The 144,179-nt window shown below is 41.0% G+C and overlaps 1 protein-coding gene and 1 pseudogene across 5 annotated transcripts; one reads left to right on the top strand and one right to left on the bottom strand.

Moving 5' to 3' along the window:
- Positions 1–25,630: 25,630 nt before the first annotated feature.
- On the top strand, positions 25,631–124,404 carry CALD1 (caldesmon 1; the record flags this gene model as incomplete). 4 transcript variants are annotated; one of them, XM_080356814.1, is made up of 14 exons in its annotated part: positions 25,631–25,701; positions 92,583–92,726; positions 94,293–95,424; positions 96,063–96,146; positions 101,360–101,508; positions 106,020–106,203; positions 107,772–107,912; positions 117,614–117,657; positions 117,751–117,829; positions 119,163–119,300; positions 120,207–120,302; positions 122,509–122,589; positions 122,912–122,945; positions 124,061–124,404. In XM_080356814.1, 14 exons carry the CDS (start codon positions 25,631–25,633, stop codon positions 124,087–124,089), a joined length of 2,406 nt encoding a protein of 801 aa, XP_080212940.1. In that variant the 3' UTR covers positions 124,090–124,404. The 4 variants fall into 4 exon arrangements, with proteins under 4 accessions (XP_080212940.1, XP_080212941.1, XP_080212942.1 ...); XM_080356815.1 differs by having other exon boundaries at positions 124,058–124,404; XM_080356816.1 differs by lacking the exon at positions 96,063–96,146 and having other exon boundaries at positions 94,293–94,695.
- Positions 124,405–127,869: 3,465 nt separating this feature from the next.
- On the bottom strand, positions 127,870–136,623 carry LOC308046270 (aldo-keto reductase family 1 member B1-like; annotated as a pseudogene). Its single transcript has 10 exons — positions 136,555–136,623; positions 135,605–135,773; positions 134,432–134,547; positions 133,432–133,503; positions 132,460–132,582; positions 130,664–130,770; positions 130,381–130,462; positions 129,256–129,339; positions 128,250–128,332; positions 127,870–127,912 (listed from the first exon to the last, which is right to left on the bottom strand). The product of its transcript is annotated as an aldo-keto reductase family 1 member B1-like (transcript).
- Positions 136,624–144,179: the final 7,556 nt, after the last annotated feature.

The raw sequence follows: 144,179 nt of genomic DNA, 5'->3' as shown, positions 1-144,179 counted from the left end.
GCTGGATTCAGTCTCTCACTAGGCTTCAGTTCGCAGGGACGACTAGCAAGGTCCTCTCCTAATGTCGGCCATAGGGAAAAGGAAAAGGAAAAAAGGGCCGAGATCCTTGTGATCTCCCATTTTATATGAAGTATTCACGTGAATGGAATGTTATACGCAGTTGGTCAGTTGTTTCTCGTCGCCCCTCTCGCGAGATGTCCATCCATGCTTATCAATAAGTTTGCATTCCATTGCTAGGTTTTACCAAAACATGTGTCTGGTTCTCCAGGAAAACGCAGTTAATATGAAGGCTTTAGCTGACAGGCAAAATTCACTGAAAGAGAATCTTGTTTTTAACAAAACCAGGACAGTAGGAAATATTGATATTGCAAAATTGGGATTTCATTCTGATTCAGAACAAGCCTAAATGTTCTAGAATTTCCCATTAAACACTCCAGCGACATAACTGAATTTAAGTTCCTACTTGCTTCCTTGGGTGGTGCATTTATGAGATACCTAAATTCCTTAAAAATTTGACCCAAGGAGAAGGGAGGCCATACTGTCCAAAAGCAAATGGGATCTGAAATACAAGTGCTCTCCTCCTGTGGTTAAGATAGGACATTCAAAGAGAGCAGTGAATGCCCTCCAGAGTTTTTCTGGCAGTTGAGCGACTGGAGTTGTATTTATAGATATTTCTGAGCATGCAGACTCAGGTGTTAAAAGAAAGCACTTCAGTCCCTCAAAACTGAGACTGTGCTTCAGTGTATTTCTGTGCTGATGCCTTATTTTGATGCGTAAAATGCACGTGAAAATCTGTTCTTCAGAGATTTGTTCGTCTATTCCAAATGTAGGTTGCGGGGTGACTGTCACCTGTCTCATGCTGAAGTCCCCATGGTGCTTGCACAGCACTGGCCAAAGTAGTGTTGGAGAATTCTGTCATGAAGAAGGAAAGGCAAAATATGATAATACTTTCCACACTCATCTTCCTCTTTCATATTATGAAGCTGGCTGAATAGAAGGATGGTCTTTAGGGGACATGAATGAAAATACCATGAAAAAGGCTATTAGTTGTCTTCAGAAAATCATTAAAGGAAATGGTGTGGACCAATACACTCATTTGGAAAGGAAATAAAAACCCACATTATTTCCATAAAGTAGTGGAAAAAAGGTTCTTTAAGTATAAAAAGCAGTAGTGTAGTTTAGTTTTGTCATGACAGTCCCGTAACTCTTCCATTAGTTAATGCAGCCAAATCTAACTTTGGAAGACGATCTGAGGCATACTTATATAAATCACTTTCACAAATAAGTGATACCCTATAAAGTTAAGTTTCAAAGTCACTGGTTAGTGATGATCGTTTCTTATCTTCCTTGGAAATATACATTTTTGTTAAAAGGCAAGATGTTTGTGATGAGGAAACATGTAAGAAAGGTTTTGGTCAGCTTTTCTCTTCAGTATTCGACTGAAAGCTTTTCTGTAGAGTCTCTGAAGACTTTTTTTCTACGGCTTTATTGTGATGAGTTAAACTGAGATGAAAGTAGGGTCTTCCTTCTCACATTGGTCCTCTCTGTTGCTTGGAGGAGTAGGTATAGCACTCAATGTTGACTGAGTTTCCCTGTAACTTCTGGGACTTCAGGTGACTTCTGTGTGCAGCTGGAGCATTTTTTAGTAAAAACTCTTTTGTGAGAGATTAGAACCTGGTGGGTTTTGTGCTGCATTGCATTGCATTGCTGAAGAGGTGTTAAATATGACTGTTTGGAGTTTGGTTTAGTTTAATACCAGTGGATCCAGCTTGGGAAGCAGTAGTGTTGTTCTTCTGGATGCAATTAACAGTTGCATGAAAATGTCATGGCTGCCTTTGGCTGCTGAGCCCAATTTCTGGGTATCATTTGCTAGACAAATCTTATTGCTTGTAAAGAAATTTGGAGCTAACAGGCAGCTGAAACAAAGAAAACCAGAGCATCATTTAGATATAGAAAGGTACGCTTCATTTAAGGGTGAACCAAAATGAGTAAACATGCTGTGACTCACCCCAAATTTTGGACGAAGAAGATTTTTTATTTTCCAGGAATTACACCACCTAGGAATTGTAAAACTGGCACACTGAGCAGCTGAAGACAAATCTGCTTCTAATAAACCATGCCTTGCCAGACAGAGGTTTAAGAAGATTAAAAAAAAAATCTGAACAAGCACAAGGATCATATGTAGGGGCAGAGTCACTTCTGTGCTGAGAGTGAAGGGAATGGAGTTGATTATCTGCATCCTTCTAGTAGGTAGGGAGCAGATATAGCTCGCTGGAGAGGATGTGGCAGAAGCATGCTGTGCTTTGGCTCTGTTCGCTAGCAAGGAGCCCATTGGAGAGCAGTACGAAGCACAGCTTAGGCACAGCAGAAGCTGTATCTTACTGTCTTCTGTGCAATATTAACCTTCTGAGGCAGGAAATGCATGTGCTGAGGGAAACACAGGCTGGGAACTGGGATTCTTCAGTCTTCATTGACAACTGCTTTTCAGTGCAGCCACTTGAGGAATGGGGGAAAATGGCAGAATGTTCCCACCCGGTGTAGAAGGAGGAGGGTCCCTGTTGTGACCACACCACCCACACAGCATGGCCAACAAACAGGAGGAGCTGGAAGCCATTGTGAGGCAGAAAAACTACAATATAACTGTCATCACAAAAACATGGTGGGATGACTCTCATAACTGGAGTTTGGCATTGAGTGGCTATAAATTCTTCAGAAGCAATAGGCAAGGAAGGAAAGGAGGTGGGGTAGCCATGTATGTTAGGGAGTGTTTTGATTGTCTGAAACTTGATGAGGGTGATGATAGGGTTGAGTGTTTATGGGTGAGGATCAAGGGGAAGGGCAACAAGGCAGACATCCTGGTGGGGCTCTGTTACCGACCACCCAACCAGGATGAAGAGGCAGATGAAATATTTTGCAGGCAGCTGGGAGAAGTCTCCAAATCACCAGCCCTTGTTCTTATGGGGGACTTCAGCCTACCAGATGTCTGCTGGAAATGCAACACAGCAGAGAGGAAGCAGCCTAGGGGATTCCTGGAGTGCATGGAAGACAACTTCCTGACACAGCTGGTTAGTGAGCCTGCTGGGGAAGGAGCCCCACTGGATCTGTTGTTTGTAAATAGAGAAGAACTCATGAGCAACGTGTCAGTTGGAGGTTGCCTGGGGCATGGTGATAATGAAATGATTCCATTTTCTATCCTTGGGGAAGTCAGAAGGGTTGTCAGCAGAACTGCTACTTTGGACTTCCGAAGGGCAGACTTTGACCTGTTTAGAAGGCCGTTTGGCAGAGTCCCTTGGGAGGCAGTCCTGAAGGACGAAGGAGTCCAGGAAGGCTGGTCTCTCTTCAAGAAGGTAATCTTAGAGGTGCAGGAACAGGCTGTCCCTCTGTGCCAGAACGTGAGCTGGTGGGGAAGAAGGCCAGTGTGGCTGAATAGAGAGCTGAGGTTGGAACTTGGGAATAAAACCAGAATGTATAAGCTTTGGAAGGAAGGGCAGGCTACTCAAGAGGAATAAAAACATTCTGTGAGGTTATGCAGGGAAAAAATTAGAAAGGCCAAAGCTCAACTAGAGCTGAGCCTGTCTACCACTGCAAAAGGCAACAAGAAATGTTTCTGTAAATATATCAGAAACAAAAGGAGGGCTAAGGAGAATCTCCATCCCCTGATGGATGCAGAGGGAAACATAGTGACAGAAGATGAGAGGAAGTCTGAGGTACTAAATGCTGCCTTTGCCTTAGTCTTTAATAGTTAGAACAGGTGGGCTACAGGAACTCAGCCCCCTGAGCCAGAAAACATGGATGGGAAGCAGAATGAAGCCCAAATAATCCAAGGGGGAATGGTTAGTGACCTGCTACACCACTTGAACACCCACAGGTCTATGGGCCAGATGGGATACATCCAAAGGTGCAGAGGGAGCTGATGGAGGTGGTCACAAAACCGCTTTCCATTTATCTATCAGCAATCTCGGCTAACTGGGGAGGTCCCAGTTGACTGGAAGTTAGCTAATGTGATGCCCATCTACAAGAAGGGACAGAAGGAGAATCCAGGGAACTACAGACCTGTCAGTCTGACCTTGGTGCCAGGGATGGTCATGGAGCAGATTATCCTGAGTGATATCACATGGCACATACAAGAAAACCATACAATCAGGCCCAGTAAACATGAGTTTGTGAAAGGCAGGTCCTGTTTGACTCACCTGATCTCCTTCTACAAGGTGACTCACCTAGTAGATAAGGGAAATGCTGTGGATGTTGTGTACTTAGACTTCAATAAAGGCTTTGACACTGTATCCCACAGCATTCTCCTGGAGAATCTGGCAGCTCAGTCCCTGGATGGGTGTACTTTTCAAAGGATAAAGAACTTGCTGGAGGGCCAGGCCCAGAGATTGTGGTGAACAAAGTCAAACCCAGTTGGCAGCTAGTCACAAGTGGTGTTCCCAAGGGCTCAGTATTGGTGCCAGTTTTGTTTAATCTCTTTATCAATGATCTGGATGAGGGGATTGAGTGCACCTTTTGTAAGTTTGCAGATGACACCAAATTGGCTGGAAGTGTTATCTGCTGCAGGGTAGAAAAGCCATACAGAGGGATCTGGACCAGCTGGATGATTGGGTTGAGGCCAGTTGTATGAGGTTTAACAAGGCCAAGTGATGGGTCCTGCACTTGGGTCACAAGAAGCCCAGGCAGTGCTACAGGCTTGGGGAAGAGTGGCTGGAAGAAAGGGATCTGTGGGTGTTGATTGACAGCCGGCTGAACATGAGCCAGCAGTGTGCCCGGCTGAACATGAGTCAGCAATGTGCCCAGCTGATCAAAAAGGGCAACAACATCCTGGCGTGCATCAGGAATAGTGTGGCTAGCAGGACTAGAGAAGTGATTGTGCCCCGTACTTGGTGAGGCCACACCTTGAGTCCTGTATTTACTTTTGGGCCCCTCATCATAAGAAAGACTTTGAGGTACTGGAGAGAGTGCAGAGGTGACGAAGCTGGTGAGAGGTCTGGAGCACAAGTCTGATGAGGAGCAGCTGAGGGAACTGGGGCTGTTTAGCCTGGAGAAAAGGAGGCTGAGGGAAGACCTTATTGCTGTCTACAACTACCTGAAAGGAGGTTGTGGCATGGAGGGTGTTGGTCTCTTCTCCCAAGCAGCAAGTGACAGGACAAGAGGAAATGGCCTCAAATTGCACTGGGGGAAGTTTAGGTTAGATATTAGGAAAAATTTCTTCATGGAAAGGGGTTGTCAGGCATTGGAATAGGCTGCCCAGGGCAGTGGTGGAGTCACCATCCCTGGAGGTGTTTAAAAGGCCTATAAACGAGGTTCTTGGGGACAGGATTTAGTGCTGGAGTTAGGTTATGGTTGGACATGATGATCTTGAGGGTCTCTTCCAGCTGAAATTATTCTATGATTCTCAGCTTCGTCACAGTAAGCTCTCCTGTCACTTTAAAATGGCGTTACTGGTACTGTTGCTTTGAACTTCCCAGGGACATTTTTCACTTGGAGTATGTAAGTTTAGGGAGCAGACTGATCTCTTTATGATAAATGGGGCCAATTGTTTAGAACCCTGATAATCATTATTCTGTGCAACGTTAAAAAAAAAAATAAAAATTCCCTACTTCCCAGCATGTTGTGTGATTTTCCTTGCCTACATTTCAGTGATACTTTCTGACCATGGGATGAAAGAGCCTTGATCATATACTTCTGGATCATCTGGAAGCAGGAAGCAGCTGAAATCGCAAAAGAATATCTTGTCTTCAGCTAATGTTGTAGACCCAGGTGCTGTGGAGGTTGGCCTCAGAAGTGCACCAGCCCTGTTAGATGTTTATCTGAACTGAGCTTGAACTCCCAATCTCTGGAAGTTCCCACATGCCTGTTTTCTAAGAAGAACCTGATCTTTGCAGCTCTTTCTCACATGAGCGCTGCGGGTTTGGAGCTGTTAAGTCTTTGACATGACTCTCGTTTTCACTAAAGTCCCTTTACACAGTTCAGGCATTCAGGGATCTTAAAATGAGAGTAGATAACATTTAATAGCATAAATGAGAAACAGTTCCCTTTTTCCTTCCCTAAACTGTTGAGTGCTGACCTTGAAAAAGCCTTTAAAGTCTCTGCAGGGAGACAAATTTTTGTTGGAGAGCAGACACTCCAAACTGCAAGAGATTACCTGAGGAAAATAAGTGTGGGACTTTTTTTTTTCCTTTTTGTGAGAAAATTATTTTCTTTTACTTGGTACCAACATGTTCATCGTCAAGAAGTATTTCTGTCACAGAAATTCGGAACTGCTTGTTCTCACCTTTCTTTAGGATTTTCTTTTTAAAATTTACTCTTTTTACACATATTCATATGTTCTGGTTGTGTGAAAGATATTCAAGATTCCATTTGTATTTTGAATATTGTTTTCTTTTTTTAATGTGGAGGGCAATGTTTAAATATACTTTGAGAAGGGAGAGGCAAGTAAAGCTGTCATCCATCAACTGATATTAAGTCCAACTTTGAAAGTTTCATACAAACTGAGTCTGACTGTTAGTGCAGACATGATACAAATTAGCTGTGACTTCATGATACCAGCTGTTTCTCTGACAGGTTAAAAGGGCACATAACTAGAATAGCATCTCTTTGTTGAAAGTTATGTTTCCCTTTGTTAAATGTGGGAGCCTCAGGCAAAAAAAATGTAGTCCTTAGTTATATGACGTGTGTAGTCTGCTACATATTCTTGGAGATTGGGGGGCTTTTTACTGATGTTTTTCGAAGACAGGGTTATCTTTAGTATTCTCTTTTCACTAGTTTCATCACTGAAACTGTCATGTTTTTGCCTTGTGTTAAAATTGAGGATAATCTAAGCACTTTCTTCCTTACAAGTAAAAAAAAAATACTGAACAGCAAAACCTGAGAAAATTCTGCAAAAATGAAATTGCAAATCTCAAAGTAAAATTTAATTTCATGGATTATCTTTATTAGTTGATTCCCTCCAGTTATTTTTTTTTCTTACCAGAATTTTCATGTGTTTTTATTCCATACAAACTAGGTTTACATAGTCTTTAACAAACTAACAATCAGTGTTAACCGAGTATAGTTTATTCTGGCAGCAGATGAGTCCTGCCACAGATGCAGGAACACCAGAGCCAGCTCTCTGCAGTCACATCTTGGGTCTTGATGCATTTCTGGTGCCAGGTGGCTATGTAGAGCTTCCCTACTGCACCCAATGCCTGAGCGAGGAGGGTGCCAGAAATCTAGGGGATGTAAAGGCAGAGTTGATGCAGCTGAGGAACTTTGTGTGGAAGCAGCTGAAGGTGTACCCTTGTTACTAGAACTTATAAAGCCTAATCATAAACTGAAATGGCTCTGAGCAAATGGTAAAACAACACCAAGGTGGGAGATGCCCCATCCCTGGAGACGTTCAAAGCCAGGCTGGAAGGGGCCCTGAGCAACCTGATCTAGTTGAAGATGTCCCTGCTTATTGCAGAGGGATTGGACTAGATGAACTTTGAAGGTTCCTTCCAACCCAAACTATTCTATGATTCTGTGATTTGGGTGACTTAACATTACTGTATATCTGCATCCCCACCATATATCTGTATGACCTTAACATTTCTACTGACCAACTCAGGAAACATAAAGTTGGCCATAGTACATAACTATACTGAAACAATGTGATTTATTAATCAACCAAATTATTCTTATTTCTGACACTTGACTAAAAGCCAGTAATGTTTCAAAATTTATTACTATAGATAGCAGGCGTACTCCAATTGAACCAATCAGGAAATGGGCAATACTAAGAATGGAGTTATGTTACTATTGTCTCACCTCAAAAGAGGTACTTTTCACAACTGGATTTGTTGTTTTAAGGGGCCATGCAGTAACTTTAGGACTATGAGCAGTGTGAATGGCATTGCTCCTTCCAGATTTTAAGTGGTACTCCACAAAGGAAGGATGCCATTGCTAAGGTGAAAGTGGAAAACTTCTCTGCAGAGCATACTTTCTGTTTCAGACAGGTGCAAGTTAGAATGACTTGATGATATTTTTGCCATGGCAGAAATTACCACATGAGTCCTGCATGTCTTTCTACATGGAGTAGAGAAGCATCTATTTAAGCCATTATATGAGGTGATTGTGCAAACAAACCCAAATCCTACTGAAGATGCAGAAAAGAAAAAAATAGGCATGAATGTAAAACTGTAGCAGGCATAAGAGTGAAAGGGCAGAGTTAAGATTGTTGAAAATACTAACTTCTATTCATAAATTTATTGCAGTAAATAAAAAAAAAAAACATTTCAAAATGAAAGTTTAGTATGTTCTGGTATTTATGCATTGCTGATGATAATGTAAAACACTAAATAGAAATTTTCAAGCACTAATAAATAAGTCTTGGCCCTTTCTGTTGCAAACATACAACTTTACTATCTAGCATCTGTTTCTGAAATTATGTGAAGTATTTATTTATAATTTTTTACCATGATAGTTTAAGTGACTAGAGAACATCTTGTTTTCATTAATGTGTAGAGTGGTATGTCAAAACACAAAGATCCACACATGACATTTGAAGAACAAAACCCAACCACAAGAAGTTCTTCTACATTCTTAATTTTTTTTTTTTTTTTTTTTTTTTTTTGGGTGATGTAGAAATCCCATTCGCGAGTTTTCTGGTTATGGTTATATCCCTGCAAACCTGGAGTATCTCCAAAGAGATCTTAATGCTTCCCTTCCACTCGTGCTGTCAGGTGGAATATGAAAGCAAAGGGCTAGTTATTGACGCAATCTAAGTAAAAATTTCCAGGAGATGCTAGAGACTGTATTAATTGCTAATGTGCAATAACTGTCAAGAGGAAAAAGTTCATATGGAAAACTTAAACCAGTAGCACTGTAGCAAGCAAATGATGTGCTATCAAATGCATGATAGCTGTGGAATCTATCATCACAGTTGAATTTTACAGCCATAATGCCAGACCATCATTGCCTCTTGCAGTATCTTATTCAGAACATCTCATAATAACTTCAATAAGAGAAGGGATGCTAGCCCTCAAATCCTAGAATTTTAATTAATCTTTTTATTCTCTGAAAGTACATTACTTGTAATGAAAATGACTTTTTTTCTCATTTTGTATACTAAACTGTTGAGTTGTATTGTTAAGAACTTCAATCAAGCTGCCATATTCCTCTCCAAGATGGTTACATTCAGTGTTGAAATGATATTGGCTCCTTTGGGTATTTGAGAGAGGGCAGACAATATATATCGTCCTCTGCTGGGCCTGCTGCTTCACATCCTCTGTGGAGAGAGGAGTTTGCACAGTGACTGAGTGACAGTCAAATACTTGAGTACCATTTCAAGAACTTGAGTAGGCCTGGCACCGCTGGAGAACTCTCTTCATCCAGGCGGCACATAAGAGGGTATTCCTGATCTTGAGTTGCTCTGGGATTTATGGTTTAGGATAAGGGAAGTCCCTTTACCGTAAGTAACCATTGTTTTGTAGATGCTAATCATGCAAAGTGACTTACTATGTGTTTCATACCCTCTGGCTGGCTAACCTCTTATTCCTTTGCATTTCAACTTGATTAACTCACAAGGATCAGTAGTCATTTACTTTTTATGTTTATTTAGGATGACACTCTGAGACTTGTTTCTTTTGAAGACTCTGAATGCAAAAATTCTATTCTGTGCGAGTAAAAGGGGCAAAATCTGACCTTGAAAGTGACTAAAAATTAAGAACTTGCTTCTGCCAGTGGCACACTGAACATTAGGTTAATCCTTACATAGTTGTGTTGATGAAACAGTTTATTTTCTTTTTCCCTCTTTTCCTTTCTTTCCTCTGTTCCTTTCAGTTTCCTTTCTTCTTTCTTCCTTTCATCCAGCCCAAAGCAAAGGTCTATAAGCAATGGTCTTGTTCAAAGTACAGAAACCTTGCTTGAGTGAGCCAGAATCCCTTTACTTAAATGACTTAATTTTCAAGCAGTATGAATCATTCAGCACCTTCACAAGCTCTGGCTAGAATATATTGTACATATGTTTGTTCTTTAGGCAGTTAGAAGAGAATAGAGAACTGGAGGTCATTTGAGTTACAACTACTTTGGGGGATTTTTTTTTTAAACATTCCTTCTAACAAATGCAGTTTAAATCTGTTTGTTTATATGGCATGGAATTGGAAAGGCTCAAGCTAACCAGGCTTTACACAATGTGGCCTTCTTCCAAATTAATCTAAAATATTTTAATCCCTCTGGAGTTTCTTTATCCTGTGCATCTGTGCTATAGTAGAGACATATTTTCAACATTTCTTTGAGGAAAATTACCTTTCTTTCCCTCCAATTGTACTCAGTAAGGTCAGTGGAGCACTGTTATATGCTATTTAAACATCTGAGATTCATCATATATCTGCACACCAGAAAGAATCATCATAAAAGGTCTAATGAATCCTGACTGCTAGCCAAGCAAGGGAGTCCCCTTACAGATACTGAGTGTTAGAAACAAAGAATACATGAAAAATACAGTTTTTACACTTTAGCTTTATAAAATTAAGAATGAAACTGCCCCTCAAAAAGGCGCCAGGGAATGTTTGTGACCCTCAGAACAATTTTGGCAAATCAAAGTCTGTTTGAGTCAAATTCTAAAGTCATTGCATGAGCCAAGATAGTTGCTGTGTCTGCCTGGGAATTAGGGGCTCAGGCTCCCTATGGGATCAGACATGGCCTGAGTGGGACCCTGGAGTGGCTTCTTGCTCCTAGGAAGGAGACACTTCGAGTCACAGTCAAGCTTCAGAGCTGGCTATCTCAGCCTCTGGCTGTGTGCCTATACTTGGTTTTAAGGACTTTTTGTTTGCTAGTTCAGTAGCAAGTTTATGGAACTAAACTCATTTTACTACCAAGGAACTGAACTACTGAGGAAGGCTTAGGTGATAGATTTTTTCTATTTCATTTTTAATAAAATTATTTTCCAGGCATTTCAAAAACTAGTGCTCCTCCTTCAGTTGCCAGTAGTTCCGGTCAGTCTCAAAAAGCTACATGGAGAAGACACAACTCTGATCTTTTGGAGATTTTATCTGGAAACTTCTTATAGGGGGCATTCTTATCTGAAATACTGTTACATAACTGTTATACTGTTAGAGATGCCACCAGCTCTGCTTTAATAACTGAGTTTATTTTAAACTGATTCTTTCTTTGAATACTGCTAGGTCCTGAAGTTCAAATAGCTTTAACAAAATTCCAATAAGCATTTGAACCTCTGAAGGAAAAACTATATGCTGAAGACCTCTGTTCTGTGAAGGCACAGGGTTTTACCACAGTAGTGTGGTTTGGTTTGTTTTTTTTTTTTAATCACTGAAGTCCTGCAGGGACTGCAGAGAAATGAGCTTCTCTGCCAGCCTGTTCCAGGCTGGTGTTGTCCTTGTCCTTAATCCCAGTGTGCTCTGTTTTTCCCAACTATATTATGCAGGAAACAGTGCTGGTCTACTGCACAAGGGGATTCAGGGCATGGGTTGTGGAGTGGCATGCTGGGATAATGATGATCTGAATGAAAACATCCAATAAGATCAATCAACCCAGATTGTCCTTGCTTTTGAATGAAGAACCATATCTACCCAAAACATGCTTTCCTCATCTTTTCATATAGTCAGAGGTATTTTGGGACCATTGAAAGCCATACAGTAATGGAAAAAATTCCAAGTGCAGCAGGAGACCACATTGAAAGAAAAACACATTAAGTGCCAAGGGCATTTCTTTTACTTTTCTTACTGGGACTGGAAAATATTCCCTAAATAATATATCTGGATGTAGAGGAGTAGAGAGGGAAAAGATGAAAAACAATCCTTTAAATTCAGTAGGAGCCTATTTTAATGGCTTGTATAATCTGCCAGCTGGCACAGCATTGACTTCTTGCTACACATACTTTAGGGAGATCTATGTAGTTCTTGGAACCAAGTTCATATTAAGTTGTAGAATCTCTAAATATTAATAAATTGGCAGGACTGCTTTTTGGTACTTAATAGAAGTCAAGAAACTGCTTAGTCATCTCTAAAGATATTTCTGTCTCCTTTTAATGTAAATTCCCAAATAATATGGGCTTAAAGCAGTAGCAAAGATAGTAAAAATTCAGATCTGTTCCCGTTATGTACCCTCTTTGAAGTATGCGCACATCCTTCAGAATTTGCAATAATGTGTATTCCCTACATGACACTTTACATTGGGCAGGGGTATTTTAAGGTCATTTTTGACACCATTTTATTTGAAATAAGCACATTATGAGTTTGTGTCTTTGCCAATGCTCTGTGGCCAGGAGAAAAACTGGTGCCATCTTTATGTGGATTTTTGTTTGTGTCTTGCAAGTGGTGTGACTTAATAGGTACTCTAGAGTATATAGCACATGTATTTTATATGTCTGTAAGTGTTCATGCTTTTTTTTTTTTACTTGGCTTTTTATGAACGCATATGAGTACAAGCAAGTGCAAACTCAAACTGCAGTGTCAGTTATATAACATTTATACTTTCTGTTTCTAAAAAGTTAGGCTACATCAAGAAGCATGTCTTCTGTTTTCAATTACTTTCAGCATTGGAAAAGTAAAGGAGAATACATTTAACTACAGACCAACCTGTCTTTTATAGTTAGGGAATCTTTTAATAATATCTGAAGTGACACTTGCCAGTATTTACAAGGTTTTTGCAAACATTTTATTTGGTCCAGGTAACCACTGAAAAAACTGGATATTTTACTAATATTTATTTATGAATTTCAGATCTAGCTTTCATTTTCTTTGTTCACCTTAAGGGTGCAAGCTATTTTCAGGATTTTTATCTGTGGTGTGGATTGTAAAAAATCCTCCAAGTTTGCAAGCATTATGAACTGAGATTTTAGTTTGATCCTTCTCTGTACATCTTTTCCAGACTCTAGGTCTTTTTTCAGACCTCTTTCCCATTGTTGCTCCCCTCAATATGTTTTTCTACATATTTAATAGGGTACGCCTGCAGAGGTTGTTGCTCTAGTTGTTTTCTACTCCTGTAGAGCCATCAGATCTGGTAAGTTGTGAAGCATCCCCCATCAGGAGGCCTCAGTACATACATGTCAGTCATAAGTGCAGTTATTTCTGCCTTCATCAGTTCTTTTTTTTTTTTTCCAGCTAGCCTATAGCTAAAGATGAGGCGACAGTTATGAAAAACAATTTGCTTAGTAAAAATAGACTGCTTTCCTATTCACAGAATATTTGCAAACAGATTGGAAGTTATCCTCCCATTTCTCCCCTTCCATCTTTGTATTTCTGGTTTTGGCCAACACTTTGTTCACATACAAGCCTACTCCGCAGATTGACTGTGAAAAATGTGTTTCATTTGCTTTCGTTGCCCAAAACTTAGATTGTGACCAGCTGTGTGCGCTCTCTGTCAAATTCTGAGCTGAATGGACCTACCATGACATCAAAGGAGGCTGGAGGAGATGCCATAGGGCTTTTGGATCCTTAGGGAAGAGGACATAGAGAAAGGCAGCAGATAATAAGTGGTACAGAGATATTTCATTTATTTTTTGAAGGAAAATGGAATATTTTTTTTTTCTGGACCATACAGACATTGTCTGAGGCATTGTTGCTAAAAAAATGAACAACTGTAAAATTTATTGGCCTGATGCAGTGGTCGAATGTGACTTCCCTTTGTCACATTAATACCAGGTAAGTAGGTATGTCTCTGTGCTCTCCGCATTAAGTGCACAGGACTGACAGATGTGTCAGGCCTTGTCTGTCTTGTTTAACTGACTCTGAGCCAGGCTCTGTTGAAAGTTTTGGTGATGCTCTACCTGTGCAGGGTAAAGCTGTGCACTGTCACATACAACATTACTGATGGATCAATGCATTGCTGTCACGGTGTTTTCTGGGAATAAGTGTTTGTGCCTGAATGTCTAGATACCAGTCAGATTGCTGTCAGGACTATTTAACAGCTTCTCTATGAGAGTCTCATGAGGGGAGCTGGCAGTATCATAATCTTGCTGTGTTGGTTTTTATGCTGGATCATGCACACCATGCAAGTGTGTCATCTTGCCTATCTTTTTCTTTCTCTTGTTGTAACAAAGCCTCACCACTGGTGGGTCTTCTGTTTTGGCCATGTTGTGTTAGTGTTTCCTTGCTTTCAGATAAACTCAGCCTAAAGTGAGGTCTATGGTGTAAACTTCAAATATCGCAAATAGCTTGAGGGGCATCTATTTTGAAGTATCTTGTTGGAGTCGTCTTGTCAAAAAGCTTTGCATTTTGGTTGCCCTGCTTTACCTCTTTGAAGCTGGCACTGACCTCATGCTTCAGTTTTCAACTGAAATGATGCAGAATTGCTGACCATTAGAGGTGAATTGATATAACTACTTGGCAGGAAACAATCTGGATTTCATTTGTAAGGATGACTTTAAAAGTGTGAACTGGAAAAGCCTAGTAGAAAAATGTCTGCCACTGGTTCCATTACTGGTAGAATTCCACAGATTCCTTTGATGCTCTGCTGTTCAGTACCTAGACGTTCAGCTGCAATGTATCTATCATGGTGACATGCATTATATCTGTGCAAAGTAAGTGTACAGGTACTGGGAGGGAAGATGAATTAATTAAAAGTTCAAGAGCAACTGGCAAGACCTTGAAAATTTATCATGCATTTCTTCTGAGGAACTATTTGGATTCAAAATACTTAGTGTTTCTTACAGCACAACTAGTAAGATCAGCAAGCCAAAGAACTTTAGGGGCCTTTTTTTGTAGTATTTTTTCTTTAAAAATGAAGGGATAATGACTAAAACTTGATATTGTTGCTTTTTGCTGTCTCAATAGAGCAAGCAACAGAGACCTCTCAATGCTTATTAGAGATTATGATGGTCAGCACTAGACAGAGCTGGATCATAGGGCTGCATGTTTTAACAGGAAAAGAGAAAGGATTGAAAATACAAAAACAAAACCACAGTAAGCTGGCTACATTGTATCTTCTTATTATTTTCTGTTACTTTTTATGACTGCCTATGTAGCTCAATATATCATTGTTTTGTATTTTGAAATGCATTCCTGAAAACATGTGGAGTTTGAAATCTGGCTGAGTGAACATTGCTGTTGGAACCTTACCTTAGACTTGCTCAAACATTATTTTTAATGGTGTTACCTTAGCTTTTTAATTTGTGACCTGAGAGATGCAGAGAAAGAGTGTGAATATAGTGCTAAAATGTTCATAAAACCTACTTGGAAACAAAAAACTTCAGACAATGTATTGTTGAAATATTGTACGAAGGTCAGCAAGGGTGTTGCAAAGGTAGGACAAGAGGGAGCATCACATAAGAGGGATGGGAGCAGAGTAGCAGAATCAGGGAGGCAGATGCTTCCCATCCTTACTGGTTATTGACCCTGACGAACTCCTTGCCTGGACAGGGAAACCCTTCTCTCCAGTGGAGAGGCAATTGCGGAGAGATGCACTGCTACTGCTGGCTTCCTTGCCACTTCTTGTCTCCTTCTCTGGAGACCTTCAAAACCTGTCTGGATGCCTTCCTGTGTAACCTTATCTAGGTGTTCCTGCTCTGGCAGGGGGATTGGACTAGATGATCTTTCAAGGTCCCTTCCAATCCTTAACATTCTGTGATTCCGTGAAAATAGATGTTACTGCACTTGGACAGAGCAACATTTTCCCTGGCTGATGCCTGTCCTGCACCTAACCCAGACCCTCTGTAGTGCCAGAGCTGTGACTGCTTCTCTCAGTGTGAGTGTCTGCTTGTCATGATGGTCACCAGACTGCCCTGTCTTGTGTCACTCCTGCCTGCATCATTGGGTGACTAACTTCACTAGGCAAGAGCCCTCAGCAAGCTTTTTGCTCTCATGTGGTGGTACCTCATCACATGGACTGGTTGTGGCTTTGCACATCAAGAAAGAACTAACAGCATCATGGTGACTAGCACCCCATGCATGGTCATCAGCTCCTGCAGACATTTCTGTCCCCAGCTGCATTGTCACTGCACCTAGTCCCAGTTTGGGGTCAGGCTCTGCCACTCTCCCAGACAGTTGCTGTCCTGAATGGGAGTTGTGTCACTAATTGTCTGTCCTGGTGAACAGCAGGGGCAGTGTCACAATTTTCAACAGTCATGGCACAGATTTGCAACGAAGTATGCAGGAGGACTAAATGCATGATGTGGGCATTCTTGTGATTTGATTAACATGATGAAGATCTTTGCTGGTAGAAGCAGATAAAAGACAAGGATACCTAGTGAATGATATCCCATGAACTAATTATGATATGCCAGTGTTGGAATGCAGAGAAAAAGTGAATGCAAGTCAGAGCTCATTTTGGGACTAAGCACTTTTACAAATTGCTTCATGGACTCCAAAATCCCTTTGATTTCAGTGTGCTTTGTTCTTTGAGATAGGGGCCTGTCCTGGTTTTGGCTGAAATAGAATTGTTTTTCTTCCTAGTAAGTGGTAGAGTGCTTTGGTTTGGATTTAGTATGAGAATAATGTTGATAACACACCGTTTTGCTTGTTGCTAAGCATCCAGGGACTTTTCAGCTGCTCATAGTGCTCATAGTGGTCTGCCAATGAGAATGTGGGGAGTGCACACAATATTGGGAGGAGACACAGACAGGAAAGCTGACCCGAACTGGCCAAAAGGACATTGCATACCATGTGGCATCATGCTCAGTATGTAAACTGGGGCAAGAAGAAGGAAGGGAGGATGTTTGGAGTGATGGCATTTGTCTTCCCAAGTAATGGTTACGCATGATGGAGCCCTGCTGTCCTGGAGATGGCTGAACACCTGCCTGGCCACGGGAAGTAGTGAACAAATTCCTTGTTTCGCTTTGCTTCTGTGCACAGCTTTTGCTTTACTTATTAAACTGCATTTATTTCAGCCCATGAGTTTTCTCCCTTTTGCTCTCTCCCATCCCACCATGGTGGAGTGAGGGACTGTTCGGTGTTTTGTTGCCGGCTGGGGTTAAACCATGGCAGGGCCTCATTGTCATTACCTGTGATATCTTCACTTATGATTAAACAGTAGTAAAGGGCAATGCAATTTTCAGCTGCCCTTTGCATCTTCAGCAAAAGTGAAGTATTTCCTCAGTGATAATGATACAAGTAAAAATAATTTGTTTCCCACAAGTAGACATTGCAAGACTAAAATAAATTCTGCCTTTACATGTGTGTGTATAAAGGTATGAGAGGACAAAGTAGCCTATATTGGCATAATCTGAGATCACACCAGTTTCTGACATGCAGGGTAAGCTCACTGATCTTTTGTAGTGTATATTAGATGAATTTGGCCTGCAAGGGTGGAATCAAGTCCTGATTGAAGTTTCTGGGAAGTCTGCCAGGGATTCCAACAGGACTAGGGTTTTAACTCTAGTCTATATACGAGTAGTATTTCAGTATCTTCTGATCTTTAGGGACAGCATATTTGAAATACTTCAGAGGACACTCAAAGGGGAGAGTCAAGGGTCAATCTTTCTAACATGAGAACCAGTGGCTGTACCAGCAGCTTCCAGCTATGCCTTTCTTCTTCCTTTGTCTGCTAATGGGAAATGATAGACAAATGTCATCCAGATCAGGGGTGTGACCAATATCTGCAAATCCAACTGTCAAGAGAAAGCTCTGCCTGGCTCTTGTGTCAATGTGCAGTAGGAGAAAGATGAGGAAGGAAGTGGGAGGAGTGGAAATGGTATACCTGTGTTCAGCCTACCCAAGGAAATAAAGACAAATGGGGACTTTCCATTGCAACTGGCTGGCTCTGAGATGGTAGGTCCTACCACTGCCTGATTAGAAGTGTATTGCAATGTTAGTATCAACAGGCTACATGTTTGCTAACACCTCTGGAATGGTGCGACCCTCTAATATTCCTTCCCCAGTGCTGAATTAGATCGTAGATGTGAAAGATGGACCTGAACAGGTATTTAAAGGTGTGGATCTTTTAGTTGCAGACCCAATGAGTGAGCTCTGTGGTAGGGACATCCTGTGAAGACCCCCCTGTCAACACTTTCATGTTGTTCAACCTACAGCAGCAGGAGCTGACACAGGGCTTGGCACCTGCAAGGATCACTCACTGCAGTAACCTATGCTGTAGCCTATGTGAGTGAAACCTCTTCAGCCCTTATTTGAATCAAGAGCCTGGATCATGGTGCGCTTCTGTGGGCCATCAGTAGTCTGCAGAGCACCAGCTGGGAAGCCCTATTCTACGTAATCACAACATAGTTTTGCCCAGGATGCCACAGAGGTGTTAATTAATATGTTAATCGGGTTTAAAAATGCCCCACCAGTGTACATAAGCTTTTTTTACTCCTGTGGAAGAAATGGAAAATGTACTTTATGCCACAAGCAGACATTTTAACAGATAGGGTTTTTTTACTTGCTTGTTGAAATTCTAGTTAATTCTCTGCCTCCTTATAGTCAGTGATTTGGACATACACATGTACATGGAAGTGAAATGATCTGACAACAGAAATTAGGACTTTGAGAAACCTCTTCTGATGTTAAGTAGGAACTGCACTTGATTGGGTTGTCATCGATTAATTTTCGTTGCAGGTTCTAAGAAGCACGGTCAGATGAAACAAGGCACAGGCTAAACTGGAATAAAACTGTGTGTTGACATGACCCAATATGTTTATTTTGCATTGAGTCCCAAATGAGCTATTCTGTTCAGGAAGGAAAAAAGCTGCTTGATAGGAGTATGTGTGTGTGTACATATACATACAAGGGTTCATTATCTGCAGTGAACAGGAATGCTTGGCCAGGTTTACAGTAGCAATTACAGTTGTGATTTTACATGAAAGGAACATTAAAAATAATATACGTAGGAAAGAAGAGCTTCTTTAAAAGTAAGCTTTACTATTGTTAATTTATGATTGCCAGTGATATCCAGCATCTCAGATTAAAGAAAGAGCATTCATAAGGTGTGACAAAGGACAAATATATCCATTGAATTCGACCTTTTGACTTAAATGAACTTGCACCTGTTTCTGAAAGATCTGAATAGCAACAAATGCTTCCAATGAAGGATTAAGGGAGAGCAGGAAAAACTATTTCCAAACATTTTCTGACAGGATTTCATGGAAAACAGATTTATTTGTTTTGACTGAAGACCTCTAATTTTCCCAGATATTGCAGTAGAATGCTTGTCATACCTGTATTTCATGGATGCCAGATTAAACAAGCCACAGTTAGACAATGACTGCTGCTTGCTGAGTTCCTGTCATCTCCAAAAGGGGAAATGAAGAGGTTCTATTTTCACTTCTGAGGTAGAGGAGGCAGAAAAAACAGGCAATGGTAGTCCTAGGGATAGAGTGGTGTCATAGTATGTAGCCAGCTGAAGCAAAATATTCTTCATGCTTCTCACTAACCAGTCCTTTACTGACATTTGAAAGGTTCGCACCTCCAAATCAGGGCTTTGTGACAACTGAAGCGGAGACAGATAGGAATATAGGACATTGGGATTAATGTGGTACAACTCACAAAGCTGCTTGCAGTCTCAGTTTATGTCAAACAGACATGAGACATTTGATCCTTTTTGTGGGAGTATTGAAAATACAAGAAAAAAATTAGAGTGACAGTATAACTAGGTCTTGTGTTACTACCTGATCCTGCAATGAGGACAGATCAAAAGTCAGAGGTCCAGCTGCACGCATGTAGAAAACATTTGTAGTAGGACATGGAAACCTTCCCTTTACTGCTCCTCTGTAGGAAAGGTTCAGAAAGAATTTTCCTTTAGCACTTTTGTTCACATCTTCTCTGCAGCAGCCATTTCTATTTGTAGGATATGTTGTTGTTTTTGTTTTTGCTTTTTTTTAATATTAATGTTACAGTTGCAACCTAGGCCTGGTTGTGCTTTAGCCTTCTGCAAATTCCCATTGAGAACAATTTATAATTGGTGAAGTTAACATAAAGACTAAGAGGCACATAATTGACTAAGGCTCACAAAGTAAATTGGATAGAACGAAGCAGGAGCATGCCCAGTAACTGGGTTCATGCTGAATGCTAGACAATGGGCTGTGATTTCTCATTGACCACCTTGTTTTGCATTGATTTTGTTACTTGAATTCTCTTAGAAATCATAAAATCATAGAATGTTCTGAGTTGGAAGTGACCCACAAGGATCATCAAGTCCAACTCCTGTCCCTGCATATGACAGCCCCACAGTTCACATCACATGTGTGAGGGCATTGTCCGGTCTCTTCTTGCATGCTCTCGGGCTTGGGGTCATGACTGCCTCCCTGGGGAGCCTGTTCCAGTGCTGCAACACCTTCCGGGTGAAGAACCTTTTCCTAATGTCCAACCTAGTTCTCTCCTGGCACAACTTCCTGCCATTTCCTCAGGTTCTATCACTGGTAATCAGAAGAGATCAGTGCATGCCTGCCCTCCTCCTCTTGTGAGGAAGCTGTAGCCACCATGAGGTCTCCCCTCAGTCTCCTCCAGGCTGAACAAACCAAGTGACTTTAGTGGCTTCTCATATGGCTTTACCTCCAAACACTTCACCAGTTTTCTGGCCCTCTTCTGGACGCTCTCTAGTAGCTTTATATCCTTTTCATCCTGTGGCACCCAGAACTGCACACAGTGCTCCAGGTGAGGCCGCACCAGTGCAGAGCAGAGCAGGACAATCAGCCCCCTCACCAGTTTGGCAATGCTGTGCAAAATCCAACACTTATATTGTTAAACTTCATGTGGTTGATGATTGCCCAGTTCTCCAATTTGTTCAGATCCCTCTGCAGGGCCTCTCTGACCTCAAGAGTGTCAACGGCTCCTCCCAGTTTAGTGTCATCTGCAAAATTGCTTACCTCATATCCAATATTGAGGTCTTGCTGTCAGTTTTCCTCCTGTTAGCATAGATTTTAAACCTGACTGGTATGTGGTCACTGTGGGCAAGGCAGCCACCAATCATCCATGAGACCCTTTCTGTTAGGGAGTAGCAAGCCTAGGAAGGCACCTTTCCTGGTAAGTTCTCTTAGTACCTGTACAAAGAACTTATTGTCCAGATGGTTTAGGAATCTTCTGGACCTGTTTATACCAGCTATATGATACTCCTGGTTGACATCTTGCAAATTGAAGTCCCCCATAAGGACAGGGTCAGATGACAAGGATGGCTGAGCACCAGATGAGCTAGTTCCCGTGGCTGAGCGCTAGACTGAGCCGACAGTAGGCTTCCTGGAGCCAGAGCAGGAGGTTATTTTGCTCTCCGTACTGGAATTATAAAGATACAGGGTTGTGTGTCTGTTTCTACCTAGCCAATTTATTATTTGCTTTCAAAGAGCATATTCTTGTTAATGGGTATTAAAATATTTTGTCATATATTTACAATTACTGTACATTCTTCTGATATCCCACCTTGATGAAAGATGAAAGAAGACAAAATTTTAAACTCGCTCATGAGGTGAGACATAAAGGGGAGTGGGATTTGCATGTGTGGGTGTTGTACCAGGAGGGATTAAATGTGGCTGTCCTTGGAGGAAGCACTTTTTAGCAAGACAATGAAAAACCTATAAAATTTTAGCCATAAACCATAGTCAAATGAAGATCAAAGTCATTATGTGATGTGCAGAGATTAAAAGGAGAGGGGGAGACTGGTGTTACTTTTGAAATAAAGAGTGTTTTTGCAGGGAGGTGGTATTTGCAAGGCACATAACTTGCCATTGCAATGATAGTTAATGTTGTAGGAAAGTTACTTTGCTTATCCATCTTAGTCTTTCTCAGCATGTCATCAGGAAGACCACAGGGTTCATCAGACATCCCATGATCTAGAGGTTGAATTTCAACATTGAAAGTGATAGGAACCCTGAGAAGACCCTTGTATAAGTGTCTGTGGGAAATCTGAGGTCCCGAGCAAGAATTATCTTCAGTAGTTTCTGAGAGGTATTAAAAAAACCCCAACCAACCAGCCAAAAAAACACCCAAAGCCAACCAGCCAAAAGCAACTCACACAACCAAACCACAAACAAAACAAACAGAACCCTCAAACAAACAAAACCCTAAACAAAACCAAAAAGGTCAAAGATCATTGTAGCAGTATTTCATAGGTACATCTTCTGAGCCTGATGGTGGAAAACTCACAAGACTTCACTTCAGATTCTTTTAGCATTATTTCTGAGGGTTTTGCTTTCAGGTCGGAACAGTAAAATGATAACTTTTATTGTGTACCCTTTCACAGTGTAAGACTAGTCTGTATTCCAGTAATTTGCATATGTGTGTGGATGTCAGGGGAATACAACTAGCCAAATAGTTTCAGACATCTCCTTCTATTTGCTAGAAATAAATATATTTCTGCTTTAAAATTTATTGATGACTTCTGGTTGAAGTAGGTGAAAAATACACCTGGAAATAATTCTGAGGTAAAAATAGAGATACCAAAACATTTTCCAGCATACTTTGAAAACCAAAAAAAAAATAAAAAAATTTTCTTCTTTTGAGATTAAATGAAACATTATTTTTGATTTGAAACAGTTTTCCAGTTTTCTTCTTTGCAGAAAAATGAAACTTTTTTAGTCTGACACTAAGTTATTAGAAATCTGTAACAGGAAATTAAGGTTGTAGTCAAAGAGTAAAAAAAATAATTGCTTTGCACACCTGGGAAGGTCACACAGAGAGATGTTTTTGCATTTGGCTCTGAAGGCAGGCCCTGGAGTGGAGCTGGGTAGAGTGATAGTTCTGGCCCAGGATGTTTTCTCTCATTAATGATTTTCATTTTAAAAAAAGAAGCATAGAAATGTACATGCTCCCAAAAATGGTTTGTAGAAAGTACTTATAATAATTGGTACCTTCATCTATAAACAAAGCAATTTTTTATTCTACTGAGAGGTAAGGACACTCCAAGAAACTCTGATTTTATATTTTCTTTTTGTGGAAATAGGAAACATTTTTAGAGAGACCAATGAAGTTATTGTCTAGTAGTTTTTAGAGGCCAGAAGATAACAAAACAAGATGACAGTGAACAGCACTGAATAATTGACTTCTTCAAATGGAACTTCAAGCTGATGGCTCATTTTCTTGCAGTGATATGGCTTTGCTAACTAAGGTCGTACTATTGACCTGACCTCCATTTCCCAAGTGTCTACCTTATTTTTGAAAAAAGGATTTGTCTTGCAAGTCATCTGAATGCCATGAAGTGGCTGGACCTCAGTCCTTTGAGAGGAGACATTGTACTCTAATAAACCCTAGACAACCTCTCAAGACATCCATCCATCTGAACTTCATTAAACAACAGGAAAGTGGCCTTGTAGATGGAGAAACATTAGGAAACTCCTCCCAATTACTGTGCAATCTCTCCTAGGCTCTTGGGAAGGAAAGACGGGAGGAAGAACAAATAGTTCTGGGTTGTTGTTACTATTATCCTCCTCAGCTTTCCTCATGAGGAAGGGAGCTTGAGCTTTTGGAGATGAGAGAGGGTGTTGAGAACCATGTAGGAAGAGAAGGAATGGAGGTATTAGCTGGGACATTTGGAGAAGGGATGGGGGGAATGTGGGTGCACAGACCCTGGGGCTGCAGAGAGGGAAGGAGAGTACCTTAGTCAGGAGAGGTGATGAAAGGGATGTGCCTGGCTGGGTAAGAGGTAATGAAGGTGCAAATAAATCAGACATCAAAGCATGTCTGCTTTGGGGAAGTACAGTGGGGAAAAAAACTTTGTGATTCTCAGTTCTGTCACTAGAGGTGTCAGTCAGCTCTTTATATTTTATATCTCTGATGGTGACTATACTCCACAGACTAAATGCTGCTGCCTGGTGCAGTCTTAGTTCCTGCAGACACCATCATCTGTCCTCTGTGCACAGAAACCCAGCACGCTGCTTCAAACTTGCTATCCACAGTGTACCTGTTATTCCTTTCCTGCTCCTTGTCTCTCAGCCAGGGAGGGGGGAACCACATCAGTCCAGCAACTCACAGGCCCTCTAGCAAAGCAACTGAGGCAGGATCTAGCTGTACATGTAGACTGAGATGAAAACAGTTCTTGGGAGAAAATGCCAAATTTGCTGTTCTGTGTTCTTTGAGGGATACATGGTTGTAAGAGTAAACAAACACTAGATATGATAAAATGTCTTGTTACAACTTGCTTTTTATATATAACATCTAATTGTGGAAAAAAAAGAAAAAAAAAAAAAGCAGCAATTGTAATGTCACTATCAGATTTGCAAAAATAACATTCCCTTTGAACTTCCACAAAAAAACCCCAGCCAGCCAAACATGAAGAAAGTCGAAACAACAAAATTTTAATTCCCCCAATCTGGGAACAAATCAGAAAGAAAAACACCACCAGGAAAATTAAACTAATAAAATAAACTTCACGAAACCCCTGTCCTTAGCAGTGTTTTAAGCCAAAAAAAAGGGGACAGAAAAAGCCACAGCTTCTCTTAAGTCATGGGAAGCTTTGCTATTGCCAGTGATTTTATGGGGAGGGTGCTTGGATGCTGCACCGATGGGCAGGAATATAAAGCCACAAGACAGATCTACATTTGCAAACAGAGCACTTGAAAAATTTACAAATGCACTTTGGCTTTGTTTCCCTTTAAACTGCAAAGCAATTCATGAGCCATTTTTGAATTTTAGTCTGCCTCTGCATGCTGGCTTTCTCTGCAGTGTAAATGGCAGGTCTTGTACTAATGGGCTGGAAAATGTTTTTTGGGAGGGTGTGGGGGGGTGAGAATCCTCTGAGTGCAGTGCCTATGCTAGGATTGCAGAGGAAGCTGAGGCCTCCAGCCCTGCACAGGAAGCAATCTTAGAGCAGGCCTTAAATGCCAGATTCCAGGCAGAGTTTAACTAACCACTGACAGCTCTGTAAACAAAGCAGGGACAAAAAGAGAACAGCTTTCCCTTTTCTGGTAGTCATTTTTGGTTTGGGGGCTGCAGGGGAATTCTGTAATACTCGGCTTGATGGGATATAAACCAAGGCTGGAAAGGCTTTGTATATGAAGAACTGTAAAGGGGAAAATATTTCATGGACTAAATCATAAAGAAGAAGGTAGGGCACGGGGAAAACGCGTGGATTAAACTAAAAAAAAAAATATTGCTACTTCTGTTTCTTTGAGAAGGATTTATACATAGCTTGACTCCTCCTGGGTGGTATTTAAAAGCTCCGGCTTATTTTCCTTCTCCTATTTTCTGTTTTACTTTTCTCTTCTTACCTCTTTTTCTTTTCTTTAGTTTTCTCTTTTTTTTTTTCTTTTTCTCTTATTTTCTCCTCTTTTTTCTTCTCTTTCCTTGTTTGAAGGGGGAGGTGGGCATGAACAGACGGAGATTGATTTTTGCAAAGCTTTTAATTATCTGTGCAACTAAAGACAATAAGAAATCTCTTGTGCTGCATTTTTACTGCTTCCAGTAAAAATTGGAAGCTTTAAGTTCAAATCCTGCTAAATTGTTGCTTTTATTTGTAGAAAAGACCTGTAACGTTTCAAATAGCTAGTCTGTGGCTAGCAGATATATACAGTCCTTACTTAAAGCATGTTGATTTAATTTTAACTAGGAAACTAAATGCAGGCATGGGATATGTTTATCCTGCAAGGCATTTCATTAATCTTGTTTATCTCAACAATACTGAGGAAGTTAATTTTTTTGGTGGAAAAAGAAAATAGTTACAGTGAAGTTAAGAAAGCAAAACAAAACTAAATGGACTAAGTTGGTTAAACACATCCATTGTGTTTTCTCTCTCTTCTAAGTGTTCATCTCCTTTTTTAGATTTGGGTCTTTCCAGAGCTCTGAACACTTGAACACCCACCATGGATGACTTTGAACGCCGCAGAGAGCTCAGGAGGCAAAAGCGTGAGGAAATGCGACTTGAAGCAGAGAGGTGAGGTGTTACGTATGGAAAACGGTGCCGATGGCTTGCCTTTGATTAGCAATGGCTTTGAGGATTTCTTTCTTAAATTCCAAAGTATGTTATAGCTTACCAAAGAGTCCTTGCTAATGATATGTGCTGTAAAATATACTTAGTTAATAGGAATTAGATTTGCTTAATGTAGGAGAGGCCAGAAGTCAGGAGTGTCTAGTGCCTTATTCCTTCTAGGGTGTTGTAGATGTCCTGGTTTCTAGTTATTTTGTTATATGAATGAATATAAACAGTGAAGGTAGACTATGACCATGTGAAATTATTGATAGGAAGACCCATGCTCAGATGCCATATGACTGAGTGTTGTACAGAAGAGGTTGTCTTGTTTTTTCACAGAGTTAAAATTTTAAGATAACAATTGAAAGCTGAGATACTCTTGGTATACGTAGTATAGCATATCTGTGAATTGTCTGCCATTACTGTACCATTGCTGTTGAATTTGTAGTGCCTGTCATTTTTTATTTACTTGCAACCTCTTTATGTGGGCAGCAAGGGTAGCATTTACTATCATTTATTACAGATTACAGGTTTACTTTGGTGCAAATGAGAACAGAACTTGACCTGAATATGATGATGTCAATTTATGAAAGAAGCAGCATGGAAATACTGGGAACAACATTTAATTAACTAACCTCATTTTACACCTGTACAATTTCATTTGCTTTAATGGAATTTCTCATGATTTACACTGGAAGGAGGGAGAAAATCAGGCTTGTTTTATTTTCCTAACACCTTCTTTGATATAAAGATTTGATTCAGTTCATTAACACTGCAATGATTAAAAAAAGTAGAACTTAGTTTTAAGCACATTTTGTTCTCATTTTTGTATTTAATTTTGAATATGGACTTCAATTTTGTTTCTGGTCTTTCCCATGCATGCACTGACAAAACCATGATGTTTTAGGTTCTGAATGCTGTAGGAGGAAAAACATTTTCAGAGTAGTTTTAAATGGAAGTCAGCAGAATGCAATACCGAATGTATTTTGAATGCCCGGTTGCAGCTTTTTAATAAGGCCTTGCTTACGTAGCAGGGCTCTCTGGTGGACTTTGATAATATCTGGTGGGGAATCCCAGGTAGATGAGATGTAATGACTGCTTTTCTTTCTGAAAAAAGTGTTTCCATGTGGAGCTGGGTATGTGAGCTCTCATCAGGCTATAAGCTGAATCTGTGAGCTCTGGAAAGAAGAAGCAACATTGCCTGCAGATAAATAAACTTACATGAAGTATGGTGGCCAAAGGGAAGTGAGGTGGCAGAACTCCATTTGCAAATCACAGATGTCACCTGGTTGGTGACCTTCCCAAAAGGCAGAGGAGCAAATGTGCCATGGCACTAAGCAGCCTTCTCGTTGCAGGACTGGGGCAATATGTTCTTTTTGGGCAGCATGGGAGGGACTGCAGAGCCTGTGCCAGTGCACAGTATAGCACATGATATTTATATACTTCTGGTGTATTTCTGCTTCAAGAAAATCTTTTGAAGGAAAGGCTGAGACCTTAGGGTTTGGTGCTAACAGAGGTCCTGCGTGGCCTGTGAAGGGTGCTTGAGGATATAGTCCAGAAGGTGTTTTCTACTAAGGAAAAATGTCACGTGAACTTGCCTGTGAACGCATGCACAATCTTATGTGAGTGTGCAGAGGCTATGGGGAGATCTGGGCATCAGCAGTGTGGTGTGGCTGGCTTTCAGAGGCAATGACAGCCTCAAGAGGCTGGGGAGAAGGGTCTCTGCCCTCACTGCCATGGAAGATTGAAATCCATGACTTCAGGTATCTCCATAAATCGCTGTGTGGACTGCAATTTTACGCATGGCCCCAACTCTAGTCCCCGATCACACACAGGGAAACCCAAGTCCCAGGGAGGCAAAAGCTGCAGCCAGCAGCTCACTGGTGTCCCTCAAATGAGCCATCCCCAGGCAGCCCTTGCTTTGGCGTGATGGGGAAGCCAAATGTCTGGGCCGGAGAGTGATGGCTGCTGGCACAGAAAACAGTCCCCTCCCCATCCACCCACGTCTACTTTTGGGAAATGGTTTTTTTGCTCTGTGTGGGGCAGCTTTGCTGGGACTTTGTGTGGTAAGCTTTGTGGAAAAAACGAGCTTGATGGCAGCCCAGCCAGAGCAGAGGGGCTTGGGTCTGTGTCCCTGTTTACTGCCAAATTGCTGCAGAAGTGCTCTGTGCCCTTTCCCACACATTTGAAGGCTTTTAGCAATAAATTGCTGTACGCTAAATCTTGCTGTACTCACTCCACTACTGCCAGCTTCATGCATTCAAGTATCATGAGTCAGACTCCTTAAAAGTCACAAGACTGCTTTAAAAATCTTGAGAACTTAAAAATAATTTACTCTGGTGTTTTTTTTATTATTATTATTTTTGGTTTGTCTTGACAATAACAGAACTTGATTTTCAAGTTCAGATGTGACTCTGGGAGCTGGGACCTCCCAAAACCTGCACCAGCAGGGGCAACATCAGGGACGAGCTGAGCATCTGCCTCTGTTGCATTGCACTGCTTACTTCCAGCCCATGGCAGCAGCATTTGGGCAGCTATTAACGAACGAGTGTGTCACACTGGATTGTTTTTGGTCAATTCAGAATTTTAGGGATTTGACGACCATCTTCACCTCTAAAAATATAATACAACTGCCATGTGTTTGTGTACATATCTTAAGCCACATAGTATTCTGCTTGGCAGACCTCCCTATGTCTGAACACTTTCAGGTGCTTTATCAAGTGAATTGTGGGGTCTAAAGAGCAGCATAGGGGCTGAAAATGCTCCAACAGGTCTGAGCACTGGTACCTGCTGCTTGGGCATGGGGCATTTCACTGCATCCGTAGCCCTCCTTTTGTCCACTGATGTAGTTACTCTATCACAGAAGGTCACTAGGTTGGTCAGGCAGACTTGCTCTTGGTGAAGTTGAGCTGGCTGTGTCAAATCACGTCCCTATCCTCCATGTGCCTTAGCATAGATTGTAGGAGGATCTGTTTCATGATCTTCCCAGCCATGGAGGTGAGGCTGGCAGGTTGGTAGCTCCTGTGGTTCTCCTTTCTACTCCTTTTTAAAATGGGTGCAATGTTTCCCTTTTTCCAGTTGCCAGGGACTTCACCTGACTGCCAGGACTCCTCAAATATAATGGAGAGTGGTACACCAACACCAACAGTGCAGTTCCCCCCTGGTACGTGCTTTGGCTTGCATTGTGTACTGTAGCAATTCAGATATAGATGGTCACCAACTTATAAAGTGTGTTTTAGTGTTTTAGTGGGGTTTTTTGGCATTTTAGACTCTTATCATTTCAAGGTATCCCACGCATCCTGGATTCCCCATATAGGCTTGCAGTACCCGCCCAGAAATTTTGCCTAGCCAGAATTTTTTGACTATTCATATTTGTCTAGGATCTTTTGAGACCTGTCAGCACGTCTGGAGTAGCAGTGCAGACCTGTCTAGGGGGCATGTGGCCAACATAGAATCATAGAACGTCCTGAATTGGAGGGGACCCACAAAGGTCATTGAGACCAAATCCTGTCCCTGCATATGACAACTCCACAGTTCACATAATGTGTCTGAGGGTGTTGTCCAGTCTCTTCGTGAATACTTTCGGGCTTGGGACCATGACTACCTCCCTGGGGAGCCTGTCGCAGTGCTCCACCACCCTCTGGATGAAGAACCTTTTCCTAATGTCCAACCTAGTTCTCTTCCAGCACATCTTCCTGACATTTCCTCGGGTTTTATCATAGGTCACCAGAGAGATGAGCTTGGCACCTGCTGCTCCTCCTCCCCTTGAGAGGAAACTGTAGACCTTGATGAGGTCTCCCCTCAGTCTCCTCTTCTCCAGGCTGAACAAACCAAGTGACTTTAGCCGCTCCTCATATGGATTCCCCTCCAAACACTTCACCAACTTTGTAGTCCTCTTCTGGACACTCTCCAGTAGCTTTATACCCTTTTTATCCTATGTTGCCCAGAACTGCACACAGTGTTCCAGGTGAGGCCGCACCAGTGCAGAGCAGAGCAGGACAATCACCTCCCTTGCCCGTCTGGCAATGCTGTGCTTGATGTACCCCAGGACATGGTTGGCCCTCTTGGCTGCCAGGGCACACTGTTGGCTCATGGTCAACTTGCCATCGACCAGAATCCACACATCCTTCTCTGCAGAGCTGCTTTCCAGCATCTCGTTCCCCAGTATGTATGTATATCCAGGTTTGTAATGAAGAGCAGTCATATGGTGTTTTGTTCAGTTTTCCCCCAGGCTGTCAGATGTACTGCACATGCTCAGACTGTTGGGGGCCCAGCAGCTCTTCAACCATATAGGAGAACAAGCCTCTCCTGTCATAGAAAACCCAGGACAAAGTATGTCAGTGTTAACTGTGTCCATATACTAACATTTTGCATATGGTTTGTACTGATCAGATGCAAGGTCAGGGAAAATAAGACCCTACCAGCCATTTGGTGATGGGATGTGTTACATCTCTAATTGGTCTGTGGCAAAGCTGAGGCTTTATCCTGATCCTTGGAGACAGAGAGTCCTGCACCTGAGGTAGTGGTTGTATAAAGCCCCAAGGTCCTGGTCCACAGCTGGCTGAAATCAGTGGGAAGATTTCCAGTATTTTCAGCGGGCTTTGGTTTAAGCCCTACCTGAGTTATTACAGCCGGATTATTTATGAGACAGTCTCAGTGGCAGCCTTGAAGAAGCTGGATGAATGCTTTTCCTTCCCAGCCACAGGGTACATACTGTGCTGGAGTACTGAGGCTGTCACAGAAATGGGTTGCACTTAACTGACAGGCAAAATCCTATATGTGCTTGAAGCACAGGGAACTGACTTCTTTCAATATGAGAAGAAACAAATGCCACCTGCTGCTTTGTGTCTCTTCTTGGGCAGCAAAAGATATTCTCTTAACAAAACTGTCAGATTTTGCCATTTTGATGTTATAACTGACACTGGAAGAATTTAGCCTGGGGTTGCGTAAAGGGCATCTAGAGGGGTGGTGCTTTCTGAATATCTTGCTGATGCACTTTGGCCTGTCACAGCTGCATGTAGCTGCAGTGAAAAACTGAGGTGACAATAGACCTACTTTCTTTACTTCAGCATGATTAAGAGCAAAAATTGGCCCCTTGAACCCCCTCAAGAACAGCCCTCAGGTTAATCTATTTAGCACTTAAGCCACAATTTTATGACGGCATGACTTGCCATTGCCTCAGCAGTGTAGTTTCACCTCTGCCTGGGGTTTGGGCTCTTTTAAAAAGTATATTTAGGAAGCTGATCCAATTTACTTCATTGCCATACCATCACTACTGCAGACCTCAGGACTTAAGGTCACTATTAGACTGGTCTCCATTTAGCTGAAGCTTGACTTTGAATCTGAACCACAGCTTTGCCCTGCATAGTGCTTTTCTCTAAGGGATGCAGGTCATTTCACAGGGAAGGAGGGGTGTTGATCATCCTGTTGTAAAATTACAGCAAAGAGAAGTAGCTATCTAGCATCAAGTCACTAAAAAGACCTCTGAAACTACCATATTACTTTGTTGGCTGTGTAGGATCTCCTGACAGGGGCCGCAACTGTCCTGACTAAAGGGCTTATCTCCTTAGAGACCAACAAGGTATAAATAAACACACCCTAGAAAGGTATGTTGGTAGGATTTACAGAAAAACACTGTCATTGAGCATTATGGTTACTAATAGCAGTAATTACTAAAGGCAGTAGGTAAAGATTTTTTCTTTAGAGTGTCCAGCAGTTTGATCACAAATTCTCTCTAGCCTCTCATTTTAGTAGGTTTATAAGGCAGTGTGGTTCGTATTCACGGACATAGTTTGGGGAATGCTCATAGAAATAACCCAGCTTGCAGGTTGGGGATGACAACAGCCTGCAGCAGTCTGAAAGTCTCCTGGGGTTGTAACTTGATGCAACTTCAGTTAAAAGAGGACACATGGTTAATCCCAAAATTTATCTTGATACAAATGAAAAAGAAGTCAAGTAAATTTCAGTCCATACCTGTGAAGATAAGTACAGAACCAGCAAGGCATTTAACATACTGTTCTAGTGCTCCTGTTGAGGCTGATGTAGCTCGGGTAAACATACAAAGGGCTGATTCACCAAGTTCAGAAGGTAAAACCAGCAGGATCATACAGGATACATCTTTGCAGGACTTAATGAGAACCATGTTGCTTATCTTCTTGATGAGTAGAACAGGACACATTTGTTGCCACAGCATCTTAATGTTTCCACAGAACAAAGAAAGGTCACCCTTGTCAGCCACAGAAAGTGGACAATTTCCATTCTCCTGTCCAGGACAGTGTGAACAAGTGAGCGTTCATATGAGATCAACATTGATTGGCCACAAATAGCTTTTGAAACTGCTTTTCATTCCTGCAATGGAGTTATATCTGGTATAGAGTGTACATTAGTGACAAATGTTAAACAGGGTTGAGAGTTTAGAAATGAACATAAATGGTTCCTTTTTAATTATCATCTACTTCTTGAAACATTAGGACTTGCCCATGTCTTGTTCCCAAACACCTGGTTGCATTTTTATTAAGAGTTTTCAGAGACTATGCTTCAATTCAGGCTTGTGTGATGGAGTGAAGAATATGATCTTAATACAAGTTTTCAAGGAGTATGTGTTTAAACATAAGAGAAGCTGGCTGCATATGTCTAACATGTTGTTTCCCAATGTGCAAGATTTATTTCAGAACAGTACTTCAAAAAATGTTCAGCCTCTGTCTTATTGAGCACTGTGCCCTTGTCTGATCCAAGACTCTTGCTACTAAAAGAACAACTACAGTGATTTTATCTCTCCATGAACTTCATATATCCTGAAGTTCCAAATACTTTGAGGATTTCTGCTTGTCTTTCCATAAAATACTCACCTTCTGGTAGAGCTGAGACATGACATCTTCTGCCCAGGAGTTACATACTAAGACAATTAATAAATAAGATTAGAAGTGCCTGAGGGTTGAGAACAAATTGAGGCAAAGTGCTCCAGCTGTAAACCTATCTTCACAGATACCTTGAATTCCAGGACTGACAGGACATATTTGGATTTTTGAGGTGAGTTTGTCTTTCCACATTGCATCGATCGCTGTTCTGCAGTTATTGGAGCTCATTCTTAACCCAGGATGAAAAGCATGACACAGTGGTTCATAAAAGTGTGCTCTACTGTTGTCACTCTTAGGGTGGATACTACACAAATATTTGCTATTGTAGCATTTCAGATGCCCTGGAGGAAATAACCAAACACATGCAAAACTGAGTAGAATGCTACCACTTAATTTTACAGTCATTGTGTGTTTTGCAGATTATATTTCCTTTAAAGTTCTTATGGAGAGATGTTTTATAAAAGCAGCTTTGTTCTTCCAAATAACTAGACATGCACAATGCAAACTTTACTGAGCTAATCCCACTGCAGTTCCTAAGCAGACAACAAAATCAGCTCCTTAGTATTTCAGATATTAATCCCACATGTACATTAAGATCATTCTGTAATCTCTGTACTATATCTACTATGTCAGCCAAGCTTCTAGGAGGAGAGCCCAAATCCAGTACCCCATCAGCTGGCAAAATGCCCCATCTTTCACCTCTCTCAACAGAGTAGCAGGAAGGAATGCAGCCAGTATAGTGCAAGTAAGTGTCAATGGCCGTGCTGTAAATTTTATGTTGAAACATAACCTCTTTAATATCTTATGTGCAAATTGGCGGTATGCAGCTAATTATGCTAGGGTAGCCTGCAGCACTCTTGCAGCTCTTTGCGTCTGTAATTGTACCTTCAAAGGGTGTAAATAATTTGTGCCATCAGAATTTTCTCATACAAAAGAAATCTGAAATGAAAAAAGATGCATTAGTTGAACATCAGCCTAAGGTTTATAAAGGCACAGAACCTTCAAACTTCCTGTACCAGCCACAGTGGAGCAGTCTAGTGCCCGTGACTATAGATATGTGTGTCCCTTGAAGGCAGACATGGTACCTTGGTTTCCCCAGCAGCGTTTTCTGTCCCTTGGCGAGGAGTACATCAGCCCTTCATGTAGATTATCTTCAGTTAACTCAGTACGGCAGACACCAAAGACGCTGTCCTAAAACAACCCTGAATAAGGGAGGTTCAGTTTTTGGTCCCTGGGTCTACTTTTGTCAGGCTTTTTTTTAGGCAGGATGATACCCCATCTTTATAGATCCGGACAGCCAGTGTCAGTTGTCAGAAAGACCTGCATGAACCATTGCTAAGTCTTATTAGATTCTTACCCCAGTTTCTCATCATGAATAAAAACAGTTGATCCGTATTTCATTCTAGAGCATAAGTATATGATTGAGCTCTCAGCTTCTTAGTCAGTTTCCATGTAACTGATATCCACAACTAGCACAAAAGGCAGAGTTGATTTAGTTTATTGTATAAAGGCTTCTCAGGCCATAGGATTGTGCATACCTTATCACACAAATGTATGTGCTTACAAATGAGTTGGCTGAAAATTCTACATTAACACTTCTTCTCTTGATTGAAAAAAGCCTTATTATTAATAGGAATGCTCTGCAACAAATCTCATTTAGTTTAAAGAAAAGCAAAAGGAATACTACGTTGTTCCCATAACAAAAGAAGCTGATAGTTTGATACCCCTGTATCTTAAAAAAATGTTCCAAAAAATCAGGTAAATACATTGTACGTTAATATATTCACCTTGAATAATATATTCTATAGCCTATGTGTGCTTGTAGCAAGTGGCTGATGACATACATCATGGTGGTCTAGCTTGCCCACTGAGCTGGGCCATATGGGGTTTTAGTGCTCTTTTTCAGATAGAGGGTCATCAAGTGCTGCTCAGACAGCTGGTTACTTCTCACAGCCCCTGCCACGCAGTTTGGTTGCTAGTGCAGATCTCCTTGCTGTTGCCTAAGAGGGAAGGCAGGCGCAAAGTGAGCAGGGCTGCCCTGCATTTCCTCCTTACCATGGCACTTGTGCCCTGGCCACAGAGGCACACCTACTTATGGGTGGTACCTCTGGGGCTGGGCTTGGGCTGGGGGTCCTGAGCCCAGCTGCTGAAGAGTGAATTGCCCTGTGTGTGTGGTGATGCAACGTTGTATCTGGAGGAGGTGTTAAGTAGAGGCTGCTACAGATTGAGAGCCTTGGTGGTGTTTAATTTGCTCTTTCGCTCTAAAAAGAAGAGCGTAACTAAAAGAAGCCTCTGAAACTGCAGTTTTCTGGACTTGGAGGGGTACGATCTCTTAGCTGTTAAATTGCAACGCCTTCTTGTCAGTGAATAAGAACATTGCTGAAATTGTTGCTTAATTGTGCCACTATTCTTCAGGCATTCTGGGCTCAGAATTGTAAGTTATTAGGCATAATAGAAACTGCAGTTTTACCCAACTGTGAGACTCTTTAAAGAGTGTCAGGAAAATTAATTTAAATTAATTTAAATTAATTTAAATGTGATTTGCAAATGAAACTCCAAACTATTTTCAACTTGCAGAAGCATCTTATTTGGCCAGTTAGCTCCTGCATTTTGGCTTTGTGCCTTTAAACAAAGCTTTGATCACTGAAGATAAATATTTATAAGCAGCTTTATTTATCTCATCATAACCTACTTACTGGCTTGCACTAAACAAAGAAAATCCTCCTTGCCAGCAGATTGTACTTATGTGATCAAGATCTTTCACAGAATGAAGGGAAACATTAGGTGGCTGTGCTTCTTGGGCAACTTAATTCATCAGCTCGCAGCTCAAGAAATACTTCTGTCCAGAAATAAGGTCAGTGGCCAACAGAAGTGATACCACTACATGTTAGAAGGAGCAGCAGTTGTGTCAGCCTTGCAGCTGAGCCTTTCTCATCCTGGGGAGCAGCAAGGGTGATGAGAAGTGAAAAAGTAAGCAGGATGCTTTTCTTCTCGTTTATTGGAAAGCATAAACCAGTGGGTAGTATATTTGACATTCAAAAGTTAGCCACATCCTGGTTGACATTAAGAAAATGTAAATAGATGTTGTTTTCTTCCCCTTTATGCCAAAACCTGTTGGCTGGACTAAATAAACTTGCTTAATAAAAGTCTTTGCTGGATAGTACATTAGAAAAAGGTCAGCAAGTTTGTCATGCTGAAACAGAAAATCAAGGGAAGGCTATAACTCAGCTAGTTGTGAGTGGGTTTTTTGTGTGTGTATGTTTTCTTTTTTCTTTTTTTTTTCTTTTTTTTTTTTTGTTTGTTTGTTTTGTTTTGCTAAATATTTATTCAGGTTTGTTTGTTCATTATTTTTTACCTCACATTTGCTGAAAACATGTCTTGCTTACTTTTAGGGTAGCTTATGGACACTATTTAAGCCAGTAATAGGGGCTGCTCTAGCAAAGGGTTATCTATCTTCCAGGCAGGCTGTGGTGTTCTTCTCCTGAGGTCATAAGAGAGGTGCTGAAAATTGGTGCTCAGAAGCAGGGCTTCTTCAAAGGATTTGTTAAGTTACTTCACCATACTAGCACTTGCATCTTCCACCAGCATGAAACATCTTGTCTACTAGTGTTTAAACTGATTCATCTGAAAAAGCATTCCCTTCTTTGTAAGCCCTCTTTGTATGATTTAAACCTGATGTTCGTCATAGTAAATTTTTAAGTCAATTAAGTGCACACAGTTGGGAAGTAACCAAATTACCATGACTCGATTTACTCCTTGTATCTGAGCCTCTTGCAGGGGAGGTATCTTATGGTGAACCCATGTGCAAGCATAAGTCCATTTATGTTTGGACTGGGAGGTTTGCATAGATTTAACACACTTGGTTTCAAAACAGGCTTGAAACAAACTTCTACCACTCCTGTGTATAGGCAAAGCCTTTGTGAATGTGGTAAGGTGCACTGGTGCTGGATTCCTGGATGAGGAATTTCTGTTGATCTTCATTTTCCATACAATTCCTGCCTCTACTTATAGCTGCTGGTTTCTGTGCTTAATGTGGCACAAGTGATGGTAAACAGGGAAGCTCAGACACCGACCTACCTCCAGTCCTCTCATGTTGCCATGTTGTACGAGGTCAGGTACAGATCAAGGGAAGACTGGTATTAGATGCATGAATCGGACATTACACTCATCCACCAACTGCTACTGGCCACATGTCAAGAACTGGAGACCTCAGGGACTCGCTGCAAGTCACTGTGGAGTCAGCAAATGGCTACAGCTATTCCTGGTCCTGGCAGGTGGATTTCTGCAATAGCTTGGATTATTATAGCTAGCTGTTTCTAAGGGATATCCTGCAAAGACAAATATAGAGAGGCACTAGAAAGACAAATCTGAGCAACATCACTTTTTAAGTGAGAAAAGCACTGCAGGAGTAACTGGGAACATAAATACTGTTCACAAGACATAGAGTTTCTTACTACATGAAGGGCTTCTCTACGTAGTAGCTTAATTCTCAAAACTATGTAGTTTTGTGATGGCGGACTGTGTGTGTTTAAGCAAATTTCTGACTCCAGCAAGCAGACAGTGCTTGCAGGAACAAGCAAGCAAAATTAACAGACCTTTAGTGATAAGAAAAAAGTCAGATACTCTGTGTATCAATCCTGGGCATTTCTGAAATGCGTTATACTACAGAGGCGAGAAAGGTCCAGAGGTAAAGTTGGCCCCAGGGCAGAATGCCTCCTTAATATAAAGAATAAAACTTTTTCCATCTGTACTTTTGAACAGAGAAAAGGAAGGAGGTAGTATTAATGACTTTTAGTGAACTGGACTTTACTGTGGGGGAAAAGAAAAAAAAAAAGAAACCTCATAAATTTGTTTGTGGCCTTCATGTAAATTCAAAAAAATTCAACATAGGCTAGCTAGCAGATTTTGACAAAAAATGCTTACAGTTAGAAAGTCAGTGACCACAAAAGACTGTTTCTGCTCCTCCCACTTAGTGTATATTGTCTTGTGAGAGGACCAGAGCACAGTGGACACTGGAGAGGGGAAAGGACTTCTGCTTATCCATATAAAGAAATTTTTTCTCCTTATATCCCCTCACAAGATGATGGTACTATTGCATTCATAAGGCACACGCCATGCCATCCGTCGAGAGGAAGTTCTCAACATTGGGTCTGGTTTTCTACTTTTTTCTCATGCAGAAAACTTCTATGACTGAATGAAAAGAAAATAACAAGAAATCATGTATATTTCCACAGGAATGGCATGACTGTAGTTTCCTTAGAATAGGTTTCTTTTACTAGCCTGTAACTGCTAAGCTGAACAGCCCTCACAGCTTTTTTCAAGTTCATCTTCAGCCCATACAAAATTATGAGCTTTTTCTGGGTGCTGTTGCTCAGAACATTCCCGAGATTTTCCAGCAGCTATTACTTCAGTGTCTTAATAAGGAAACACCATAGCTGGGAAAGACAAGGAGGTGGCTTTTCTAAACACTGGCTACACATGGATTCCTTTTATGGTCCAGCTTGCACAGTGGGGTATTCCTCTGAAGGTCAGCGACATGGATAATAAAGAGCTTCCCACTGCAGGTTACTTTTTGAGGACAGGCATCATGTGTCTGTTGCCACATGTTCAGCCTGCTCTGAGAAGGAGGAGAAAGAAATAGCTGGGTAGGGAAATGTAGAAGGGGGGAAAAAAGCAGAGTGTGAAGCGCTGTATATTTTGTATTGGTGCTATTGCTGTGCTCCTTGTGGCTGCAGGATGTAATTGTGAATACCACATACAGAATATGGATGCACATACTCGGCTGATATTTGGAAAAAAAAAAAAGCCTCAGGAAACTTGTCAGTAGGGCTTTGGGGTTCAGGTCATCACACAGAGATACCAAAGGCAAATTTTTATGTCATACCCACGAATTTGGCTTTTCATTCTCTCAACAGAATGTAATAGAGTGCTAATGACCTTTTCAAAACAGTGAGTTATGCTGGCTGGAGGGATCGTCTATACTGGAATGCCACAAGATGAATTTGTTTAAGCAAAAGGTTAAATTTTTTCCCTCCCTTTCTCTCTTGTACAAGCTATTGAGTCTCTCATCAGCATATAATCATCTTCTTATACTGGAGGGTCGCATAAGTTCCTTCAGGGCTATTGTCTTATTTCTCACCATTGTTTTAATTGAATGCATGAGTCATTTCAATAATTTAAAAAGGAGGAAGATATTGATGATCAATTTAATATGAAAAAAAAATCTACTAAGTAATGCAAGTCTCATAATGTTTTGTCAGGGCTGAATATTTGTACAGAATATACATAAACTGAATGAAGAAAATACATCTTCAAGGCAAACCAGAAATGTTTAGGCATATTCAATGGCTCTGTAATCTAATTTTTCATTTACTGATTACTGTCAGATGGACTAACAGATTACCTAAAAAATGATAAAGACAATGAAAGATCCTAACTGTGTCACCAGCTCTGACACTGTTTGAGAAAAGAGAAGCCCTTGAAGGAGCTGTTTTGGTGACTCACATCTTAAAAGTTTAACTTTCTTAATCTGTTTCACTGTTGCTTCACTGGCTCCATCCTGATTTCACCTATCATGCTCACATCATACTTAAAATGAGATCCTGATGTACCAACTTTGATATTCTTTTAGGTCTTTCATGCTTGTGGTTATGCTGCATTTGGAGGGAATGTGATTTCTCAGTCTGTTGGCTGCATTGTTTTGTTGAGTATAATATTTTGCTTTGAGGAGATAAAGGCAAAAATGCACAAAAGTGAAAGAAAGATCACAAAACAGGCAGTTCAGTTTGTGAAAGCTTTTGAACACTTGTAAATGCTTGCTGATAACAGAATAATTCTGAAAAAGAAACAAATATTAAAGAGTATGTTTTAGAGCAGGATAAATCTAGGAGGAAAGGATTGTCTTCCAGTTAAACTCAGAGGACCCATTTAACTCTCTCTTTCATACATTCATAGCTGTTTCATGTTAAATTAACATTGAGTGTTTAAGCCTTGCTTTCACTCATTTCAGTCTGAATCCTGTTTTCAGCAGTTGTGCACATTCAGCAATTACTTTGGATTTAAGGAATTGGTATAACTGAGAGCAGAGATCATCTTCCTGTCCTCATTATACTTCTGGAAGAAAACAGTGGTAAGATGTCTTGGTGACTATGAATGACTTTTCCATCACTAACTTATCTTCCTTTATTTATTGGTTGTTCTTCCCTCAACTTGGCCTGTACCCTGTCATCAGTTTTTAAGCCAAATTCTTTATGGAAGTCAATAGGGAGTCCTGCGCAAAGGGAAATGACATAATGTTGCCCTTTAGTCCTACCTACAGAGAAGCAGACTTGGGAAATGATCACATTTTCCTAATTACCAAGCACTGAATTTATAGCATGTGTTCATTTTCTATCAACATCCGTCAGCTACCCAACATATTGTAAATTGGGCCATTTGCATTCAAGGCAATTGTTTTTAATAAAAATATTCTGAATGTTCTCTTTATTTGGATTACATATGGTAAATATTGAGGTCTAAAATGCTCTGAGGTGAAGAATGTGCCATTTTTATGGGCAACATTGACTGTTCTTAGCCAAAACATCTCCGTGTCCTGCTGGAGTGAATTATTTTGTATGCTGCCAGCTTGTAGTCAAACAGTAACTCCATTTTGCTAGAGACGTGTCTCTATAGTTTGTAAAGCATTTTTATATGAAAGATGCTACTATAAATGTAAGCTACTGTCATCTAACCTGTCAGCTCTTACAGGGAATGGGTTGCAGGTTCATGGCCCACTTCTATAGTGCCTTCAAGTTGTTCTTCTGCAGGGCAGAAGGGGTCTAAAATGAAGACTTTTTAAGTAGGGTGATCTCCTTACTAGTTACAATTTAGACTTTTTAATCCTTAAGTACTTAATCACATGAAGGAAATATGTAAGCATAAGCAAATAAACATAAAGAAATTTTCCAGAGGAGACTGCTTGAAAGGCAGCTGAAAGTTATTATTTCTTCTGAGAACAGTAATGCCATTTTAACTACTTTTACTCCTTCCTTTAGCACTGGAGTGCCTCTCTCATAATACAAGCTGCTTTTTACATCTATATAACTAGAGTGACGAAGAGCTTGTCAATGATTTGCTAAGTGTATATATCCCTTCATCATCCTTGTAACGTGCTTAGTGCTGTTTCTTAACTTTGCTAATAGGGATTGAAGAGGGACTCTGTGACACAGCCAAAAACAGATCAGAGGGGATGTATGAATCCTTTTTGCTTCCATATTTGATTATTAGATCTTTTCCAAGCTGCAACCACAGAATTTGGAGAATGATGTAGAAATCACCCAGGCCTACAATTTTTAGCATAATCATTTTGGTACGGGCCATTTTTAGAAGAAGCCATGGAGAGCAGCTTTGGCAATAGACTTCAAGAATCCTTTTCCATAAGACTTAAGGTATTTAGGCTGGCAGTTGGCCCACCTCTGTTGATTATGTTTAATAAGGCCTCCACGTATATTTTGTTGCATGGAATACTGGATACAGAGCCTTTGTTTATCTCTGCCACTTAATGTAGACTCTTGGCTGTTGATATGGGCATATTACAGTGTGTGTGCTGACAATTTCTCCTGGCAAGGGACCATGATTAGGGTGACAAGCTGATGATATTACACTTGTTAGCTGTCGGATGGCTGACACTGAGATGGCATGAGATGATATGCATAGGCTAAAGTGTTTCTGCAGAGCAGCTCTGTTCTTAATTCAATAAACTCTTCCAGAAGCTGGCGAGGAGTAATGGCACCTCCCTGTAGGCCTTTTCCACTGCATTTTATGAGATTTGACCTGGTATAGCTTTTGTTTAAAGGTAGACTGAAGAGTCTTTCAAACGCCTGTGCAAGCTTTGGAGTCACATCTAGAATGGTAAGTGGACAAGGCACTTTATATGTTGCTGAGTGTCTGTGCGAGAGAAAGACTTGGAAGATATCTGGAGACTTGCTCTGGCCAAAACTAAGAAACACGATGCTGATTTTTTGGGAAAGTGATCAGAAAATAGGGCAGGAGCAATACCAGACCCTTTGACTGAAGAAACTTCTCTGCCATTTGTGAACTAGATTAATTATCTGGGTTAGCAGCTGTGGTCATACAATTTTTTTTTTCCTCTGATTTTGTCTTTTTATTTCTTTTATTTCTCCTTTCCCACTCCCTCCCTTCCCCGCCCCCAACCAGAAACAAGTCCCTGTTTCTTGTAAATGTGCCTTTGTCATTATGATTTTAGGCTGTCATAACACAAGCTGCATCTTTAATCACTTAGTGGCAGACCTGGGAATAGAAGCCATGTCTCATCCGCAGCTGAGACAACAGCTGTGAGCTTTAGTTTAGAGCAGCCTGCTCTGCAGTTTGCTTGCAGACTGTATTTTGGGCATCGCATAACCTCAGGCAAGTGCAACTTCACTTCAAGAGCAGGATCATTCGCCTTCAGCCTTGTTACGCAGAGGAAGGGAATGGGGCAGTTGAGCCTGTACATTTAGTAAACATTTTGAAGAGATAATACATAAAGACTTTTGAGGAAAAAAAAAGAAAGGAAAAAAAGAAAGAAAAGAAAAGGAAGGGAAAAGAAAAGAGAAAAGGAAAGGAAAGGAAAGGAAAGAAAAGAAAAGAAAAGAAAAGAAAAGAAAAGAAAAGAAAAGAAAAGAAAAGAAAAGAAAAGAAAAGAAAAGAAAAGAAAAGAAAAGAAAAAAGAAAAGAAAAGTTGCTTATGCAACTGAATGCCATTTGCTGGACTTCCTCTTCCCTGGCTCTACTCCCCATTATTTATCCAATTAAATATGCTAGAAGTAGTGAGCTGCTGACCACAGAACAGGGGAGGGGTTGGATAGTAGTTATTATCCTCTTCCAAAAGCCATAACATTGGATACCAGGAAGAATGAGAGTCAGACGTAGATGATGCTGTTGAGTTGCCATTGGTAGAACAGAATGTACTGTACTATCGAGCTATGGTCATTACTGTGTCTAAAACCATATACTATGACTGAAATGTGGATGTCTGTCTGTAGCACTTGTGTGATTTATGGGTTCCTCCTTATGTTGCTGAACTGTGTGCAATAGATTAAACTACCATTAAAATTTCTTGTCTCTAAACAGTCTATTTTGCTGCGCTAACTTTCCTCTGCTTCCATGGAGAGCTGCATGCAAGTAAAGAGTCTTATTATTCAGGCAGTCGAAGTTTCCTGTTTGCTATTCAGTCTGTGGACAAAATTCTTACTGATTTCATCCCTACAAAAAATGGATAAAATTCGTGTATGCTTATTTTTCATGAAAACCTGTATTGATAGAAGACTTTCAGTGATGTGAGCTAGAAAAGAATGATGAAAACTGGAAAAGTTTGTCCCAAATCCTTTTTCACAAATGAAATAGGGGAGGAGGGGTAGGAGAGAAAGTTCTACATTTCCTGCAGGCAACAATGAGCAGCTCTGGTTTTCTCCAGATGGAGATAACTCTCTGAAGTGGTAAATTGTTCCATTAAGAAACAAGGGTAGAGGCGTTGCATCCTTGTACTGAGCTGCCAACAGCGTGTCCTGAGAGGGCTGGGGAGCAGGGAAAAATGCTCCCTGTTTCTGCTGGAGGGGACAGCAGTCAAAGTTATCACTGTGAAACACGTGCTGGTGCAATGTGAATTGCTTTGCTGCTTGGTTTCTCTTCTCTGAACTAGCTCAATTATCCCTAGCAACACCTCTTGTGCTGCTAGGTGTACTTAAAAATCAGTGGTGTTTCAGTACTATCTGGTGTGGCAAATTAGAAACCAGCACCAAACATTTAAACTGAATGTCTACTCAAAACTAGTTTAAGCTGTTATTCTTTTCTTGAACTGCAACTCAGTCCAAAACATTACTTTAAAAAGTCTCTTTTTAAAAATCAAATCTTAACTTGAATTGAAGGAGGCAAACTGAAGCCAAACCAAAGTTGAGTTGAAAAATATACATTAGTCGAACTTTGTGATCAGAACTGTACTGCAAAGTCCTTTACACACAGGCAGTGAAGGGAAAGGCCTCTACTCCAAAATTCTTAGTCTTAATTAACACAGGGTGTGCATGGCTGATTGACAGAGAAGTGGCAGAACATACAGTGGAGTGATTAGCAAATGTGACCCAGGCACAGTGATTACACTGAAAGACAAGCTTTATAGCTTCTCTCTCTGAAAAGAGAAAAGTACCTCTCTCAGCTACCCTTGTGCTCACCTGAGACCAGGAGGTAGAAAGAAAGGATATGGTTCCTGGGGGAGTTAAAGTGAGCTGTTTGTCACTCATCTAATGGGACACATCTACTTTATCATGTACAGGTGGAGGGGTACAGGCCCTGTCTCTCATTCATACAACAGGTGTACCCTGTCCTAAAAAAAACCCATACCAGCAGTACCTGCAATCTGATATCGTGAGGTATTTCTGAAAAGCCTCCCATGGATTTCAAAAGTATATTCACAAACAAATTGCCTTTTTTTTTTTTTTTTTCCTCCTCCTGGTTCAAAGCTGAAGGCAACCCAAACAGTAAGAATACATGCTGATAACTACTGGGAGTGATCAGCCCCCTCTTTCTTTCAACTTCTACATGTGATCCCTATCCTTCCCTTCCTCTCTGTTCCCATTCTGCTTTGAAGGTCTGTAACACTCGGGACTCCCAAGTCTGGAATCAAAACCCTACATGCAAGCCAGCAACTGCTTACTTTTACATGGCCATTTTCACCTTTCTGAAGATGTGCAGTGCTCTGGCTTCTGTTTTCTTCTAAATCAAACATGTTCCACATATTTCTCAATCCGTCACCCCAACAAGCAACAACAGAGAAAAGATATAGAAGTGGAAGAACAGACTAGGAAAAAACCCTATTTTTTAAAGCATCTCCTATGAGATGCATTGCTGGCCAACCGTGCCCCATGTCTATTCCTCGGGTGGCTTCCCAGCAGTGCAGGACTGAACCCACATTGCCTGGCTCACATGGGGGCCCCAGCACAGTCCCTCCTGGGTTGTCTTGGGCAATCCCAGCTCTGGGATTTTGCTGTGCAGGACCCCCTGGGCAAACACGGAGGTGCTGAGCAACTTGCACACTCTTTATTTTAGCTTAGGACCTTGCCTTGCAGGTGCTCGGGTGTTGGCCTTTATGACAATGGGTATTTGGCTTGTGATAAATGTACCAAGGTTTTTTTTTCCTTCCCTCCCTTTAGTATTTAATGCTCAATTGTCAGCATCCAGGAAAGTGGTGTTTAGACTGCATTGGAAACAGGTACCAATATGGCTAGCTGATGCAAGAGTGGCTTACTTTCCATTTTAATAGTTCTTTAAACAGGTCCTGCATTCGTATACAACTCCTTTGTTGGAATAAAAATCTTTGTCATAGGCTACCAGGCAGCTATAAATAGCCATCATGAGTATTTATGCTGAGGATAATCTCAGGAGAAGGTATTTTTAACTTTGCACATTATTTAGAATAGGAAATTCTTTTAACGTCCACATTTTCCATTGCTGGTGCCATTAGCTTTTCCCCACCCCCTCTTACGATATATGCCTTGCTCTTTTTTTCTCCCTATCATTTCCTTTAAGGTTCAAGGTTGCAGCCAATCTGCTCCACAGGCAGACTTGAGTTTATTATTTTTTTTAAGGAAAATGCTAATTTGGGCCTTTTGCGACTGTGTGGAAATTCAGTTCATTTCATGGGGCTATCAGAATGTAAACAAGATACTCCACTAGGCTGTCACCTCAATTTGGGTAACGAATAAGCACTTTATTTCTCTTGCACATGGAACTAATGCATTTGTTAGAATAACAGTGGCCAATGTATTTTATACTACCACAGAAAGTATTCCTCTTTTTTTGGCAAGTTTATAAGTGCTGCTACTTGTACCAATACTCAAGCTCATGTTGGCCAAAAAAAAAAAGTGTAATGCTGAGCCACACCTGTAACTTAAAAATATGGTCCCCAGCAAAGCCTGTTCTCACACAAGTCAATATGTCAATAAATAATTGCAATCTACAAACCTGTCAAACATTGTGTAACTTGAGAGAAAGTGCTGTGTGGACTCGGGACCAGATTCAAAACAGGTTATAAGCTCACACAACTTCAAGTACAGCCTTTAAGAGAAGTTCACAGTTGACCTGTGAACAGTTCTGTAATCTAGTCAGGCTTTTTGTTTTGGTTTTAAACTTACAAGAGACTGAAACATTCAAAGCCTCATAGTTAATAGGAAGTAGGTAGCTTCTAGACAGGGGAAACCTAGATCATCAGTATGAAGTTTTAGCTAATTATTTGACAGCTAATATTAGGCGAGATATGTTCTGTCCAGAGAGTGAGATTTTAAAAGGTATTTCAATGCCTTGTGAGATTGTCTTTGAAATCCCTGTTGATCTGTAATGTAGCTCCACAAAAGCCAATCTGTGCACGTTCTTGAAAATGTCACTCAAGCTCCCTGCTACTGCCAGCAGCCCCAGAGCATCATCTAGCCCAACCCCTGTGAAAGGGGCTGGTGCTTTTGGAGGTGAAAGATGGATGTTTCAAGCCTCACTTTCTCTGTGAAGTTGACAAGGATAGGATCTGAGGCCTGTAAACCACCCACCCTGTTTGTGAAACAGTGCTGTTAACTTAGTGAGAGTTGTTTGTGTGTTTCCCAGTTTATGTTACTGTTCATTTGCCTATTATATTTGCCTATTACAATGTTTGTTACATAAATATGTAGGTAGATGTGTACACATACCCTGCAGACTTGAAATGCTGGTCTGTCTAAGGCAAGGGCTGGTGACCACATGGCCAATGCTATGCTTATAATGAGAGAGAAGAAATTGGGAGGACAGGAAAACTCACACAAAACCTTTTCAGTGCAAACCGCACCTTGATTTGACCTGCCAAATGAGCAATGCAATGTTCAAAAAGATCAGGGCTCCATTTCCCATCTGTAATGTCGTTTGCCTGAAGATCACAGGTTATTAAACATTATTATTAAACAGTAAATTTGACTTTGAAGACTGTGTATATTTTAGGGAGACGTGATTGCTGGAGAAATCACAGTATATGGTGTAGATATGTAGATATGATGTGTAGATTTGTGGGTGATGAGGCCATCCCTCTGCTACCTTTTGCTGCAGCTGGCAGCATTGTTCTTCCTGCCATGAGTGCAAAGAGTCAAAGAAACCTAGTTGCTACTCTTAGGTCTCAATCTGAATCTGCAGAGTGGGTAGTGGATTCTAAACATGAGCTCTGGGACTGACTGGGACAAAAATCTGTGTGAAGATATCCTAACCTTTTAGTTTCATAAATGTATTCAGGTGGTAAATAGTCCAAACAAGTACTGTGTGCCAAGTTGTGAGATGTATCAGTTGTTTTCTTTTTACCTGCACTAGGTATGTTGTTCTTGAAGGAGACTATTGTCAGACACAGCAGTGCACACGTGTAAAAATAAGGGATGGCATCTGATAGGTTACTGTCACTTTGTGGAGCAGTCGGTCACAGATGCCGTTATCTAGCTACCTTTTAGGGAAGAACCATACCGCTTGGAAGGGGATAGCTGGTAATTTGTTTTGATTTAGTTAAGGAGTATCTCTTTTCCATCTTATGTTTCTGAGTAAGCTGTTCACAAATTAAAGAAGAATATAGAGAAATTAAATGTTCAATCTCATTTTAAATAATGGGCATTTTCTGAATTTATATGAAATGTCTGAACCTCTTATAAGAAAGCAGATGGAGTGATTCTTAACATAACGTAGCAAAGATTATGCTTATTGTTGACATCTTGGTCCTATCTTCTTTAATCCTCCTTCAGTGGCACAATTCCCACAATGAGGACAGCTAAATAATTAATGATTAAGCGACCTTCTCATCACAGGCAGTTCACTCAGAGTCCTGTGCTTAGCTGTGACCATACGCAGCCAAGATCTTGGGGTTTAGATGTGTTCAAAAGACAGGAACAAATGAATTTTTTTTTTCTGTGCAGAATTCCTAGTTTCCTTACAAGAAGTTTAACTACATTGTTAAAGACCTTGATGGCCTTTCCCCATTTACTTTGAAGACCTCTAGCTGCCACTGTTTACAGTGCATTATTTTCTGATCCCAGTGTTTTCTTACAGTCTACAGAAAAAAAAGCTGTTGCTTTGGGGTAACTTCTGTCAAAGAACTGCCCTAAATGACACTGCCATCGAAAGGCGATAGAGGAACTATGTTTGAAGCTGTGACTTTCACTTATCACTGATTCTTCCAATCCATCACGTAGCATACATCTGGGTTTATCAGGTAGTGAAGGACTGTCATGCATAGGCCCAAGACCGCAGAATTAAGGATACTCTGGGAATCTGATTTTGGAATGTTGAAGATATATTCTTACCATAACAAGTTTTTCTCTTTTTCTCTGTGCTTGATTTTTGTAGACAGGCATATGCAGTGACATATTCCAGACTGACACAAAATAATATGGATTGTATGTGCAGGGGCTACTATTATAAGCATGGACAGTGTATATGTACATGAAAAAAGGCAGCCACAGCATACAATTATTTATGATCTGTCTGACAGTTGAATGTGCAAATTGTACTAGAGCTTTGTGTCTTTTACTTCTGGATGAAAGACTACCTTTCTTTATTCAGTAATAGCAGGCTTGAAATTACTAGCCTGTGCTTGTTTTGATTTTGGTTGTTTTGTTGGGCAGGGACCAGATGTATTTTAAAACTTTCAGAATTTGTGCCTACAGAAATTCTTGGACATAAAATCTTTTTATAAGGTTCTAGCTCCTACTTTTGTAACAGTCTTGCACTTCTAGGTGAGTTAAGTGCTTTTGGAGAATTTCACATAAGTAATTATCCTATTATATATTAAAGATAATAGGAGCAAAAGCTGGAAGTAACTTGTGGGAAGTGGTGTAGGTAGTATATGCTACAGGTTGAAGTAAACCACAGTGGTCTCTCTAGGTCCTTCAACTGCTATATAATTTTTAATAATATTTATTCTTCCTTTCATTGTGATATTTGGGCACATCACACTAATGAGAACCACAATAATTATGACTTAATTTAGCAGGTTTAGGTTATAAACTGTAGTTTATAAGGTGATAGACTAGAAAAAGTAGCCCTTTGGCCCTCTCTTCACTGGGGCAGGTAACTCCCCAGAATAAAGGAAGAGACCACTGCTTGTTTCATGCCCAGCATATGGCTGGGGTGCTGCCTGGTCTTCACATAGACCGTGCAAGATCGGGCAAGGCTCTGAACGCCCACTCCTTTAACTGTGCTTTCAAGGAAGGATCGTGAAGCATCTGGCCCTCAGCTAGAAAGTCAGAATGCAGGAAATGCCTTCTCAAGTAGCTTTTGCCAATTGTGGTTTCTGGTATGTTGGTGGGTGTGTTCTGAACATGGCCATCTTGATAAGAAAATGCCTAAAGCCAAACCCTGTTCATCAAAGGATAATTTTCTTTATCTCTTGTTTCAATTAAATTTAGAGTTTCTAAAAACAAAAATGCAGTACTCCTTTCAGAACCACATTTAACCTCTTAAGCCTTGTCATGTGCAGCAGGAATATCCAGGTCGCAGTTAAGGATCAGGCTTGTCTTCCCAGTTGACTCAATTTCCTTTGACTTTCTCCAAAGAAGTTTCTATCCCCTGACATTGTGCATGTTATGGCTTATCATAGATAAGAGATTTTTTTCAGGGAAAATTTTAGAGAAAAAAATCACAAGAAAGGTTCTAGTGTTTCAAAAAGTGTCCGTATTTTGATTTTGTAAATCATAAAATGTAAATATAGAAATATTTTCCTATCTAGGTATTATTTGGATTCATATTTTTTCCTCCCTAGGAGGAATGGAGAAAGAAAACATCCCATAATTTGATTGGGTTATTTGAGAAGTATATTGTCTAGGTTTTTGGTTTTCTTGAGAAGTACACTTTAAAAAACGTATTTGGAATTGAAATACAAGGGTGTGGCCAAAACTGGGTTTTGGAAAGGGATTCTATTTAAGGGGAATACATGTTTGAATAATACAGTTAGGAATAAAATACCAGTGAAGAATCACACTATGCTTGTTTATTTTCTGTGCAGTTTCCTACGCTCCCAAAATATCTGCTATCTCCTATTCTTTGGGTTCAGAACTGGCCAAGGCTGGTTATTTTTGTATAAGATCGCAAGTGTTGCAGATGTTCATTTAAATTCCATCAAGTGATACAGCAGGAGTCTTTCTCCATAATGGTGTTTGGAGAGGTGGCAGGACCTGCTGTTGGTCCTTTCCCCATTGTTGAGTGGTGTCTCCACTGGGGCTTGCTCAAGGCTGGTGGGGTTGTAGTGCAGAGGGAGAAGCCTACGCAGGCAGCAATGTTTCTCCCAGATGCCTTGGTCGCATGAATGCCCTAGCTCCTATCATGTGGGGTCAGGGTGCTGTTTTGCTGCCCACACCCCACTGTCAGGTCCTCCTTGCATGTGAGGAAGGGTGGCTGGGACACATTGGCAAGAAGGAAGGGAATAGAGTGTCCTGTGGGCAGCGTAGCCCTGGGATCATCCCCTCAGTTAGACCATTGCCCTTGGACAGGCTACTCAACCTGGCTGTGAGGAAAGAGCCTGTTTGCCCTTTACAAATCCCAGATGCCAGAGACGAATGCATTAAGCACTCACCCAAAATAAGTTTGGTTTTGATTACACAGTGTACTTTCCACAAGTATTGGTGTCATTGATTATTTTATAGAGCATATCAGAATTATGTATCCTGGCTCCCTTTCCTATTCTAAACGTGCTGGGAAAACCCCAAAGATCCTTGATTGGTTTCAGAGCTCTTTGGAGGCTTTAGAAGCCCTCGCTGAGATAGCATCTGGCTTATGAGAGCCTGAAACACTCCTTTCCAGAGCTTCAACACTAAAAATAAGAGCTGAGTTTTACTGCCGAACATCTCATCAATAGTTGGTTAGCTTACTTGTTGGCAGACTGAGACAAATTCAGTTTAATGCTTGCATTCTGCTTTCAGAATCTACCTTGACATTTGAAGCTGATGGGATTTTTCTGCTTTCCACAGGGTCAAATCCTGGCGTCCTTGCTTAATTTTAAGCTCCAAATTTCACAGCAGTTTTCAGTATAAATCATGGAATCACAGAATGGTTAGGGTTGGAAGAGACCTCTGGAGATCATCTAGTCCAATCCACCTGCTAAAGGAGGTATGCCTAGGATTGTGAAGCATAGATTGCACAGGAATGTGACCAGGCAGGTATTGAATGTCTCCGGAGAAGGAGACTCCACAACCTCCCCGGGCAGCCTATTCTAGTGCTCTGTCACCCTCAAAGTAAATAAGTTTTTCCTCATATTCAGACAGAACCTCCTATGCTTCAGTCTGTGCCCATTGCCCCTCATCCTATTGTTGGACACAACTGAAAGGAGTCTGGTCCCATCCTCTTGACACCCACCCTTGAGATATTTATAAACATTGATAAGATCCCCTTTCATCCTTCTCTTCTCCAGGCTGAAGACAGACAGTGCTCTCAGTCTCTCCTCATAAAAAAGGTGCTCTAGGCCCCTAATCATCTTCGTAGCCCAACACTGGACTCCCTCCATCATTCCTTGTCCTTCTTAAACTGGGGAGCCCAAAACTGGAGGCAGTACTCTAGATGCAGCCTCACCAGGGCAGAGTAGAGGGGGAGGAAAACCTCTCTTGACCTGCTGGTCATGCTCTTCTTAATGCACCCCAGGATACCATTGGTCTTCTTGACCACAAAGGCACATTTTTGACTCATGGTCAACCTGTTGTTGACCAGAACTCCCAAGTCCTTCTCTGCAGTGCTGCTTTCCAGCAGGTGCTCTCCTAGCCTGTACTGGTGCCTGGGGTTATTTCTCTGCAGGTGCAGGACCCTACACTTTCCCTTGTGGAACTTCATTAAGTTCTTCTCTGCCCAGTCCTACAGCCTGTCCAGTTCTCGCCGAACGGCAGCACAGCCTTCTGGTGTGTCAGCCTTTTCTCCCACCTTGGTATCATCAGCAAATTTGGTGAGGGTTCACTCAGTCTCTTTATCCAGGTCATTGATGAAGAGGTTGAACAGGACTGGACCTAGTACTGACCCCTGGGGCACCCCACTAACTACAGGCCCCCAACCAGACTCTGCACCATTGGTCACAACCCTCTGAGCTCTGCCATCCAGCCACTTCTTGATCCATCTCACTGTGCATTCATCCAGCCCACACTTCCTGAGCTTGCCTATGAGGATGTTGTGAGAGACGGTGTCAAAAGCCTTGCTGAAGTCAAGGTAGACAAGGTCCACTGCTCTTCCCTTGTCAACCCAGCCAGTCATACCATCATAGAAGACTGTCAGGTTGGTCAAACATGATTTCCTGTTGGTGAACCCATGGTGACTATTCCTGATAACCTTCTTTTCCTCCACATGCTTGGAGATGACATCCAGAATGAGATGTTTCATCATCTTTTCAGGGATGGAGGTGAGGCCGACTGGCCTGTAGTTTCCTGGGTCATCCTTCTTGCCTTTTTTGAAGACTGAAGTGATGTTTGCTTTCTTCTAGTCCTCAGGCACATCTCCTATTCTCCAAGACCTTTCAAAGATGATGGAAAATGGCTTTGCAATAACATCTGCCAACCCTCTCAGCACTTGTGGGTGCATCCCCTTGGGACCCATGGATTTGTGGATGTCCAGTTTGTGTAAACAATCTCTAACCTTATCTTCTTCAACTAAGGGAAAGTCTTCCTTTTACCAGACTTTCTCTCATGTCTCTAGGGTCTGGGATACCTGAGGGTTGGTCTTAGCAGTAAAGATGGAAGTGAGGAAGGCATTCAGTAACTCTGCCTTCTCTGTATCATCCATCACCCTCCTCATTCAGCAGTGGACCTACATTTCCCAAACCTTCCTTTTGCTGCTGATGTACTTGAAGAAGCCCTTGTTTTTGTCTTTGACATCCCTGGCCAGACTTGCTTCCAAGTGTAGCTTGGCCTTCCTCACCACATCCCTGCATACTCTAACAGCCTCTTTATGTTCCTTCCAGGTGATCTGTCCCTTTTCTACATTACATAAACATCCTTCTTCCACCTGAGTTTTGACTGGAGTTCCTTACTCGTCCATGCTGGCCTCTTACTCCCTTTACTTGATTTCTTCCTCATAGGGATGCATCAGTCTTGAGCTTTGAGGAAGTGATGTTTGAATATTAGCCAGCTCTCTTGGACCCCTGTACCTTCTAGAGCCCTATCTCATGGGATTCTTCCAAGCAGGACCTTGAAGAGGCCAAAGTTCACGCTGCTGAAGTCCATGGTTTCAGTCCTGCTTATTGTCCTGCTTCCTCTATGCAGGATCCTGAACTCTTATCATCTCATGGTCAATGCAGCTGAGGCTGCCCCCAGCCGTGACATCTCCAACCAGTTCTTCTTGGTTTGTTAGGACAAGGTCCAGCAGTATGTTTCTCCTTGTTGGCTCATCCACCATCTTTGTCAAAAAGTTTTCATCAATGATCTGCAGGAACCTCCTGGACTGTGTGTCCTTACCTGTGTTGCCCACCCAGCAGACCTCAGGGTGACTGAAGTCTCCCATGAGAACCAGGGCATGTGATCGTGCAGCTGCCTGTATAAAGCCTCATCAACTTCCTCCTGGTGACCAGGTAACCTGTAGCAAACACCCACAACAGTGTTCCCCTAGTTAGCTTGTCCCTTAGTTTTTACCCATAAGGACTCAGCTCATTCGTCATCCTCTCCTAGGCAGAGTTCAAGACATTCAAGTTGCTCTCACATGAAGTGCAACTCCTCCACCTCGCCTTGCTGGCCTGTCTTTCCTAAAAAGTACATAGCCTTCCATGACAACATTCCAGTCATGTGAGCTGTCCCACGTCTCCATAATAGCAATGAGATCATGACGCTGTGAATGCACATAGATCTCTAATTCTTCCTGTTTATTCTCCATGCTATGCGCATTGGTGTACAGACACTTCAGGGAAGTACTCAAGCATGCAGGTTTCTTATGAGGAGTGCAGAAAGATCTACCGCAGCCATGCATACCCTTGAGGTGGCTGGCCTTCTGGTTCTCATCTTTGGAGGCACCTAAGGAATATTTGTCACTGCTCTGATTGGTCCAGCACATTCGTCAGTTGGATGTCATTGCATAAACATCACCACTTCGGACCCAGCCCCAAAACCTCATCAGTTTAGAGCCTGCTTTACCTCACCCCTCTATGCTTGCTGTCTCCTCCCACAGCATGTCACAGGGTCAGCCTGACTGCATCCCCCTTCCCCATCATATCTAGTTTAAAACCCTGTCAATAAACCCTGCTACCTTGTGTGCAAAGACCCTCTTCGCCTTATGTGTAAAGTGAACTCCATCTGACACCAGTGTTGTGTTGGCCGTCCTGTTACCAAAAATTCCATAATTGTGGCAGTGACACCAGCCGCAGAGCCATGTGTTAATAGAGTGCACCTGTCTGTTTCTTCTAATGTCATTGCTCATGACTGGAAGAAGAGAGGAGAAAATAACCTGTGTTCCTGATTCCCTCACCAACTGTCCCGAGGCCTTGAAGTCTCTTTTAATTGCTCTTGGATTATGGGTTGCAACCTCATCGCCACCCACATGAAAAACCAGTGATGGGTAGTAGTCCAAGGGCTGTACCAGGCTGGGAAGTTTCCTGGTGATGTCCTTAACCTGGGCGTCAGGAAGGTAGCAAACCTCCCTAAGAAGAGGGTCCTTCCGGCATATTTGACCCTCCATACTCCCCAGAAGAGAGTCACCTACAACTACAACCCTTCTTTTCTTTCTTGCGGAGGTGGTCTTAATATGGGGTGTAGGCCTTTCAGATCATGTGGGCAACTGTTGTGTAGATGGTGTAGATGGTCCTTTCACTTTCATCGGCCATAGACTGGCCTTCCACTTCCAGGGCCTTGTACCTGTTGAATGGAGGTACCTGGGAGGGTTGGGTGGGCAAGAGGATGTTTCACCTGCTACCTCGGGTGTGGACTTGTTTCCATTCATCCCTTTCCCTTGACCTACTGTCTTCAGTCAGGTGGGAGGAGGATAATGGACATTCTTGGTCTTGATGAAAAAGCTGCTAACCTTTTTTGCAAGAGAAAAATAACATGTTCCAAAGTATTAAAAATATTTGAAACTCTATCAAGTTTCTGAAAATCCTTCCTAATTTCTCTCTTTCATACATTTCTGAAATGTTTATTGGAAACACGAGTTTAATAGTTTTGGAGAGTTTTAGTGAATTAAAATGTCTAGTGCCCATTTTAGTGAGATGTGGTTAATTATTACTATGAAAACCTTTAAATGCTGCTGGTAAGAAGCTGTGTAAGTGCAAAGATGGTGCTCTAAGAACGGGTTTGTCTCCAGTTGCCTCCTCTTTGGAGTGATAGAAAATGCTTACTTTCAGAACACAAGTTGTTTAGAAAAACAAAACAGACATAGAAAAATAACAAAAATACCTATATATAGTAAAAGGACTGCCTCTCTTCTTCCTTCCCACAGATCTCCCTCCCAAGCAGCTCATGATTTTCTGCTGACAGGGGGGACCTAAGGCTACACACACATTCTGGGGGCTCAAGCCTGCTCAGCAGGAAGTCAGACCCAAGAGGCTTTCCTCACATGCTCCTACCTGGCTGCTAAACAGTTCAGATATTGAAGTATTTAGGCCTATTGTCCAGGGCTTCCCATCTGTGGTACCTGCTGCCAGCTGGCCCTGACATGCTAGGCTGTGCTCAGGAAGTGCTGAGCTGGGGCGACCATTTGCATCGTGCCTACACGTCCTCCTTGCGCTGTCTGGGTAGTGTGGATGAGGTCTGGACTCTGTCCTGCAACCCTGAGCACATGGGTGTGTCCTTTTGCAGACATGTTGATCCCCTTAACATGAGTGTGAGCGTGTACAGTGCATTTGGGAAGAAATCATGGTCTTTGGAATTTGCTCAAACCTGGACTATCCTGATAGTGTTAGGTGTGGCCTGAGAGCAACATGTTGCAGGAGAAACAGGGAAACACATACAGGGTGCCTTAAGGAGTTGTTCATGTGCAGTTGTTTCTAAATTACAATAGATTTCAGGTACTGCAGTGCAGAAATGTGTATTAGCGCTAAGTAATCAGAGAAATAACAAAGAAAAAATATATTTGGGTCTGTTACTACATTGGAATAATTTAAGTCCCCAGAATATTAGATGCACACACAGCAATGTGAATGCTAAATATTTATGGTGATTTCATTTTGACTCTTGATACCTTTTTATGTGTGTAACCCTGCAATAAATTACTTTTTTTAAAAGACTCTACAGTGCAGACAGCAATGCCTGTATGTGGCAGACTCCAAGCTGCCTGCCTGCAGGGGGCAAAGAGGAATTTTGCTCCACAGGAAGAGCTTTGCACAATAAGACCAGGTGCAGCGTGGTTTGCCTTTTTTCTTTTCCCATTGCTTTCCTCTAAAATATTACGCGTGAGCCATGACTGGAGGCAAGAATCCGGCCTTAACGAAGTGCCATCCTGATCTGATATGACAGGCCTTGTGGAAGTGTTCAGCCTTGACCCTTTGTTATTTTCAAGAGCAAGATCCCATTAAATAACAAGTGTACTGATGAGACTGAAAGATTTTGTGTTTAATTTTGCCTAAGACCTGAAGAAAGTGAAGAAAAAACTTTTTTTGTTTGGGCTTTCTTTTTTTTTTTTTTTGTTTCCTTCAAAAAAGGTGAATTAATGGAAAAATAGATATTGGATGTATCCTGTTTCTTGAATAGTCCACAAAGTGTTACACTTCTAACACTGTTTAATTTCCTCCCTGCAAGAAGTTGGAAAGGCTTGCTGCACAGGGAGAATAAGTTTCAGGGCTTGCTAGGTCATCATGGAAAGTGAAAATGGATTAGGACAGGAGTGCTAAGGAGATTTATCAGACAGCTGTAGCTGTGACTCTAAAAGTTAGGACAGAGATTAGCATGCTGAAGAAACCTCTGTTGTGAACTACAGAAGTGAAGGAATAACAGGAATGGGGCACACCCCTCCTTGCATGTTTGCTAAAGTGTATTTGAATGAAACTGGATGTATAACTAGCCCATAATTTCCAAAGTATTTTTGTGTGGATTTAGCAATCTGAGTGCTGTCAAACCCAATGACTGTCATATTGACGCAAATACCAGGCAATATTTAGAAAATTTGGGAAAGGTATTTTGCCAAGAAAACAAACCAAACCAAACCACCAAGCCTCTCTTTTAACGTGCATTCCTATAGGAATCAGAAATACAGAAGACAGGGAAAAACATACCAATATGTTGACCATTCTAACAAAAATCATACTCTACTCGTCTTTTTTTGGAATATTTTTTGAAGTTTTCCCCTGGCTAGAGGCTTTTGAAGGAAAGAAAAGACTCATCTTCTGTCTTCAATTAACTTTGTTAATGATTAACAGAGCATTGCAGTATGTGTGGTGCGTTTTAATTAAATCAGAGGAGACATAGTTTGGACAAGATTTTAGTTTCGCTTTGAAAGTTATTAAATAAACTGACACTGTTTGCTCTCTGAAAGTTCCTGGAAGCATCCGGTTAGTCGGTGATCCCTCTGCAGCTAGTGAAATAAAGCCCCTTCCAAAACACCTAAGGGCCATTAACAGATATGAAAAATGAGCGGTCAAGTCAGACATCCTGCCTTGTGCAGGGTCCTGTTCTGAGGCTCCAATTTCACGTTTTTAAGCTAAGTTCAGGGATAAGAACGGCCCAAACTGAGTGTTTCTAGTCAAGGTTTGCGTTTTGGATACCTCTGAGCTGTTCGAGTGTCATAAGCTGTTGAACAGTTACTGTCTTTGATGGAATCTGGATGGCTTTTGCTAGCTGAGTTTATTGGGTTGTTTGTAAAGTCAAGTTCCCAACCAGGGCTTGGATGTTTTTCACCAGTAAAATTCAGAGTATCATAAGATAGGAGCTTTTGGTACAGGAATGTCTCCATAAATTGGCCCAGCAGGAAATGCTCTTCCCTTTCCAGAGCTCTGTGTGTGTGCCTGTGCACACACTTAGATAAACCCTTCCAGCAGGGAAGGATCAAGCCTGAAGGCTGGACTTGGACCATGGCTTCAGACTGACATGAGACAGTGGATGCACTCGCTGGTATTTGATGGCACACAGGGGTGAATAGATCTCACACTTCACACTTCATGAGTTTACTGTTGTTTATGGGAGTGTCTGTTAAGGAGTTTTGGTTGAAGTTTCCACTCATGCCTGCTCAGTAGTAAAATCAAGGCATAACCTGTTGTGGCTAGAGATGCATCTATCCTCTATGTTCGTATCACACCTACTGCATTGTGGCTCTTTCAGGTTTTTTTTGGCTAAGTTGGAAGTGAATAATGACGTTTGGAGCATGCCTGTTAATATATTAAAAATGACATTAATAATTTGGTATAAAACCTGTTGTTGAAAGTGTTGCTGAAATTAACTATTGCCAGAAACAGTTGAGTGGAGACAACTTGCACTGACGTTATTGGCAGCTTATTCAGCCTTCTGTTTTGTGGACTCTGCAAGTATTATCTGTAAGCAGAAGCACTACAAACCATACCACAGGTTTCTTTCTCACTGCTAAGAGTGAAATTTATCTATAACAGTTATTGCTCCAAGCAAGCTACAGTTCAGGTATAAAAGAGAGAGAGCAAATTCTAAAATTTGTCAGCAAAAATAATAGATTGCTTTTTATTGCTGTGAGAATTGGCATCTGTCCCTGAAATGCATGCAGCACAAAAACATGGGTGCAGAAGGGAATGAAGAAATGCTGGCACTTCCCTCTGCGGCTGCTGGCGGCTGGAGAGAAATAGGTTCCTGCTCAGAGGGTGAGGGGATCCGAGTCTGCCACTCATTGATGACACTGCTGGGCCATAGGGAAGGGAGGTAAAGATGGCCTTTACGAGTGCTGCCCTCATTATGGTTTCCTCTATTTTAGTTGTTCAAGTGACCAGAAGGTAGCTATATCCTGGCTGTTATATGAAGGCTATTGTTTGGATCTTAGCGTTTATTTGAAAGCAGTGAAAACCTGACATAAAACAAAAGCTATGACTTGGTGGAAATAGTCTATCACAAGTTTGAAATATTATGCTTCTTTATTTCTGGATTGTGCATTGCCCCATAAATAACAGATAGAGAATGCAAACACCAGCAAATATGTTTTTCTAATCAAGTTTCAATTTACAGTTGAAGTTCTCCTTGGAATATCATTTTAACACTTGTCTTGGAGTTTGTTTTGTTTACTGCTACAGCTATACATGCAGTCAGTAACTTCTCCATGTGAGAAGCAGGGTGATATTAATACTGCAAGAACTGAGGACAGTCAAAGAAAATGAAATTTGCTTCCCTGCAGAGGACCAAACTGCCGCCTGTGCTTTCCAAGGCTGGTGTGTCCCAGAAAAGCAGGCATCAGATAAGATTGAGTGCTGCATGGGCTCTGTGTGGGTCTTCCCTATCTGGAAGTACATTGTTGCAAGTGTCTACAATTTCAGGCTTCAGACTCTTGTGTTTTGATGTACAGGGTTGTGTTCTCAGTCCTGCAGAACTTGTCTTATGCAGGTAGTTCTGTCATTTGCTAAGGCATTCACTACGTGATAATGTGTCCATGTGAGCAAGCAAACTGTTTGCATGTGCCTTCTTGATTTGCACAGGCATATGTGCAAACCCAAAACTACATATTCCAAACTGATAGAGTGTACTATCTGCAAGTTTGCTGATGACACCAAGGTGGGAGGAGTGGCTGACATGCCAGAAGGGTGTGCTGCCATCCAGTGTGACCTGGACAGGCTAGAGAGCTGTGCAGGGAAAAATTTAATGAAATTTAACAAGGGCAAGTGTAGAGTATTGCATCTGGGCAGGAACAACCCCAGGTTCCAGGATAAGTTGGGCGATGATCCATTAGAGAGCAGTGTAGGGAAGAGGGACCTGGGGATCCTGGTGGACAACAGGATGACCATGAGCCAGCACTGTGCCCTTGTGGCCAGGAAGGCCAATGGCATCCTGGAGTGTATTACAAGGGGGGTGGTTAGTAGATCGAGAGAGGTTCTCCTTCCTCTCTACTCTGCCCTGGTGAGACCACACCTGGAATATTGTGTCCAATTCTGGGCTCCTCAGTTCAAGAAGGACAGGGAACTGCTGGAGAGAGTCCAGCGTAGGGCAATCAAGATGATTAAGGGAGTGGAGCTGGGTCTCTTTAGGGTTTCCCCTTATGAGGAAAGGCTGAGGGAGCTGGGTCTCTTTAGTTTGGAGAGGAGGAGACTGAGGGGTGACCTCATTAATGTTTACAAATATACAAAGGCTGAGTGTCACAAGGATGGAGCCAGGCTCTTCTCGGTGGCAAACAATGATAGGACAAGGGGTAATGGGATCAAGCTGGAACACAAGAGGTTCCACTTAAACTTGAGAAGAAACTTCTTCTCAGTGAGGGTAACAGAGCACTGGAACAGGCTGCCCAGGGAGGTTGTGGAGTCTCCTTCTCTGGAGACATTCAAAACCTGCCTGGACACGTTCCTGTGCGACCTCATCTAGGTGTTCCTGCTCTGGCAGGGGATTGGACTAGATGATCTTTCGAGGTCCCTTCCAATCCCTAGCATTCTATGATTCTATGACCTGAGGATGTATTTTAATACATATATTCACTTAAATGGCTGGGTAAGTATTATTACTCACAGGTTTCACTGAATACATTAATTTTTTTGGCACTCCTGCTGTTTATAGGCAGACAGGTAGATATAAATACAGGTTACGGTTGAAAAATAAAGGAACAGATGTCATAGCTGCAGGATGGCTTCTTAGTACTGAACCCTGTAAGAGCATGGAAAACTTAACACTGGGAAATTGCAGTCTCCATTACTTGAGATATTTAAAAACATATTTGAAAAAAAATACATAGTAAGAGACAGTGCAGTATTATTTAATTATAAAGTACATAGCCTTGTTTTGATGAGTACTCAACAGATTTACTCCAAAACTTTACATATGGGTTGCCAGATTCTACCTACTGCATATGATTTAATACACCAAGTGTTGTTCATCTGTGAAATTAAGTCCCTGCTCATATGCCAGTGTCCTGGAGTGAAATCTCACAGGAGGGTGAATGCAGATCCTTTTTACTTTGAGAGATGCATACACAGAGTTCCCTGCAGCTAACTGTATTGGGGCATTTCAGAAAAGACCTTAAAAATACCAACAGTTGTTCTACTCCATGAGAACATGAAAGAGACTGTGCCATCTTTCATTTTCCCAGAGAAGGAACAGTTAAAAATATTCTTCAAACAAGGAGCAGATGTTAATGTCATTAGAATGGATTTTCATAAAAAACAGAGTTCTATTTCTCTTGCAAAATGCCAGTAGCTTTGCAAAGTTCTCTAAAACTCTGCCTACTTACTTCAGACTAGTGACACATTGGAGAGGTGCTGCAGGGTCTCTGAAACAAATCAGATATGTTTCTGTAATTTATTTGCCTGCCCATTTTAAAACTGCCTTAGCTTGGAAAAGGGCTAAACAGAAAGCTGAAGAAACAGTAAGTTATTTAAATGACAGGACAAGACCAGTGAGCAGCACAGCAAATCCACTGTTCACAGAAGGGTGCAGAAAGGAATAGGCTAAATGTGAAAAGGCATGGTCTTGATGGTGTGTGTGCCTCTGTCAGGTTCTAAATTCACTGTAATCTCAAAAGAAAAAGAATTCATGGACTATTGTGATCAGCTCACTGAAAACTCTGCCTTACATGCAGGAATGTTTAAAGTAAAAATAACAAACAAAATATTAAGTGGCTCTCTGAATGACCTCTGGACATTCCTATTGTTAATATGAGTAGATGTTGGAACCTCCCAGTAATAATTTCCTTTTGGAAAGCTCTCGCCTCTCCTTCCTCCTCCTCATTTTGCTGCTTTAAATGTTGAGAAGCTAAGAAAAGCCCTGTAGTTCCTTGAATCGTTATAATAGATAAGCCTACACTCTTATAGAGCCATTTCACTTAATTTCATTGGTGTGACTGACACCTCTTTAGTGCCTTAGTTCATTTAGCACTTGTTTACTTATTTTTTTTTCTCTTTCTAGTGTCTTCCTGTGCCCTTGTGGCCAGGAAGGCCAATAGTATCCTGGGGTGTATTAGAAGGGGGGTGGTTAGTAGATCAAGAGAGGTCCTCCTTCCCCTCTACTCCGCCCTGGTGAGACCCCATCTAGAATATTGTGTCCAGTTCTGGGCCCCTCAGTTCAAGAAGGACAGGGAACTGCTGGAGAGGGTCCAGTGTCGGGCAACCAAGATGATTAAGGGAGTGGAGCACCTCCCTTATGAAGAAAGGCTGAGGGAGCTGGGTCTCTTTAGTTTGGAGAAGAGGAGGCTGAGGGGTGACCTTATTAATGTTTATAAACATATAAAGGGTGAGTGCCACGAGGATGGAGCCAGGCTCTTCTCGGTGGCAAACAATGATAGGACAAGGGGTAATGGGATCAAGCTGGACACCGGAGATTCCACTTAAATTTGAGAAAAAACTTCTTCTCAGTGAGGGTAACAGAGCACTGGACCAGGCTGTCCAGGGAGGTTGTGGAGTCTCCTTCTCTGGAGACATTCAAAACCTGCCTGGACACGTTCCTGTGTGACCTCACCTAGGCGTTCCTGCTCCAGCAGCAGGATTGGACTAGATGATCTTTTGAGGTCCCTTCCAATCCCAAACATACTGTGATACGGTGATACTGTGATGATTTTAGGATAGACTTGCGTGGTCTTATTGTTTATTGCTCAGTCAACGGGCAATTCTGTTGTTATTCTCAGTAGTGTTGTAGAGATATGGGCAAGAAGATGCAATTTGGTGTTAGAAGTCTTGCTTCAAATAAAAAATAGGCTGACCACGTGAACAATTTTGTTTCATCCAGAGTGAAGTTCTCCTCCAGAATTTTATAATTCATTATTTGGAAAAACAAAGGAAAAAGACAGAGATTTTTCTGATGGATGGGAGAGATTTTTAAACAGTTCTGGGGTTTACTACAAATGCAAGAGGTTTCTCCTATTCCTAATGATGCAACAAACAGGTCAGACTTCTTGTCTAGAGCTAGAATCTGCATGAGAGTAGGGTCAGATTTTTGAAAAATCTGAAACTATTCTTCGAAGATGTAGAATGTAGTGCTTCATAGGATAGTCAATTTGCTTTTATTTTTATCCTGTATGGAAACAGTTTTGTTTGTGAACACTGCAATAATCTAACTATTCAAGGATGGATTTAAAAGGGTGTAGAACTCACTCATCTGGGAAAAAAAATATTTCTGTGACACAGTAGTAAATACAGACCTGTATGATAAATCTGTAGGGCTGCCTGAGAACCTAGTTTATAGTTTCATAAACATCAACTCTGGCATCTGATTAAAATGTGTATTTTGGCAGAACAATGATACAATCTCTGTTTAACTAACGGTCTTCCAGAGGGAAGAATTCTGCTTCTGTAATTCCCCAATAGTAGAAATGCCTTTTTCAGGGAGAGTAGATATAACTCCCTTCTTACCATGATTTTTAAGGGACTCTATGCATTCACAATGCCTTACATGCCTCCTTTTCCTGGAGGTCAGAGTAAAAGAAGTGGAGATGGCCTACTTTCTGCACTCTCATCTCATTTGCAAATCTCTCTGCAATCACAGAAATGGAATCTATATTTTCTCCCTTTGCAATCAGTACTATTGGCCTTTCCTTGCTCCAGAGCAGAATTCCAGTGTATTTTGTACACTAAAAGATTGGATTTTTAGATGGACTTTAGAACAAGAGGCTGGATCTGCAGGAATGGTATGTGAAAAAATATCAAAATCTTGGGGTATTGCAGACCCATTTCTGAGCGTGCAAAAACACCTGAGCTTGTACATTCTTCCACAGGAATCATTCACCTATTTATAAAGCACAGAATTGTTACCTTTTCACAAAAATATATCTCCTTGAAACAGTAGAGGTAGTTTTGAGGAGGAAAAAAAGATGATTATTGACTGCAGGATTTGAGCAGAACGTAAAGGAGTATCAGCGCCCCAAGCAAAGTGCAGCCATCAGTTTCTTGCAAGCTCTAAGGAAAAACAAACTGTCAAGGCTGATGCCTTCTTGGACATCCAGCATCCTCCATGGCTTGGTGCAGAGGATTGCTTTGGTGTTCACTCCAAGGTAAGAGTGCCACCTACTGAACCCGCATGCTCCTTCCCACAGAAGGGTGAGCTTGCATTAGAGGTTTCCCTTTGGAGTGCTAATTCATCCACACCCACACTTGTAATTTATGAGATTTAACAAGATCAGACCCTGGGGTGGAATGGCTGCAAGTCTGCACAGTAAGCTGTTTCAGTTTATTCACAGATGCAGGCTTAAAAGGGATATGAGAGCCAAGCATGTGAAATCATGATGGTACCTCCATTTAAATCTCTAGTTTTGCACTTCTGTTTCCTGTCTCACTCATTGGGTTAGGTGGAATAACATTGAGGAGAGTCTATTAGGTTTGATTTAGCTCCAGTTCTGTTTTAATCCCTTTGCTAAACACAAGATGGTTTTATCTTGTCTGCAGTTGAGATTGTAGCTACTTCTCACCTCCCTGGATTTGTTCCTGTTCGGCAATCACCCTCCAGTCTTTTGAGCTATCTAATCCATCTTGACCTTTCACAAGTTAGACTGGATGCAAGTGCCTGCAAAATGCTTAGGCAATGATTTATGATCAAAAGTGAAGACTGTTTCCTGGACCTATATTTGGGTCCTTTCCCCTCATCATCTCTTGGCAGTCTGGAATGTGACTTTCCTACAAGAAAACACTTGTGAAGGCACCTCTGTGCTGTTCTCAGGCTGCTCGGTGCTCAGACAAGCTTGTTAAACAGAAGTACTTCTTTTGAAAGCTAAATGGGATGCAAGCATTGGTCAGTCAAGTTGAGCAACTGAAAAATCTGCAGGAATTTCTGCAGCTATAGGCCCAGACATAATGAAGAGGTTCTATTAGAGAGAATACAGTAAAAAAAAAAAATTAAAAAAAAAAATAAAAATCATATGATCACAGAGCAGAGGGGGGTGAAGAGAGGGGAGGAGGATACAGGATAGATAATGAGCTTGACAAGAGGCAAACAGAGTGTGTCATTACTGGAGCTACAAGAACGACCAAATGGTTAACCTGTGGGGTGGAAAGAGCATCCAATGCATCTTGCATGCCTGAAAGGATAATGACATTTTTATTATCTCATTCCACGCTCTGATCATCCATCCATTTTCTCCCTGAAGCTGCCAGCAGTTCACATCGATTCATACACTGCAGACATGATCAGCAGATCATACTGCAGGCAGAACTTGTCAAACCTTTCCAAGTGAGTTGCTGATTTATTCTTTCTGTATGGATTTAGCTTTTTGGTGTTGTGTAGGTAGTGCTGGATAGTATGATGAGAAGGGGGAACAGAATGCTGTAACAAGCTGGGAAACTGGTTGAACTGGGAATTAAGCATCGGACATAGATTATATTATTTTGCTCCTCTTTTCCTGTGTTGTGCTCTATTGTCTAAAGGGAAAGTATTTGCATTTATGCATGTCTCCTACCTGAATTGCAGAGTTTAAATTGCATTTTTCAGTGGCAGAAGAATATGTTGGAAAGGGTTGTTGCTGATTGGAGTTCTGTTAATGGGAAGATTGCAGAAGTTTCATAGTTTGTTTCAAAGCTTTCTCATAACCCATATTGCTTAACTTACTGAGTAAATAAAGTCCTTATGGCACATTCATCCCTGAATGTGGAAGGGAAGCAAGAGAAGAAAATCAACTAGCATATGTAATGTCGCCAAAGAAATTATCTGCTTTATTCAGGTCCTGTGTTGTTGTTTCGTCTGCTTTATATGTTGAGGGGTGGGAAACAGGACATTATTATGTTTCTAAAATACTGTGATTTATATCAGGGTTTTGTTTCAAATTTGAGTGAGGTTATGAAAAGCAACTGGGATTTCTGTGTGCCTGTTTCTGGAGTTTCCAGCACAAAATCCTGTGCTTTTGCGGGGAGGGAGGTCAGGGGTTTCTGAAACTCAGTACCTCCAAGAAGTCCCTTCCAGGAACCCCAAATCCTTCATCGTGATTTCAGAAATTGGGCAACAAATAATAATTTAACTAAGAATTTGTCAAATGGGTTTGTTTTATTTTGATCCATGGTGGAATACAGCCACAAGCCAGAGCAGCCAGTCCTCCTGTACTGCTGTATGGGAATGGGGAGCCACCATGGCAGAGCACCAGCTTCTCTGCAGCCAGTGTGAAGGGAAAGCAAGGGAAGGGAAAGGGAGAAGTGGGTGAGATTCAGGCACATTAGTGCTGCTATAAAAGGTAGAAACCTTGACTCTTGATACCTCGTGTGGGGATCTGGCCCTGAGTGCAGTGACCCATGCTCAAGCCTCCGAGGCAACCTTCAGACCCTTTTTACCAGTCTGCGTTGGGGCCAGTTTATCTACATATCAGAGTCTGTCTGTTTTGCCTAAAAAACCAGAAATAATTTGATATCTTTGATGAGAGAGATTCTTCTCTGCTCTCCTTTGGGTGAGGAGAGAAAACCAGCAATTTGCTAACTTTATGCCTGGCGTATCTCCGAAGCATTGGGTGAATGCTGAGGGGAATGCCCTAGCTTGTGTATTCTTTAGCACCCGCAATTATATGATCTGGAATGAGTTGACTGAAATCAGTGAAATTATATATGGGTGAAAACAATTCGATCCCTTTCTCTTAAAGCATGGTTGGCTACTATACTGTTGATTTCCTCTGTCTTGGGAGATTTGAGTCCTGTAGCAGCTTCTAAACAAGAGCAGACACACCTTGACAACCAGACGGGTTTTCTTTCATCAAGAATCACAATAGCATATTTGTGGAAGATAAGCAAAGCACTCTTTGTTGAGAACACTTAAGAGAAATCAAATGTGTGGCCAAATGTGGAAACCAATTTATACCCTTTTAACAAACACTTCTGTGACCTCAGGCCAAAAGCAAGGAAGGCACCTTTAGCGCTACCCACAAATGCTTCTTCAAAGCATTGCTCAGTGAAAATACATGATGAAATATTGCCCTTCCCAAGCTAAGGCATAACGTAATCATTCCAAGTGCTCATGTTTTCTCAGGAGATTGTAATGGAAAAGAAAAGGATTATTAAAATCCTTATAAGTTAACTCTCTGGAGACTCTCCAGGGAAAAGGAGGTGGCTGTTATTGCACTGTTTTGAATGAGGTACAATGTGATTTTTAACTTCTTGCAAATGTCCTCTAATACCCGTTTATATGATCATTTCAGCTACGCCATTTAAAGATCTTCTCCATGCTCTCAGTGTACTTGTAGTATTTGTAGAAAAATTTTTAATTGGTAAATAGCTGAAGATAACACTATTCGCATTTGGTACACTAGAAATTAAAAACAGAAGCTCTCATCATAGCCAAGAAATAATTCTGCTTGGCCTGAAAATATCAAGACTGTTTGGTAAATTTATAGGGATGGAATTGGCTTACTTTGCTGGACACTGAAGTGTTTGCTGTGCAAGTTCCTATGGAAAGCAAAAGTCATTTTGCCAACAGGTAGAATATTTTCTTTCAGCAAATTATAGCTTTATTCAGACTTCGCAGATCGTTCATGAGCAGTTTGGTTGTTGGAAGTTCAGTCTTTCACAGCATTGTCTTCATATTGTATGTTGTTTTTTCTGTTTCTTGGCTGTATGTTCAAGACAGATAATTAGCTACCGTTTTTTAGGATAAGAGAAAGGTTGAAGAAGACATTTGTCCATAGACAGTAGCAGTGTTGGTGGCACTATATTATCTGTTAATTCTGCTCCAAAAATTGATACTGTTAATTTTCACTTGAAGCCATCTCTTTCCTTCATTCTGTCCTTCTGTGTCAGCCATGCTTTTCATTCCTTTTCCCCAGCAGTTAATGGCCTGAACCCTTAATTTATAAAAACATTTCTACATTACTCAGTTAAAATAAGATGGACAGAATGTGACTAAAGACCACATGCACAAAGATGTTAGCCTGTACAGAGCCCATTAGTGTACATGTTGAAAGCTAAGAATCCCAGTCAATTTCTGGAAGTGGCTCTTCCCCAACAGTGACAAGAGTACCACGGGCAAAGAAATAGGCAGTGTTCTTATAGTGTCCTGTCCATTTATGAGCAGCACTATTTATATCCGAGTGAATCTTCAGTGACTGATATCTAGGAATGAATACCAAAACACTTGGGATGGCAAGTGTTTTTGATGCAAATATGTTTTTCTGTGTGTGGACCCACATAATTATGTTGCACACTGTGGTAACCATACTCCATGTATATGAAGCATTCTTGATGTATTAGAATTAAATACATGTGATCTGGTGTCTGATTTACATACAACAGAGACAGTAGGTATTGAAGACTGAATGTTCAGTTCAAGATTTTGTTGCTAGATTTAGGAACTTTCCTCATAGTTGGTCAGAAGAAATTTACTGGAAGAGCTAAAACGTTTTTGAATGAAATTATCCTTGGTGGAAGAAAAATTACAGCAGAGAAGGGACAAGTCGATAAGGAAACATATCTGAGATTTCATAGCCTTCTTGCCTTAGTGAAAGATGCTTTTGTTTTTCCAGCAAAAGCAAGGCAGCATTGGGAGGATGAAACTGCATTAATCTGTGTAGAGTTTTGGGAATCCATGTGAGTAAGAAGTCATGATGCTGCAAGAATCAAATTTCTAAGATTTTGTCAGAGAAAAGTGACCCTCGAGAGTTTTATGAAAACTCTGAGCTGAATTCCCCATTGTGTCCAAGTCTTGGTTCAAGCCAGGAAAGTGGTGAGAGATGTTAGACTCAACTTAGTACTGCTATCTGGGAATCCAAATGCCTGAAATGAGCTGTGAGAATTGTTTCTGATGAAAGGTAAATCTAGGAAAAGCAAGAAAAATTGGGAGAGTGCTGGGTGGAGCAGGACTGGTTGGGAGTTCATGTCAGGTTTTTGAAATCAGTTTTGTCTAAATGACAATGAGGAAATACTTTTTTTAAATTAAAATGCCCCTTTTTGACACTTCCTAAATAAGATATTACTGAGCTGCATATTTGTGATATTTTTTTGAAATAAAACATTCTGATCTTTTTAATTTTTTTTTCATTTAGATGAACAATTTGTGTTCTTGTTTCAGGCTGAATTCAAACAGCCCCGAACATTTTCCATATCACTTCACTCTGACAAGAGTTTTTTCTTCTGCTTCAGCAAAACCAGAAAATTCATTGTTAGTGCAGATCTTAATTCCAGATAGCTCCTCCACAGCTATACTGCCAGCATAGGTGTTCAACACGTGTGGGATGGGGGTGGCAGAACTTCATCTTCTTCATACCCCTGCCTTTCCCTTTCCCTTTCCCTTTCCCTTTCCCTTTCCCGCCAAACCTGCAGTCCCAGGCCTCCCCACCCACCCTCTTCCTGATTCAGAGTAAAACAAGAAGGTTCAAAAGGACCAGGGAAGTTGTCCGGTGATTTAGGCCCTTTGCCCTCTTCAGTCCATATATATACATATGCATGCAGATATGTCCATCTAATGCAGATGTAGTAAACTAGACAATCCAAAACTGTAAGTTTAAAAATCCAACTGAAACATAGAGACCTAACGGACTTTGTAACTTTTCACTCCTTTCACATTTTATTTTGTTTAAAAAAAAAACAACAACAACAAACAACGGTATTTAAAAACCCCTTTCTTTGCACTGTTTTCATGTACTGACATTTGATTCATTTTTTGAGCTATGTAAGCACTTAAGTGTAGCAAAAAAAGTCTCCTTGACTTCAGTAAGGCCGCTTACATGTGTAAGTAGCTGCAAGGCCAAGTTTATAATTATATATCTGTATAATGTTAGCCTTCATACATTTATCCATTCCAACATTAATTCTCCATTTCTTAAAGTCTATGATCAAATTTTGGAGCCTAAACTAAGCTGATCTTGTCCCTTTTAATTTAGGACTCAGCCCTTTATTCTTCTCTTGTGTTTTATTTTTATTAGTTGCTTTATTTTTGTGCTGATGTGCAGCACATATTGTTAAAGCCACTTATTAGAGCCAGAATTTTACAGCATGGAGACTGTCCTAATCAGGGAAAAAACCCTAGCCCTTTATTGGTGAGGTAAGAGAAATCAGGCAGCGGATAATTTTTTTGCTGATTGAGAAGGATAAGGTGCGGTTTGGCAGGTATCATATTGGTTTGGCAGTTGCTGACATGGCCCCTCTTTTCTGCTGTTGAAATTCTTTGCAGAGCTGACAGTCAGGGAGGGCTTCCCCCATGCCCCCCTTTGCTCTTCCCTACCCTTTCTTCTCTTTTTCACAATTGTTCAGGGTTGCTCTGAAATCTCACTCTGACACACAAACTGGATGTGATAACGAGAAGTGTCTGCAAGTACAACAGGGCCACACTGTAATCACCTTTTTAGGGAACAGTGGGCATGTTGGAACACAGTTTTCCATGGAGGTTGTTATTGACCTAAAGCATTTAAACAGTTTTTGAAGTTGTCAGAAAAATCACACTTTAGTCCAAGGTATTACAATCCCATTTCTCTCTTCCCAAAAATCTGTTGTTGAAGGAAAGTACTAACTACAAGGTTTAGTTGATGCTTTAAACTGTTCAGTTGTTTTTCTTTCAAATTGCTTTGAAGGCTTGTATTGAATTCCAGAGATGAGTAATGTATCCCAGGCTTAAATACAGGCTTTGGATCTTAAGTCAATATAGTTCCTCGGGTTTTAAACTGAGTTACGATGAGCAAAGATTCAAGTGAGAGCAGAAGCTGACATTTAAATTCTTTCCTTCCTCAGCCTCTGTCTCTTGATAACTGGAATATCAAGCCAAGTATTGACTCTGCTTAAGTTCACTCTGTGCTGCACCAGGAGACCAAAAGTGATGTAAAGTGGCTGCGTTCTTCTCACTCCGTGCTCTGGTGCGGATCTTTGACTGTAGGAGGAGTAATGGTTAACCTGGTCACTAAATGCTCAGTTTTGTTCGCCACTTGCTTATTTATTTTCTATTGAGTATTGTAAATTTTATTGTTTCACTTATGAAGCAATTTCTTCCTCTTTCTCCCATCCCGCCCCTTCACAGTAATTCTAGAGTACCTATCCTGTTATTGTTGAGGTTAGCTTACTGTAGGCAAAGAACATGGAAGATAAACTTGGATTATAATAAAGAGAAAAGAAAAATAAACAGCATTACTAGCAGGGACTGGGTGTACCAGTTTACATTAAACAAAGCCTACAAATTCTCCTTTAAGAGTAGGCTACTCCCAAAAGCTTGCTGCACAACCACTTTTTTGGGGGTTTGGTAGGGTTTTGTGTCTGATGACTATTTGTATTCATACCCTTCTTCCCCAGTCACAATCCCTCTTGAAGATCAGGGACTTGGCTAACTCCATTATGTTCTTTTAAAAAAAAAAAAATCTATCCAGGACTTTTTCACATACCTTGGCTAAGCAACAGTGAGAAATATTCAGATTCGTGTGACCAAGAGTGACTTCAGCAGAACCTGGCACGCCAACCAGGGAAGATTAACTCTGCGCTAGCAGTTTTGGTTCTGAACTCTGAAACTCTTTCAGATGACTTTTGTTCTGCTTTATGCTTCTACTTAGGAGGATCTGGTCCTGCTGGGGGTCCTCCAGGTAAACGTTGCAGTATTAGAGAACAAAAAAAAGATGATTCTTGTTCCAGACAGCTTAAAACCTTATTCAGAAAACATCTCCTAACTGTTGTGCTGTGCATTTCAAAAATTTGAGAAAGCAGCCCATGCAGAAGCAGTCCATGTGCACTTGTTATCCTTTTCCCCATACTGTAAGAAATGTGGAGGCTTGTCCTAGCAGTGTGTCCTTGAGACCAATGCACTTGTCACTACAGGATGTGAGATTTTGGTTTCAGTTTGGTTTGTTGTAGCCAAATTGCCTGCAGGTTTTCTACCCATGAAAATATATTACATGTTTCTGAACAGGAGAATTTTGGCTTGCCAAAGTCCATCTGCAGTATGTTCAGCATTTGAGTTGCTTCATTGTAATTACAGAAGTACCTTCTAGCATCACCACTTTTGTTGTCTTGGCACAATCCTTAGCACAGGTTTTTGTTGTTTGGGGACTTTGTGTGTGGCGGGTTTGTTTTGGTTTTGTTTGTTTGTTTTAAATTTATTTTATTTACTTATTTGTTTTATTGGAGTTCATAACTCAGCAGTAGGATGGCGGGATGGGTGAGTCTCATAAGGCTCAATTCACTGCAGGTTTCAGCATCCACAAATGATGTGGACCGTCACCACACACTGACATGGCCATGGTGGAACCTTTGTAGTCTCTTTGTTCATCTTCAGGTTGTTCCTTGCTTTCTAGCTCCAGTGAGCTACAGTGGTCTCTCCTTTGCCATTACTTCCTTTGCCTCTTTCTTTTGTTCTTGCCTTTCAGCTCTCTCTTGCTACTGTGTCACACAATATTTTGCGAAGCTGAAATGAAATACTATCCAACCACATGGTATGTTCTCACATACTAATTGCTTGAAAAGTAGCTTCCTATTTTGAAACTGGTGTTGAATTATTGCCTCATGTAATTTGTGTAACACCCATCTTTCCTATGTAAAGCAGATTTTTAGGATTGTGGTTTGTCCACAGGAGGGAAGCCACTGGCATGGATTCCGCACAATGGTGTTGTGCATCTTGGCCTTAGTCACCTGCCTCCTCCTGGAACAGGAGTGGTCAAACACATTGTGTCAGCAGCTTTCTTTCTTGGGATTTAAAAAGCCCTAAAGCCTAATTAGCAGAGGTCACATCTGCTTCTAAAGCTACCTAAACTTTTACTTTAGTTAGAAAGATTAGGGCTGAGGACTAACTTTATTCAAGTTCCTGTGTTTCATTTGCCATAAAGATTGTAGCAAAGCAGTTTTGAAGTTCTCTGCAAATGCAGCTTTTCCTCAAGACTTACCAACAGGCTAGGAAGCTCTCAACACTACCAATACTGTCTTGATGTTCTCACTAGTCCTTATCTATATGGCTGTGAAACCTTTCCACCCACAGCATGTGCATTAGCAGTAATTTACAGCCTATCCAATTGAGGACGATTATTCCTGTCTTGTGCGTATCTGAGAGCTGCATTTGGTCCTTTGTCATTTTGGAACAGCCATGGGATTAGCTCCTTACTTGATTTCCTGGATTTTCTCTCTTTCAAACTCACCCAATAACCTGTGGAGTGACTGGGTAGGAGACCAAGTCTTGACTTGGTACCTTCCATCCAGTCCTATGCTTATAACACCTGAACTTAGAAAGCTGAATGATCTGAACCTATGAAATGTTTCTGTCACATTCTCTGTGTGCTAGTTGCTGGTTGTGCTGTTCTGCCCTGGCAGTAATACCAAGTTGTTTTCTTTCCCCTAAAAGGATATAATTAGGGGTTTCACAAGATTATAGCAAGCAGACACTTTGCTGTTTATTGCCTAGTACCTGGCTTTCAGTGCCTTGTAGAACTTAATGCATGACATCATTTCAGTGAGAGCCTGAGTCCTGAAAAGGCTGATGGTGTTGCATCGGTAGGCAGCAGAGAAGTTCAGGCTTGGGAGAATTTTAAGCGCAGGTGTGAAGGAAGAAGGTAGAGACACACATTAAAATGCAATTAAGTGAGAAGTGACAGGGGCTGCCTGGAATGTGGGAAGAAATTGGAGAAGGAACTGGAAAAACTTCTGGGGAGCCAAAATAGAGGGGAAAACCGTTTAGAAGTTTTCTCTGTAACATAGGAAAGTAGACAGTGAGGCCTTCCCTGGAGCTTCCCAAATATTTTGTAATTTTGTGGGAATATTTTGAGCAAACTTTGGGCAAGGGTCCAGAAAAACTGTTTGTGTATTCTTCTAGCTATGCACTAATGCTGACAGTTACTCTGTCTCAAATTCATCTTGAGCTGGCAGAAGCACCCATAAGCACATCCAAGATCACCTCTTTGGCAGAGGATTGCTAGTGTTTAATTTTTATGCCTGAATTTGCATTAGACTAACTGGTCTTATAATACTTTATTGATGTAGGTAATACCCTTCATGCTAGCCTCTGAATTCCCCAAATGGATGATTTTTTGACTGAACAATCTTGTGCATTAGTCAGATGGGAACTGAAGCACAAAGGAGTTTAAGCATCTCATGCAGGAACTTGTAGCAGAGAGAGGCCAAATGAAGCCTTCTAAATCCCATATTTAGCATCTTAACTACCAGCATGTTAACTTGAGTTAAAAGCAGGATTAATTTATTTTTCCAGTTTGGAGGATTGCTGATCTCCAGACCCTTTTGCTAACTCATAGCTGCTGAAGTATATCTTCTTGAGACAGATCATTACCATATTCTTATTTACTCAGTAATCGCAGTCAATTGAGTTGTGGCAAGAGGTTGAACCACACTCTTTGTGATCAGGATTTACAATTCTCTTATGCTTGTCCTGATCCTTTATTGTGCCAAATATTCTGCAATTTACAAAATCCTTGCTTGCTAAATGTCAGGTATTTTCGCAAAAGTATATTAAACATTGATTTGCTGTCATTGCTTGTTTTTTTTGCCTCCTGCCCTCCTCTTACCTTTAAGGATGCATGAATTAAATTGACAACTTTCATGAGAGGGTAAATTGAATTGCATCTCCCTTGCAATGGACTTGGTGTGTGTATATGAATAGTTACTATGAATTGCTAGGAAGAGGATACTTGGATGAACCATAGCATATTTGGATCAAGTCTAAGGTCTGTTCTCTGGTGTTATTATCTTTAATGATCCGTCTGCTGTGCAAATGCCTTGTTATAGGAGTTTCACTGGCTTCATAAAACACTCTTCTGTCTTGCAAAGAAGATGAGACAGGAAATGTTTTGTCTTTGAATCAACACGAAGTCCTGCAATAGCCACTGCTGGAGGGGTGGGCTGACGTTCAGATCAGTCCCATCTACACTGTGGGACTGAAGAGGGCGCAGTGAGAGCCATAGTGCACAGAAACCTTCCCATGTAATGTCTTCTGCACCTTCTGTAAGACTAAAATCTCCCTGGTGTAGAGATGCTATTTTCTCATTCAGTCACCTTTTGGGAATCATACCTCACCAAGATGGCTTTTTGCACCTGTTGAAGCTTGAGAAGCAAAAGAACTTGACAGCAAACTAACTCCTTGCTTCCCAGTAGTAGGTTGAGGACCATATACTCCATTTTCCATACTTCCAGGTGCTTAGGTGTATCTTAGTTCACAACACAGTGCTTCAAAAAGGTACCAGACTGTATTGAGGCATGCTGAGCCCTGCGCAAAGCCTGAGGTACTTTTGCAGTGACATGGCCACAAAATCCCCCAAGCTAAACTAGCTTTTCACCCTTCCTCTCCCATTTCCCAGCAGGCACAACTCTTTTTAAAATGTAAACTACTGATTTGGAAGTACCTAGCAAGAGAAGGCATTACACGGGGGAGAGGCAGGCTTTCACTTGCTCAGAGAGAGCTCAGGGAAGGATGTCTCTTTGTTCAGTATGCCAGCCAAAAAAATGTCCCAGGATAATCAATTCTGCCAGTGGCTTTCACACACTTTCAGACATAATGATGGAAGTCAGCATGGTGCAGCTGTTAGAGATGGGCCTGGGAGGAAGTAGTACATGTACCTTCAACAACTCCCTTTGGAAGTTGCTGGAAATACTCATGGTAGCTTCAACAGATTTTTGAGCAGGCCTGAAGTATTGCAGGCAAAGCGTAGTTTAGGCTAAAAGAAGTATGTTTGCCTATGTCTCTATTTTTCCATTCCATGAATTGGCGTTATTGTAGTAATAATACCCACCAGGCAGAAAGGCGTTGTAAGGATTAATTAACATTTGTAGAGCATGTTGAGATCTTTTGATGGGAAGAAGTCAGCAAGTGCAAAGTAATAAAATCTGCATTCACTCCTGGAATATAATGTATTTTTCCAGAAACCTTGGCTTAAACATTTGTGTGTGTTAAGTGATGATTTTTTTCAATTACCTTTTCTTTATCAGTTGAATCTGAAAAAAGGCTTTGCTTCTTGGTGATGGAAACTTATAATCTCTTACCTTCTCCCACATTTGGAATTAAAGTCTCTTTTGACTGTACTTGCAGTCTGTTCCTGTTAGCTGTATCACTTTCTTACCTCAATAGACCTTCACTCTTCTTCCTTACCTTGTTGCCCACCTTCTCTCACTTTCCTTCCACTCTTGGTCACACTTCTCTCTCCTATGGTCCCATCTGCTTTGCTCCTTCACCTTTGCTGCCCTGAACTCACCTGCCATTTCCTTTAGCAGTATGATGAAATTGAGATACAAGAAAATATATGTCATGTGGCATCAAACAAGATACTTTGTGAACAAGTGCTTTGGTCATGGTGTGAAGAAGCAAGGACAGTCACAACAAGAAGTAATGCTGTGCCCTCCAAAAAGGGCACACTCATTGCTATCTGGAAAGAATCCAGAGCTTGTAGCTTCAGCCTAGGTTTGTGCTGCTCACTCTCTCCTGCAACCCACGTGCCAACGTGGAAACAATGTGAGTGTGTTTTGCCTGTTGGAGACATTGGAGGTGGGACAAGGACTTGGGCTCAGGGTTTGTATCTAATGAACATGAAGCACAGAAGGGGCTGGAGGGGAGGTTGACCAGTTAGGGCAGAGGATGGCTGTTTGACAGTGGAAGATTTGCCAAAGAATGAACAGGATGTGATCAGTAACTTGTTGTGAACGCACAAGTGGCAGTACCATTCAGCTCCCTGTGTCCACACAGACCTCATATGTGAGGGGATGCTACAGTATAAAGTATTTTGCAACAGCTGTTACAGACTGATTCCCTATGTGGAACTGCTGTTTCAAAATGAAATCGGAAAAAAAAAAAAAGCCTACTGTGATTAATTGCTGTGAAATTGCTGTGATTTGAAAATGTGCTGTGTATTGCAGAAAAGCCCTTTCCTCTAGCACAGTGCCTCCACAGGGCAATTTCTCTGCATTAAATGCCGTATGCCTCTAACAGCTGTGGATGTCGCATTATAAATCCACAGACTGTGGATACTTCTAGGGCAAGCAAATTGTTGTTTTCTTCCATTTCTTAATTTTTATCTGGATATTTTCTGTGGATAACTCATGACTTGTAGATAGCTTGTTAGTGAATATTTGAAATGAGAGAGGTTTTAGTTGAACTTTAGAGTTCTATGATAAGTTTTTTAAACCTTTTTAAAGAACTCTGGATTTTAGATTTATATTTCCACCATGACTGATCAGCTGTCATGAACTCAAAGGCAGCTTTCCACAGACTTTTTCCAATAGTTTATACGGAGTTGTTTGGTAGTTTCTTATGAGTAAATTCTCCTGGAATAAGGATCACAGTAGAGCAATGTAGGAGGAACCAGCACATCTAAGGGAAAGCTAACTGAAAGGATAAAGCCAGAATATCTTATTGTGTTTATGTGGATGGAGTTGCAATGGCTGCATTTCAAGCTTCCAGCTGTTTAAATTGTGCAGTGCTGTTATATGATGTCTGCAAATCATTGTAACGTTAGTGTGCTGTTCAAAGTGCTGTACGTGACCTTGCATATCTGTATAGTCCTGTTTTATGAAAGCGTTTTTTATCTTTCATGAAGGTGAAAGACACATCAGGATTAGCTTTCAGAGGGATGCATGGAATGTATCTGCCCCTATTCCTGTTAACAAATGACAGGATCTGCACTCATAATTCCTCTGCTGTCTCCTTCTAATCACCTTGCCTGTTGACAGTAGGTTTCTTAAACACCTGAAAAAGAGACAGATGCTTGTCCATTTTAAGAGTGAATAGCCATGAATTCTCCTTGAAACCAAATCTTCACCTGCACTGATCTGTGAGTTGTGTGCGTGGGGAATTGGTACTAGAAAACTTTGAGACATATGATTTTCATTTTTTTTTTCCCGTTTACCATATGTTGTAGCACTGAACGTACTTGTAATACCGTATCCCCCTAAAATGGTTTATTTCAGTTAGCATAAGGCTCCACAGTCCACTCTGTTTTGGTACTTGTTCTGCTCTTACCTTTGAGATGTTTTCCTGTTTGCAGTATTTATTTCAATATATAGTTTGTTGTGGTATGTTAAGGCTGCGTCCTCTTCTTGTATATTTTGTGTCAGGAAGAGTGGCTGAAAAAAAGATTATTCTATTATTATCTGAATGATTCTCTGGTAAAATTATTTTTCCAGGCTCCCTGTGTGCAAATACATGCCTTGTACTTTGTTCCTGCAAAGCAGACTTTGCTGCATTTCTGAAAGCTCCAGCAGACATCTTCAGGGACCTGTCTGACTCTGAGCAATAGTCATTTAGTTACCATCTCTAATCCCCTGGGAAATATAGAGGGGTTTTGACACTTCACAGAGCCCAGGCTACTGCTAACACCCATACTTTTTATGAATCAAGCAGTAAAAATAGCAGGTTCTGACTGTAGGCATTTCAGATCACGTAACATTTCAGGCAAGGTCAAAGGAGTTACCAAGGGATGTGTAGTCTGAGTAATCACGACCTGCTATCTTACAGTTTCCATTCTGTTAGTCATAGTGATTTTTGCTTTCCAAGCCCTGGACAGCCGTGTGAACCTGGACCAATGCTGGATGTCAATGCCAGAGCCACATACCCAGTCCTAGTGCTCTCGCACTCTGACATATCATTTTTCTCTTCTCTGTCCTCCATGTATTTTCCCATCAACCTTTCTCCATTTCCCATATCATGCCCTGCAGGGACAGAGGGTCTTCATCCGTTGTTGCTGTCTGTCTCTCCAGTTTCTCCCCTTTCCCAGCCCAGGGAGATACCTTTTTCCAGGCCACTTCCTACAGCCCAGTCTGTTTTATCCTTTCTTCTTCTTTCCTGCTCCACTGGTTCTCTCTCTCAGTCTTCTTCAAATCCATAATCAATTTCAATCTTAAATCAATCATCAACTGATGTTACAGTTACAGAACCATAGCTGTAGCCTACATACTGATCCACTCTAGGTGCAGCTCTATTTCAGTAATACATGAAATAACTCCTCTCAAGACGGGTCCAACATTATAGGTGGGTGTTGTCCCTGATACTGATTAATGTAATGGCATGAACTTTCTTCCCTTCATGAATCACCCACGGTACAGTCCTAGACCCTGGTTCCTTATGACACTCTGCAAAACCTGACAGGCAAGTGAAGAAGAAACATGAATGCAAAAAGGGATTCTGCTCATAGAAAAGATTTGTCATCTTAGAAAACCAAAGCCAAGTTTCATCTCAAATTTCACATGGCAGGGTGGATGGCAAGTGGGTATGTGCTGGAAATTGATTGTGAGTAGGTTTGGCATGGTGATACAGGATTAGAGGGTATGTGCCTGAGATTGGTTTGGATGTTAATTAATCCAGTGATTGAGTTAGCTTTTTCTAGTGTTTATCCTTACATGACGTTCAATGGAGCTAATACAGGTTGAAACTAAAGAAGCTTCCCATGTATGAGACCTATCCTTATGGTCCTGCTCTTCCTTTTAAAATGCAGCCCTCTTAAAATGCAGCCCTCTTAAAATGCAGTAGTTGAATTACTCTTTGTGGAGGGAATGACATGCAAGCATCAGTTTGTTAAGAGGCTCTCTACTTTGTGGTGTGCTGCATTAAACAAGCCCTCAAAGCAGGTAACCAGGGTGAAAGCAGAGAAGCAGATGAAATTGCAAGGCCAGAGGCTGGGTTTCCAGGTTTCCAGCGATAGATACATAGTTTATAATAATTCAGTTTGTATTTACCCAAAATGGTAGATTTGTTCTTGTTTGCCCATTTGGGAGGCATGCTGTTTTGGAATTAAAAAAAAAAAAAACCAGCAGAAATAATCTAGGTTTTTTAGAAAGTTCTTTGTTCTTTTTTTTTTTTTTTTTTTCTTTGCAAAGCATTATCTGCTGCAGTTACAGGGCCAAACTGGACACAGAGAAGAGTGAAAGCCATTTCTCCTTGCATCCAGTCTCTTTGCCTTTGTCTCTACAGTGAAGCTTTGCTAAAATATCCCTTGTTCCTGTCAGTGCTGTAGCAACACTAGGATGTAGGCAGCCTATACGCTGAGCATCATGTTCTGTAAATCTGATTTTACCTTACCTAGCCAAGGCGGGCTTACAATTGCAGAGCTTGTCAGAAAGGTCTCCTTTCTGCCATCGCTGCCCTTAGAATTGAACCATTAAGAATAAACACTAGGATGCTGTAAAAAGCCTGGCATAAAAAATGTTGAAGTTGCTATTGCACTTTAATCCCACGTGTAAGAAAAGTTGCTATTGCACTTTAATCCCACGTGTAAGAAACCCAAAAGTGTGATTCAGCTGCAAAGTACTTGCATCAGTCTAATAAATAAGCTGAATCTTTTGTATTTTACCCCCTCTTTATTCATCAGTTTACACCTCTCAAAGTATGTCTTCTGGGTACAAGACTAAGACAGATCCTGTTCTGCTTAATCCACAATTTTGTTTGAGTTAAATTTTGCGAGTCCAAGCTGGAGGCTTTTGCCAAGTTGGCAAAAACAGACCATTGCTATAGGTTTAGGGGAACTAAACAATAATAATTGGGAATCCTCTTGAAATGAATTATAACTATTGTGCTTGAATAAAAGAAAGAACTCCACTTCCAAATGACAACACAATTTCTGCTACAGCCTCTGCTGGAAAAATATATTGCATGTGATGTGAGTTTTTTATTTTTAAATAGAAAGTGCTATTTCTCATACTAATTTCTGAGAAAAAATATATATATTATCTATGTATATACATATATATATAAAAAATAGAAGTATTGCCATTGGACCATGAAAAATGGTCCTGTGCTCTTGGTCAGGTTCCTCCCCATAATGCTGCAGAGTTTCTTAAGTGCTTTTGCTCCAGATTCCCCACAATCTGTCAGATGGGACATTCATCCCTGCCTACATTTACCTCAGGGTCATAGTTTAATGATATGACTACTCAGGAAGAGAAAATGGCCCAGTAACAACAATCCTCCTTCCGCCTTTCTTCCCTCCCTTACCTTCCTTTAATGATCTCTGATAGATATCATAGATGATGACATGAATTTTGTATAAATTAAAAATATATTTGAAGGCAATACACATTGAAGACACCAGTTTGGCTGAAGTTTCTTGTAAGAAAATGTAGGTTTCATTCCTCAAATCTTTTGCATATTTTCTAGAAAGACTACATTTCTCAATATGCAGGGGAACTTTTTAAAGTTACAAATGTTCATGTCTGTCTTCAGTTTGAATTCCTTCTGTATTGAGTAAGTCTGTCAGTCATGTTGGTTGGAGTTTTATTTGAAATAAAATATAAAGGAGGAGGAGTTGGATCTTAACTTTGTATACATTCAATAAGTTAGCAATTTGAGGTATGAAAGTGCCTTGAATGCCATATTGAATACAGGGGCCCAAAAATGCAAGAAAGAAAATTTATTATTTGGTTTTGTAGCAGTTGTGGATTGTATATTCTGTGGCGAATCCTCTAAGTCCTTACTTATGCCTTAGCTAGGCAAAATGCCCATTATTCTCAAGTCATATGCCTGAAATATTACTGGACAAAGCTGTGGCATAAATTGTTTTGGATTTTATATGCAATAAAGCACTAGAAACTGGAGGTAGTGGCAGCAAGCAGAAAGGAATTCACTACAGAGTCATCAAATTCCACATCAACCACAGTGGTATAAAGAGCAATTGGGTTTTGCTCCCACTTTTTAAAGTGTGAAAAAGTAAGCTTGATTTTTGTACACTTTTTGCATGTTTGTTATCCGCCAAGGAAACAGATTTCTGGGTGAATTCCCCTAAACCTCAGGGAAAGCAATAAAAAAGTAATAGTTAGCAGCTAGAAGGCACTTGGACAATTATAGTTTTCTGTCCGGTTACTTTTTTTTTTTTCTTTTCATCTGAAAGTTCTGAATTAAAACAGGTTGAACATGCCACACTGCTTACTGACAGGTCAATTCAAGTCTATTGTGGATGAAGTAAAGCTGCAGAGCATTACAGATTTCACATATTGAAAGAATTACATGCTTTTCCCTGGGACACATCCAACAAGCACTTTTATCTAAATATAATATATGCTGGAGGCAAATCTGACATTGTTTCAGTAGCTGAAGGTTTTTACCCTTCATGTTAGCAGTCCTGTGTGCAATTTATGCTGGGGTACTCGGAGGCGATTTACCAGAGTTATCTGAATGTGGCTGGAGAATCTGCTTGCCCTTCATATTATGAAACAGATCCTCAGTTTTCAGCCATGAGGAAAAAAAAATAAATGCATGGATGAGTCATTCTACCTTTGTGCAGGATGATGCAGTGATGTTACAGACTGGGTCCAACTATGAGGCCCGGGTTTTAGAGCTTGAATTTAAAACCAAAGCAACAGTGTCGTGAAGAGCAGAAAACTGCAAGAAATGAGACAAGGCATTGGAAATCCATGGTGTCTATGCAACTGAAACTTATATTTTCAACATGAGCCAGTAATTTGAGAAGCCAGGATCTGTGCTAGAGCTTCAGTGTCATCTTCAGCAATGAAATAACATCACTGCCTACTTTTGGCATTAATTACTTGGTAGTCACCAGGTATTTTTGTCATTTTTCCTTAAGATTATTGCCTTGTATATCACTTTTTATACTTCCCTCTTCCATGTGGATTGCTTGCACATTAGTTTCAAAAAATCAAATTGTTAAAGCAATGAGAGTACTTACTGTTTCCTTACTGATGAGAAAAACTAAATGCCAAAAACATCAAAAGGCAAGAAACCATAAAGATGAATGTACAAAAGCTGGACCTTTCAGGAGACCTTTTCTTTCCCATACTTAACTGTTTTGTCATGCAAACAAAATAACAATCTCACAGCCAGATCTTTAACCAATGTAAATAATCTAAAGACTTTGCTCAGATGAAACAAAAAAAGGGTTGTTAAAATGCACATTGTTTTATCTTCTAGGTATTTTAGATCAAGATTAAAAGTAAGAAAAAGGCTTCTAAAGGGATGGTAGGAAATTAAGGATGCCAGATCTGACAGAAAGAATGTTCTTCTGCTAACCCATTGAATAAATGGTTACCCAGCAGAAAAATAATAATCCCTGAACTCTTTGGAGAGAAGAAAAATAAGAAAATAATATTAGAAACACACAGTATGAAAATTATGTAAATGAGAAGGAAACACATTGAAAAATGTGTCGGTCTCTATTTTTCCCAGGCAACTATGTGGATATCTGGGTAATATGCCCGCTGAGGAATATAAGCTGTCTAGCCTTGGAGAATATGTGGGTGAAAAGAGTAAAAAATATTTGTGAGGCAGAGATAAATTATAAGCAGAATGAGAAGGCATGTACCTTCTGTAAATGGAAGACTGTAGTTTTTAAGTCCAGTACGTACCACCATATAATCTGGTCTAATTTTCCATGCCTAAGAGATAATGGAATTTCACCAAGTTCTGTCTATAATGAGCTCAAGAATTGATATTCCACTGTAGCATAACTTCCAAAAAGGCATCCATGTTAATGTGGAGATGCAAGAGATAGATGTTCCATCATTCCTTGTATATGTAATCACCCTCACTGTTAAAAATGTATGCTTCATTTCCAGTTTTAATTTGGGTTTGATTTCCGGCCATTTGTTAATTTCATTCACTTATATCTGCTATGTTCAATGTGAAAAAAAGATGGTGCATGTCAAATTGAGATATATGTGAAAAATATGGATGTTAATAACATCATTCATGCACAACATTGCATTGAGAACTGTGGTGGCATGTCTGCATGTCTCCAGCATAATCCTGTTTTCACTCTACTCCATCTTTTTGGAACATGAGCATTTTGGACTGGAGATCTGCTCGTTTCCTCATAAAAATGAATTTTTTTGAGCAGGTCTGAGCAGAATGCTGGCAGCTCTTATTGAATTATGGAGGAATGATTAGAAGAAACAGTTTTCCCAACACCTGCCCCCCACTGTTCACCACATTTTTATATATGACTTGAGCAAAATACAGCTGACATTTGAGACGCAAAGCTTGACAGAGGCATAATCCTCTGGAAGCATGTGCTTTTGTTATGTTTGTTTTTTGGGGGGATTGTTTGTTTGTTTGTTTTATTTGAATATTGATCAGTTGTTTATATCCACATTTTGAAGCATGTCCATGATAACACAAACTAAATGAACAGTAAAAAACCTAAAACCAGATGCAGTCATAAGTCAAACAGGACTAAATATCGACAGTGATACAAAGAGCACTCCCCAGTGGATATCATAACAGAGTCCATCTTCGCTCCACCCATCCTTTCAGAAGAGCCTGGTTAAATATAAAGGCTTTATAAGAGCACAGAAGGCCAACAAATGCAGCTTCTATAAACAGAATCTGGCAGTGAAAATTAGTCATCAAGGGCGTTTTACTGATGTCCTCCATCTGCCATCAATTTGGAGATATACAAGTCAACAGATGCCACTTCAGCTGTGGTGGCAGTAGGTAATGAAGGTCTTAGAAGCAGGTTAGTGTTCAATCGAAGGTGCGGCAGTTTTGCACAGGATGAATGACCACATTTCGTGGAGTGCACCACAGAGAAAATCAATCTGTAATAGATGTAAAGGCTTCTAGATAACCAAGTTATGTGGGAAAGAGCTTACTGAATAGGTACGGTTGCATCTAATTGAGGTACATGTTGGGATGGCCGTGCTATGAATGCAAGACAGTTTTGCAGGCAGGAGAAAGGGAAGACAGACTGGCATTGAGTGAACCATGGGGGAAAGAAAAGGTGGATCTGGGCTGCCTGATTAAGTTAAAAAACTAGTCTTAAAAGCTTTTGTTCATGTATTTCTGACACTCTCAAAGTGGAGACATAGTTCAGATCCACGGTTCTTCTTTCTGCCTGCATCCTCTAGAATGGAGTAGTGTGATCCAGCTTAAATTAGGCATTGTTTTAGTTGTTTTGGCTTTTTTCTAGCCATGTGAAAAATGAAAAAGAATTTAGATTCATTAGGTTTAGCTTATGACTCACTGAGGACAGGTATTGCTACAAATTATTTTCTCTTTAATCAGAATACACACTTTTTAGAACAGGGACCGTGTCTTCCCCTATCTTTATAAAATGCCTACTCTAGCAAGCCTCTGAGCTTCATCAGAAAATGTCATGATTAAAATAACAATAATAATGTAGTAGTATTGGGCAAAAAACTCTAAAACCAAAGTGACTCAGATAAAGTTTGAACGGATTTATGGTTTCACGTGGCAACCAGTTGAAGCTGGATCATATGAAGCAGTTTTAGCTACACAATCATCCCGGCTATTACCAAGTTTCTTACTCGGTTACAACTTTATTGAAGTTCAGTGCTCAATGTAAAATAGAGAGTGTGCAGAATCTCTCTAAAGAAGTTCTGAGACAGGTGACCTCATCACCTATATTCCCAATCCAGCAGAGTTATTTTCTATTCTAGCCTGTAGAGTCCACCCGTTCATTTTGAGGGTAACATTTTACACTTACTCAAACAATCAGGAGATTTGTTGTTGAATTCAGCAGGCTTGGGATTTTAGTCCAGGAGACCTAAATCTGTTCTACCTGCTCATCAGGGCAGAACATCTGTTGCTACTTGTTATCCCTAGCTACTGCCGTCTGAAATGTCCTGTCACATAGATGAGATGCTTAGTCTTCTGTATTTGAGTTGTGCTGTGTGGGAAGTTTGATAGACTCAGCAATAACTCTTTACCAGGACAACTTAACCAATAATGCACAAGGTTACACTGCTTTTTCTTATGTCAGAAACATAGAGAAGGTAAAAGGAGAAGCAGCCAACATGCTGTTTTTGATGGTTTGCTGTTGCTATTTTTTCTTTCACTTGACATTTAGACCAAGAGTACACTATCTTTGGTAACAAAGTATAGAATGGTTTCAAAGTCATTCTCTTCTGAATATTTAATAAGAGGTGTTGCATATCAGAAGGCTTGGCATACCTTTTTGAGATCATGTTGTGCTGTGCTCTCATTGCCTGAGACAGCTAGAATGACTAACTGTAGAGAGAGTGTTACCTGCAAAGACTTTGAAAAGTTATGCAGAAGGTGACAAATGGATATAAGGTGAGCTTAATTAGTTGTGTGGTGTGTGCATGCTGGGCAGCAAGGCTGTTTTTCAAGGGTGGAGAAACACAGGCCAGTGTGGATCATCAGATTTCCATCTATCTGATATACAGAACTGAAATCCTGGAGTCATACTTTTTATTATTTTTTGACCCTTGATCTAAACAATGTCAAAAGGTGTAGGCAATTAGAAGATAAGCTCTAAAGACCTCCCAAGTTGATTTTGCTTGTGACAGCTAGCTAGGGAGACCTGTAATGGTGGTAGAGTGCAGGTCAGTCATCCCACTCGCAGTGGAGGGTACATGAATTCACGTGTCTGCCTGTGGTTTACTTTCTGTGTAAAATGTGTTTGACACTCCAGGCAGCAGAGGAGGAGGCTGCTTAGATATCTAAGGAAAAGGGAGTGATATGCTGACCAGGTTAGGGTGAACAAACTCGGTGCATGATGACTGAGAGATTCATAGAATCATTTCACAAAATAACAGAATCACAGAATGTTAGGGATTGGAAGGGACCTTGAAAAATCATCTAGTTCAATCCTTCTGCTGGAGCAGGATCAACTAGATGAGGTCACACAGGAATGTGTACAGGCGGGTTTTGAATGTGTCCAGAGAACATCACTGGGCAGCCTGTTCCAGTGCTCTGGCAGCCTCACTGTGAAGAAGTTTCTTCTCATATATAAATGGAACCTCCTGTGTTCCAGTTTGTTCCCATTACCCCTTGTCCTATCATTGGTTGTCACCGAGAAGAGCCTGGCTCCATCCTCGTGACACTCACCTTTTATGTATTTGTAAACATTAATACAGTCACCCCTCAGTCTCCTCTTCTCCAAGCTAAAGAGACCCAGCTCTCTTGGCCTTTCCTCATAAGGGAGATGCTCCACTCCCTTAATCATCTTCATGGCTCTGTGCCGAACTCTCTCTAGCAGTTTCCCTGTCCTTCTTGAACTGAGGATCCCAGAACTGGACACAATACTCCAGGTGTGGTCTCACCAGGGCAGAGTAGAGGGGAAGGAGAACCTCTCTCGACCTATTAACCACACCCCTTCTAATACACCCCAGCATGCCATTGGCCTTCTTGGCCACAAAGGCACAGTGCTGGTTCATGGTCATCCTGTTGTCCACCAGGACCCCCAGGTCCCTTTCCCCTACACTGCTCTCTAACAGGTTGTTCCCCAACTTATACTGAAACCTGGGGCTGTTCCTACCCAGATGCAAGTCTCTACACTTGCCCTTGTTATATTTAATTACATTTTTCCCCATCCAACTCTCCAGCCTGTCCAGGTCTCACTGGATAGCAGCACAGCCTTCTGGTATGTCAGCCACTCCTCCCAGTTTGGTGTCAGCAAACTTGCTGACAGTCACTCTATTCCCTCATCCAAGTCATTGATGAATATATTGAATAATACTGGTCCCAGTACTGACCCTCGAGGCGCTCCACTAGATACAGGCCTCCAACTAGACTGTGTCCCATTGACCACAATTCTCTGGCTTCTTTCCTTCAGATAGTTCACAGTCCACCTTACTACCCGATTGTCCAGACCACACTTCCTCAGTTTAGCTGTGAGGATGCTGTGGGGGACTGTGTCAATTGCTTTACTAAAATCAAGATAGACCACATCCACTGCTTTATCATCATCTATCCACCTGGTTATGTCCTCATAAAAGCCTATGGGGTTGGTCAAGCATGACTTCGCCTTGGTGAGGCCATGCTGACTGCCCCTAATGACCATCTTATCCTTGATATGCCTTGAGATGCCACCAAGGATAAGATGTTCCATCACCTTTCCAGCGATAGAGGAGAGGCTGATTGGTCTGTAGTTACCTGGGTCCTCCTTCTTGCCCTTTTTGAAGACTGGAGTGACATTTCCTTTCCTCCAGTCTTCAGGCACCTCTCCTGTTCCCCAAGACTTAGCAAAGATGATGGAGAGTGGCCTAGCAATGACTTCAGCCAGCTCCTTCAGCACCCATGAGTGCATCCCATCTGCACCCATGGATTTAGGGATGTCGTGATTGCCTAATTGCTCCCTAACCCAGTCCTCATCAACTGAGGCAAATTCTTGCACTGTCCTGACTTCCTCTGGGGCCTCAGGAGTATGGGGCTCCTCAGGACAGCTTCTGACAGCGCAGACAAAGAAGACATCTAGTAACTCTGCCTTCTCTGTATCTTCTGTCACCAGGGGACCCACCTCATTCATCAGTGGACCTGCATTGCCTCTAGTGTTAGTTTTATCTGCAATGTATTTGAAGAAGCTCTTTCTGTTGTCCTTGACCCCTCTCGCAAGGTTTAATTCTAAGGAGGCCTTAGGTTTCCCAGTTGCCTCCCTACATCCTCTGACAACAGCCTTATATTCTTCCCAAGTGGCCAGCCCCTTCTTCCATGATCTGTAAACTGTTCTCTTCCACTTGAGCTTGCCCAGCAGTTCCCTGTTTAACCACGCAGGTCTCCTGGCTCCCTTCCTTGACTTCCTACGTGTCGGGATGCTCTGATCTTGAGCTTGGAAGAAGCAGTCCCTGAATGCTAACCAACTATCTTGGGCCCCTTACCTTCAAGTACCCTTGCCCATGGGATTTCCTCTAGCAATTGCTTGAAAATGCCAAAGTTGGTGATACTGAAGTCCAGAGTTTCAATTCTGCTTGGTATTTTGTTCCTGCCACATGAGATACTAAACTCCACCTCATGGTTGCTGTAGCCAAGGCACCCCTCAACCTTTACCACTTCAACCAGACCCTCCTTGTTTTTGAGAATGAGATCCAGCAGTGTTCCTCTTCTAGTTGGCTCATCCACCATTTGAATCAAGAAGTTATTATCATCAATGCACTGGAGGAACCTCCTGGACTGTGGATAGCTGGCTGAGTAGTCCTTCCAGCAAACATCCCGGTAGTTAAAATCCCCCATGACATCCAGGGTCTGTAACTGTGAGGCTGCTCTCAGCTGCCTGTAGAAGGCCTCATCAACTTGCTCACCCTGATCTGGTGGCCTGTAAATAGACACCCACAACAGTATCACCCCTGCCAGCCTGCTCCTTAATTCTCACCCACAGACTCTCAACTTGCTCCTCATCTGCCCCTGGACAGTACTCAATACATTGTAGTCACTCTCTCACACAAAGAACAACTCCACCACCTCGCCTTGCTGGCCTGTCTTTCCTGAGAAGGACATAGCCATCCATGACCACATTCCAGTCATGTGAGCTGTCTCACCATGTCTCTGCAGTTGCCACCAGATCATAATCTCCTGACTGTACACTGCTTTTTGACTCCTGCTGCTCATTCCTCATGCTGCACGCATAGGTATTTCAGGGAGCGAGTTGAGCACTCTAATTACACCCTAGGGGGATGGGAGGCCTCCTGGTCTTCATCAATTCTAGAGTGCTCTACCCCACTGGTGCAAGCCCAACTGCAACCCCATCCTCCTTCAAATCTAGTTTGGAGTTCTCCAAAAGAGCCCAGCTAATTCCTGCCCCAGCATCCTTTTGCCCCTGCGAGATAAACCTTTCCTGCGTAACACTGTCCAGACTGGAGTCTTATAAAACCAGTCATTATCAAAGAATCCAAAGCCCTGCCCGTAGCACCAGTCTTGTAGCCAATCATTTATGGACTGAATTCTTCTATTCCATCCCACATTGGAAAGAGGGAAATGAAAATAACTTGCACCCCAGACTCTTCCACCAACCATCACAAGGCCTTGAAATCTTCATTCCCCGCAGACTACAGGATGCAGCTTCCTCCCTACCTGTCTGGAAGATCAGTAGTGGGTAGTAGTTGGTCGAGTGCACCAGGTTGGGGAGTACCCTGGTGATGTCCCTGATCCGTGCTCCAGGTAGACTACATGCTTCCCTATGATGAGGGTCAACTCTGTATGTTGGGCCCTCTGTCCCTCTCAGAAGTAAATTGTCTACTACAATTACCCTTCTTTATTTCTTATTGAAGGCAGTCTTGAGGTGTGGAGTCAACCGCCTCTTTCTATGTGACCTTGTAGGCAGGCCTTGCACCACATCCTCAGCTATCTCTTCTTCAAGATCCAGGGCCACGCCCCGTCAGCTGCAAGACCCTCAAGATCATTGAGTCCAACCATAACCTAACTCTAGCACTAAACCATGTTCCTAAGAACCTTGTCTAAACACTTCCACAGATTATGAGTCCACCACTTCCCTGGGCAGCCTGTTCCAACATCTGACAACCCTTTCTGTGAAGAATTTTTTCCTAATATCCAATCTTAACCTTCCTTGTTGCGACTTGAGGCCATTTCCTCTTGTCCTGTCACTTGCTACTTGGGTGAAGAGACCAACACCCGCCATGCTACAACCTCCTTTCAGGTAGTTGTAGACAGCAAGAAGGTCTCCCCTCAACCTCCTTTTCTCCTGGCTGAACAGCCCGAGTTAATGGTAAGATGTTAATGGTCAGAAAAGCATATTTTTATGGTCAGAAATGGCATTGATCTACCTTACACCATCTTTCCTACGACAGGACTTCTCATGGAAAGTCCATGACAGTTAGGGTGACTGTGTTGAATCATTTCAGAAACGATCCTGCTGTCAGCTTGGTCACAGCATGAGCATTAGCCCATTAATTAACATAGCCAACCTGAACCTGCATTTTCAGCCTACTCTACTGTGAGTCTGTGGTGGCTACTCAGATCCACTCCAGCAAAGCCTGTATTTCCAAGGCAAGCAAAACAGCCTGTAGAAGTACAATCTGGGAAGTAGCGTTAAAGTAGTTGTAAAGAAAATATAATACAGATCTATAAAATACTGCTGTTAATTCTTGATATGACTGTTTCCAGATTAGTGGGGATGTTTCATGTATCCATGCTGTTGATTGAATTTAATTGAATTGAGTTGAATTGAATTGAATTGAATTGAATTGTATTGAATTGAATCAAACTGAATTTTTAAAGGTGGAACCCTTGTCTGGTGTACTTGTTCGGTGTGGGAAAACTCTGTGATATGCAGTGAGGCAGTGGATATACATAAAAGGATATTGAGAGAGATTGTCACCTTTCTTAACAGATGATCTATGTTATAAGTGTCCAAGGACAGGAAATACATATCTGTTTTAATCTGACTTATTTAATGTGTACCATTTGCTGGGAGTTTTGTGCTTAAGGTATTTTTTTCTTCTCTTTTTTAGTTTTTTAAGAAACTGATGGTTTAAAAAAAAAAGATATTTTAAAGAGGCTTTCTAAAGTGGTTGTTCTCTTCGCTGTGTAGGAGTGTTCTGTGTGGGTACAGAGAGTATAATAAACTACTTCATCCTCCTGTGGTCTCACTGCTAAGACAAATCCTGAACCATAGGCACTGGGAATCAGCTCAGTCATGGCCATTATCCGGTTGCCACAGGCTAAGAGCAGCATGCTGTCTCCTGTGCCCATACATTTGGAGTTCAGAGCTAAAAAGATCGTAGGCTCCTTGCAACCAGAACATCTTACTAACAAGTGGGCTTTCTGTGGTCAGTTTGCTAATGCAGTTTTATTCCAGAGAGAGTCTCTCTCTTTTGCAGATTAAAGACTCTATTGCTTTATTATTGTATTCATATGCCTTCTATTCTAGACCTAAATTAAATGTTGATCCCCTTTTAAATTTCTTACTAATGACAGGAAGTGTTTTTCCTTGCCTTCCCTAAATCACTTCTAGTGCTTTTAATTCATCTAATTCCTTTCTTCCACTTCCCTCTATCATAATCCTTCATGGCTATTCTGCTAATGGTTTTCACCCTCTTTGAGAGGAGCTGTTTCTACAATGAAAACATTGCAAGTTCTTGAAGCGGAGCATGGAAGTAGCAAATCAAATCCCTCATGTACTGAGGCCAAGAGAAGTTGCAAGGGATGAAAATGCTGTTGCAGGTCTGGCAAGTGACTCAGCTGTGTTGAGCTTTTAGCTTCCATTTTGAATTTTTAAAGGAAAATTGCAATGATTCTATGTCTGATGAACGTCTTCTTTCATCCTTCTTGAAGAACAAGGTGGTGGGAGCGGCTGAAACCCAGAGAGTCTAATTCATTACTAAATCAAAATGTTTTACTTGCTTTTAATGTTAAAATATTCCTTGAAACATAAGCTTTAACTGTGCTCATTTTTACGCTGTGCAGAGGTTTTTTTGTTGTTGCGGTTTGTTTGGGTTTTTTTGTTTTGTTTTGTTTTGTTTTTCCCTCTGTGTGCATTGCTGTACAGCTAACTTAAATGGGTGACTACATAAGGAATGCTGACTTCTTAACTATCACGTATCAGGCCATTGCTGGAAGCAAAGTAAATGAATGTCCTGACTGGTTCTGGCACGTATTAGCTTCCTATTTCACTTTCCCTGCACAAAAAGATAAGAGGAATGCAGGCCTTTCCCTTTATTTCATGCAGTAATAATACACCTCAGCAAATACTTGAACGGGTTACAGGATTATTAGGATTGTAATGTCTTGCTTTCCTTTTCAAGTAGGATGAAGCTAAATGTAATGATCTGTTGAGTTAGATGAACACAATGGGTTCTCAGCTGTAGGCTTTCATCACAGCGATGATGATTTGGCCTGGCAGGGCTCCGGCCTCACAAAAAAATTTGTAGATGTCAGATGTTTCTCACTCAGAACCAAGAGCTGAAAGCTGTTGTCATACTTGTGTTTCTCTTCTTTGTAGTCTTTCACTTTTAGAATACTGTTGCATTTTAAGCATGTTATATTTAAAGGAGGCTAATGAAAAGCTGCTTGGCTAAGTCCAGCTTCAGTTACATGGCCCTGAGCAACAGTCTGCTCTAACACTGTTGTGTGCATTCTGACAGGACCATAGTGTAGTCTAATAGGATGTCTGCTCAGCTACAGAGCTGGGCTTTTATAGTCTTGGCATTTTCTAAGAGCAAACTGACAGCATGGTGCTGCTGCTGGTTTTTCTATGACTATTTCGTCAAGTTCACTTCTGAAAAAAAAAAAAACCCAATAAAAAGAAGATTTGAAATTATGCATCTCGACAGCTTATTTTCTAAACAGCATATGGAGCAGCACCTGAATCAATGCTTACTCTGCTCTGATCAACTGCTTTATGTAATTTTTTAGTCACAGTGTCTTATATCATGCTATAACCCCCTTTTTTTTCCCTATCCTTAATTCCCTGTTGCAGGCTGTCTTACCAGAGAAATGATGATGATGAGGAAGAAGCTGCCAGAGAACGTCGCCGACGGGCTCGACAGGAGAGGCTGCGGCAAAAGGAAGAAGAGGATCTATCAGGAGAAGTAACAGAGAAATCAGAAAATGCCCCAAACAGGTAAACATCTGATGTTGTTTACCGACAAGTCAACAGTAATTTTTGTTCAGGGTAGAGAAGTATCCTGAAGAGGTCTGTTTTGCTAGCCAGAAGTCCCAGGTTTGGCTATCTTTGCTCTGAAGAGAATCTAACACTGTGAGGAGCACTGCTGTCTGTTCCTACATATTGGGGTAGGAGCATCACTGAACCTGGGCTTGAAGCTCATGAGGTTCATGACCTATTGCCAGGGTGTCCACAGGGCCATCTATGTGGTAACTCAGCTGAGGCTCATCGAGGAGAATACCTCTGATGCATCCTACTGTCAGATTCCCTCAGACATGACTGGCTCTGGCCTCACAAAGCTCCACATCTTTTGTCCTCCTTATAGGGGCTATGGTGTCGTGGGACCAAGACACATGGGATTGGTGGGCACCCAGTTGCAGCCGAAACACGCCTGCAAAGCACTGGATGTGAGTGCTAGACCTCAGCTGTTATCTAGAATTTTCAGGGTCATGTAGCTATAAACAGCAGAAAAGCTTATGGAATGAGGTGCCACTTGTCACAAGCTGGATGAGGAGAGCTGGTCTTCCAGTCTCTCTATCATTTATTCAGTTTCACATAGTCACAAATATTGTATCCAGATTTCCAGTAGCCATAACACATTTGAAAGGAGAGACCAGAAATTAGTGTGGTATCAGGCTAATAGATACTGAGCACAAGTAGCATTCTGTTAAAGACAAGGAGAATGGATACAGACAGGAAAACAGCAGCATTTCTCATTGTAGATTATAATCTTTTCCCACACCAGAGAAAGAAAAAAGCTAGAAAGAGGGAACAAACCTGCACACAGGAGAATTAAACAGATGAATATTGAAGGAGTCAAAAAACCTCCAGGAGCTGAGAGATCCAGTCCTGATACCTACAAGTGTTGAATAGTATGTCTTAAATTATGTGCTCTGCTCACTCCATCTTCTAACAGATTATTGTTCCTGTACAGACAATCACAACCTCATCGCACCCTTAATTGCCATGCTGTCCCATTGGGGACTGTACCTGTGGATGTTGTTGCTGAACAAGAGTACCTTGTGTTGTTAGAGAACTTCACTGAAGTCAGTGTAGCATCTTCAAAAATTTGCCTGGTTGGAAGGCTGTACACAAGACATGTATACCTCAGGCCAATCCTCAGGGGCTTTAAAGCAAGCTAAGGTTTTCCAACTATTCTGCTGCTGGGTGGAGAGGGGGGATGAATTTTTCAGGGCCATTCATTTTTCTGCTACTCCAGGCTTCAGGGACCGTTCCAGTGCTTACTGAGGCCAGTAAGACTCCCAGGGACTTCAGGGGCTGTTGGAGCTCACCTGGAAGGGAATCTTGCCAGGGTCTCACATTGTGAAACACCACATTCCTATACATGTAGAAATGCCAAAATTAATCCTTGGAACCATTTTGCTAAATTTTGAAGTATGCAACCTTTGTGTTTTCAAACCATAGAATGATGTTACAGGAAGCTTTTTTTTTTGTAGAAACAGCTAAGGACATATGTTGTCAGAAAAATTCTTTTTTTAATGCAGAATTGTCACTTTTATGTAGTGTGGCAGAAGAGGAAACCAAGCGTACAACAACCACAGCAGGAACAGATGACGAAGCTGCATTGTTGGAGAGACTGGCAAGACGGGAGGAGAGACGCCAAAAACGTCTACAGGAAGCCCTGGAACGTCAAAAGGAATTTGACCCCACGATCACAGATGGGAGCTTGTCACTGCCCAGCAGGAGAGAAGTAAACAATGTGGAAGAAAATGAGACCACAGGGAAAGAGGAAAAAGCTGAAACACGCCGAGGACGCTATGAGATTGAGGAAACAGAAACGGTTACCAAATCATACCAAAGGAACAACTGGAGGCAAGATGGGGAAGAAGAGGAAAAAAAAGAAGGAAAAGACAAGGAAGAGGTACAGGAGGAGAAACCAAAGGAGGTCCCCATAGGGGAAAATCAGGTAGATGTGACAGCAGAAAAATCCATAGATAAAGAAGAGGTAGCAGAAACAAAAAATTTAGCTGAAAACGCAGAGGAACACAAAGCAGAGAATTATATAAATGCTGTGCCAGAAGGGGAGAAGAGTGTAACTGATGATGAGGAGGCAAAGGCTGAGGAAGAAAGGAAGAAAGCAGAAGAAAGGGAGAAAATTGAGGCAGAAGAAAGGGAGAGGTTAAAAGCAGAGGAAGAAAAGAGGGCAGCTGAAGAAAAACAGAAAGCAGAGGAGGAAAAGAGGGCAGCTGAGGAAAGAGAGAGGGCTAAGGCAGAAGAGGAGAAGAAGGCAGCTGAGGAAAGAGAGAGGGCTAAGGCAGAAGAGGAGAAGAGGGCAGCTGAGGAAAGAGAGAGGGCTAAGGCAGAAGAGAAAAGGGCAGCTGAGGAAAGAGCGAGGGCTGAGGCAGAAGAGGAAAAGAGGGCAGCTGAGGAAAGAGCGAGGGCTAAGGCAGAAGAGGAAAAGAGGGCAGCTGAGGAAAGAGCGAGGGCTAAGGCAGAAGAGGAAAAGAGGGCAGCTGAGGAAAGAGCGAGGGCTAAGGCAGAAGAGGAAAAGAGGGCAGCTGAAGAAAAGGCTAAGCTAGAAGCAGAGAAATTAAAGGAAAAACAAAAGATGGAAGAAAAGAAAATAGAAGATAAACAGGTAAAAGAGAAGAAAGTACAAGAGGAAAAATCTCAACCAGCTTTCCTAAGAAAACAGGTACAGTAAACATTTTGCACCAGAATAAGACACCTGTGGTTTGTGAGAAATGTAATGCTAGAAAAAAAAAAAAGTTTGAATTGGAATTTCCTCACAGATCTGCTCCTGCATTGAAATGACTAATACTAATGCTTGCTTTCTTGCTCTCTCTTTTTGAAAATATGGCTCCTTAATTCTTCTTACCAATAATGCAGTGCACAACATACCTGACCTCACTCCAGCATTCCAAGAAAACCTTGCATATTGAGACCTCTGCATGATTTTTTGCTGCCTTTTTTTTCTCACCTGCTATAAACTGGCCTAAAGCAGTAACACATGAGGTGGAGGCAGGCCCATCTTGGCACAAAATGTCATGAGCACTTGGTAAACTGTGTGAAGAATGTGTGTGCTAAACGCAGTCTCTGCTGGGACAGGGGAGCATGATGCCACGCAAGAGAGGAAGGCCCACATGGGGGAATGGGAGCATTTGGAGAGGGTGGAGGGAGCACAACTGCACACACAGATGTGGACACAGAAGCATATGGTGGAGATGTGGCTGCACACACGATTGGTACATCAACACAGTGTGGAGAAAAAAAGTGCAAACAGATGTGATATTTTCATATTAAAAAAAAAATCTTAAAAACCCAAAAACAAAGGGGGAAGAAAAAGAGGTTAAAGTGGAAGCTAATAAGGAAAAGTTACCAGATGAGAAGCTCCGACCTACCTCCAAAAAAGATCAGGTAACTTTTAAACCATTGATTTAGATGTTGTAGGGAAACTCGAGATGAGAAAATAAATAAGGGTTCCATAATAGAAAGTTGCTTGTTCAGCAAAGTACTTAAGCGTGTGCTTCATTTCAAGAACATGGGTAATCCTGCTGAAATAAATAGTAATGAAGCTACTTATGTGCTTAAAATGAAGTAAACGCTTAAATATTTTGTTTTTGGGGGGCTTTAGAACCAAATCCTGTTTGTCTTAGTAGAAATACTTCAGGAAACTCACTTTGGTCAATAAGGCAAGGGTGGTTTGCACCCTAGGGATGAATTTTTCAGGACTGTATCAACTAATCATCCTTCCCTGGTTTCCTCCCACTCTACTGTGAACTTTTCCCCTATGAATGAGACCTACTCTTAAAATAATAATAATAATAATAATAATAATCATCATCATCATCATTATCATCATCATCATCATCTAAGCCCTTTGGCCACCTGACTGCCTTAACTAATGATTTCCCACAAGCTGCAATGTCCCATGATATAAACCAATATATACCCAAGATTCTTCTTTTGTTTTAAAGAGAAAATCTACAAAATTTACTGCATTGCATTTCCACTGTAAACACAGGAACTGGTGCCATGGTGTTTTACTGTATGGTAAGTAAATAAGACTTGGGGACCATTTACTTTTCATGTTACAGCTGGACACAGGGAGCCACATTCAATGTTGTGTAGCAACTGTGGTTTTGGTTCAATGCAACAGGTGTCAAAATACCCCCTGATTCTAATCAGACATGAAGACTGGTCCAGGCATTGGAATTTTGGACCCATTTGGGTTCAGCCAAGTCTGTGCAGCTTAAGGGAGCCACAGCACAGAGATCTATTAATAGTGACATGCAGCTTGCTGCCTGTCCAGCCCCTTGGGAGCATCAAGGGTTGCAGAGGTGTCTGGTCCAGGATCCTGAGTTGTTGGATTAATTCAGAACATGCTGTAGATGCTTAGCTCACTGTCAGAGAGTGATGAAGGCAAATCACGTCACAAGGTTTTATGTCCATTTGCCTGGCTTGATCATTTGAGGCATGTAGGATTGAAAAGGCAAATGAAATGATTAAGATGGTTAGAAGAAAGGTTCCTAATGAACAGGGAGAGAGAGCAGCAATACTAGAATAATTTACTCTAGAAAGGGGAAGTATTAAAGGAGAATTAATGGAGGTACTTCAGAATAGTGTGTTAGAAAAACTAAACGGCTACTCAAAATTTAACCAATTGCCATACAAAAATAAGGGACGGATTATGTTCTTCATAAGACAGAATCAACTTGTAATAATCACTGTTGCACACAGTCTTTGAATATTACAAATAAATGTAAAAAGGAGGCTGTAACTGAACACAAATATGGATTTTGTGGTGAACCTGAGACACAATTGTCCTGCTTGTGTTTATACGGACCTCAGTCAAGTCTCACTGGAGGTTTCATTATGCTTTTGAATGGTAGCCGCATGGCTAAATTATTCCAGGTATTGGTAAGACGTTTAAAAATGCCTTGTGATTTTAGTGCTTCCAGTTTTGAATGCTCAAGGTGAGACAATTTAAGATAGTTCCACTTTTAGTGCAATGCTGTGTACTCATCCACCAAAAGATAAATCTTTTGCAAGTGTATTAAGCTGAACATAAAAAATGCTCAGTTTTGAAAATTGTTGCTTCTTGGTTTCTGAAGAAAAATTGATAATCTCAGACTTCAGACAAGTCAAGATCAGTCTCCCATCTCTACTCCTCCCCTGCCCCATACAAATTTTAAAAGGCCCGTTTCTGAACCATATATGCAGTTAAGAGGATGGGAGCATATAATTAAAAAGATCCTGAAGGAATATGGTGGATCTTACATAATCAGATTTTGCTTTTCCAGTTGTGCAACACGAGCCCATGTCCTTTCTTAATGTGACCAAAATCTGACCTGCTAAGTTCAGGTTTTGATCAAATCACCAAGAAAATCTGTCTCCTTTTCTGAACGGCCCCACAATTTTTGGTTCTCAAAAGTGGCCTGAAAAGTTCACAAGAACAAACTTTCTCATGATGTGAGACTCTTGGTATTTCCTGCTTTCAGTTTGGCTAGACATGCTGAAACAGTTGCTTTTCTCATGGTATTTGGGTATGGTAGTTGGCTCTCTATGGAAGCCCTAGACCCAGATGTACACAGCTTTTAAGTCACAAAGTAATTGAGCCCAAATAAAGAATTAAATTTGCCAAATGGCCCAGATCTCAGTAACTGAATCACTTTGGTCTGAATGTGTTCAAACTCTAGATTTAGAAAAGAAGAAAAAGAAAAAAAGATTAAAGGAAAGGAAAGAGGAAAGGAAAGAGGAAAGGAAAGAGGAAAGGAAAGGAAAGGAAAGGAAAGGAAAGGAAAGGAAAGGAAAGGAAAGGAAAGGAAAGGAAAGGAAAGGAAAGGAAAGGAAAGGAAAGGAAAGGAAAGGAAAGGAAAGGAAAGGAAAGGAAAGGAAAGGAAAGGAAAGGAAAGGAAAGGAAAGGAAAGGAAAGGAAAGGAAAGGAAAGGAAAAAGAAGCAGTCTAGAGAAGGAACAAAATATAAATAAAACCAGAAAATAGCTACACATTTTTGCTTGTGTTCTTTCTTCACTTGATGGTCAAGATTTCTGAGATCATGTGAACTATTTTCAGTTCAGGTAATACTACCTGTCTACTCCAACTGGAGTCAGTGTAGGCCTTTTTACTGAATTTAGCAGGGGTTGAATTAGCCTGTAATTTCGGGAAACACTGAGACAACAGAAAATACTTTTTCCATTCCTTGCCTTTGGAATGGGACATAATAGTTTCTGCTTCTGTGTTAATCAATCTCTCTTTTGGCATTAAAACTAGCAAGAGAAGGATTGGGCCCAAAAGCTGTGAAATGTTTCTGTAATATCTTGTTTTATTATCCTTTTGAATAAAGAGGCCAAGCTGTATTAATGTGTTTCTCAAATGCAGACACGTTACCAGAAATCCTACTGGCTTTTGAAATGCTATTTTCTAACCTATTTATTTTTAAACTATATTATTTTAATATTAGTTTTTCAGCAAATTCAATTAAGACACAAGAGACATGGCCCTCCCCAGTGGAGTTCAGTACATCAGGCAGCTGGAAGTATTGGCTTTTTAATGACACTTTAAAAAGTCTTGATGAAAATCTTAGCAACAGAAATCCTATGCTCTCAAAATCCCAACACAGACATCCTAGCCTGTGAAATCTTCCAGCAGTCAGCATCACTGGTTTCAGTATCACCCTGACTGTGAGTGAAGGATCAGGAGATTGCTAACAGGCAGATGAGATTTTTGCTGTGAACATGATCACTACCTACAATCTTGCTCAGATTTGGGAGCACCTAAAAGACATTCCTGTCTGATAGCACTCATTAAGCTCAATGAATATCCCTGTTTGTCTCAGCCCAGCTCCTCAAAAACAGAAAAGCATTTCTTGAGGCTGCTAGCAATAATGGTTTTGTTTGCTGGCAGTCACAGCATAATGGCCAAAGAATGCATGGTCATGGAAACTGAACTCCCCTCTTGTCCACCAGGGCACTTCTGCCAGGTTGTGGCTAAAGCCCATTGGCAGCAGAAGGTGGTGCTGCCACCTGCTCTCAGGACAGAGCGAATGCCTCTGTGGGTTGTGTTCAACATCTCTTGCCAGCTGCAAATTTGCTAGAGTAGATTAGCCACTCAATACTCATTTGTAGTGTGTGCCACCTTGGCATTTTCCCTCCTATCAGTTTCTGTGGACAAGCAAACTGGCCTCAGGTGGATGTCAGAGACTAACTTTGGGACTTCATTCAGAAATTTCAAACAAAACCTTAGGGAGGATCTTGACTTTGAAGACTCTGAATTTGTCCCTTATTGGTAAAGATAATACATCTCCAGAAGTTCTTCTTTGATGAGGAAGGATAGAAGTTTGATTTGATTCGGAAGTAGGTGTGTCTATTAGTTCATTTCAAGGTGCATCTTGGAACGCCATAAAAGCAGTCATGTTGCAAACAGGACTGCTATGGAAGATCTTTATCTTTCTAGTTAGCAAATGGAATGGCAACAGACTTCCAAGGGACAAAAGTATTTTTTTTCTAAAGGTCCTCATATGAATTTTTCACTGAAGGCATTTCTTGCTTGCCAGCTAGAACCATCCTCCAACATGGTAGTGCCAGAAAAAAAAATACAAACCCCCAAAACTTCGGAGGGAAATGTTTCTTCTCCTGCTGTTGAAAGTTTATTTAAGATCGTAGTCTAACTATCTGAGTAGGAATAATTCTACCTAAGGATAAAGAACTTAAATCAGACCATATCCCCCTCCTCTTATCAGCATCTAGCCATGACTCAGCATACTGAGATTAGGTCATCCGCAGTTCTGATGAGTTCTTCAAGCTCATAACTCTGAGGGAATACTAGAGAATGAAATACATGCACTAAATATACTCGATTACTATTAAGAAATATAGGAAAAAGCTTTGTAAGGATGAAGGGAATTTTTGCTCTAGTGTTTCTCGAGAGAATGTTTGCTTCTTCAGAGGATGAAATACTCATGTCTGATAACACCGCCCATGACTAGAATGTGAAAGAATTGTGCTTTTTATCAAAGTAAGTTTCACTCTGACATAAAGATAGCTTTGTGTTTTGGCCATTATTCTTGCAATACTGAAGTATTCATCTGCTATGACACTGGAACGAGCATGAACTCTGTTGAGCAAATTTGACAATTGGTGAAGGTTATGTGTTATTTTTACTGCTCCAATGTTCTAAACCTTCTACCAAGAATGTATTAACTAGCCTAGTCCCAAACATTTTGCAACAGAGAATCTTAATAGGCAAGAAGTAAATGATATTGCAGCAGGAGGGAAGAGGGTTGGGTGCCTCAGTGGGGTGCAGTTGCAGAATGAAGCAATGTGGTAGCATAGCCCCATGGCCACAATAAACTTTCACAGAAGACGGATAATTCTACTTAGATGTTTTCATCCTGAAATCAGATTAGGACAGTATAGTGATGATCAGTTGCAGTTTAGAGATTTTCAGAGTACTTCTGTCATGAAGCACATAAACATTTTGAAGACAGTTGTTTAGTTAATCATTATTACGAAGGAATCTGTGTTCCTTAGCTGTTATTTAGAATGCCCTATTGTAACTTCTTCTTTTTTTTTTTTTCTGTTTATTTGTTTCTTGTTTTTCTTCTACAATTCATGGTGTCTCCTGAGCAGGTAAAAGATGACAAGGATAAAGGAAAAGCACCCAAAGATGAAATGAAAAGTATCTGGGATCGTAAGAAGGGAATTCCTGAACAAAAGGCACAGAACGGAGAACGTGAACTTGCTGCCCCAAAACTTAAATCTACTGAGAATGCTTTTGGGTAAGATCCAAGTGAGCATTGCACTTATTTGTGTTATAGCAGAACAGGGGGGCATCTCTGGGTATCTGCTTAATAGCCTTGTAGCAGATGAGTAAAAGACTTGGGCTGGCCATGTCAGGAGAGGTTCTGGCATTCATTGGGTTGTAGGTATTAATTAAGGTTCTTGGCTTATTTTCTAACAAACTATCCCCCATGTTGCAGTAACAAAATCAAGTACATAAAGCAAATGTAAATAGCCTTGCTGCCTCAGTAGAGATAAGTGGCTTATTTTTACTCTATTGAGGCTTTCCTTCCTTGAAGGATATTTATTTCTCATATCTGCATAAAGGCCAATAATGACAACAGCCCAGATTTTGCGTTCTCTTATTTTTTAAGTCAGATCTCAACCATAGCTGAAGTAACCTATTTCCAGTTATGTACCTACTTTTAATCAGACTCTGCATATTGGTATGGAGCACAATCCAGCTGGTAACTCTTAAAAGGGCTTCTCTCTTGATTTCAAGACAAACTTATGGCTTATCTATAAAAGTGATATTTCAGTTAGGTGAAAACCTCTCAGATAAAATGTGGTGGGTTTTTTTTTTGTCTTTTGATAAGCTATATCACAGTTTGCTTGTTCATTTGTTTGTTTGTTTGAAGGAAATATTGTCATAATGGCTATATTGGGAAATTCAGTGATGACAAATTTATTGTGAAAAGTTCATTAATAAAGGATTCTGACTGTAAATAGGAGGGGATACACGAAGCAGAGCCAAGGTTCTGGAAGGAATGGATAGCTTAGAAATCTAAATTTTTTTCTTCATGCACCCTTCTTCCTCTGTTACATTGACTCAGGCAAAGAAAAGGTTAAGCTCTTCAGGCACTTTAAGAAATCTGTGCATGGCAGTTGGGATTTGCTATTGTATCTCAGCATTTCCCTTGTGATTCTTCCGGGAAAAACAAACTTTCTCAAACTAAAATGTAGTTCAAAAGTCCCTGGAGACACCCTGACCTAAGGCCAAAAGACAGACAGCGATGGAGATGGAATAGCAGGAAACCAGCCTTGCCAGAACTGTCCTGCTTCATGGCTTGGGTCACATCATCAATAACATGAGAATGGTTTTCTAAAAATATTTTTCATGTGTTTTCATTTGATTTACTTCCTGTGGGAGACAGGCCTTAGTAGCAACATGTAGATTTGAGTTTCCACTCTTTGTGTGAGTGTGTGTTTGTGTTTTTCTTCTACTATTTCCCAAATATGGGAAGAAGCCTGTTGAATAGCCTTTTATCAGCTGAGTAGGAGACTTGGGTTGGCAACATCAGCAAAGGCTCTAATCTTCATTGGGTTGTTAGGAATGAAGGGTCTTGGCCTATTTTCTAACAAGCTACCTGCACATTATTGAGCTTTGTTTGGAACTATCTTTCTTCTTGTTTTTACATGAACATATCAGATATTGGTTAGGAAGTATGTAACTTGACTAACTCTCAGTGGTGAGGACTGAGAATAAAATAGGGTAGTGGAGGCTAGAGGAAAAATCTTATCTGTGTCTTGCTTTTCTACATCAGTCAATAAGAGAAATACAGGATAAAACCCCATTTTATTGCTTTCCCTTCCCATCTCCCGTCCCACCTGTCTTCCTCCATGTTCTCATACAGAACTGCAGAAGTCCTAAATATGATGTAACATGTTGTTTTACATTGTTCTGACATTTTTGGCTTCCACAGACCACTTCTTTTCTTTTCAACCTTGTCTGAAAGCTGGCAATGAACGTTATTTCTCAACACTAAAGTGATGCTTACGAAACTCTTCCTCCACCCAGCATCTCAATACTAATTTCCAAATGCCAACAGTAGGCAACAAAGATTCCCAGGATCTATTGAAAACAGAGGAGTTTGGGAGGTGGAGGAAAATAAGAACAATTACTGCTGATTTATTTTTTGCTATTTTGGATTATGCAGAGCCAGAAGGGGAAGTCCTGTAAACTGCGTGAGAATAAAATAAGCTAGAAACTTTAAATGTTCTTCTTTGTAAGGAGGATAAAACAGTCACCTGAGGTCTCTAAACAAAAACTTTAAGACTAGATTCTACCCTTGGCTTTTTCAGTTGAAAGCCGAGAATAACTGTTATTTTTGTTGGAGCTATCTGCACGGAAGGCACTGAGGACTAACCTTTCTTCTGTGCAGATGTAAAACAGAGTGTCTATGTTTTAAAAGAATCTTGGCAAATGTTGTGTTCTTAGTTCTCTTAATTCTGAGGGATAAGTATTTGCCCTTGCCAGGGATATAATTATGTCTAACAGAAGTGACCCCTTGTATCTTCCTTGGCCCTGAAGCTTGCAGGTCTGAGTGGGCTGCCAACACAGACTTCAGAGACTGATAGGCAAAAAAAAAAAATATTAGTGAGGGTCCTGGGATGTTTGCTATAGAGGCTATAATCTTGCAATGAAGCAAGAAAGCCTTAAAATAGCCAGGGATTTCTCATGGCCCATGCAGGATAGGTGCACTGGATCCTTAGAAATACTTAGTGCCTTAATAGAAGCTTGTGGAATATTTTGTGTTCTCAGTAGGTCTGCAAACTGTATCATAGGTATTTCAGGCTGGACACCCAAAACCATACCTCACACCTCAGGTATTGGTCCTCATTTTGCTTTTGAATAGGCTAAATTAAATTTCAAGTAAAGTTTCCAGTGTTTTCCCCCAATGGTTTTATTAATTGTTTAAGTATTTTTCAGTAATAAAGCATGAGTTCTGATCTTTAATTAGATATCACTACTTGATGCAAGTTCTTATTCATGACCACTAACATTAACTTGACACTTGTGGTGAAGGATGGTCTTGTGGTTCTACTTTCATGGTTTACGTGATTCCACTCTGTTTGCATTAACGAAGTCATTAACATCCAGCTTTTTTAAATGCCAAGAAAACAGAGCAGAAAGTTTTCTTAAAAAAATCCGTAAGTACATTCCTTTTCTGTCTCTTGTGTGTAGCACACTGATAACTCTTAGGTACCTATCTCCTTGCCAGCAGGAATATTAAATGCACTCAGGGAGCAGACGTTTGTCTAAATACTGGAGTGGTAATTGTTTAACTAGGTGATGCTGTCTGAGTGCTGAAAATGTGCACTTCACCTATGCAAACTGCAAATTCTTCAGAGTGCATTTTTTTTTTTTTCGCATTCTTTCTTTCTGTCTCATGTATTACAATTGGTAGGAAAACTTCTGTTTTTCTCCTGTGGAGAAATAATTTCCATTTCACACAGAATCACGCAGAATCGACTGGGTTGGAAAAGACCTCAGAGATCATCGAGTCCAACCCTTGGTCCAACTCTAGTCCGTTTACTAGATCATGGCACTACGTGCCATGTCCAATCTCAGTTTAAAAACCTCCAGGGACGGCGAGCCCACCACCTCCCTGGGCAGGCCATTCCAATGTCTGACCACTCTCTCTGTAAATAATTTCTTTCTAATATCCAGCTTAAATTTCCCCTGGCAGAGTTTAAGCCCATGCCCCCTTGTCCTATGGCTAACTGCCTAGGAGAAGAGACCAATCCCCACCTGGCTATAACTTCCCTTCAGGTAGTTATAGAGAGTGATGAAGTCACCTCTAAGCCTCCTCTTCTCCAGACTAAACAACCCCAGCTCCCTCAGCCTCTCCCCATAGGTCTTATGTTCAAGTCCCTTCACCTTCCTTAATAAAAATCCATACCTTCCCTGTAAAATTCAGTAAAAGATCTGATGAACATACAGGTTGGGAGACTTCAAGTGATAGGAGTTATAGATGAGATATGAACCATTTTAGGTTTTCAAAACACCATTGAAGCTGTAAGATTCTCTCCCTTCTCCCTGCTCTTGCGTCCTTCTGTTTTTCCCAAGTCAAGTAATTTGTTCTGTCCCCAGAGATTCTTGTCTTTTTCTGAAAGGTTTATGAAAAATACTTGCCTTTGAAAGCAAGGAATTAGTGCATCATTTATTACACAGAACAAAGCATAATATTTTTGCTATAAGCTTTTAATATGTAAATTTATCTCATTTAAAATCAACAGAGAGTTATGGCTTTCTATTGCTTTGTTTTCTGTATGAACTGTAGTATGCTTTTGGAAGTGTTTCGTCTGTACACAAACTGCAAAGAAGAGTTGTGAAAGTATAACAGTTTACTGTATACCACAGAGATGGTGATGGTATATGATACCTTTCCCTGAAGTTACATGTGATGTTAAATATTTCAAACTCAGTTACTGAAGTCTCTTAAAACTGGAGCTGGCCTGAGTTCTCAGGCAGGGTGGTTCAGCTCCTGGGCACACAACAACATGAGAGACTCCTTCCTCACTGGCAGCAAATGGGAAAGGTGCTCCTTGTAGTATCCTGATGAGAATGTTTTGGGTCTCTCACAGTTTGCAAGGAGCAAAAGGTCTTATAAGGCAATATCTCTGAATTCCAGGCTCTCATGTTGATGGTGAGTGCATGGCAGTGGGCAGCTCTGGCCAGGAAGTGAAATCCCGTAGTGTATCACCTTCCTTTGCATTTCTTTCCCAGCCGCTCCAATTTGAAAGGGACCGCAAATGTTGAAGAAGCAAAGCTGGGGTCCAAGGAGAAGCAGCAAGAGGCAGCAGCAGAGCTGGACGAACTGAAGAAAAGGCGGGAAGAGCGCCGGAAAATCATGGAGGAAGAGGAGCAGAAGAAGAAGCAGGAGGAGGCTGAGAGAAAAGCTAGAGAGGAGGTAAGTGTGAAATATGAAGTATTGGACTCCAGCTTTATTATTTTGTTGCTACTACTTTACTTCCAGTGGCCTTGCATTAGCTGATAACTCTTTACAGCAGTGTCTGCACAGACACTTTCAGCAAAGAAGTTAGTGTGGCTGGAGGTTGATGGGTCTGTATTTAACAAAAGGGTAAATTGAGGCCATGGGAGACTGGCTTATAGGTGAGGAAGGAGCATGCAACAAGGACAGCAAGACTAAACCCAAGTATGCAGGCCAGCGTGCTTCTCCTTGGATCTGATAATGCCGTCCGGGGAACTGCTGCAGTGACTTTGCTTGAAATCACACCGCTCATCTGGGCCTTTTGGGTTTTGTGCTTTTCTGGGCATTTCTGTTTCTTAGCATCTCTCAGGAGATAGTCTGCTGCAACAGAACTTGATTTCAAATATCCTACCCAGCATTAAAATCACCCCATTTTCCAACCTTCAGATTTAACTGCAAGCGTACCATATTTCATATCAAGTAACCACATCACACGGATGCTCTAAGGGACGACACAAGGTAAAACATGCTGTTGTCCAGAGTAGAAAGAAGTGTTACAGTTCTATCCTCAGGAAAGACAGGACTCTAATAAACGAGTCTTCATGAGTCAGGGATGCAAAACGTTGGGGGCAGTGTTATAGCCACAAAGTTCTTAATTTATTCAAGGTGTCCTTTTGACATTACACAAGTTGAATTGTAAAGTGCATGTCAAAATTTGTCTGCTGCAGATGAGCTGGAATGCTAATGCTATATATAGTTATGATGGGGTAGATCTCATTAGGAAGATATTATTGTCTATTTCAGTATTGAGTACCCAAGCACATCTGTTTGTTTGTACTTCCTCTGCCGAGGGACACTATAAATAGGATTTCCAAATCTCTGGTATTTTGTTTAGGAATCTTTGTTGTTTGGAAAGCAAATGGTAGATGAATAATTAGAAAGTTCGGCAGCTGCATGCTAATTGCTTTAATATACTAAGCTCTTTACAGTAGAACTCAGTAGATGCCGAGATAGAGCAATACCTTGCTGGTCAGACCTTGCTGACCCATGTTCACAATGGTCATATTTCAAAGTTTTCTGGTTTGACTTGTAGCTTATGAAGTAAAAACTCATATCTTTGAAGGGAAAACTTCACTTTTTGGTGCCTATCGATTTTTCCTTGTGAAGTATTAACCTTGGCACAAGTGCCAGATTAGATGGACAGAAGAACAGTACGAAGATGACACATGAAGACACAGGTAAACTGAATTGGAGTATTTCTAGAAATGTCCTTTTTTCTCTCTTTAAGTGACAGTAAATCTGGCAATACATCTGGTGACCTCACTGCAAGAAGACACTAAAGCAGCACAGACTAGCTGTCTTCCCTGATTCCTCAACACTGTGATAGATTAACAGCAATATGTTGTTAGATTTCAGATAGCTCACTCAACTGTTTTGACTGGCATAAAAATATTTACTTAGAAAATCTGGTAAATGTTTGCAGGACTGCAAAGCCCTGTAATGGTGATACCTTCTGAAAGAATAAGTCACCTTTCATATTTTTTAAGGAGGAAAAGAAGAGGATGAAGGAAGAAATTGAAAGGAGAAGGGCTGAAGCTGCTGAGAAACGTCAAAAAGTGCCGGAAGATGGTGTATCTGAAGACAAGAAGCCATTTAAATGTTTCAGTCCTAAAGGTTCATCTCTGAAGGTAAGCTCTCCACCAACAACTACATAATACCTAAAAAGTTGCTGTCCAAACCAACAGCCAAACACCAAAGTAGTGCAGAAATACTTGAAATCTGACCTGGGACAATGTTCTGAAATAGACCTTAGTCTGAAGCCTTTAGCTGAAAGACTTTGTTCATTGGGTTGATTGAAAAATAGAGATCCTTTCTAAAAATAGAGTCTAGGCTGGGAGTTACCTGTTCTTTTTGCTGAAAAATGTCTAAAAAGGATCTTCACCTTTAAGAGAATATTATTTTGAAACTTAGAGCTGTATTACTGTGTTGATTTTCAGTGTTAATTTATTAGAGTAGTGCTTTGTGAACTGGAGTAGATCAAGATCACCAAATGTTTTTTCTCTCCTTCCACATTCACAATTACTTTCTGCCTTGCCAGATTACTTTGTCTTTAAGCATATTCAGGCTGATCATCATTAATTGACACTGCCCCTTATGGGAGTTCTATCTTACGTATAATCTCCCTGAAAAGTTCTGGACTGGATTTCTTTTTCTTATGTAACAGGAAAAAAAAATCTGTTGCTGCAGGAATTTCTAAGTCATGTTCTGTGGACTGTATTATATTGGAAGCCAGATAAATCAATTAAATGGCCTTTCAGCATGGAAAAGGTATCCTGGCCACACTGAAATTATTTGGAACTTTGTTTTGGTATTCAATCCTATTGCTTTCTCAGCTGAAGCTCAAATAACACCTCTATTAGTTGTTTTCAACTATCTCTTCTTTTTCTTACATTGTGTCATTAGTCATTTAAGAATCTAAAATCTTTGTCAAGAAAAAGCCCCTTAGTGGGTACTAAGAGAAAAAGAACCAAGCAGGAGGTTATCAGGTGAGAGCTCATTGGACCATAAAGTGGTTCTCCATGAGATTAAGAACTGTATCCGTTGAGTGACAAACTGCATTTGGTCAAAATTACTTTTCTGCTCAGAGAAAGCTACATTTCGAACTGATCTGGAGCTTCAGCCCTATATATTGTTTTGGGCCCAGCTCTTGCAAATACAGTGTCCAAATGCTTTTGACTGGACATGCCTTTGACTTCTCAGACACATCTGAACCTGAAATACAAGGAGAGAATACATATGGCTGTAAATAAAGATTGCCAAGCTTCACGACTTGCTCATGTTAGATAAACCTAGTCTTGCCAATATCAGTTGCAAAGACCATGTCAATAACAGACATTGTAAATGTACAGCTTCTTCTCAGCCCTCCTGGGAGAGCTTCTTTTCCTACTTTCCATTTATTGTGATGCCTTTTATGACATACATTTGGAGCTTTAGTTCACAGTTGACTCAAAAGAGAGGAAATTATACTTGAAAAAACATCATATAAAGATATAGATCATAATTTTGGAGAGAGTGGAAAAAACACTGGATTTGACACAAGGCTAGTAGCTTTCAGAGAACTTTTGGACTGATGCTATGCTATTCTACTGTGTTGTATTTTTAGAGGAAAGCTGGAATTTTCCAAGTGTCGTTAAGTATCCAAGGTTCAAGTTTTTTGTGGTGACAATTGCTGCTGGTTTTTATGTCTTGTTAGGTAGAAGTTGTTGGTTACAAAAACTGATATATCCAACTCTGTGCACATTTTTTCTCTTTCTCTCTCTGAGAAATGGATGGTACTGTACATATTCCACTCTGGTGTCTGCAGGTGGCCAGAGTAGATATGTAATGCTATTGACCTTCACATCCTAAACTGTTGCTTGACCTTTTGCAGTCAATAGTAAAGGAGAGAATAATCTCATTTTAAAACCTAATGTCCAACTCCAGTTTCTAGAGTTCCAGTTTCCTTTCATTTGGACAGACTTCTCAGACTGGTCTAACGTGGTTGGTACACAGCTCTCTCACTGCCTGCTATGTGCTGCACAAGTTATCTTTTGACTTGTAAAGAATCTGTCACATATTTTCTTCCTTGATTAATGTGTCATCTGGTTAGGTGTGTCATGAGTGAGAACCCTAAGTGCACAATTGTGGGTGGGCAGGTTGGAATTTATAGTGAAAAAGGGGAGGCTCAGAATTATAATACTGAATGATGCATGTACACATCCTGACTTCTAGATCACAATCTGGTAAAGCATCTTTTTCTCCTTCCTTGTCCTTTCTGATGTGAGAAGTTTAGGTGAAGAAAAAGAAGTTCCTGTGAGTGACTTAGAGAAGGAAAGTATGGCATGCTGTTTACCAAGTGAACTACAAGAACAAAGGAAAGAAGGGAGATGTACTAAAAAGGACTGTGGCATATTAACATCTTACGGGCAATGCATTTATCCATCAGGCAGGGCATGGACTAGCATGACATGCAGACTCAGAATTGAGAGAACAAGATGTGCGACTCATCTCCATGTATTACGTGGCTCAGGGATACACATATATAAATGTATGTATACAAACATGGACATAATATACATACATGTTTACATGTAGAAAGAACTACTGTGATTATCTGGTGTTGCCTCTAATATATCACAGACTACAAATTGTTGACAACTCTTGTTGTTTTAACTGTTAAATGCAGTATTTCCCTAAAACCTGAAACACTGCTTAAGCAGATATACTACTTCAGCATGGAGTCCTCACAGTGACAGCACCAGGGTTGGTGCTTTCTGAGGGGACAGTGAAATGGAAGCATGCGAAGTAAATATAGGCCAAGTTTACCAGTAGCTCAGGGGCAGAAGCAGCTTGGATTATTCAGAGCTGGTGGAGTTCCTGTGGGTATTTGCAGCAGTATCAAACCTTTGTTCAGCCTCGGCCCTCTCTTTGTTTGTTTGTTTGTTTGTTTTAGCTTTTGTTTGTTTCATTGTTTTGGTTTTGTTTGGGTTTTTTGTTGTTTTTTATAAGACAAAGACTGGAACAAGCTCTGCTGCTCTCCCATCCCACTGTCTCACAGTTTCCCTAGTTTAATGCACACAAATGCCACTGAAGTAGAAGAACAAGATTTCCTGAGCAATCTTTATTCATTTTCCTTTCTAGACAAATTCATTCCTTATGTTTTCTTTGGGAATGACTATTATTGATTTCTTGTATAACTAATCTCTACATTAATCAGGAGAGAACAGGATAATTCAATACTAAGACTCCTCTTGGGGGTGAGCTCCACCACTACAGAAATGCAAAAGTTGTTAGGCAGTGAGAGGGAGAAGCAATGGCAGGAGACTGGGAGCCTGGGATTCCTCCTGTCTTTGCAGAAAATGTTTCTTGAGAAACACAGACTGATGTGGCAACCTGCACTCTCTGCAAGGCAATGTTGACAGGTAAGCCAAAAGCTAGGACTTTTCAGGGCCTGTGATTTTTTTTTCTTTCCTTAAAGACTTGTCACAGAATCACAGAATGTTAGGGATTGGAAGGGACCTTGAAAGATCATCTAGTCCAATCCCCCAGCAAAGCAGGAACACCTAGATGAGGCTACCCAGGAATGTGGCCAGGCGGGTTTTGAATGTCTCCAGAGAAGGAGACTCCACAACCTCCCTTGGTAGCCTGTTCCAGTGTTCTGTCACCCTCACTGTGAAGAAGTTTCTTCTCATATATAAATGGAACCTGCTGAGTTCCAGTTTATACCCACTGCCCCTTGTCCTATCACTGGTTGTCATCGAGAAGAGCCTGGCTTCATCCTTGTCACACTCACCCTTTACATATTTATAAATATTAATGAGGTCACCCCTCAGTCTCCTCTTCTCCAAGCTAAAGAGACCCAGCTCCCTCAGCCTTTCCTCATAAGGGAGATGCTCCACTCCCTTAATCATCTTTGTGGCTCTGTGCTGGACTCTCTCCAGCAGTTCCCTCTCCTTGAACTGAGGGGCCCAGAACTGAACACACTATTCCAGGTGTGGTCTCACCAGGGCAGAGTAGAGGGGAAGGAGAACCTCTCTCGACCTATTAGCCACCCTTCTTCTAATATACCCCAGCATGCCATTGGCCTTCTTGGCCACAAGGGCACAGTGCTGTCTCATGGTCACCCTGCTGTCCACCAGGACCCCCAAGTCCCTTTCCCCTACACTGCTCTCTAATGGATCAGTCCCCAACTTATACTGAAACCTGGGGTTGTTCCTACCCAGATGCAAGTCTCTACACTTGCCCTTGTTATATTTCATCAATTTTTTCCTCACCCAACTCTCCAGCCTATCCAAGTCTCACTGGATGGCAGCACAGCCTTCTGGTGTGTCAGCCACTCTTCCTAGTTTGGTGTCATCAGCAAACTTGCTGACAGTCACTCTATTCCCTCATCCAAGTCACTGATGAATATATTGAATAATACTTGTCCCAGTACTGACCCTTGAGGCACTCCACTAGATACAGGCCTCCAACTAGACTGTGTCCCATTGACCACAACTCTCTGGCTTCTTTCCTTCAGACAGTTCACAGTCCACCTCACTACCTGAATATCCAGTCCACGCTTCCTCAGTTCAGCAGCAAGGATGCTGTGGGAGACTGTCTCAAATGCTTTACTAAAATCAAGATAGACCACATCCACTGCTTTACCATCATCTATCCACCTGGTTATGTCCTCATAAAAGCCTATGGGGTTGGTCAAGCATGACTTCGCCTTGGTGAGGCCATGCTTACTGCCTCTAATGACCATCTTATCCTTGATATGCCTTGAGATGCCACCAAGGATAAGATGTTCCATCACCTTTCCAGCGATAGAGGAGAGGCTGATTGGTCTGTAGTTACCTGGGTCCTCCTTCTTGCCCTTTTTGAAGACTGGAGTGACATTTCCTTTCCTCCAGTCCTCAGGCACCTCTCCCGTTCCCCAAGACTTAGCAAAGATGATGGAGAGTGGCCTAGCAATAACCTCAGCCAGCTCCCTCAGCACCCGTGAGTGCATCCCGTCTGCACCCATGGATTTAGGGATGTCCAGATTGCCTAATTACTCCCCAACCCAGTCCTCATCAACTGAGGCAAATTCTTGCACTGTCCTGACTTCCTCTGGGGCCTCACGAGTATGGGGCTCCTCAGGACAGCTTCTGACAGCGTAGACAGAGACAAAGAAGACATCTAGTAACTCTGCCTTCTCTGTATCTTCTGTCACCAGGGGATCCACCTCATTCATCAGTGGACCTGCATTGCCTCTAGTGTTAGTTTTTTCTGCAATGTATTTGAAGAAACTCTTTCTGTTGTCCTTGACCCCTCTCACAAGGTTTAATTCTAAGGAGGCCTTAGGTTTCCCAGTTGCCTCCCTACATCCTCTGACAACAGCCTTATATTCTTCCCAAGTGGCCAGCCCCTTCTTCCATGATCTGTAAACTGTCCTCTTCCACTTGAGCTTGCTCAGCAGTTCCCTGTTTAACCACGCAGGTCTCCTGGCTCCCTTCCTTGACTTCCTACGTGTCGGGATGCTCTGATCTTGAGCTTGGAAGAAGCAGTCCCTGAATGCTAACCAACTATCTCAGGCTTCTTTACATTCAAGTACCCTTTCCCACAGGATTTCCCCCAGCAATTGCTTGAAAAGGCCAAAGTTGGCCCTACTGAAGTCCAGGATTGCAATTTTGCTCGGTATTCTTTTCCTGCCACATGACATCCTGTCTCATTATTGCTCTCAATATGTGACAGCTGGAGCAGTGACTGGAAATAATTAAACTCCACACAGTCAGTTCTTCCTAGATGAACAACTCTAGTAGCAGAGGAAAGATAGAGTGGTAAAAAGCAGGAATTGTGATGCTTGTTTTTCCACTATCTTTGATGCTGTTGGCAGCATTTTAGTCTAGCAGGTAAACTGGGATAACTTGGGGTACTCTGTACAGATCCTGATGACAGCAGGAAAAAAAATCTAACTGTGTTTAATGAAGCAAAAAAGTGGGTGAGATTCTCAGGAACGAAAAGGAGAAACCACTTTACTCCCAGGGACTAGCACTCAAAATGAATTTCTACTACGTCCTTCCACTTGTTGGACATGAGGCAAAATTACAATACAGGGATGTCTATTTTCTGCATGCATTACTTATTTCCCTTCTACCTTGACCCATTTTTGGAGAAGAATTTTTCTATGTATCAGTTTACAACACTTTATGTTGCATAATATCTAATACACAGTTTAAAATTCCTAAGAATCATTTAATATTGTATGAAAAAAGTATTACTGGGAATATCTAATGTTTTTTGTCTCCCAAGTCATTGGCTCAAATAGTGTGTTAGCTAATTTCTCTTCCATTCTGTTTCTTTTCTTGGAGAATGTGCAGACAGAAGACTGTGTACTGCATTTTTTAACTACATTTTTAATAGGCAAGACATTTATTGTACAATCAGCAAACAAAACATGTCTATGTAATATTGGATATGAAAAAATGCATACATATATCTCTATATAACATTTTGCTTGGATTATGCCTTGACACTTCTATGTTCTGACCCTTTTGAATAAGGCCCTGGTCAGGTGTGAGCCTCTGCATGGCTTCAATTTGCATCCATTTGTTTCATTTCACCTGACTTTACCAGCAAAAGTGTAGGTATCCATCTAAGCATTTTGTTGTCTAATGTAAGCTTCTTTGGTAGTTAATAGGGAGAATAAGAGCCACCCTCAGTGGACAAGAAATCCCACCTTTCCTAGGGTGAGGTGAGCTCTTCTGCCTCTTCACTGATTATAGAAGGAATAAAAATGAGTAATTTTGACTAAATGCTTAACTTTTAAGCATCTGAAGTTAGGTGGCAGAGATGCAGGCTGAGATCACTTGTTTGTTGTCTCTCTGGTCATAATTTAATTAGAGGATAGCTGGCTGAATTTTCGGAGTATGTGTATGTTCTGTGTCAGAGGGCTTGACGAGTGTTTTATGGTGACAAAACATAGTCCAAGCTATTTAACAAGATCCTGTTAAAATGAATGCAGCAAAAAGTTTATTCTTGTTTCCTGGTCTCAAACTGAGGAATTGTGTTGCATTTTGTGCTAACCACCTTGCTTTGTTTATTTCTCTTACAGATCTATTTTGTAATACTGTTTACTGTATGTGCCAAATATTTTAAATTATTTGCATGGTGTTTATGTAGTGTGCAGTGAATAAATGACCTTTAGATGTTGCTGTGCAGTGGAAATGTATATGTTGAATACATGCGTGTATACAGGTGTGTTTGCCTAAGTGTATTTAATGTAGGCTTCTGTTCCATACATACCGTGTTTTGAGGAAGATGCTCTAGAACAAATTCTCATATAAATGTGCAGAAAATGTGTTAGCCATCTACATAAGGCACCTGCTTCTTTGGGAAGAGGACAATGTTCAGCTCTGAGGGTTGCTTCCTAACTCAGCTTTCCTGCTTACCTTATTTTCTGGTTTGTTTCCTCATCCTTCTGCTCTGAACAATGCCTGACTTATTCCTGATACCACAGCAGGTGTTAGCAGGTGTTCTGAGAAACGCTGTTTCAAGCAGGTAACAAACCACCCCACGTCTTTTTACTACAACCCTAGGAATACATACGTGTTCCTTTTCCCTTCAACCTATCCCCTTCTTACACCAGTGCTTCCTGAACGAGGTTTTCCTGCTGTGCGGAAACACCTCTCCTTTTTGAACGCAGGAATCACAGAATCACAGAATGTTAGGGACTGGAAGGGACCTCAAAAGATCATCTAGTCCAATCCCCGCTGCTGGAGCAGGAACGCCTAGATGAGGTTACACAGGAAGGCGTCCAGGCAGGTTTTGAATGTTTCCAGAGGAGACTCCACGACCTTCCTGGGCAGCCTGTTCCAGACTATACATAGTCTACTGTTAGTATCTTTTAAGATCTGACCCTTTTGTAAGATTTTAAGTGGAAGGTCAGTTCATCTGAACCAGAAGATGCTGTAAATGCGCTATTAGATATTTACCTTGAGTCCTGGTTCTTTCAGATAGTTCACATTGTTCATCCTTGCTGCCAGCCAGGGTTCCCTGCTTGCAGTCAGGAAATTATCTGTTTGTGCAGAGCATGGGAGAGACCAGCATCTCTTGTTAGTATAACATCCTTTTGGTGCATTGCTGGTTATCACTCAGAAATCAGTGTTGCGAGAAACTTTTCCTAACATACCACAATTGAGGAGACATGATGTGTTTTAAGTCACCATCGTAGATCTGTTTAGTCGCTTTTAACCAAACAATTTACTTGCTCATTTTTTTTCGCGATGCCTACTGTACTTCCTCCGGGTGAAGCCAAGTTTCGAAGTTGCTGGGTCTGATAGAGGCAGAAGCGGTGGCTCTGGACCCGGCAGCCTGTGCGCGACCCTTCGGCTCTTGCCCGGTGTGTTGCTGCCACCTTCTGACAACAATGCCTTGAAACAGTCGGTACATACCCGAGCAACGCCCAATCTTTCCACTCTGGACTATATTTAGATCACATACTAGCAACTAAAACTTTTAATGTAAATTACTCTGTAAATTGTGTGTATATATCTATATCTATATCTATATCTATATCTATATCTATATCTATATCTATATCTATATCTATATCTATATCTATATCTATATCTCTATCTCTATATCTATATCTATATCTATATCTATATCTATATAAATTTAGAGCTTTAGAAGTGCCCTTGAGCTAGACTGATGCTAGCTGGAGTTCCTCCAGTGAGCCCGTTTGTCAAATTATGCTTCAAAGTCAAGTGTCTAAGTTTTCACTTGTATGGGCTTGAGAAATAAAACATGCACGCCCTTTGATGGGATTGCTATGGGATTTTGTATTCTGGTACAGCCTGGATGCCAAGGGCACCGAGGAGAACCATTTAAAGGAATGGCTTTCATCGCCTGTTTTGAAGACATGAATGCCACAGCACTTGCTGTTAAAGTAACTTGAAAATGGACAACCCGTACTGAGACCAGGGAATCCCCAGGAATCCAGCCAGGCTGATTAATAGTAATTTCTATCCCCTGGACCTGCTTGTGTATATTTTACTCTTAACTGAAACTGTAAAGTCTGGGACAAGCAGAGGAACAATGCAATGTAGAAGAGACATGAAGAAGTTGATTGAAGTATTTATTCATCTACCCATCATAAAATATTTTAAAACTTTATTCAGGGAGAGAGTATTTTTGTTTTCAAATTACTGAGAGATTTGGCATAAGTCTTATGGGACCTTCATGATTCTTTTTCCCTGGAAACTTTACAGTATTTTCCTACATACAGAGTAGAAAATAATGATGAAATGTAAGATACCAATTTGTATAGTTGATAGATATTGATTCAGCAATGACCCTGCTGAACATAAGCAGATTGGTTTTTTGGAACTCAAATTAAATTGCTAGTGTCCTGCAAAAACATGCATGAGATATGGTATGTGGCTGAGTTCCAAACCTGGTCTAGTCTGATGTCTCAACTCAGAAAAAACTTTATTAAATTTGCTGTCTGTCTCAAGAGATACATGCTTGCTCTTATGTGGGAGATATGAGGAAATTTGACATTGATTTTGTGAATATCAACACCTTTCAAAAATAATCTTCTTCCCTTTTCTCTTTTCTGTATTGGTGGTTTACTCTCTTTTTACAAATGAGAAATATGCTGGATGCAAACATTAATGCAGAAAATATATCCACCCTTATGACTGCAGCATAATAAGCTCCTAATAACTGTAAAACCTCTGTGTGTGTCTGTGGTGATTTCTGTTGGAATGCGTATCTTTCAGATTGACCTTTTGACATTTAAAATGACATTTTAGCCTGGCCTTTTACAGGCTGCATCTTCATTAATTGTTAAACTTATAGTTCTTGTTTTTCTCTTTTCTAGATAGAGGAGCGAGCAGAATTTTTGAACAAATCCGCTCAGAAGAGGTAAAGCAATAAAATGGTACTCTCAGTCAGAACAGCAGTGTTTAATTGGAGGGAATACTAATTTATTTCTCTCTTTTTTCCTACTTCCTACAGTGGTATGAAACCCACCCACACAACAGGAGCTGTCTCAAAGATTGACAGTAGACTTGAGCAATACACTAGTGCAGTTGTGGTAAGTTAATTCCAGGTCATGATGGCTGTAGTTACTAATTTTTTTATTATTTTAACCAGCCTATGTTTTATTGATCAAGAATTGCAGGGATTTTTGTTCACAAACTCTTTTTTATTGGGACTTCAACAACAAAATGCCTGAGGAACACCTATTACCAACATCTAGATATATATCTAAACAAAACCTCAGATTTGTGTCTTTCCTTTCATGCTACAATTTACCCTGTCTGCTTTGTAAGCTTGGAGTAGCTCTTGAAGGACTCAGTCAACACCTCTTGAGTGACAGTTACATCCTCTTCTTGGCTGACGAGGCTACTAGTAGCAAGGAGCTGATAGTCAACCTGAGCAAAGCTGACTTTGCAGCTTATTTAGGAGAGCAATGAACTGGGCCTGTGTTGCTGGCTGACACTTCAGAGTGAAATTCCTTGGCAAAGACACATTAGTGAACTAGGGAGTTAAGTAGTGAGAAAGGAAAAACAGAATCAAAACAAAATGAAGAACTTGACCCCAGGTGATTTTGACAAGCAGTGGCTAATCATGTTCCTTGAAGCCAGAAGTTTTACTTTTCATAGCCCAAGGAAAAATAGGTGTTTGATGTTTTGCTTTTTTCTGAGGGGGAGGTGGGGTGGCTTCTGTTATTTTTTTTTGAGGGGGGGGTGTGTTTTTGGTTTGGCTTTGTTTTTCTTTGACCTTTTTTTTTTTTTCTTGTTCTGTATTAAAAATCGGTGAGTACAGGTAATGTGAAAGTTACTAGTTAATACAGCAGGCCAAGTGGACTGGGTTGGTAGGTGTCATGGGAATAGAATAACATAAAAACGGATATTATATTGATAGCTGTGATTAAGCTCTAGCATGTCTTGATTCTCTGTTGGATTTTTTTTTCTCCTCCTGTCCACATAGAGAGTCTAAGCATGGTACCCAATTAAGGTACTAATTGGTTAAGATTTGTTATCCTTTTAACTTAAAAGAAACTTTAGTAATTAAAGAACTATTGACAAAGAGGCTTTTTTATTTTTTTTTTTTCCTGTGATTACTGTCTGTCTAACCTTTTTGCTAAGAAGCCTTTCAGTGCTGGACAGTTTAGAAATGTAACAAATACCAATATCTAAGTGGCTGCAGTTTTCATAGCCTGTTGTGTCAAGGCTACAACTCCAGATCAAAGGGGGGCAAGTCTCAGTGGCATCTCTTGAGCTGGGTACTCCTCTCCACCTTTATGCGATCATCATCAGAACCACTTACAACTTCTCACACTCCCCAGTGCTGCCCCAGGGTCAAACCACCCTGCAACTCCAGCCCTTTATGCCAAATACCAACTGGCCACAATTCTTCTGCAGGGCACAAAGGCTACAAGACCAGCTAAGCCAGCAGCCTCAGACCTTCCTCTTCCAGCTGAGGGTGTCCGTAATATCAAGAGTATGTGGGAGAAGGGGAATGTTTTTTCATCACCCTCTGGGACAGGAACACCCAATAAGGTATGTGTTTAATTTTACATAGTGATTATAAAGAATTATGTTATGGACCTGGCCTTGCTATTCATGTTGCTATGAGTAAGCCTGACTACTCCTCTTGACATCACTGGTGAAGAATATCCCAAAGGATACTGCAGTCCTCAGAAACCCACAAAATTATGTGGCTGCAATATTGAGTATAGCACAAGAATTTAGTGACATACTGAGCTAAGTTATGAGACATTCCAGAAGTACATCAGATATCTTAGACAAATATATCTGTGTAGATCAAGCAGAGTACAAAGAAATTATTTGTGTTGGGAAAGACTCTTTTGAGAGGCAGAGGAGGATTAAATAGGCAAGATAATGATAATATTTTATAGATCATGCATGGAAGCATTTGTGAGACTTACATCTATTCTACATAAATCCTTAAGGCAACATTTCCTTTTTATAAATTGATGTGAGTAGATGAGCATTCATCACAGTTGAAAAACTGAGCCACAGATTGAAGGAGGTTATTACAGATAACCATAAAATTTCAGTGATATGTTCTAATCTTTTAAAGGCTTATTTTAATGATCTAAATTTCAGGCCACTTAGCTCCTCTATTATGTTCTTTTTTAGAAAAAAACAAAACCAACCAAAATAAAACAAAAATCTAGACTAAGACTGGTGTCTTCTTTTAGGGTAACAGCAGGTTTATGTCTAACATTTATTCTTGGGTTAGCAGTAAAGTGGAAATGATTATGTTAGCCCACATTTATCATTATTGAAAACTAGAGGGTGGTAGTGCTGTGTAGTTCATAGGGACAATATCATCAGAGCACACAGGATAACTTAGGCAGTCATAGCCAGTGAGGGCCTCTATATTAAACCAAGGCAAAAGCTATTATGAAAGTCTTCTGATTAGGTTTTATTATTTTTTAGGAAACTGCTGGACTGAAGGTTGGTGTCTCCAGTCGTATCAATGAATGGTTAACCAAGACCCCAGAAAGCAACAAATCACCTGCTCCAAAACCTTCTGTAAGTAAACCTGCAACAGCCATCTCTTCAGTAGGTACATTCTTGCCTGGGGCAGAAGTGGTGCTGGTGCTTCCTCAACCAGCTGGCGGTTGCTGCTTGTCCTCTCTTGCACTCTCACAGAGGTCCTGTTGGGACTTTATTAAAGAACTTCCTATATACTTATGTAGTATTTTTCTGCCAGTTCACTTGCCCTTTACAAAAGGTGCAGTCTGACATAGGCTTTCTCAATTCACACTCCTATTTGTTCCAAAGAAGAGCTGGAAATTTGAAATGTTGTCTTTAATACGAGGGACATATACTAAACACTAGAGAGTACAGAGGAGGGCAACGAAGCTGGTGAGGGGACTGGAGCACAAGTCTTATGAGGACCAGCTGAGGGAACTGGAGCTGTTTAGCCTGGAGAAAAGGAGGCTGAGGGGAGACCTCATTGCTGTCTACAACTCCCTGAAAGGAGGTTGCAACATGAAGGGTGTTAGTCTCTTCTCCCAAGTAGCAAGTGATAGGACAAGAGGAAACAGCCTCAAATTGTGCCAGGAGAGGTTTAGCTTGGCTATTAGGAAAAAACTCTTCACAGAAAGGGTTGTCAGGCATTGGAGCAGGTTGCCCAGGGAAGTGGTGGAGTCACCATCCCTGAAGGTGTTTAAAAGGCATTTAGACGAGGTTCTTAGGGACATGGTTTAGTGCTAGAGTTAAGTTAGGTTATGGTTGAACTCAATGATTCTGAGGGTCTCTTCCAACTGAAATGCTTCTGTCATTCTATAATGTCAATATTTACTGGTAGCTGCATGTAGGTTGTGTCTTTATGGCAATGAATATAGAAACTCTAATCACAATCACTGAAAACCAGCACAGAATTTGCTTCCAGATTTTCTCCCCATTATCTTTCAGATAATGTAAAACTAAACGCATGTTTTCCCCTGAGCCAACTGTTTCTATCTATGTCTTCATTTCCCTCTTTCTCAATAGATTGTTCTTTCTTCTTACAATATCTCTGCTTGAAGAAACCTGCCCTCCTATTCTTCTTCTTTGGGGGTCTGTTTGCTAAGTTGGTCAGGTAAACCTATTTATAATTGACTATGAAGAATGATACACATCTGTATTGTGTGATTTTTACCTTTTTTTTTTTTTTTTCTTACCAGGATAAATCAAAGGGAAACATAGAATTTCTTAGTTAGCAAATAACTTCCTATCCTCATCACATTCCACAAAAATAAATAATTATTCAAACCTTTGACCATCAAGATTCCTGTGTGGTTTTGGAACAATTAGAAGCAGAGAGATCAAAGTTCTCAATTAGTTTTACGGTGAACGTAAAACACAGATCCCAAATTATTTCAGGTTATGGATAGCAAGAACAAGGCTCTGGAAGCACTGCAGGACTTGAACACTTTCTGAAAAGGAGAGTGCTTATGTCCTAAATTGTTTCAAGAGTCTCTCATTTGCTGCCCACAGAGGCAGACACTAATCTGTCTGTCCTTAAACAGGTACACTGCTACTAGCCTAGAGTATGTCTTCTTGATTTGTAGCCCTGCTTTTTCCCAAAGAGAAACTTGAAATTTGTATGGAGTTTTGTGTAGAGTCTCCATGTACACTCCTTTTCAAAGAGCATTATTATTTTTTAAATTACTTTACCTTACCTGATTTTTCTGTCACGTTTTAAATGAAAGATGGAATGGATATGAAAGACAACAGTGTTAAATCCTGAAACCTATATTTAATGCAGAGGAGGATCTGCTCTTCTGTTGTGTTAGAAATCCTATTTTTTTTTACAGTTTTTAGTGAAATATTTTGATTTTGATCTAAAATACCTGAGGCAAGTTACTTTTGAATTCCTCCCTAATGGAAATACTAGTATTGACTTTTTTTTTTTCCTCAAAATTGATCTGTCTTACTTAAAACCCAATGGTGCAGTAACTTTTCACTGTACTCTGTAGGATGACCACAATAAGTTATGTCCAGTCTCTGAAATACTACATACATGCAACAGAGTTGGATTTTGTTGTAAATTATGTATTTGTGTGGAGTGATTATGTGAAGTGTCATTCTGAATAGCTTTATAATTGAGAGACAATGTAATATTTACCACTGGTGTATGCTCCTCAACTTTTCTTACGAGGAAGTCACATTCAAGCATTTTGTCTACGAAATTAAAATAAACCTGAACTAATGTTGGTTTCTGTTCTCTGACATTATTCTAAAAATACAGGATTTAAAACCAGGAGATGTATCCAGCAAACGTAATCTCTGGGAGAAGCAGTCAGTTGACAAGCCAGCTGCTTCTTCTAAGGTAACACTTCAGAGCATTGTTAAAAGGTTAATATCTCTGGGGGGCTTTCTAGGGGAATGTGACATTTGCCTTCATACAGTCAGTCAGTTGGAATTAGGCCTCTACGTGCCTCTTGTTACTAACTTGCCTATTTATCTATAAAAGAAAGGACAATGAGGCACAAAAAGCCATGGGCAGCATGTAACTTTTATACTGCTATTTGTCAGAGCTCTATCATGAGTAGAAATCTGTCTTTTGCATGGAGTTGACTTTTTTTCCTGTTAGAAATAGCTATATTTTCCCATATCCAACTTTAACAGTGGGTTATTACTTTTTCAAACAGGTATCAGCTATGGGGAAAAAATCAGAGACTAATGGTAAGTAATTCTAATAATACACCTGCGTATTAAATAGAAACTTTGCCACATTTTCCTTTAAGAACAACTGAGTTTTAAAATTCCAGAGCTATTAATGTTGATACAAAAAATAACCCCTTTTTGCCTTTCAAAAGCTCCACTGTAATATCATCAAAACAGGAATGTTTAAGAAATAAGCTCAAATCATCTGTCTAGGAGGACTGGGGACTAGCAGTTCCCCAGACAGGTTTGCAAAGCCTTGTTGGAGTGACATGCATAGCATGCTTGATATAGCTGGAGAATGTCGTTTGACTGTAGGAGGTCTGAGGAATGGGATGGTCATTTAACTAATTACAGCAAATGCAAGGCATCTGGGAAAGGCTCTTTTAAAGGCTGCAGCAGCTTCACTCATAGCTTTCTATGAGTGAAGAGGGGTAACCCAAAAAGTGAGACTGTTGCAGCAGCATTATTTGAGCAGAAGTGGAAGATTTCAGTGTTATAGAGAATGAGCCCTGCATCTGATTTTAAACTCTGCCACTGGGTAATGGTTAAGCCTGATGAAAATTCATCAGTGTGGATTTTTAAAATTAATTCCTCTAGTTGCAAGTCTCTTGTGCTCCCGCATTCCCAGAGTGGACTGGAATTCAAATGCATTCAGCAGCAGCACAGCCTTTGTTGGAGCTGTGCATTAGTGACTTCTCAAGGCAAAAAGAATCTTACTACTGTCATTTTGAAACTAATAGTTCAGGAAACAAAACCAAGTTGTACAGAAAGAAATCAGGAAAATTACCCTTTATTTTTTTTTATTTTAATCTAAAACATGGCAGATAAAAACAATTAAAGGAATTATATGCCTAAGGACCAGTGGGGAAGGGTGGAAATTCACTGACCGGTTTAACAGCTTTGAAGAGCTCTGCCTGAGCTGCTTCCCAGGGCTGTCAGTGGTGAGAGAGGTGGAATCCTGCCTGTCCTCTTGGAGACCACCTCTGAGTGATCCCAGTATGCCAGCACAACAGAATCAAGCTTGTGTCCTACCTTCTTACATGCAGTGTGTAAATCTAGAGACATGACTTCTCTGTTTTAGAGATGCATTCAGGTTATTTCAAGCCATCTTTAATCTTTACCTCTCTCAGCAGGTTTGAGACAATTTGAGAAAGAACCATAGAAGGCCACTAAAGGCGCTGGACCAATCAGTTGGGGGGAAAAAAAAAAAGGAAAAAGTGCTAAATTGTTCTTTTTATATTTATGTTTATTTACCAAAATGTCTTTTTTTTTTTTTTTTGCATTATCCCAGTTAAAACCATGTATATTAGCACTGTATTTAATAATCAGTCTAGACATTCATCATAATAGTACTGCCTTTGCACAAGAAACCCATGCTGTGAAATATATAGACACTCCTACTGATAATCCTATCTATGTATCCAAACAGTGATTTCAACTGGCCTAAGAAGTCAACCCAAAATGCATGTAGAGCGAAGTTGTTTAAGAAAGGTGTGCAGTAAACCTATAAAAACAACAGTTACTTTTGGAATACAGAAGTCTTTCTTTCTGCACTTTAGACTAAGGCATGGAAGAAATATCTTTAGTTGACAATGTAATATTTTCTGTAAGTTGCCCAAGTCATGAGAAATACTGCATCAATAATGTGTTTTAATTTTTTTTATTTTATACTTTTTTTTAAGTATCAACTTTTCCATTCTAGTTTAAGTTAATACCTAAATTTGGATGATTATGTTAGCTGACAGTGGTACTGATATTTTTTGTTGTTGTTAGTGACTAGTGATTGAATGCAATTTAGAATATTTACACACATAGCTTTACAAAGTTTAGCCTAAAGGCACTACTAATGGTAGAATGCTTTAATACGTGCTAGAGTATTATATTTAGTCATAAACATACATAATTAGCCAATATCACAGCTTAAAAAAATAAAAACAAAATCACACGCTTTTCTATAGTAAGATTTCATAATTGCCATTAGAGGTATGGTGAGATAACTATTAAAAAAATTTAAATGTCAGTTGCCCAGTAATGGGTAATTAAAAAGAAAGTTATAGTTTTTATAAGAGGAAAACATAAGGCTACAGAGGGTCAAAAATAGGTCACTTGTATAAAACATTGCAGTTTAATTTATATAAAACTATCATAATTCAAACAAGCAAACAAAAAAAACCAAAACCAACCAACAAACCAAAACCCACCACAGTTGGAGCTCATTTCAAATGACTGCACACTAAATCTTGCCATCCATCAGTGCCATACACTAAGTTCACCTAAAATGAAGTAAACCTCTATCTTTATAGTGTTTCTTTTAACTCTCTCCTGAATATCCTATTTACAAATGTTTTGATTTGTATATAGTAAACACATGGCTATAAGACGTCAGCTTGGTTGGAATTTCATGACATACAGTTTCACATTTACATCTTACAGTGTATGGGTGGCATAAACTGGGCAACTGAAGTCACCCCAGAGTATGGAGTTAATGGTTTGGTTGTGCATCAGAACTACCAGGATCTCCATTTTCACCACTTCCGTCTCTTACAGCATCCTACTTCTTCCTGAAGAAAACTAATGTTATATTTCAACCCAAAGATGAGCTCCCCTGCTTGGCTGAAGCATCTTGCTTACACACAGAGATGCACATAGTTATCTGTAGGGGATGAAACTATGCCTGTCGTTGTCTGTGAGTTGTCATGTTTTGTTTGAGGGTTTTGTAAACACTCCTTTGAGTCTTTCAAATACATTTGATAGCTGCAATAAAAATGATTTGTTCAAACAATGTATTCTCAAACTGCATCCACAATAAATGGAATATTTCCATCAGCAGCCCTCTGTTTGTTAATGAGTAGGAATAAGTCAGTTGTAACTGGGATGTGAATCGTGCTAAGGCTGCATAAAATAAGGTATCATCATTGCAAAGAAGCTCCAAGGATGTTTCTCCTGCTGTGCTATCCTACAGCAGACAGCCAACTCATCAAATGAGAAACTTTAACCTAAATATTATTGGCCGGGGGGTGGGGGTGGAAATCTTAATTGTTATGCCTATCACAACAAAATAGGACTTGTGCGTCATCGAAAAGTCAGTATGCTAAACAAAGTAGGTTCTGACTTAGCAGTACAGCCATCTGCTTCCCTGCATTGAAAAAAGGTTTTCTGTGTGATAGCCATCATGTTTTTTCTGTCTGTCTCAGTGGGATGTGCTTGGGTGATCACAGGGACCAAGCCTGGGGAGCTGCTTGCTTTCCCATTGCCCTCCTAGCCTCTTCATTTTTGCTGTAACAGCAGCACAGCACGTAACACCCTACTGTAAACAGGTCATGGCCATCCAAAAGAGGCCATCCCCCCCAGCCCCAGGCTGCTGCCAGCTCCATGGAAAGCAATGGGAAGGTTGCAGCAGGCACAGCTTTCTGAACTACTGGGGAAGAAATATTAATAATTGCATTATGCCTAATTTAATCTGAAAAGAGCTTGTATAATTAAAAGTGTGCCTGTTCTGCCTCACACTGACCGACTGCGTTGCTCCATTTCTCTGCAAGCTTCACTTATTATGTGGATAAGTATCTTTTGCTCCTGGTTAAGTGCCTTTTCTGAGAGTGCAGAAGCACGCTGGCCACAATCGTGTTTACTTCTAGGAAACAGCGTAATTCGGTGCAGCCACGGTTTGTTCCCACCAGCTGCCACCACCTCCTGGCAGAATTCAGCAATGGCAAATCCCAGTGGCTAATTTGAAAGCGCTGAAAGTTTTTTTGCCTTTTGATACCATTATGAGGTGATGATTTTTCAGATGCTACCAGATTGCCACCTTAGTTTCTTATCATGCTTTCCTGCATCTCACTTGGCATTCTAGCCAGACCTTCTCTTGTCAGTATGCAAACTGCCAGGAAGCAGCCTTTTTCAAGCCTGCCTTTGCTTTGGCCTAGCATTACCCATTTGAAAATACTTTAAATTGATTGTGACCCTATCTCAGGTTTTTCTTTGGTGTTTTTAAATCAAAGTTTTTCTAGGTTTTCCTTAGATGAAGCCAATCCGTGTCTGGATATATTTTGTTCGGAAAGTTACCAGCAGAGTTGCAAAGATCTAATTTTCTGTTTGAGACTTCCAGAGCAAGTTGCTCTGATTTTGTAGGTAGCCCTTATGTTTAACTGGGCAGATTTTGATGTGTACTGTCACTGCATATGATGCTGTCTTCCTCTTTTCACCTCTGACCACACAAGAATTTGATTTTAATTTGTCTAGAGGGGGAGAGCTATGTGGAGTAATAGAAACAAGTTTGTTCTTTACATTCTAGCTAGAACATGATTCTGTTTAATGTGTAGGCCACAAAGCAGTCTCTGTCTATTGTCTTTGTACAGGAAGCACAGAAGCTTATTTCTATCTGTATTAATAGTTAAAAAAATGAAAAAGAAACAGATTTCAGGCACATTTTTATGATTAATTGTATGGAACAACTTAAGCATTCCACTAATTAAGTTCTGTTGTTATTCAAACTTTATTAATATAAAATTTTAAAGTGTTAGGAATTCATACTATTAAAAAAATCACAAGTACATAAAAAGCAAAGTAATTTAAAAAAGCATTCCTTGACAGCAACTCATGAGCCAGTATGACAGACTTCACTGGAAATAACATACAAAATGTTGTGTAAATAACTTGAGTTTTTTGTTAAATATGTCTTCAATTATGGAAGACAAGGAAAAAAAAGGAAATTAAGAAACACTGTCTTCTTACTATTAATCAAAAACAGATTTCTGCTAACCATCTTTACAGAAGACACATCCCTATTGATGCATTCTTATACCAGCTAGTGCTGGTCTCCTAAAAAAGGAGAACAATAACTATTCATAATGATTGTCAAACACAGAAGTGAATTCAAGACCAAGCTACACAGTACATCCCATCTGGAAGGAGTTACGTGGAGGTCTCACACAAACAACTGGCATTAATATTCTGCTTTGAATGGGTAGTCCTTATGATTGACAGCACCGAGAAGAGAAAAAAATGGTTATTTAAGTATTGTAGAATGTATCTTCAGCAGCATGTCCCTAATACATTCTCTCACCGCCACTGCCAAGGCATCTAAACTAATGAAAGCAGCAAAACTTGAGCATAGGCTTGTGAACAAGCACATGCAACATCAAAGCACTGAAGGGAATGCCCTGAATGAATCTGCCTCTTGACATCAGTTCCAGAACATGTCTCATTACCTGGGGTTAAGGGTTTAGGATATGAGCTCTCCCTGTTTTTGGTCATGTATGTTTTCAAGATATGGAGGATGAAAATATGGATAGAAATAGAACTAATGGATAATACAGAACATACTCAAGCACTGGAATGGCCCTCCAGTTCCTGTTGAAGCTGAGGATGACATCCATCTCCTTTTTAGACAGTTCGAAGTCAAATAACTAGCATGGACATAAGGAGGAAAAAACAAAATAAAACAAAAAGCCCAAACCCCACTTACTTAGCTTCATGAGCGGTTAGCTATTAAGTGTGCTTCATGCATTTATAACTTGAGGTAGGAACAGACTACATTCACATTAAGCGTAGTCAAGCAATCCTCTTATTTCTCAGCCAAATCCTAATTTACCCTTGAAGTAATCAAAATAATCATTTTCACTCCAAGATGTTGTTCATACCAATGTCTTGTAGTTCTGGGTGGTTGAAGCCAAACACCACTACAGTTTGTGTTGTAATGAACAGGAAGAAACTCAAGGTGCTAAGGATGTATTATTCGACGTATCACATTTGCGATTGGAACTAGCAATAAATATTGCTGCTGCAATAGAGGACTACTGGGTAACAACTGCAAATAGTTGTCTCACAGTCAATCAATGATCTAACAATTCTTGCTGGTGGTTACAGGAGAAATAAGTGCAAAATGTAGCAGGATGAATTGAAGGTAACATGGAAATATCATCTAAGATGCCAGGCCTCATGAGCAAACATCCAGCTGAATCTCCCTGCCAAGGGGAACCACAGCCTCAAAGTGAGACATAAACCATAAAAGGTCTGGTGTTCACAGTTTGTTCCTTCACACCCTGAAAAGAGTTCACTAAGTATCTCCCAGAGGGCAAGCACAAAACTGGGATTCCCTTTCCAGGGCAGCAGAGCTCAGATCCCAATGGTGTTAACCATTTTTCTCCTGGCAGGAACAAAATGCTTTTCATGAGAGGAAAACACGCAGATAGTTATGTAGTGCTGAGCCCCAGGCTTTACATCTGTGCTCCCCTTCCAATGCCTTGGGTACTGCTTGGAAACACGGAGATAGGGGTGTGTGTGCCTATCTTGTGTAAAGAGGTGACAGCAGTCTCAACATAGACTTCACCTTGATGTTTTCCTCAACACGCTGTGGTTTGTCAGACTTGGGAATGACAATCACATCTCTTTGGATAAGAAAACGGATCAGAATCTAGGAAAGAGCAGGGAGGAACATGAACACAGGGATACCAAGAAATCCGTTCAAATGTATTTTGTGATCTCTCTTTATCTTTCTACAACCATGTTCACTCTTTGTAAGACTCAAGCAGTAGGCACACTGGAGTTTGATGTGTCAGCATTTGCTTGCAGTGTACTGACAAACTACCAATGTTTCTGACCCATGTTGTTTTTACACTGCAGCCTCTCCAGTATTTGTTTTGTTTTCATTTAGACTGGAGGGAGAGAGGAAAATGATGATTCTTTGGCTTATGTTACACGGGTGCACTGACCAAATAAGCATAAAGATACCACAGATTATTTAGAGCTCACAGGTAAGTACCTCATCTGGGTTAAGCTTTTTGAAGTCCTTAGAAGTAATTTTTATAGCTTTTGAAAGATTTCCCCCCTCAAAAGAGGACTGTTGCATACATTTTTTTGTCCTGCTCTGCCTGTCTTAAAATATGACTATGGTTGATTGCATGTGAACATGTGGAATCTTTTTTGAAGGACAATTCCTGCACACTCTGGGCAGGAACTCATTTGTGTGCCTAGCAACTAAAAGAAACAATTTCATCTTGAATAATCAAGCAGTTTTCAATGATTCTTTGTAAACACAAGCAAACAGGGCACTCAAATAAGTCTGCAAATTACAGGGCTTCTCTGAAGAATAACTTAGCTGGAGAAAGGAATAACAAGTTGGCTTGACAATTTCTAAATAAACCTCAGAGGAAAGAGGTTCTCAAGGGTCAAGCACCTCTCTATGAGCAGAAGAAATCTCCCCAGGAACAGGGATACCTGAGGTAGCCACATATCACTGCTGATCAGCCTCTACAAACTCAGCACTCAAGACCTCTTATAAAATACCTAATAATTCATATAAATGCTGGTAAGAACTGGGGTAGTATGAAGAGTCAAGTATAGTTCAGCCTCAATGTACTGTACCTCTGGAGAAGGCAGTATCTGCTGAGTCTGGCCATGAGCTTGTACAATTGTCTGAAGAGGAGGAATAGTTTGCCCTGACAACTCCATTTACCTGAGCAGGGGTCTTATGGTGTCTAATTGCAATCTCTTTAATCTTGGGATTGTCCAGCAATGCAGGTTCCCCTGGCTTGGCCCTATTAAAAACAAAAGCCAGGATATTGATAGTAAAAATGTATTAGCTTCCCTGCAGGAAGCCTGACATTTTGAGTGACATAAGCTGCAACAAAACTACTGCAGTTTTCTCATTATACTCACATTATTTACACCATTTGCTTCAAAGAATCAAGTTGAAAAATCAGTGATTTGTGTACGGAAAGGCTGCAGTGCTTTCTTACCATGGAAGATTAGGAGAGGCAAGGGGGCTGTATGCAGTTACAGCAATCCCTTTGGATTGACAGTACTTGATCAGCTTCTCCTGGGTTAGGTATGGGTGACATTTGATCTGCAAGCACAGAAACACAGTGGCTGACAGACAGGCAGACTGCACTCGGTTCCAGAGCATAACATTTTAATTCCTCTCGTGTCACAGAAAATGTGAAGACTCCCAATGTCATGATTAAAATCTTATTAAAAAGTTATTCATGTCACAGCAATATCTAGAGGCGTAGCACAGAGAATAGGGCTTCCTCATACTACATATTAGACAAAGTGAGAAATTGACAAGAAGGTTGAAATTGACTTCTGTGTCAGGAATCGGGGAAATCAGTCTCTCTGGATTACTAGGGAGTAGGATTACATCTTCAGAGGGGCAGCTCAGAGTACCTGAAGTTTAGTTTCTGCTCTGAGTTGCCCAACTGATTTGCCTCAAGGAGTCTCCCCAACTCCCGAAGAAGCCTGGGGAGATGGGCTTCCCTAGGTTAGCTCAGATCATGTTGCAACCAGCCGCTGGGGAAAGATATCCTTCAACTGGACAACAACAGAAGCTTACGTGGGGCTGCTGCTCAGCTTTCCACAAAACATAGTATGATGACAGGGCTATGTCTACGCTGCATAACGTGGCACCATGCACATACCCAGCCATTTCTAAATGCTTTGCTGCCAGACATGGTGACAAGAAATCCATGTACAGTAATTTAGACCTGAGCTAGATCAGGCAACTACTATAACAACAGTGTGTGGCACAGGCGCACCCACAGCAAAGCAAACTGAAGTCAAAGCCTGAAGTTCCTGAAACTGTTGAAGTTGGTGCAGCTTTTAACATGGGGTAGTTGGGTCCCTCCCCACCAACACTTTATAAGCCTCAGGAAGACCTTCCAAGTCCTATGTCTCACTTGTGCTAAGCCTGACTGGTGCACACACTAGCCCCAAACCTGGCACCATAGCACAGACTATCATTACAGGACCCAGAGTGGGGTTTTCCCTGGATACTCTCAAGCCAGCAGACATGGACATTCAGCAACCTCAGCCAAGTGAAAGAGGTCTCTTCTGGAAGAAAGTCAGAAGGTCCTGACGCCACTGCCATCCTGTGGTTTCATTCACAAGGTGCGTGGTGAGAATTTTTTACATAATTGTATACTTCAAGCCTCCTTTTTATAATGAAGTTCAGTGAAATGGTTTATTTTATGTTGAAAAATATTTAAGTCCAGCGAATGAGTTAGAGCAGTCCTGTACATTCCCCTGCGTGTGCAGTAGTGCACAGTGGGGATTGTACTGGTTATCCCAGGGCTGGCAGAAATGGGCCTGTGGCAACTTGGACTGTGACACTGGGAGTGTGAAAGAGGACATGTAGCACAAAGTCACAAGGTCCTATACAAGGTAATGGCTATTTTCACTGTTTTCTAATGTCTCACCTGTTGTCTAATATCTCACCTGTTTTATATTACTGTGATATGAATAATACATACTTTTTGTATGGTACCACTTTCAAATCTACAAAAAATTTCTGTTAAGATCCCTGTCAACTAAAAATCATCAACACTGACACCATACCAAGGCATTGTATATTGCAGGCAGTAGTGACTTGAAGGGACTTGCAAAGCGCTAGGTACTGCTGGTTGTCTGAAAGATCTTTCCATTCCAGCAAAACTATTTAAAGGTCATGGCAGAAGTGAGTTTTCAAGCTGAAGTGTAACATGAAAATATTTAGGAATATTCCAAGGTTAGTTGCCATCAATGGAAATAAAAATCTTACCTGGTTATTTACTGGCTTGTGTTTTTGTCCCGGCTTGTTCAAGATTCTTTCAATCTGCTCATGGTTAAAGTTGGAGATACCAATGGCTTTTACCAGACCACAGTCCACTAGCTCTTCCATGGCCTAATGAGTAAGGACAACCAAAATATATTTATGAGGTGGTATTACTGTCAACTGCATTATTTTATTTCCCTAAAGATAGTGACAAAACAATAAACAACCTAGACTTGTTTAAGTAACAGTATCTCAAATAATTAAAAATATTTGCAACTTATATTATTTGCATGCTTTACATCCCATTGTAGGTGGGAAATATAAGCTTGGCCAACCTTTTTGTAATGTGAAATTAAGTTATTTTGCTTTGGGTGCTGTGGAAGTCATTTTGCCAGAACTCCACCTCCTCCCATGCCAGCACACTACCTCTGTGTTGGCAGAACACAGCAGAGAGAGTGTTAGCTCACACTCAGTTGCCTCAAAATATTTTCTTGCAACTGTAGTCTGCTATTGTGGAGAAACTATTAACTGCCAGAGCTGCAGGATCACAGAGGTGCAGGTAGCAGGAGCAGACCCTGAATCTCAGTCTGTGAAGAAATGAGGATTGAAGGACAGCCTCAGGTGCTGACACTCAACGTCAAAGTGTGAGAATACCCTACCTGGATGAAACACGCAGTAAATCAACAGCCACACCTGGTTTAATCTATGCTTCCATTCTGCCATTGTGCATATTCAAATATTATTTTAGTGACAGCACTTACAGTACAGATAGGTTCCTCCATTTAGTCTTCATAAAGACAGCCTTCTCTTGCTCCTCAAAACAAGAGGTAGCAGCAGCTCTGCTCATTCTGGTCATGAAATACAGTTTTGTGTGACTATCCTCTGTACCCAAACCTACCCCTCAGTTTCATTGTGCATACAAATCTCTGCTTCATCTTTAGTGCTGGCACCTGCTCAAAAAGGCAAACATCAACTTACCTCCCATGTGTCCAGAAAATTAGTGTCACTGGGGATAATCTTTCCCTTCTCATCCACCAGTTCTTCACCAGCCTGTTATTTCAAGGCAGATAATGCATAGACTCTTAAAAGAGTTTAATCTCCTACTGTTTACTAGCACTTCTGACTGGATTTACAGGCAGAAAGTTAGCGGGTTATTTAAACATATTGCATAACTAAAATTTCCACTTAAATTTGAGAAGAAACTTCTTCTCAGTAAGGGTGACAGAGCACTGGAACAGGCTGCCCAGGGGGGTTGTGGAGTCTCCTTCTCTGGAGACATTCAAGACCCACCTGGACATGTTCCTGTGCAACCTCACTTAGGCGTTCCTGCTCCAGCAGGGGGATTGGACTAGATGATCTTTTGAGGTCCCTTCCAATCCAGAACATACTGTGATACTGTGATACTGTGATACACATGTTCATTGGTATTCTCTTTTGGACAAGGACCATATTTCTATAAATCAATCCCTGCATATGAAGTGTGGGGATTAGTAGTAATTATGTAATTTAGGCAGATCTAGAGAGAAGGGAACAAACACACCCTACTATTATTCTACCGTTCTGATTTGTTTTGTACAGGTGTAGACTGGGGCAACAAGAAGCATTCTTTCTGTGCTATGTTTTGTTTTTCACTCTCAGTTTCTCCAGATCAAGCCAACATCTCCAAAATCTGAAATGTTCACACTGTTCCAGCCAAGCAAAAGGCAACAATCCCAAACTGCATCGTGTGTTCGTTACGGTTTCCCTGAAGAGTCAGGGGGTTATTAGCAGTGCTCATACCTATTGCTATCTTGCTCCAACAAACACAGAAAGCCAGACCCAGGCACTAAAACACACCATACAACACACCTGGTGGTGGCAAGGGAAGAGTCAAATGAACCATAGTATATTCCAGCTGCATAATGAAGATGGTCACAGCACAGATGAGAGAATGCACCATATTTCTAGCCATGTAAGTAGGAGTGCAGAGTGGGATTACCTTGAATCCCATAGGAAGTGTATCAAGTAGAGGTCAAGGTACTCCAGTTGCAGTGCAGCGAGGCTCTTCTTGCATGCTACCTTAACCAGGGACCTCTCATGAAACGTGTTCCACAACTGTGGAAAGAAAGCAGATGCAATCATGACTCTGCAGCTTCCACAGTCCAAAACAGGGGACAGAAACTTCTCCCTTGGTGGTCTAGGAGCACAACTCCCTCCCCACCTACCCTGTGCACACTGAATGGATGCAAATTCAGTGGATGCCAATATTTTCATAGTAAGGTGGGACAAACATACCCCAAATAAAGGAGTGGGTAGTGAAGGCAGATAATCAGTCTTGCTACTTACAAAAAGAGATTCTCAGAATTGAATGTAACACTTTGCCAAGTGTATCTGACACAGTAAAGCTGTTAGAATTTTTTTTCAGCCCAAAATTTGAGCCTTGAGCGGCTCATAGTTACCCTCCATCTGTCCCTTTTAACTGGGTAGATTGAGAACTGTTGTCAATTCTACCTCATTTTTGAAAAGAAAATTCAAGTTGTTTAAATAGAAGAACCTGCAAGTATTACTCAAGTTAAAACACATTTTTTGATAAAAACAAAGACTACAGAAAAGCTTAGTTATGCTCAGTGTTTTCTGGTTTTGTTGTTGAAAACCCCAAGTCATAACTGCCTCAGCTGAAGTGTTTTCACTTTTTGGCAAAGAAAGTATTCCCAAGACAAGTGGATGAGACGAAGAAGTAGAGTAAATACTTCAGACTGAAGTTCCATACTTTAATTTCTGTTCCCTTTCAGGTTTACATTTTGTACATGACACCATTTTTGAATGTCTTGCAAACCAGTGAGTAGCACAGCACCTCTGAATTCAGACATCTGTCTCATCTTTTTTTTCTGATTTTTCTAGGGTGCATGCAAATGAACCTTCATTATAATTAAATTATTTAATAGATGCAAGGAAATTATTAGATCAGCAGCAGTGACACTATCTTTTCAAAGCTGCCAATGGTTACTTAGGTCAAGCCAGGTTCACATTACAAATAAAGGAAGAAATTCATAGCACACAAGAAGACAACCATGAAGTGAATACTGTAGGATCACTTAGGTTACTTTCCAGATGGAACTAGGGTTTCTCTTTGAGAAAAGCTAAATGCCCCAATAACACTGCATCCTTGTACCTCAGTGACAATGAAGAGGTCTTCCCGTTTCACAACCCCTTCCTTGATCTTCTGCTGGACTGCATTCCCTATTTAATTTTCATTCTGGTAGACAAAGGCACAGTCAAAGAGGCGGTAGCCTGCATCAATAGCAAACTTCACCACCTCTTCCACCTTTTCCTGGACGAGCCTGAAACCGAGAAAAACCAAACCATGAGCTTTTCATGGCCCTCTCCCAGTGCTCACTGATGCGATAGCTCTGCAAACTCTCCCTTTCCAGCTGCTGGTGGTGTTTCCTTGTCAGCCGAGTTTTAACTTTTCCAGGCAAACAGCATTTTTGTGACGAAAAAAGAGACCAGAAAGGAATTAGTTTCTGCAAGGCATTTTAACTCTACCATTTTCAGCAGCATAATGCCCAACATCATTTCCCCTAATTTGCTGTCTAATGTTGCCTGAACAGTTTTGCCAGTTTACCTTCCCCAAACCCTTCCTCATGAAAACAGCTTCATGGCATGAGGGCTCCCATCAGCCAGTGACCCTATCCCAGGACCACGAGCTTCAAGCACTGTGCCAGACAGCCTTTCACCATCCACATTCAGGGCTTTCTTCTTGCTTTTTTCTTTTTTTCCGCCCCGCGTCCCCCCCCCCCCCCCCTTTATTTTGCCTCCCTCCACCTTCTTCAGCCCCTCTTTAAGTTTTTGCCATTTTTAAATTGCATTTTTGCTCTCTGAGGTCCTTTCTGCCTCCTGCCCCACGCTCTCGTGCCTCCTCCTGGCAGCCCACCTGCAGACACAAGCAGCCGCAATCGCTGCGAGCAGGTGGCAAGACCACCCCCCCATCCCCACCACGCAGGGATGTGACCTCCATGGCAGCCCATGTCACAGTGTGAGAGTGTCATTTTCTGTTGCAGTTTTTTGCTGTTGTATTTTTTTTTCTCGATCTTCACAGCGTTTTTCTGCCTGCTCCAGTACCTGCCAAGTGCCAAGCCCCAGGACAGGCATCTTCATCTTGTTCCTCAATTCCACGCAGGGGCTCGCCATGGTGTCTGCAGGCAAGTATCCATTGGTCTGTCTGTACCCATCAAGGCGCAAAGGCCCGCCCCGCCTCAGCCCACACCCACTGTTCTCCCCCCTCGCCTCCACCAGGGTTTGTTAGATGGGAGGCACAAGATGCTCATGATTTTGAGATTTTGGTTGGCTCCAGAAGCCTGATATGAAGAGGATTGTGTTTATTTGATTGTTTGTTGTGTGTGGTGTGTTTGTTTGGGTTTTTTTTGCATTGAACAAACTAAAAGCAAATGCCTGAGTTATGAACTTGGCACTTTGCACGTGTTTTCCTGCAGTGGAGAAAGCCTGATGGCTGCCGGGAGAATTGCTGTGTGAGGCAATGGGTGTCCAGGCCACTGAAAGACTTTCTCAGTTACTCACAAATGGTGACAAATTGACCAAAATTTCTGTCTTTTATCCTGGAAAATATTAGGCTTACCCACTGTTCACAGAGGAATTCACTAAAAGTGAACATGGTCTTACCTTTACATAAAATCTGTGTTCCCTGTCTTTGCAGAGGGGTAGGCTCCCATTGTGCTCCTTGCAGGACCGTTGTGTCACTCTGTGTGAAGGCAGGTTCCCTGTGTTTAGTTAAAACATCAGCCATCATCAGTAGTGTGCTGGGGGCTGCAAAAGGAATTTTTCTACAAGTAGTGCTTGAGTCTGAATGAACTCCTTGGTTTCTATATAGGGTCAAAATGCATTCAGAGGACTGACATTTAAAGGCTGCAAGAAACTTTCTGTGAGCAGGGTGCCTCAGAGATTTAGAGCTGGCACCTTGGAAGGCAGGGCTACTTAGATGACAGCTGTTTTGAGGAAGAAAAAGTTGCTTCACATTAGGAAGATGAGGTGAAATCCAGGCAATCAAACTCAATGAGAGAGTTGCTACAGGAGTAAATAACAGGAGGGGCTCACCTTGACTCTCACTTTTATGACACCAGCTAGTCAGCTTTTCAGTACTCTGCTTGTTACTGTGGTGTCTGAACACCTTTCAACAGACACTATGAGTGCTGAGTTCTTCCAGGAGTGACATCATTTATTTATGTTTGTTAATATAGGTTCAGAGACCTGATGTTAAGCATCAAAGCTGTAGTCCCATTTTGCAGTTGGTTTTAGCCCCCCTGTGTGTGAGGGAGGTCCCTTAACTTTTGCACTGTAAGGGCTTTCAGTGCCCAGTTTAACTGTAACTTTAACTTCTTTCTCAAAACAGTTTTTCTGATCACCTTTGAAACTGCATGCATTTTTGATGTAGCTTCTAAACACTACCAGCCATAATTCCATGTTATATATTAAGCTCCTCCCACTTTCTCACGTTTTCTGTTCTGCATATGTTGGCACAATAATAGAGACCAGCGTCTCATCAATGTCATCAACGTAATTTATTTCAACTCTTTTTTTTTTTTTTTTTTAATAATAATCTCCGTTCAAACAGGGCCAAAACCAGACATGGATGCAGACACCAGACAAACATGTTATCTGCAAAAATGTTCAGGGAAGTCTCCTGGGGCAAATAAAAAGGCAACTCAGGTCTCAAGCATGGAGCACGAGACTTGCACGGATGATGCTGACTGTATATTCACAGGCACTGCCCCTCACTCAGCTCCTGCCTTGCTCTGTGATACCCCAGGAGGGTGTCCATGGTGCTCTGCATCTGCTCCCCAGCCAGCATCACAGAGCTGCTGGAGAGGCTGGGTAATCATGTCATTCTCCTCTCCAACCCCATTCCTTCCTAACCTTTCCTAGAGCCTGTCTCTTTAGATATTGACAGCTTTATCCATCTATCTGTTTCAAAAAGCTGATCTTACTACACTGTGCTTCTTCACAATATTGGTTTTTTATTTGTACAGGAAACACATAGATCCCTATGGAAAGTCTTAAAATGTTAATGTAATTTAAACACCCTACCTTAGGCATCTCAGACTTCACAGAGCCTAAACTTTGTGTTTATCAGAGTACGGATTTTTTGCTTCTTGAGTTTTCTTGTTTCTCTTGTTTATATTGCTATAAACTCCTTCTTGTTCATTTTTGGCGCCTAACTACCAGTTTACATGTTGTACAAGTTCCACAGGTGTCTTCTTGTGAGTTGTACAGCATAAAGGAGAATCAAATATTTTATGCTTGGACTGATAAAGTTTGCCAATCAAAACATAGAGGCAACTGTGAATGATCATACCACTAGTGCATTCTAACCAGAATGTCTGATGTGATTTGTTAAAATTTCTGTGCACTGGCACTATTTAAGCTGCTTTTACAGGACAGTATTTTCAGTTGACTGGCAGACTCTTGTTCTGGGTTTAAATTTAAACAAAATATCTTCTTGCTCTTCTTAGCCTGCTTTCCAAGTCATTGGCTTAACAAAGTTTTTTTGTCTTTGTTCTGCTACTTTGGATGTCATCACACTTTGCAGAATGAAAAGGATATCAATTGATATGAAGCAGGGACAGAGAAGTAAAATGTAGGCAGGGAAAAAAATTTCAAACTGACATGACAACTCCAGCATGTTCACATTAAGCAGTGGGAGAAGTGCTCTTCTTCTATTGAAAACAAATATGAAGAAAAGACAAATCAAACCCCTCAAGGAAAAAACAACAAAAAAAAGCTACTGCAAGATATATGACAAATTTGACAGAAAAGACAGAGCAAGATCTACAGAAAAAAAAGACAGAAATCAGTTTGCAGAGATTTTATAAAATCAATAACGGTACATTGATTTTAAGGCCAGAAAGGTCCACATTATTCTTCTGCACTGACCTCTGATTACACTGACAAACTTTTACATTAAGTGTGTGCTATACACCTATTGCTTAATTTATTATGAAAGACACTTGGGTCCTACAGCAATAGGAGGTGCTGGAGGGAGTTCAGAGGAGGACAATGAAACTGGTGGGGGGGCCTGGAGCACAAGGATTACGAGGAGGAGCTGAGGGAACTGGGGCTGTTTAGTCTGGAGAAAAGGAGGTTGAGGGGAGACCTCATTGCTGCCTACAACTTCCTGAAAGGAGGTTGTAGCATGGAGGGTGTTGGTCTCTCCTCCTAAGTAGCAAGTGACAGGACAAAAGGAAACAGCCTCAAGTTGTGCTGGGGGAGATTTAGATTGGATATTAGGAAAAATTTATTCATGGAAAGGGTTGTCTGGCATTGGAACAGGCTGCCCAGGGCAGTGGTGGAGTCACCACACATAGATAAGGTTCTTAAGGACATGGTTTAGAGGTAGACTGGGCAGTGTTAGGTTAACAGTTGAACTTAATAATCTTAAAGGTTTTTTCCAATGAAAACAGTTCTATGATTCTATGATTTTATGCCTTTCTTCCCTCTAAATCTGTCTTTTAAGACCTGAGGTTTCCAAATTTATACTTTTAAAATAAATTACTTCTGTAAAACCAGTAACTAGTGGGAAAAGGTAAGTGATCCATGGTTTTGATCAATTAAAAATTATTTATAATTTGGATGCTTCACTTTATATTCAAGCCAGCCCCCTCTGTGCAAATGTGCTCCAAGCCTATATGCACTTAGCCAGTCTGGCATTTTAGATCCGGTTAAACAAATGATGTCTGAATTTGTTTTATCTCCCATACTAAACTGTGCTTTCTCTTTTATCAAGTTTTTAGCTATATGATAACCAGCTCTCCTCAGAAAAGCTGGTCTGGAGAGGGCAGACATAGAAATCCCCACTCTTTGCCAACGAATCACATTCCTGAGAGCATCAAAGACAGCTTGCAGTGGGGGGAGGAACTTAAAGTTGCTGAATAATGTAGCTATTAAACAACCAAAGAAAGGAGAAGAAGGAATTAAGCAAGGAATTAAGATCATCCTGGATCCTAGGCCTTCAAAACAGAAAGGATCCAGCAGGGGGACGTGCTTGCAACGAACTTGTGTTCATTGAGACGTGCCATGTGGGTGAAACTGCCTTCTTGTGGTCATGAATCTTTCACCCCATTGGACACCCACAGTCAGTGGGACAAAGTTTAGTTTGCTTCTCTCTTTAACTAATGCATTTCATCTTACCTCTTTATGCATTTTCTTCCTTTTTTTCCTTTTTTTTTTTTTTTTTTCTGGATGCAGTATGGGTGATGACCAAGGCTCGATGTTTTAGCTGCATCACGATGTTTTTACACCCCGGAAAGCCTGGCTGCTCCCTGGAGCACCGTGCCACACCATTTCATGAATCGAAGTGTGCCGATGCAGGTGGTGACTTCTCCATAACCTTGTTAAACATGGCCACAGTTTTCAAGGCATTGCTATCACATCACTCGATGTTTACTAGTTTCTGATTTTGAGTTGTCCTTCCTTTAGTGTGACTCTTCCATGCCCTTCATGGTCAGCCTTTGCTAAAATACTGAAATGCAAAAAGCAAATCTCTTTTGTTGCTACTCTGATGTTGGGATTTTTTTTTTTCAGATGAAAGTACTTAGTCAGTAGACCCCAACATGGGTCAGCTTAGCTGTTAGTGTTTTTTGGAGAAGCAATGCACGTTATTTTGCTAACACTAAGGAGTGAAAAATGTTATTAGGAAGGCGCTGGAGAGAGACTCGAACTCTCGTGGGTTACTCTGAGCAGTTTTTATTGTAGAAGATTCGCAGGAACAGCAGGGTTGGATCACCTCCTCAGAGAGTGACAATCATACAGCAATACAGCTAGTCATTATATAGGGTTCTAACAGGTATTATGCAACTAAGCAAAATTTGTCACTGTCTATCACTGTCAATGTCTTCAGGTTCCTTCTGTCCCAGTGGTCTGCAGGTTTCACTTCTTCTTTCATGTTCCACTTCGGCAAGTACCGAACAAAAAGTCCTTGGGTTGCAGGGCTAGCTTTGAAGTTCTACCTGTCTCATTTGTTATCCATAGTTCATCAGTCTAGTACAGAAATCAGCAAACCTAAGAATAGCATTTATCAATGTCTAAGGGTACAGAGCAAGCATAAGGTAACCAGGCTCGTGGTTCTGGGCAAGGGCTACACAGAGGACAAGCTGAGACTTGCAGCCTTAGCAGCACAGCTTATAACACTGATACAGGCCAAAAATCCAAATTTCCTATTTTTCTATAACAAGGAGCTTATCACAAGTGTTTCCTCCTGTGGAGATGACAAGTGAGAAGACACATACAATAAGGGAAGGGGATAAGAAATGTGTTCAGGATGTGATTTTTTTTTTTTTTTTTTTTTTAATAAAGGTGTGGAGAGTCAGCTGTATCGGAGAGAAATCTAAAAGGTGGTGCAACACTCTCCGTTGTGGTATATTGATTGCAACAATAATGAAATCACAAATATGAAATAATGAATAGTAGGAAAGTAAGTGTTGCCATTTATATTTTAATAAAACTTGAGTTTGGTTAGTTGGTTGTTTTGTGGGTTTTTTTCTGCGAGTCTAAAAGCCTTCTGGGCATTTTTGCAGAATTCAATATAGATGAACATTGAAACATATCCACAGAATCATAGAAAGGCTGAGGTTGGAAGGGACCTCCAGAGGTTATTTTGTCCAACATCCCTGCTTAAGCAGGGCCACCTAGAGCTTATTGTCCAGTACCACATCCAGACAGCTTTTTATTATCTCCAAGGGTAGAGACTCCACAACCTCCCAGGGCAACCTGTGCCTGTGCTTGGTCACTCTCACGGTAACAAAGTGTTTTCTGAAGTTCAGTTTGTACCCATTGCCTCTTCTTCTCTCACTGGGCACCAGTGAAAAGACCCTGCCTCCATCCTCTTCGTACCTTCCATTCAAGTATCACAGTATCACACAGTATCACAGTATGTTTGGGATTGGAAGGGACCTCAGACGATCATCTAGTCCAATCCCCCTGCCAGAGCAGGAATGCCTAGAGGAGGTCACACAGGAAGATGTCCAGGTGGGTTTTGCATGTCTCCAGAGAAGGAGACTCCACAACCTCCCTGGGCAGCCTGTTCCAGTGCTCCGTCACCCTCACTGAGAAGAAGTTTCTTTTAAAATTTAAGTGGAACCTCTTGTGTTCCAGCTTGATCCCATTACACCTTATCCTATCATTGTTTGCCACCGAGAAGAGTCTGGCTCTATCCTCATGGCACTCACCTTTTATATACTTATAGACATTAATAAGGTCCCCCCTTAGTCTCCTCCAAAATAAAGAGACCCAGCTCTATCAGCCTTTCTTCATAAGGGAGATGCTCCACTCCCTTAATCATCTTGGTTGCCCTACGCTGGACTCTCTCCAGCAGTTCCCTGTCCTTCTTGAACTGAGTGGCCCAGAACTGGACACAATACTCCAGATGGGGTCTCACCAGGGCGGAATAGAGGGAAAGGAGAACGTCTCTCGATCTACTAACCACCCCCCTTCTAATACACCCCAGGACACCATTGGCCTTCCTGGCCACAAGGGCACAGTGCTGGCTCATGGTCATCCTGTTGTCCACCAGAACCCCCAGGTCCCTTTCCCCTACACTGCTTTCTAATATTCCCCAGCCTATACTGGAACCTGGGGTTATTCCTGCCCAGATGGAATACTCTACACTTCCCCTTGTTAAATTTCATCAGGTTATTCCCCACCCAACTCTCCAGCCTGTCCAGATCCTGCTGGATGGCAGCACAGCCTTCTGGCGTGTCAGCCACTCCTCCCAGCTTAGTGTCATCAGCAAACTTGCTGATAGTACACTCTATTCCCTCGTCCAAATCATTAATGAATATATTGAATAACATTGGCCCCAGTACTGACCCCTGAGGCACTCCACTAGATAGACTCCGCACCATTGACTACCACTCTCTGGCTTCTCTCCTTAAGCCAATTTGCAATCCACCTCACTACTCTATTGTCCAGACCACACATCCTCAACTTAGCAACTAGGATGCTATGGGAGACTGTGTCAAACGCTTTGCTGAAGTCAAGGTAGACCATGTCCACCACTCTGCCATCATCCATCCACCTTGTTACATTTTCATAAAAAACTATGAGGTTGGTCAAGCATGACTTACCCTTAGTAAAGCCGTGCTAACTGCCCCTAATAACCCTCTTATCCTTGATATGCCTTGAGATGGCACCAAGGAGAAGTTGTTCCATTACTTTCCCAGGGACGGAGGTGAGGCTGACCAGTCTATAATTACCCGGGTCCTTCTTCTTGCCCTTTTTAAAGACTGGAGTGACATTTGCTTTCCTCCAATCCTCGGGCACCTCTCCCATTTCCCAAGACTTGGCAAAGATGATAGAGAACGGTCTAGCAATGACTTCAGCCACCTCCCTCAGCACCCACGGGTGCATCTCATCTGGACCCATGGATTTATGGATGTCCAGACTATTAATTGCTCCCTAACCCAGTCCTCATCAACTAAAGCAAACTCCTCCATTGACCTGGCTTCATCTGGGGTCTCAGGGGTACAGTATATAAAGCCATGACAAGATGTCCCATGAACCTTCTCTTCTCCAGGATAAACAGCCCTGGCTCTCTCAGCCTCTCCTAATAGGAGAGGTGCTTGAGTGCCTAAATTCTCCCCTCAGTTTGTGCTTTAGCTAAGTCACAGCCCTGTCACACCATGGGCAGCCCAGCAGCCCTCCCAGGGTACCCAGCTCTGCTCACTCACAGGCTGCAG

This window comes from Nesoenas mayeri (genome assembly GCF_963082525.1).
Source record: "Nesoenas mayeri genome assembly, chromosome: 1".
NCBI classification, from domain to species: Eukaryota; Metazoa; Chordata; class Aves; order Columbiformes; family Columbidae; genus Nesoenas; species Nesoenas mayeri.
Note: the sequence above shows the minus strand (reverse complement) of the source record. Positions and strands in the feature narration are given on the sequence as shown.